The sequence below is a fragment of the Lynx canadensis genome, chromosome A1, assembly GCF_007474595.2.
Source record: "Lynx canadensis isolate LIC74 chromosome A1, mLynCan4.pri.v2, whole genome shotgun sequence".
NCBI lineage: Eukaryota > Metazoa > Chordata > Mammalia > Carnivora > Felidae > Lynx > Lynx canadensis.
Window position 1 is genome coordinate 222,629,220 of NC_044303.2, and position 144,179 is coordinate 222,773,398.

Sequence of the window (144,179 nt, forward strand, 5' to 3'; positions counted from 1 at the left end):
GTACCCTCAAGGCCATAACCAGCTGCCAGATCACCCATTTAGAGTATGATGCATATAGAATTTGTGTCTTGTGTGTACATGTGAGTACTATATATATCCAGCTGATAAACATGTATTTGGGAATTATGTCATGACAGACTGGGTATAAAAATAATGAATATGGAAGGGTGGCTGATGTAAAAGATTTTGTAGCCCATGAGAAAAAAACATATTGTATTGAGTTTCAAAAAATCAAAACGTATTGAGACTGAGAGCAATACAGAGGTGTGGACACATGATCTCTGCTTGGGAGTAGAAAAACAAACATTCATGGAAGTGACAGTGCAGCTGGGACATCAAGGGTGTGTACTATTTTTCCAGATGGTCGAGGCAAAAGTGCTGCCGGTCACAGGATCACTTGGGCAAGAATACAGAGGTATGAAAGAGGCTCAACTCCACAGTAACTAAGTATGTACAGGCTTGGCCCGGGGTCCCTGGCCGCGCAGTCAGAAATTAACCTACAGGGGGCGCCTGGGTGGTTCATTCGGTTAAGAGACCCACTCTTGGCTTTGGCTCAGGTCATAATCTCACAGTTTGTGAGACAAGCCCTGTGTCGGGCTCTGTCCTGACAGTGTGGGGCTTGCTTGGGATTCTTTCTCTCTCCCTCTCTTTCCTCTCTCTCTCTCTCTCTCTCCCCCCCTCTCTTTCTCTCAAAATAAATAAATAAGCTTAAAACTATATGTATATATAAAGAAATTAATCTACAGGGATTTTGAAGCTCAGTGAGTTTAGGTGATTTTTCTCTCAATAGGAATAGAAACCCTTTAGGACTTATTTTTTTAATTATTTATTTTCGAATGTTTTTTCAATTTATTTTTTGAGAGAGATAGAGCAAGCATGAACAGAGAAGGGGAAGAGAGAGAAAGGAGAACAGAGAATCTGAAACCAACTGCACACTCATAGCAGAGAGCCCGATGCAGGGCTCAAACTCACGAACCCAAGATCATGACCTGAACCAAAGTCAAATGCTTAACCAACTGAACCACCCAGGTGTCCCAAATTTTTAACTTATTTTCCAAAGAAGGAGAGTAACATGATCAACCTTGTGTTATGGGACAATGACTGTGATGCTCCTGTGTGACAGGAGCTGGAGGAGGAAGCAATTAAAATGTTTCTTAGCATTGCAGTTATGAAAGTGAGGGCCCAAACTAGTTGAGGCAGTTGCAGGGGTGATGAAAAACACAGAACATAGTCAATGAGTAGAACATGCTTATTCACCTAGAAAATTAAAAAAAAAAAATGGTTTTATAGAAGCCATAAATTATACATAGTCCACTTATATTTTCAACATATTTCTAGCACATTTTTCATACCCCAAATGCAAAAAATGCATAGAATATAAAGACGCCTTGCTGGAGGTGACATTTGCCTGAATAAATAGCTATGCAATGAATTTCTCTTTTATGGTTTGTTGAGAGCAGTCCCTGGTGTATGGTGTGTGCCACTGAACATTTGTTGATTGAAAGAAGAAACGAATCAGTCAGTAAGTTGACGTCTACTTGGGCTGAAATCGTGAGGGCTCAACTCTGCTCCCATCTCTTTGACCAATTTGAATGAGAATGTGTTGGTGACATTCTTTTAGTGTCAACAAGAATGATTTGAACATCATTGGGCTTCAGTTCTTTCATTTTAAAACACAGGCATTGTGTTGGATTTTTTAAAAATTCATCCCTATTGGTAATATTAATCTTCTTGAAATCAAATAAATAGAGTATGACTATCACGTGACCTACATGTGAGCAGAAGTAGGCCACGTGTGCTTGCATTATGAAAACCAGAGAGCCCACCTACTCTAGGTTCCAGAACACATATGCTCATTGAATATAGATTAGAAGAAGAGATTAATTAAAACCACCAAATCTCATCAGCCACACAGATAGAATAATATTTTTGAGGGAAGGATACATATATGCACACACTGATAAACATAAAGGAAAACCACTTGGAACACAAAATGAAAAAAAAAAGACTACAAGTCAAAATGAGCTAGTAAATATACTTTAAAAAATTTTTTTTAGTGTTTATTTTTGAGAGAGAGCACAGGCGGGAGAGGGGCAGAGAGAGAGGGAGACACAGAATCTGAAGCAGGCTTCAGGCTCCGAACCGTCAGCACAGAGCCCGACGTGGGGCTTGAACTCACAAACTGTGAGATCGTGACCTGAGCTGAAATCGGAGGCTTAACCGACTGAGCCACCCAGGCACCCATGAGCCAGTAAATATAATTTTAAAGATGGACAGATAGATATAGACTATGAAAGTAAAATAGGTTAAGAATTTGAGTAAGGTTTATATACATACACACAAGCACACAAAATAAAAATGACTCATACATAAGGTACTGAAATTCACTCATAATATAAAAAGATACAAAATAAGAACAATGAATACTGGTGAGAATACTGGAAAATATACCAGGTTGGTACACATGTAAATTAGTACAACCTTTTTGGGAGTCGATGACAATATATATTGACATGTCTGATTCATATACTTTTAGACCTAGCTCTCTCAATGGTAGGAGATTACCAATTCCACATTTGTTTATAATAGGACACCCCCCCTCCCAATTCTCTGAGTGTCCACTAAAAGGAGATTGGTTCAATTTAGTATTACACACTTTTATTACTTTAATGATATTTATTATTTTAATAATGGTTATGTGCTGATATAACATGACTGTCCAATATATTTTTTAAGGAGTAGAGTACAGTTCAAGAATATGTGAAAAGTTCCATCTCTTTCATCCAAATAAAAATTGAAATATCGGTTATTGCATAAGCAGATAGTATGTCAAGGTAACGATAAAATACCTATTGTAGGAGTGGTATGTATAGCTATAGCTATATATTTGTGTATTTCAATATTTGTTCCTCTTCTGATTCCTCTCTAGACAAAATATTATCCTTGAGCATTTTGGCCTCTCAGCTTTGTTCATATTTCTTCCCTGACACTCTGATTAGTGTGTCTGACAAATCATAGGAAACCAGAGAATTTTTTTCCTTTTTTTTGTTTCTTTTTTTGTTTCAAGTTTCTATTGAATTCTAGCTAACATACAGAGTAATAGTGGTTTCAGGAGTAGGATTTAGTGATTCATCACTGGCATATAACACTCAGTGCTCAAGCGCACTCCTTAATCCCCATTGTTAAATGAGTGACTGAATTGGTGAATACGTGCTCTTAACTTTGAGAGAAATCGATAGAAATAAGTAAACCACTCTGTGGGTTTCTGTGTATTGCCTGACCATATGATACATATGTATGAATTCTCAAATCGGAATTACTAAGTCAAACACCATGGCATTTATTAGCATTTTCAACATAAATTAGAGGAAACAAAAACATTAACGAATTTAAGTTAATGCATGTAGGTAATATATCACTCTTCAAAAAAATTTTTTTTAGTTAGAATTTTATAAAGATATGAATGTTCATTGGCAAGAACTGAGATATCATATTACAACTGTGAATCTATAATATGGAACTCATTTTTCAAATACATTTTGACAGGTAAATACGTGCACACTTAAAATTATATCTGAATTGGTTCTCATATGAACTCTCACCCGTATTTAGGTATTGTAGTGAAACTCTTATTTAGTCACATTTTATATCAAAAGGACTGGTCCGAATTACTGTTCTTTCTATGTGTTAATTCTATAACCTCTCAGGGTTCACTTTCTCTGTTCCTTGCTCTGCTATATATTTGTGCATATATATGGTATTAACTTATATAATGTTCATATATATATATATATATACACATTGAGTGACTGCTTAAAATTTAAAATTTAACTATTAGTATAAAATAACTTTTTTGCCATTTGCTTTAATTGTTATTAAACATTACATGAATTAATTTACTACTGATCAGAACAGCGTTACATGGAAAGTTGAAGTGATTCAATATTGTCAATCCTATATTCTGCTCTCTCTGTCTGGGGGTAAAGGAATGGTTTCTCTGTGAGTTACAGTCTCTCTGAACTTCAACATTTGGAGTGGTTACATTGTCATCCTGAACTTAAGTGATAAGTGAACAAATCCCAAGATGACTTCTACATATAAGAAGACTACTCTGGTTTTTGTTGACTATATTGTTTCCTTGTTGCACATTTACCTAGTGCCCAAGTGTAACCTCCTGTTCCTACCTCTTGGGTATTTAGTGTTTAATAGTGTAATAGTTTAATAGTAATAGTTTAATTGAGGAACTGGCATGCTATCCCAGCAGTGAAGAAGGTAGTGTTTTGAGGGTTACCTGCTCCAGATGAATGAGTCTTCCCAATGAAAGGAATAAGAAATTTCTGTCCTTTGTATTAGTTTGGAAAGAGTCATGGAGCATCGAGCAAAACAAGCTGATATAATGATGTTTAATTGTGTTTTTGTAAACACCTATAGAGTCACTTCTAAGAACTCTCAAATAACTTACATCATTCTTTAAAATTGTTTTTAATATTTTTATTTATTTTTGAGAGGGAGAAAGAGTACAAGTGGGGGAAGGGGAGAGAGAGAGGGAGACACAGAATCCATAGAAAGGTCCAGGCTCTGAGGTGTCAACACAGAGCCTGACATGGGGCTCGAACTTGTGAACTGTGAGATCATGACCTGAGCCGAAGTCGGACGCTTAACCAATTGAGCCACCCAGGTGCCCCTAACTTATATGGTTCTTAGTGAATCACTTTTAAACTAAACTGAAGGTAATCTATTGTAACCAAGTACTAATTTTTTATTCATTGTTTGGCACTTGGCTTTTTTTTATTATTGATTGATTGATTGATGTCCTAATTTTATTTTTATTTTATTTTATTTTATTTTATTTTATTTTTTTAAATATAATTTATTGTCAACTTGACTAACATACAGTATGTAACGTGTGCTCTTGGTTTTTGGGGTAGATTCCCGTGGTTCACCGCTTACATACAACACCCAGTGCTCACCCAAACAAGGGCCCTCCTCAAAGTCCATCACCCATTTTCCCCTCTCCCCCACCCCCAATCCACCCTCAGTTTGTTCTCTGTATTTAAGAGTCTCTCATGGTTTAAATTCCTGTTAGTTAACATACAGTATAATATTAGTTTCAGGTGTGCAATTTAGTGATTCAACACTTCCATACAACACCCAGTGACCATCACAAGTGCCCTCCTTAATCTCCCTCTGCTATTTATCCCATCCAGCCAGGCACCGCCCCTCTGTTAACCATCACTTTGTTCTCTATAGTTAAGAGTCTGTTTCTTGGTTTGTTTCTTTCTGTTTTTCCCCTATGTTCATTTGTTTTGTTTCTTAAATTCCACATGAGTGAAATCATATGGTGTTTGTCTTTCTCTGACCTATTTTGCTTAGCATAATGCTCTCACTCCATCCATATCATTGCAAATGGCAAGATTTCATTCTTTTTTTATAGTTGAGTAATATTTCAGTGTGTGTGTGTGTGTGTGTGTGTGTGTGTGTGTTTGTGTGTGTGTCACATCTTCTTTATCTATTCATTAGTCGATAGGCTTTAGGCTATTTTCATAATTTGGTTATTGCAGATAATGCTATAACCATATGTCAATACAAAGGACAAGATGAGTAATATAGTATTCTCCCTTTTACATTTTTGTTTTTAATATTAATATGAACCTTCACTAAGTATGCAGAAAAATATTTTCCTCTAAAAGTAGTATGAAATGCTTTATGTTAATTTTTAAAAAAAAATTAAACTCAAATAAAGGAGTGAATTAGTAAATATTCCCATAAAAGCAAGATACTGTCTTATTCATCTTCGTCTTTCTTATTGAGCATATGGTGTGAATTAGGTAAAAATTTATTAAATTTGTCACTAAATATTTCTTAGCAGGTATAATACCTTTTATTCAAATATATCCTCAGAGAAGAACAATCCACAGCCTTTTAACTACCACATTTATAACTAAGATTAGAGAATTATTTAATATTTGTAGATTGTGTCTATACAGCACATGTGTAACTCAGTACTAGCAAAGATCTAGGTGATACCAGGAAAATCACTGTATAACAGAAGGGAGGAAAGAGGGAAATTTAGTCTTGAAAATGTTCATTCATACACCATAAAGGAGAACATAGTTTTGATGAGTCCTTAATATAGGTCCTCCATGCCTATTTGTCAAATAATTATTAATGATGTTGCAAAGATTGATCAGGATGGTCATGATGGTGATAATGGATGATGAGGGATAATATGTTACTGCTCTTGACTATCACAAATGTTTGTGTACTTTCCTTCTAGAAGTTTCCTGGGAAAGACCGGTGAATGAAAACCTATCATTCATCTCCTGATATAGCTACTATTCACCAAAGCATTCTTAAGATAAACCGTTTGGTATCGGATGGGTGCTGAACGTTATCATTTTTAAATTTTTGACTATCTTTTAATATTTAGTTTGCTCCAGTGTTGTACAGCCTTAAAGAAAAAGACTGAATGAATATCTGAATGAAAAAGAGAAATCCTTTTTTTTTCTTCAAAATTGGGCATTTACTGTTAATGCCTCCAAGAACAGGAACATTCTGTCCTTTTTATAACTTTGGATGTACATATCACTCTCTTTATGCTCAGGAGAGATTTCCTTCTAACCATCTAACCATCCTTCTAGCCTTCTAACCATCTCCAACATAATTTGGATTGTCTTTAATGTTTTCTTTGTCACTGAATCCTTAGGTTAATTCAGTCTTGAGGCCTCGGGGTGCTCCTGTTGTCTTAATTGCAATTATTTTTGGTTGCTCAGTTTCTCAAATACTCTGTCCTAACTTAAAGTGTTCCTCATGCTGGTACATAGTTGTTGATTTCAAATAGAAATGCAAGTTACTTACAGCCTCTAGAGTTCAGTAAGCCGTCAAACCTTTTAGCTTTTCTATTGATAACCTAATCATGAAATTAATGCATCTATAGTAAGCAGATGAGCTAATGTAAGCAGTGTCGTGTTTTCTCTGGTGCACAAATCAATAAAGCTATCATAATGACTTTCAGTTCAATCATCTTGCTACTGGAAATGAATATAGCTTTTAAAATAGATTTTTAAAATATGTATCATTTGCACTGAGAGCTATACTGTTGCCCACCATTTTGGTTATAGTAGTTACGTCATTTCCAGTGACAGCCTATATTCACAGAATCATTGAGTAATGCCAAATTCTAGAGGAAAATGGAGTCCACAGATAAAAGACATGACCTTGCGCTCTGTAAAACAAAGATGCTAGATTCATACTGTCTTATTTTCCAGGTGCATATGTGCTCCAGGTCAAGGCCACCGACGCGGATGACCCGACCTATGGAAACAGTGCCAGAGTCGTTTATAGCATTCTTCAGGGACAACCTTATTTCTCTATTGATCCCAAGACAGGTAAATTTTTTATTAGAGACAACATTATCACCACCCCTTTCAAATATTTAAACTTTAATTAAATCTTGGCATGGGAAGTTACCTATTCTAAAAATGCAATAAAGATGCAATGTGCTGTACATTAAGCAAAAGAAGATAGGATCTTACCTTGCTGCCATAGAATTATTTCCTCTAGATTGAATTTTGTGTAAATATAAGGCATTTCACATGTATGTGTCAAGTCCCAATACCAAGATAAGGATTCTCTATGTGTTTTATTTTAATTTTTCAAAAGCCTAGGCATATTTGATTTTTGGTTCTTCTGGAATTAAAGTAGCTATTCATTTCAAGTTTTCTTGATTGGGTTCAATTATAGTTAGTTTTGGGTCTTATCAACATGTGGTAAGATCACAGAGCTTCTACTGCTATATTTACTAGAGGTTATGGATGTTTGATTTGGATTAATATAGACTTCTACTTCTAGCAGGGAAACGAAGAGGGTTGACAAACTTTAAACACCCAGATCACGATTCTTCTGGTCAATACTTTTGAAGCTACTCTCATTTTTAGGTCAAAACATTTGAATGGAAGTTTTCAGAGCCAAATGTATAAGAATCTTTGGAAAGTATAGAAAAGACAGGATATTATGCACCAGAAGTTGTTGTATTCCCTTGGAAATAAAATGAGGTCCCTCTGTTCTAGAGAATCTGTTTTTTGTATGCTAGATATTTTTTTAAGGAGATTTAGCCATGCTGACCAGTGATCAAAGTAGGTGTCCCATGTCATAGTTGAAATAGAACTCCACAGTGACAGCTATTTTATGAACTCTTGTATGTTACATTATAATATATTGCATTTTGAATTCAATACTATTTATTACATTAGGTTAAAATAATGAAATGAACTGTTGACATACTTGACTAATGTTACTTTTTAAATTTCTAAATAAATTTGTAAAGAGCTGTATCAATTTGAAATAAATTAATTTCAGACACGCTATATGCAAAGGAGCTAAACATTTTAAAATTAACACTTCTCCATAAATGTGTGCTAAAATCTGAAATACCAATTAGATATAGGTTAATTAATAAATTAGCCATGTTTTAATGTCACCTAGAAACATAAAGTCAATTAAGTGGAAACGGAACCTGCAAAAACTTTCTACAACTGAACCTACTGTCTTCTCATTTCTTGCTCTCCTTGTTGATGCCATAGAGGGACAGAGGTCAGCAAAAAGTTATAGGAATAAGGCAGGAAGTTGCTCCCTTTTATAAACCTAAAAAAAGAGTAGTTTGTAATAAGGACAGTATCAGTCTTTTGAGAAGGGAACATCAGTGCTGAAAAGAATCTAGAAAAGTTTAAGACGTAGAAGCTCTTTTGGTTTGGAAAGAGGGTCAGAGACCCAAAGCCAGAGGAGTCAATTGTTAAGAGCGAATGCGTGATGGAGAAATTACACCTACAATGTAAGTTATTTTCATTAAGTCTGGCAATGAGGATACAATATTTGGCAGTATCCGTGTTAAGGCGCTTTTAACTGGGAAATCATATATATTTGTAGAGAAAACAGGGAAACATTGTTGAGGAAAGAATTTGGGGAAGTTGTTTATTGAAGTTTATGATGGCATAAAATTCCAGAAGGGTGAAGACAATTTATAGACAAATACCTCAACATATAGACAAATACTGAAGGAAAATTATCTAAAATATTATAAGTCCTTTCATCAGATGAACACATCATGCGTTACTTCTTCTATGATTACCCATATTTTCCAAATTTACCATAATGAATAATCTAACTAGAAACTAGTGTGGGCAATGTATGTGTCTTAGATCTCTTCAGCCTCCAAGAAGCACTGCTCAGAGTCAGAGGGGATGGACAAAGGAGAAAAGAAGGTATGTAGAGATTGGTGGAGGGGAGGTTCGATATTAGAGTACACTTAGTAGGGTGTAGTGATTAACTCTATAGACAGAGTAGGTAAATTTATATACTCAGAATAAGTGTAGCAGAAGAAAGATAAAGAAATTATTATTGATGGAATAACTATTGATGTACTGAGTATCTAAAAAGTATGGTAAAATCATATAACGATGAATTTAAGTAGAGATCATGGATTAAGCATAGAATTATTATAGTCAAATTAATTACGACTCAACAGACAATAATTATATGAGTCAAAACAGTTTCTGTCCCCTTGGCTTTACTTGTTCAATATCAACTTTAGATGAATTCTAAAGCCTTTGGAAAGTATTACCTTATAGGAGAGCCTGTATATTCATAGTATGCCTTTAATAACTATGTATTTCTATCTTATGTGATGCTTATTAGTTAGAACTAAAGGTGAAACAATTCTGGCATAAACAATGAAATAGATTTTTTGAAGCATTGATTTTCACTGGAGACAGAAGTCTTGATACTAACAATGCCTCAGACCACTAGGCAGGAAAAGAGTGGATGATGAGGCCCTTCATTAATAGAATGATAACTAGTTGCTCATGCACAGCGACCATTAAGAAGACTTTTTGTCAAATTTATCACCTTGTGGTACATAAGAGTAAATCAAGAATCAAGGATAATTGCAATTTCTCAGAAATAGTCTCCATTTGTTCCAGCCGTATAGCTTCCTTTTATGATTCCTTTTGCTGTTATTAAATACAATGCATGAAAAACTAATATTATCTAAAATTTTCCACATTTGAGTATAGAATACACTTTAAAATAATTTTTAAAGGAAGAGTCTCATCAGAACTTCTGGTGCCTAAATATTTATGAAGAGATAAATATAACCATTTATTATTCATTGGGAATAAGAAAATTAAAAAAAATATTACCTTAGTGATATCGCTTTTTGACAAACATTCTAAAGCATCTCTACCCAAGTGAGTATAGCAAGCTTATTTATAAGCAATATAAATTGATGCGGTCTATGAAATAGACTCAGAAATAATAGTTCTCTTTAAAATTGGCTAATTTTGCAATTATTGGGCTTAACTATGAAACTATTCACTGTGAATTAAAATTCACATATATTCATATACATATACCTCAAATTATTATTAAATATTAAAAAACTTCAAATGTAGATAAATCTATAAAGCATTAAAAAACATTAATATTCATTATACCTATTTATAAATCATTAAAATGTTTGTCATATTAGCATGTTATATTACATTGTGTACATTTTTATGCTTAATGTTTTTGTGCATTAGAAAAATATCCCTAATCTATGAAACATTAAACATAGGCTTTATAATATTTTATCAAGTGCATGAAATAAGGATGCTAAATATTTCTATAGCGTTGATAATAGGATTATTTAGGAAAACAAATATTAGTATAAGTGATGGACTTCATGTCTTAATTTGCCTTTAAAATTCTTTTAAAGTATTTAAATTGTTCCCCAAATGATTTCAGAAACTCATCTGAGTTGGGTAACTAGATATTGCTATTTTGTGTATCATGTGGTGGTGATGTGCTATAATTTTCCAAATTATCTGAGACCTAACTGAGAAAGCATCATCATTTAATTGACTTCACCTTTTTAAACCTATAAACTTAAATTTTTCTTGTGATAAAATATACATAACATAAAATTTACCACATTAACCATTTTAAGGGTACAGTTGAATGGCATTAAAAATATCCACATTGTTGTGCAAGCATTGCTACCACCCTTTTCCAGAATTTTTCCATCACTATGTTTTCATTTATGTGCATTGTCAAAAACAATGTATAAGTTTTTATTTTACATATTTATATGTGCATTTCTAGAATCCATATGAAAACAATTGAGTGGGTCTTAGAGTTGAACACATGAGCTATAGATTTTTCCCTTTTATTCACCATTCTGATATTTCATGCTCTGTAATTCTGATATTTCATGCTCTGTAATAAGTGTTGCTGAGAGAATTGACACTTTCTCAAGATTTTTACTCTTTGAGTCTATCACCTTTGATTCAATAATTGTAATCTGCAAGCCTCTATGTCCTAAGTGAAACCTCCTTACATATTCTGACTGATGTTTATTCTTATAGGTCTTCAAAAATGTGTTAGTGTTTTAAAGCCCCATAGTATAATCGAAGCATGGGTTAGACTATATTTTGAGCTAATTCTTGATACTAGTATATAAATATTTACAATGTTTCGTGGTTTGAAATGCCTTTGATATTTTTTCAGCATAAAGTCTTTAAGGATTCAGACACCTGAGCACTGAGGTGCCCGATGAAACAAAGATAGAGTATCTTCTTTCTTCAAGGGGAAAATAAGAGTGTCTACCTACACAAAGTCATCATGCCTTTAATATGTTTTGCACGAAGACGAAGTCTGATTGTGGACCTGTTGAGAGCAAGGAAAGCAATAGGTGCTGATAAATATAAGGGAGAAAAATGTGTCATGGAAATAGACAATTAGGAAGCAATTATATCACATATTACCTATTTTGTAATATTTTGCATATAAGTAGTAAAACGACATGTCTCAAAATGTGCCCCAGTGAATGGTTCCCTTGTATTCTGCATCATCTCACTTCCCAAGAACTCTGTGTGAACTTCACTTGCCTTATTTTAGAAATCATGGATTGCACACATCAGCAGGTAGAACTGAGGATGTTTGGCCTTGAAAGGAAAATACTCCGGGGACATGTGATACATGCCTTTAGTAAGTTGTAGAGCTGTTATGTAGGAGAGAAACCGGCTGTGTTCTGTGCTGCTTGAGAGGAAACTGGCTATCAATGGCTGGTGTGAGTTACAGGAAGAAAGAATTTTGGTGTGGTTTCATATGCATAAAAAAAGATGTCAATACTTGTCTATAAATAAGAGGAGTGCTTCATGAGATTGCGAGCTCTTCCCATTACTGGAAGGGTGAAAGTAGATGATGAGCAATGAGCTAGTGATGCTGGAGATGACTATTCACGTCATGCATGTTTGTGTATAACCAGTGGCCTCACAGTGTTTTGCTATTCAGAAACCAAGATGAAACAGTTACATCCTCAAATGGATCCCCAGCTACTGGGGGGAGGTCATCGGGTCCTTAGACAATTAGACTTGGGTTTCGTAGGATAAAATTCTCTGATCCATAGTCTGACTGCTGGGCTCCGGGATGGACTGAGGGCAAACTTCTTGAGGACAGAGGCTCTGGGAAGTGGTGTCTGATTCCTAAACAATAGTTAAAGTGTGCTATTGGTGGGAAGATGGTCTCTAAATGTTCTTCCTACTGAAGATTACCTGATGACTCTTCTTGAGATCAAAATACGTCATTGGATTATTGGCAACATTTTTTAAAAAAAAATTATACACCTCGTCTCTGTAGTGATAAAATATACATAAAGTTCTTGAGCTCAAAATACATTATTGGATTATTGGCAACAATTTTTTTAATTATACACCTCATCTGTGTAGTGATGGATACAACATTTTTGTTACTACTTTTAAAGATTGCACTAGTTTTTAAAAAAACCAATTCACATTTTAGACTGATTTAAGACTGTAATGAAAAGCAACTCAGTAACTTTTCATATAAACTGCTGCAAAAGCAGGTCTTGTACAACTGTTTTTAAATATCATTTAGTTGTGGAATTGGAAAAAAAAAAGAAATTTTACATTGTCACTGCTGAAGTTAAAGTTCCCATTTCTAACCATAATTATTTTTTCTATTCTACCATCTATTAGCAGTTCCTAAAAGAATTGAGGATTAAAATATATTTGCCAATGTTTCCTTCAAATTCATGTGTTAAAAGGTTAATCAGGACATGGCCAACACTAGAGTCTGTGATCTCCAAAGAGATCATTTTCAGGTGCAAAAATAACATTTAATCAGATTTTTTTCGTAACATAGCTGCTATAATAAACATAGATCTATACTAACTAGTCCATCTCATTCAGAATTATATCATGAGTATTCTCATGCTCAACCATCAATAATGACCAAGAATACTAGGTCATTGAAGGATGTATGGGAATTTTCCCTGTGTTACCAAGCTTATTATTATACATTCACTTATGACTTTTATTAATATTTTGTGTGCCCACCATATGCTTCACATTGACCTAGACTCAGGTATCCTACAGGGAAGAAAAAAATAAAGACAAAATTCCCACCTTCAGGAATACACATTTTATTTGGGAAAACACAGAACAAACACAATTAAGTAAGAAAACTATACTACAAAGTTTTGAATAGCAGTAAAGGCTAAGGAGAAAATGATAAAGTAGATAAAGAGCATAGGAGATGCTGGGTAAGGTTATATGTGGTATGCAGAATAGTAATCTTCCAAGTATGTCTATGTCCTAATCCTTGGGACCTGTGATTATGTTATGTTACGATTATGTTATGTTATGTTTAACGAAGACAATTAAAGTTGCAGATGGAATTAAGGTTGTTTTCTCACCTGCAGATAAGGTGTGGAGATTATCCTGTATTGTCTATGTAGACCCAATTTAATTACATGTGTTCCTAAAAGTGTAAAAGGAAGGTGGGCAAGTCAAAGTCCAAGAAAGATTTGAAGATGCAGAAAAGTAAGACATCTTTCAGAAGATAAAAAAGCCTTCAGAAAGAAATGCTTCCTGCCCACACCCTTGATTTTGGTCCTCAAGACCCATGTTGGACTTTGGTCCTCCCTCATTGTAAGACAGTAAGTTCGTGCTGTTTTTAGGGCACTTAGTCTGTGGCAATTTATTACAGAAGCAATAGGAAACTAAGTCAATATAGAATTCTAGATAGAATGGCCAACAAAGTCCTATGGAGATGACTTTGAGAAAAGACGTGAAGGAAAGACAGGAGCTGCTTATGAGTAAACCACAGGAAGAACATTCCCCACAGATGGAAGGCAGTGTGACCAGAAATCTAGTGACCAAAGAAGAGAGTTGTGGAAGAGAAGATCAGAGAGTTAAGTGGAAAGGCGGAGAAGTTTTCACTCTGAGTGAGTTGGAGTTTAGTTTGGGCAGGGTTGTATGGTTCATGCTCTGACCTCACTGCCATGACTTCCCTTTTACGAACAGAATAAATGGCCCAGGACTTCTTTGGACTCTAATCCTCAGTAAGTGTAAAATTGAGCCATTCATCCATTGTTCCTCGTTCTCTCTCTCAATAGTCGCAAAGTAATAATTAACATTTTTTCCAGCCTTATTGGGATATATTTGATGTACAACATTGTAGAAATTTAAGATATACAATGTGTTGATTTGATATACTTAAATATTGCCAAATGATCACCACCATAGTGTTGGCCAACACCTCCATCCTGTTCTTTTCTGCGGTAAGAACTTTTAAGAGCTACTCTCTCAGCAACTTTCAAGTATATAACAGAGTAATATTAACTATAATCATCATGCTGTACATGAGATCCCCAGGAGGTATCCATCGCATAACTGGAAATTTGTGCCTTCGACAAACGTCTCCCATTTCCCCCATCCCACAGGTCCTGGAAACCACCACTTTACTTTGTTTAGATGAGTTCAACTGTTTTAGATCCTACCTATAAATAATACTGTAGAGCATTTCTCTTTCCGTGCCTTTCTTATTTTACTTAGCATAATGCCCTCAATGTTCATCCATGCCTTCACTCTCCTCACTAAATAATATTCCTGTGTGTGTGTGTGTGTGTATGATATTTGTTATCCAATCATCTGTTAATGGATGTTTAGGTTGTTTTATCTTGGCTTTTTGTAAATAATGTTAGTGACCATGAAGGTGCCAGTACCTCTTTGAGATCCTATTTTCATTTTCTCTGGATATATACACAAAAGTGATATCCTTGGAAAAGATGGTAGTGCTATTTTTAATTCTTTGAGGAACCCCCACACAGTTTTTCACAGTAGCTGCACTAATTTATGCCCCCAGTATTCCCTTTCCTTCACACCCTGACAATATTGGTTATCTCTTGCCTTTTTGAGGACAGTCATTCTAACAAGTGTGAGGAGGTAATCCTTTGATTTTCATGTCTCTGATGATTGTTGATGTTGAGCACATTTTCGTGGACTTGTTGGACATTTGTATAACTTCTTTGGAAAATGTTGAGTTCCTCTGCCCGTTTTCAAGTCAGCTTGTTTGCTTTTTGTTACTGAGTTGTATGAATTCTTGTATATTTTGAATATTAACCCCTTATCAGGTGGTTTGCAAATATTTTCTCTCATTCCACAGATTGCCTTTTCATTTTGTTGATGGTATCTTTTGCTGTGTGGAAGCGTTTTAGCTTGATCCCACTTGTTGATCTGCCAGATGCATTCCAGAGGGTTTATTTATCTTTGAAGCCACCATGTTACTTCTTCTTGTCCCCTCTGTGGTTTTATTTTGCCCTGTCCTTCCCCCGTAGCAGCATAAATCGACTCTTCTGATGTGCAGCCACATCGACTCTTCTGTATGCTTTGAGGGACCATGCCTGCTTCTACAAAGTACTTTCCTGCTTCCTTCCCTGGGATGCTCCTTCTTGTGATCTTTCCAGGTCTGCCTCCTCCAGTTCTCTGAGTTTGCAACTGTAAAGCCTTTTCTCAGAGAGAACTTTTCTGACACTACTTTCAAAGGCACTTGATTTCACTTTCCTCATAACACAAATCACCATCTGAAATTAACTTAATTATGTGAGTACTTCTTTATGGTCTCCTCGGTATCCCACAAACATAGACCCATTAAGTGTACATTCCATGAAAGAACCTTGTACAGAGAGTGTATCTTTTTTATTTATTTATTTTTATTTATTTTTTAATATGAAATTTATTGTCAAATTGGTTTCCATACAACACCCAGTGCTCATCCCAACAGGTACCCTCCTCAATGCCCATCGCCCACTTACCCCTCCCTCCCACTCCTCATCAGTTCTCAGTTTATTCTCAGTTTTTAAGAGTCTCTTATGTTTTGGCTCCCTCCCTCTCTAACTTTTGTTTTGTTTTTTGTTTTTTTTTTCCCTTCCCCTCCCCCATGGTCTTCTGTTAATGTGGGTGTATCCACGCAAAGAAAAACCCAACCTCGTTCTCCTTACACATTCAATCTCTTGTCAGTTGGCCTATTACAACCAAAAGCTGGGAAGCAGAGAGAAGTCTAGAAAAAGTATATAAAGTTGATCTAGAGCGACAAATGGAAGAGTGTTCACCATTATCCTGTTAAACTTGGTAATGGTGACTGAATGAAACATACATTTTAGTACAAACGGTGACTGAATCAGGCGTCCCATGTCTCAGTCTGCAGCGCAGTCCTCAATTCACAGTATAGTTCATGTAAAGCCATATACTGGATTATCACATGTCATATTTAATGGTTCTTCATATAGAGTCTTGCATTATTTCATCTCAAAATGCTCTCAGAAGATTTAACCCATTTTTGCAAAGCAAGCTGAAATCCATTGAGATTAAGGGGCTTACAGACAACATGAGCGTCTTTGCAGGGGATGAATATGTTCCTTGGCGGACTAGTGTCCTTTGATATATTATTTTAAGTTTATAACTCTTTCAACCATATATTTATATTCATATTGGCAGAAATAAAATCCCACTAGAAGAAGTTTTCTCCTTTTTGCATTTATTCTAATTCGTCTCAATTATGTATGCTGGAAAGTTCATCAGGTACAAGACATTTAAATCATACCAAAATTCAAGGTATATTTACCCCTGCATTCTTTTTTTCCCTAATAAATAGGATTTACTTCAGAATTATAGCTAACTAATTAAATTTCGTGGCATTATTGCTGTGGAATATTTATGCTATCCTGCAAAATGCATTTTTTAGGCTTCAGTTATTATCAGACAAGGCTGTAACTTTATATACAAATACTAAAAAATAAAGATGGACACATGAACTTAAACTTAAGAGTCAAAATAACAGAATGCAGCATTTCCGTTTGCTGGTTACATTCTACTATAGAAGCACTTAAGCTCAGTCCTTGGCAAGGTTCCTCCTTGCTCAAGATCATAGAATCCATTTTTGTCTGTTTGGCTTTGAATATTAGGCATTTGGTACATAATGGGTGGTCCATAAAAAAGAGTAGCTTCTTGGAAAGGAGACTATTTTTCACCAGGCTTTTACGATAGACCACAATGCTTTAAGATTCTCTTCTCACATTTGAAACTTGTCGTCTGCCTGATTTCCCAGATTCAACTCTGAAAAAATTCTACAAATGTCCTATTTTATTTCTCTGAGACAGTGGTTCTTAAATGGAAATGGTGGTGGGCTCATGGTCATCAGTGGTTTTCTTTGGAACTACATATGCGACCCTTTCCTCTCTCTAAATTCTAGCAGATGTCTTCCAGGTGAGCGGCATTACAGTAAAGGAGGGCTAAGGAACAGAAGGGTCACCTGTCAGACACAGGATGGAGCAGGAGGGCAGGGCAGTTTGATGTCTGGGTGATAACTGTAACAAATCACCAGAAAACAAACCAACCTAGTTTTAAATAAGTGTGAAAATACCTATTTGACCTCTTTATCATAGCATCTTAATGTATCTATGTACAATATATATACATATAATATAAAGTATAATATTTATATTTATACATTTTCATATTAGAAATTTTCATATTAGAAATGAATTGAGTAAAGTAAAAATTATATACAAATATACATAATTGCATATATATATATATATAATTTTCATATTGTAAATGAACTGAGTAAAGAGACATCTGGTCAAAAACAGGACAATACAGCATGCATATGAATTAAACCTAGGCATTTATCTAGAAAATATAAGCATTATAAGGCAGGCAGAAGTCTTGTAACTGAAAGCATGTGCAACCAGGCCACTGAGATGGCAGAGATGAAGAATCCAAGTTAAGAGACTTGGAATTGAAACATCAAGAATCTGAGCTGAAGAGGGGAAATACAGATTGAAATAATAGAGTGTCAGTACTCATGCATGAATAAACAGCAGTAGCAAAAAAATGGAACTTGCTTGTTTTGCAACCATTTCCTGCCAAGGGTCAGAAAAAATCCTAGATTGTAGTTAAGTTTAAATTAGCAACAGAGCAAAGCATTTTGTAAGTCAATAGTGGCAAGAACAGATAAAATGTGGATGTATATTCAGTTTATGATTTGGATGCTAGACTTCGTTTTGGTGCTTGATATTATATTTGTTATTCATATATGCTACTTTATTTAAGAAACACCACTATCAAAGACACTTGGATTTAAGACAAATGCTCTTCAGTCTCTCCCAAAAACCATTGGCTATACACTGGAATTTGGTATAAAATTTATTCATAATTTTACTTGCAACAAATCCAGAAGGTTTTAGTTATTTCACTATGAATAAATATAAATATAAATTAGTTCTATACTTGGATAGAAGGGCAGAAAATGAGTAGGGTACGTAAATAGGCATATATACTGCATGATTCACAATTGTAAACTTAATTATTTATATATTCATTCATTCATTCATTCAGCCAGTCATTCAACTAGTCAGCTGTTTGACACATTCTTATTGAGCTCCTTCTAAATGGCAGAGACTGGAGTAACTTGTTGACAAGGGAGATAAGGTCCCTGCAGTGGCAAAGCTTAATGAGATCTAAGTGAAAAAAATCTGTGGCTGAAATAATTAAGAGGAATCCTGAGAGATGAAAAATAAATGGGAGGAGATACTTTGTGTGCTTAAAAAGTAAAGTAACAAATTTATTTTAGAAAATAAAGAGAAGAATGGAGAAGAAATTAGCTTTATTTACATCACACTTAGTGTAACCACTTAATTTTTTAATATATATATATTAATATGTATATGTATATATATTATTTAATATATATATGTATATGTATATTTGTCTAAATTGTCTAACACTTTCATTCTCTTTTAAAGATAGAATCCTTCTAAGTAAATCATGTCTTATTTGGTTGAGTTAATGAATGATGACCATCTTTTAGAGCTGATACATTGTTCTTTAACCATATTCACAATGTTGTATAGCATTTCATTAAATGGCTGTTACCATAATATATTTAATTATATTCTAACCATTGAACATTTTGAGTATTTCACTTTTTAAGAGATATGTAGGTTTGTTGGCATGTCTTTACTCCTGAATCTAGATAAAATCATTTTCTTGTTGCAGACTATCATTTCTCAGAAAACACAGTGTTTGTAATATTTATCTTTTATTACTGTTTTCCCTTAAGGTGTTATTAGAACAGCTTTGCCAAACATGGACAGGGAAGTCAAAGAACAATACCAAGTCCTCATCCAAGCCAAGGATATGGGTGGACAACTGGGAGGGTTAGCCGGAACGACGATAGTCAACATCACCCTCACTGATGTCAATGACAATCCACCTCGATTCCCCAAAAGTACGTTCTTTCTATTGAGTTTAAATTGGTGCAGTTTAAAAAACAATTCTCACATTTCATTGAATGTTGCAGAAATTATAATAATTTTTCAGATATTTTTCGTCTTTAGGAAATAGAAGCCAATAGATAAAAATTAAATGACTTAAGAGTTTCATTTTCCATTTGAATCATGCTCAGTATGACTTTAATATAAAATAATACAAGTCAGTAATTGAACAATGAGTCTTATGTTGTTGATTCCTGTTAAAGTAAAATATTCACGACAGATTGGAATCTTGCTCTAATTTTTTTACCTGAAAAAGTAATATAAATATGAATATTCCATTTTGATTTAAGACTCGTATTTATGACAAATGTGACACCATATTATTTGCTCTATTATGCAATTTGCCTCAGAATTCTCTGCCTTCTCCTTACCTATTATATTTGAATCATTTCCATATGCTTTCATGTAAGTATCAGATGATATTCCAGTGACGCTATTTACATTACTTTAGTCTTATTTTAGTTTTGCAATAGGTGAAAATTGCTACAGTTTCTATGATAATAGAATGTTTCACACCTGTATTTTCTCTGCAACTCTGTGCTTCTTATTGAAAATGAATACTTCTCACTTGTGTTACATCTAGTTTTCTTCTACAGTATTACATTTAACACCAATCAGTACCTGTTCGATTTCTGGTGCATTTTCAAGGATTAGTTCAGTGTTCTTAAGACTTAGAATACAAAAACTGAAAGTCTCTGTCACTGGTTACACAAGGAACTTGATTAAATCCCTAGATACTCATTTGAGTGAACAGTTTATAAAACCAAAACAAAATGATTTTCCTCTTTCAATCCCAGTAGGAGAGTTTGAGTTCATCTACCAAAGTATAAAACACTGAGAATATTTAACTAAATGGATATTTTATTCCTTTAGCTGAATTCATTTTCATATTTTACTACTTTATCATTTTGTGTTAATATCATTAACATATATTTTCGCATGGAAATATTTCACTTAGTGCTCAGAAGGTCCAATGGCAAATGTCATGAGTGGCAATTAGAAGTCATCATACTTAAGCAAATGAAATGTCTGTGACAAATGGTGAGTATGTAATGTGCTATAATTAATAACACAGTCTTATGGCAACACTTTTCCTTACTTTGCTATTAAGGGAAACAGATAAAACATAAATATTAAAGGAGAAGAAAGAAATAGTGCATTTGATTCTTTAATATTTGACATTAATAAAGAATATATTTCCAACTTGAAAAGTACTGATTATTTTTATTTTTATTTCTTTTATTTCTTTATTTTTACTTCTGACATGTGACAAGCTGTAGTAGCTAAATGAGGGGGATAGTTTGGGAGACTACTCTACTTCTATATAAATGGCATCACTGTGAACGTGGGCCCTTCCTGTTTTGTGTTTTGTGCATTTAAAATATGTTCCTTCTAGCGAATAGGAAGTAGCAAAGATATTCCTAGGCAGCATCAATATTCTCATTCATGAGGATTATAATGATGCTCTTCAGATGAAGGATATAAAACCCAGCCAGTGGAGGATACGATTTCTGCTGGTATGGATGAAGGGTGATTTGTAAAAAATTGGGCAGGAATCCAGATAAATAGGCTGGGGTACAGGGAAATAAAAATATCTCCATGAAAAAGAGGCTAGATTAGGCTTAGGAAGCCAAGATAGTGTGCTCAGGTCCTGCTGAAACAGGACGATCACTTCTAGAACTTACCCAGTGAAAAGAGAACCTGGATAAAGCAATATGTTTGCTTGGGATTTATTCAAAGTTGAATATGTAGGTCTGAAGACAACCAGCAAGGAATGTGGGGGATAAGTTCACTAGAATTTTCAGAATATTTGTATGTCATGTCAGGAACTTTATCTTATTCCCTATTCACAACAACAGTTCTGTATTTTCCACATTGACTGTTAAAAACAACAACAACTGAGGTGTAGGAAGGTTAAATAACTTGCTTGAGATCAGCAATTTAAGTAGAGATTTTTTTCTCAGAAGTTCAGACTCCTTCTAGTTTAACATAATGTTAAAATGAAAAGTTATTCTTTTCTTTTACCTGCCCTCTAAAACCATACTTTTTTAAACACTTGCAAAAAAGTCACATGACATATGTTGAATTGTCACCATTCCTGCACAGAGAAACAAGAGGGCAAAAGAAATATACCGAACAGGTCACCATGATAAAATTATTTTCTACTTGTATTACATGCATTTTTGAACTATAGTCTCAAAGTATAATGAGTGAGAGATATTTTTGAATCATGAGAAAGAAAAGGGTTTTCAGATTTTGCATGAATAAGAAATTAATCCCCTTGAAATTTTACATGCCATTGTGTCAAGCCCTTTTTACTGTATTGTCATTTCGAATTACATCCTTGAGAGGAAAAGACAGAATACAGGTCTAAACAGAAAAGCCATTTATTTAGAAGTCAATGCTCTTTTTGCAAGAATATTTCTCACGTGCAGCAATTAAGCTGCAAGTGTGACATAACATTAAAAACTGAAATGATAATCTTTTCAACCTTAAAAGTAAAAAATATTTATATATATATATTCTATACATAAATAACTTAAAAGAAAATCCCCACAACTAGCTGCATTTCTTCATGCCTGATAAGCAATTATTCTGAAAAAATAAGAACAACAACTTCATTCAATGAATTTAATGAGCTACAATTTCTCATCGTTTAAAAATTTCAGAAGATAATTTCTTAAAATTTAATCATAATCTGTTTGGACTTTGTGTGTGTACGTATGCATATGTGACACTGTTAGGTACCCATTTCCATCCATTTCCTTCTCTAAATCTGTTAGAGTGAAAAAAAAATGGAATGACACACGCATTTGTATCATGCATGTGTAAGCAGTTTGCTTGTTTATTGTTGAAAAATACATGGTTCCTGAGATATCAGAACTTCCTGCCAATATGATATGATGATGGCGACAATGATATTGACTAGTAAATTACTGTGTGTCATCTACTGTGCACAGTGATTTGCATATATATTCCCTTCTTACTTTTATAATGACTTTATAGTATTTTCTCAATTTTAGAAATAAAGTAGCAAGGCACATTATTAAGAAAAGTTGCTATAAGTTAAGTTTTTAAAATTTAACAACTTGTTCAAGATCATGCAGCCACTAGGTGAGAGAACCAAAACTTCATCTTACGTAGTGACTTCAGGTCTCTCGTTTACATTCTCCCTCTTGAAAGACAATCTGCCTTTGATACCTGTGTGTGATTTAAAATGTCCTATAGATAACCTGGAAAACTATCCAAAACAAATATGGAAATGGAAATCATACCTGACATGTTAAAAGAGCTGTACCTGTAGTCGTATAAAGACAAAATATTTTCTTTGCAAAATTGTTTCCATATACTTATAAAACTACCATCTACCATAACCAAGAATATGTGCAAAAGATCTCTATCTGTTAAAATAATCTACAGGAAAATGCTGATGGTTTCCATTACTTGAATTTTAAATGACAAAACCATCTAACAAGCTGATCTAAATAATACATTATGAGATCAAATCAATTAAGTGATGTGGTTAATTCACATTAGGCAAAATATTCATGCTTCTCCCACTTGGTCTCTTTCTTCTGTATAATAATTTTGTAATGAATGTGAGATCAACCTTAGTGAAATAAAGCAGTCCATACAGAACATTGGATGAAAGAGATACTTCATTTATAGGAAATGTAAAGAGGTATTTTCTTCTTCTTTCTTTTGAGTAAGAGAACTCTGTGTAAGGTAAATAAGTTCAAATGTAGAAAATAGGACATTAATAATTGTTCTAAGAAAAATTCTTAAAAGTAGGTAAAACTATTTTAAAGAAATTCTATTTTAATAAGATACCTACCAAACATGTTTATATTGACTGTTGATAGCTATAAGTATTTTGATTTGGATAATAGTCAATAAAACATTATTTGAACAATAATTACTATATAAAATATAGAGTTGTATCCATATATATAGTTAGTTAATTTAATGAATAACATATTTGCAAATACTAGACTTCACCCAGGAAAAGTTGTTATTGTCCTCAAATTAACAAAAAACAATGTAAGTAAAATTAAAGTATTAAATACATCAGCCAAAATGTCTACTGCACAATGAATAATGTTTGATCTTGTTTACATGAACTATAAGGCAATGACTACAGATCTATGGATAAAAAATATGTATATATATTTCTATTATACGTTCATGATATAAAAAGACTATAGACTGCCAAGGTCAGTTATGAGTTATTAAAAAAAAACAAATGCTGATAACTATACATTTATTTAGTTTAAAATATTTATGTTTAGTTAAAATATATTTCATTTTTTCATCCTGTTATTACTTTTCTGGCATCCAAATTAAGACTGTTTCTTTTATTATTTTGAAATGTATAATATAGGATTGTTTATTGTTAAATACATGTTTATTACAATATGTAATTTATAAAGATTTTCATTAGAATCAACATAAACCCAATTATAACCACTTGGGGGAACAAAATCTATTTTTCTTTACCATTTAGCATCCTTAACTTGGAAAACTGTAAGCTTCTAGAGTAAAATTTTCTTGTTAAAAATTTAATAAGCCTTTAAAAATAAAGGGCTAAAAGCTAATTGAATTTTGACAGTTAACTCAGATCCACCCCTAGAAAATATACCTTTACATTCTTCCAGGTTTCCAAGGGGATTGTCATGGGGCTGAATGAGGTAAATCAAACATACAAATTCTATGATTTAAGTTTATTTATGCAAATAATATACAATCTGAAAGTATACATGTATACAATATGACAGTTCATGACTTTGTGTATATTTTGTAGACATCAATTTTTATAGAACTATCTAAAGCAGATAGGTATATAGAAAGATAGATAGATGATAGGTAGATAGATGATAGATAGATAGATAGATAGATAGAATCTCAGAATCATTAAGTAACACCACAGAGAAAATATTTCCTGGCCTTTGAGTGCAGAAAAGGCCTTCGGCTGCCCAGTGTGTGTGTGAATATGGAAACATTGAGGAACACTTCATTGTTTTCACAACCCACCCTGTCACTGCCAGACATGAATTGTATAGAACTCTCACATCCCAACTTATGTGGAGACTCCGACAACTGGCCCACTTCCTACCTGCAGGTCAAGTGCAAATAATGGATAACACCATAGCATGTTCCTAAGTTTTCTCTGTAAAGGTGAAACAAAGGCCAAATTTCTGCTTTTAGCACTATCTCCAATATGTTATCTTAGGTGTAGGAATGCGAAAGAGAAAATGGTGACAAGTACTCTGAAAAATGTACTGGAAGAAGTATGGTCAAAATAATGGGTCTTATGTGAAATCCGCTGCTTAAATGAGGATAACGTCAGCCTCTTTCCAATATTTGGGATTGAGAGGGTGGTTGGGTCACTTTGGTTTGCAAGGTTAACAGTATAATAACATATTATTTAGTACAGAAGCTTTCACTATAAATACAAGTTGAGGCTTCTTGAAAACAGGTGAAGGATTTAAATAGTAATACAAGAAAGCAACAATATATTAATGGGTCGACATAAAGTCATGTTTGTTTATGTTTCTCAAATTTAGTACTGGTGCTGATTCAGTATCAATGTTAGAACATGTTTTAATTCCCACAATTGAATTTTTACTAATATTTAAGTAATTTCAACTAGATAACACTTTTAGAGCATTTTCTGACAAAAATTTTCCCTAGTCTAGGGCTCTAAGGGGCTTATTTCCCAGAGGCCTCTACAGTAAGAAATGTAAATTTCAGAAGTAATGTTTTATATATTATTCATATTTAATCAAAAATTATGTAGATGCTATCTATAAATACATGACTTTTTATATCAGTACCTCCCAAAGATATGAATGCAGATTGAAAAATAGACAAATAGGTCTTTGGTATTGTGGGATGCATAATATGTGACAGTTATATATTACCCATATTCCTAATTTATGTATGTAGACATGTTTTTATATGTGTATCTCTGTATGTGTATATGTGCGTGTGTGTGTGTGTAGAACTCCTCACTTGGGGGGGATATTTAAAAAGCATAAAATAAAGAAATTGTAAATCTAAGAGTTTGGAAATATTACACAAAGAACTTTTATTACCTGGGTCTCATAAAAATTGTAGGCATGAGTGATAAAAATAGTCATCATATTTGATGGCTCTATATCTATTTTTGAAAATCAAGCTAAGCTATAATAAAACTAGCTTTTTACTTAAGTGGAACAAACACTTCTACTTTAATTCCCAAATGACTCCTTTGTCTACTTCAATAAAAACAAGCAAGAGAGAACTATTTCCTGACGATAAGGCATGCAGATGATGACTTGAGTTGTATTCACCACAGTGCTCCCAATAGTTCTTAAATCTTATTTGCCCTAACAATCCCTTGAGATCCTTTGTCCCTGTGATGGAAGTTCTGTTTCAAGTGACATAGCTTGGACCCAGATATCTGAATTTCAAACAAGTAATCTGGTAGATTCTAAATCATCTACAGTGAATAATTTGAAAATCACTGGTTTACTGTGATGAAACAATTTAGAAGGCATTTTCTTTCTTTCTTTTTAAATATGTTTTAGTGTTTATTTATTTTTGCAAGAGAGGGAGAGACAGAGTTCGAGCAGGGGAGAGGCAGAAAGAGAGGGAGACAACAGAATCAGAAGCAGGCTCCAGGCTGTGAGCTGTCAGCACATGGCTTGAACTCATGAACTGTGAGATTATGACCTCAGCCGAAGTCGGACACCTAACCAACTGAGCCACCCAGGCACCCCTAGAAGGCATTTTCATTATTCCTTAAATAGAGGTAATGAGTTAACTTTTGTATATCATTAGAGTTATTTTTATCCATACAAGATTCTATTCCTACAGGCATATTTAGGTAAAATCTGAATATTAAAATTTATTCACTTTACACTATTTTGAAAAGCTTTGTGTTTTTGTTTGTTTTTGTCTTTTACAATTAAACACTCATATACAGTTACACATCTTGCTTAAAAGTATTCCAAAGAGCCTACAGATGTCAGATATGGATGCTTAGAGGCTAACGCACAGCTGAATCCCTTTGAATGCAAGCTCAGTGAGTGAATGCAAGCTCCAGCTTCTCCAATGAGAAGGGAATAGTTTCACTAGACTCCAGGTAGGCAGATGTAAGCAAACAAAAAATAGTTACCACAATTTTAGAATAATTTGTCGTCGCTATTACTGTCACATTATGCTTTGTTAATGAAAGCATGAATCTTTTTTTAAGTGATGCTGAAGGTTTTGCTGACTTATTTGGTCCTTTTCACCATGTGGCAAAGGGCACAAGATTGCAGCCTGGTTGCTCCATGGCCCCGCTGCCTGATTTGCAAAAGAACTAAGCTTTTGAGCTACAACTTCTGTAGGTCTTTAAGAAATCTGACTTTTAGTTTTAAATTATTTTGTGAACCATAGTAAATAACGTTTAAAACTGAAATGGTATTAAAAGATATTGTGCTTAATCTTACCAATGTTATTAACAATATCTAAAGACCATGGGACTTATAAATATTTAAAATATTTGTCAGTATTCATCTGTGCACTTTGTAGCTCACCTAAGAGTCCTTTTTTTTTTAATTCAAATCCTGGAGAAGTGGCTTGGATGTTTTGGCATCATATAATCCACAATTCAGATGTGAGATTTTACCTATGATGTAATAAAACTCTTAGGTTCTGAAACAGACAAGTCAGGTAATGAGTAAGTTCTCCCATTTCCACTTTCCAGCCCTCCCGCAAAAATAGGAGAAAAATTCCTTTTGTGACATTTCCTGTCAGTCAGAGCAAGTAAATAGATGCCAGCAACCGAATTTATCAGATTTAAGTAATAAGAAAACCCCTAAGTCTCTGGGTGCAAAGCATACCTATCTGTTACTTCCTTGTTAAATCTTCAAATTCACAAGTCCTCAGTTTGCTTTTCTGCATTTTCCTGCCCAGGCTGCATCAGCCAGTTCCAAGACTTTTTCCAGGTGGTACAGTTGTATTACTCTTTATGGCCTATGGTGATGATTTTAGTGTGGACAGCAGCTAATCCTTATTGCACATGTACTATGTAAAGTACATTAAAGCTGCATATTAACTTCTTTAATCCTTATGAATAGGTTTTGTTTATTTACACACATTTAAAAGAAGAAACTGCAAGAAAAAGAGATGGAAAGAGGTGGGGCCAGGTACTTCGTAGTTACACGTGCAATGCAGCAGAACACAATTGGGCACCATATTAAAGCTGTAATTTTTAAATATGAATATTTATGAAAATATAGATCACTGCTTCCTACACCAGAACCACCGAGTAAAAGTGAGAGCCCTTGAATGTGAACATGGGGCATTCTATCTACTTCTCCACTAATCAAACTGAAAAGACATTCTCTCCAAGACTGAGAGTATTTTTTATGTTTATAAGATTTGTAGAATCGAGAGAGCCAAGGCTTTGGGAAGGGTACTGATGGAAAGCTTAGTTTCACCATTAAGTCACTGGGGCCTGAATAGCTAAATAAACTCTCGCTATCTCATGTTTTTACAGCATCAAATTAAGATAATAAATAGGGGGACCATATATTGTGGTTTGCCTGAGACAGCTCCAGTTTTCACATGTGGTCTCGAATTAATTACAAATAGTGATTGCTTTTGCTCTCAAAAGTGGTTCTGTTTGGATAGTAAATTAAGTAGGCATCTTAATAATAATAGAGCTTCTGGGAGGATTAAGTAAAATAATGCAATTGAAGTATCCAACAGTGAGTGTTTTTTTCCTCCTCCTCTCCTCCCTCCCACATTTTCCTTCCTCCCTCTTTTCAACCTTATCCCCATTCCTTCTTTGTATCTGTCTCTTCAACTAGAGTATAGGCTCATTTTATACCATTTCTTTGTGTCTGTTGCTTCTCCTTTATCAGAATTTCCCATTAATGTATGATCAAACATGAATTGAAGAGAAAAGTAGCTCAAGAAATAGCTCATGCCTGTATTGTAGCTGAATTTACCACCAGGAAAAAAAAAATTCTTAGGACTGATTGTATAACTTTTATATACATGAAAAAATCAGTTTCAAGATTTCTAACTCCACGGAAATATTTAGGAAGTGAATATAAAATTCTATCACCAAAATAGTGTCATCTTTACCCATGAACATTTATAATGAATATTTTGATTTAAATACAATTTTCTGATTTCATTATACTTTTTAACCCAGAGAAAACACGGTGGCAGGATTATTAAATTAAAACTAACTTATGACATCTCCAGTTGCTTAATACTTACCACCTCAAGCTTTTAATACACAGATTTCTAACACTGATGATAATTTTTAATTTCTAATGTGAAACATTCTAAATTCAACATTTATTTCACATGGTTTAAATTTCTCTTTTTCGTGAGTGCCTCTCACTGGTCTTAACATTTATATAGGCAAAGAAATCGAACTTCTTCAGTATTTCTTTATGAGAGTGAAACAGAATATAGGCAATAACCACGGACACCAAACATTTTGTACATAAGAAACCTAGTTTGTTAACAAATATCAACACAATTAATTATAGTATTTAATGAATGTTTAATTGATTGCTAGTTTTATTGAAGTGTAAGTGCAAAAAAGGCTATATCTTTTTTGTGTGTCGGTACAAAAAGGATAAAAAAATTTAACGACTTCCCTCAAGCAGCTCTGTGTATAATGGGGAGATTAAGTTAATGGACAATTATACTACTTGAAATAAAATAAATGATAGACTTATGCACACAATGACACATAAATGTATAAGATGGGCATCCAAATCATTAGAGAATAGATTTGAGAGGATTTTGAAGGAAATAATATCCACATTAATTTCTGAAAACCACAGTAAGAATTAGCCAGCGGGAGAGCAAATGTTCGCCAAAATATTTAGATGATGCAAAAACATCATGTTTTATTTAAAGGATTTTTTGTATAAAATTATGGGAAAAAATAAAAGTGAGAAGGCAAGAAAATGTTTCATCAAAAATGGCTTTAAGCTGCCCTTGAAAGAATGAGGAATATATTTTTTAAATGTTTATTTATTTTTGAGAGAGAGAGAGAGAGAGAGCAAGTGTGAGTGGGGCAGAGAGTGAGAGGGAGACAAAGAATCCGAAGCCAATTCCAGGCTCTGAGCTGTTAGCATGAGGCTTGAACTCACAAAACTGTGAGCTCATGACCTGAGCTGAAGTCAGTCGCTTAACCGTCTGAATCACCCAGGAGCCCCAGGAATAGAATTTATACATATAAAGAAGAGGAGTAGCAGGCCAGTGAAACAATTTAGGCATAAGCAGCAAAATAGGGAAGACATAAGAAGTGTTCAAATAATAAAATACATGAGTACAGAAAATTTTAAAACTTTGTCTACAAATATGATGCATGAATATGTGATGAATATTCATAAATAATATTTGTAGTTCAATGAATTGGATGCTTTGCAAGAATTAGTTTTGCCTAAAAAAATGTTATAAAGGAAGAAACTTTATCAAATTTCTCTTTTCCAGACTACTCTCATAATGTTTCCAAAAAAATTCTTTTGAGAAATCAAATATTTGAGTAAATAATATTCACAGATGAATTTAGATTCCAAACATTTTTTCAGAAGCTTAGATAATAAGGTGTCATATTTATTAATAATTTTTAATAAAAATTCTAGTGTTGCTTATTTTTGTGAAATCAGTGGCTAATATTGCTGACAATTATCTAGTGCCATATTTTGTTAGATGGAACAGAAATTACATAAGACAAAGACAAGAGCAAGGTTTACATATTTAATGGAGGTTTTAAGGGAATATTAAATGTACTCCATAGAAATGAATGAACAATGGAAAGTTACTGATGCACTTGAAATGTTGTGAACTCTTGCCAAGATCTCCATCATGTTTACTATTATGTAATGGGGATAGTGGTTATATAAATCATATATATTAAAAATACATATTTTTGAGAATCAGAAGCACTTTTAATTCTGGCAATCATTAAGTAATACAAATGGATTAGGTTTCACAGTTCATTTGGAATTAGCTTGTTTGGGATTTCCAATGCAATCTCTTGAAAAAAAAAATGATGTTATAAAGAGCAATTCATTTTGCAAGGAAATACAGATATGTGTTAATTGGATCTATAATTTAGCAGAACTATAGTATTAAAAATAATGCCTCCTTGAAAAATTTTGTAGTGGAAAGCTGGGAGCTATGTAATAAGGGAGGGATTATTGGAAGAACGGAAAGAGATGGAATAAATGTCCTTTTCTTTCTTGGGTACGGAAGTAAGAGTAATTTTAATTTTAGAGCAGCATCCCTTTCTAAGAACCATCTTACATCTAATACATGCTCTTGTCTCTCTGTCTTCATTGATTTTGCTCTCTAAGCATTGAAAAAGGAAACTTTCCTTAAGTCTATCCAACTCCAATTGATCCTTAATTGGGATTTGCATTCATCAGTCTTCCTGAAATTAAGAATAATTTGAATTATTTGCATTTTATTTTTTTTTCAAAGTTTATTTATTTTTGGGACAGAGAGAGACAGAGCATGAACGGGGGAGGGGCAGAGAGAGAGGGAGACACAGAATCGGAAACAGGCTCCAGGCTCTGAGCCATCAGCCCAGAGCCTGACGCCCTGACGCGGGGCTCGAACTCCCGGACCGCGAGATCGTGACCTGGCTGAAGTCGGACGCTTAACCGACTGCGCCACCCAGGCGCCCCTGAATTATTTGCATTTTAAAAGAATTTATTTGTTAATCCAATATTGTCTCTGTTTGAATGACATTCAGGCAGTAAAAACAGGTGAAGTTTAGATCAGAGATGCCACTTGATTGGTTCATCTCATGTACCTCAATTTCTTCATTGATAGAGTGGTATGCTGGAGCTCGCTCTACTGATCCTCAAGCCAATTGTGCACACCTCCCATCTCTATTCAGTGATGTCACATTGGTTTGAAAGCAGGGATGCTGGGAGTTCTTTCACCCCAGAAACTGAGAAACACTGAAAAATTTGAGCTTACCCATATCTGTTCTCCCTCCCTACTTTGATCCAGTTGTCAAACATTTACTAGAACGTCACTGACTGGGAATCATCATAATAGTATCTGTCTCATACTCTTAATGTGAGGATAAAATTAGTTATAATGGGAAAGTGCTTAGAAAAGTACCTGAGAATAGGAATCACTATACAAATAATTCCTTTGATAGTGACGATGGTGATGATGATGCTGGCGATGGAGATGATGTGGTCTATTCTACTTAAAGAGTATCTCTTTTTAAAAAGTTCTCTCTTTCCATCATATTGACACTCATAGATTTTTTAGAAGTTCATATATGTCCTTGCAACAGTCTTCTCAATGATAAAAGAAATGGAGTTTCTAGATAAAAGTGATATAAATGATCCTATTCATGCAGTGCAGCACAGAAAATAGAGTGCACGTGGGGGATGGCAAGCAGAATAGTCATAAGAAAGCCAGTTAGATAACTGGAGTGACACAAGACGAGTAGTGTGAGTCAGTTAATCTGTGATGGTGGTACTGATGGCAGTTGTGAAAAATGGGAATATGTGGCTAGGTTCAAATGATTTTAGGAGCTAAAATGTCAGTGATATCAATGAATTATTGGGGTTTAATAAGAAGAGGCAGGGGGACACCTCAGTTGAAATTGGATAGAAGGGTGAAAGAAAGCTTACTGATATAAGAGGCTAATATTGAAGTTTCCACTGGGAGCTAAGCTACAATGGATACCACATGACCAAGTATGGTCCCAGAAACAAAATACAGAATTTACAATAGAAAGTCAGGATGCATTTAAGATTCTTGAAGCCCTCAATCACAGCGAGGCTATTGTTGTGCTTTTAAAATACTATAGAGTGTGGAGTGGAGGGAGAATTTTGTACTGAGGATTGCTTTGCATAAAACCCCGCGCAGTTTCCATCTAATGAAAATAAGAGTGGAGCTACCCTTCCCTTGCCTCTCAGGTCTTGTGAGGGGAGCCTTCCTTCATGAAGGACCAATGATAAAATCTAGTATATTTTCCCATATTATTTCAGAAAATGGGCAAAATCGAGGGTCTGAGGCTTGCCTTATGCTTAGGAACGTGAAAGTATCTTCAGAAAGAGCAGATCCTGGAATAAGGCTTTGTCTGGGAGAGTAATTACATGACAATAAAAGGAGGGGTTAGTTGTGGAAGCTGAATGTCCAAACCAGAGTCATTTTAAGTTCTGCCACAGAGATTTTCCTTGAAGTGAGAATCTGTGTGTGAAATGGATTGTTTGGAGATCCAGAGCCTAAGGGGAATGTTACATCAAAGCAGAGGCAATGCCTTTGTCTTGGGTATATAGTGGGAGAAGCTCTCAAGAGCTCCCAAAAGAGCCATTAGAGCCATTACCTTTAATCCCAGAGAAGCAAAACCTATCTATTCAAGTGAAAACAGCCCCCCCCAAAAAAAACTAGCTTTGTTGCCTCTTATGAGGTAAAAACACTTTTGCAAAGTGGATGATGAGACAGAGGGAAGCCTGCCACACCATTCATATCCCCAAAGTGCCATCCGTTGCTGGCCCAGGTGGCCTTGTCGGCAGGGAGGCAGACGAGAGAACTCTAAATTTTGTATAAGGATTGATGTAATAATTAATAATTAATAAGTTGAGAATTTCTCATTTCCAAATCTAAAATTTGTGAGATAAAGTGAACATAGGACTGTCTATTATTTAGAGTTGAGCAGAAACATCATTGATTCACCATAGTCTCATCCAAGAAAAGAGAAAGCTTACCCTCGCTGAATAAGGTCTAAAGGAGCAGTGGAAGACAAAGAAAGGAAACACGTTTGGGGTTTTTTTTTATGTTTTTTAAATTTATTTTTGAGAGAGAGAGGTAGAGCACAAGTGGGGGTGGGGCAGAGAGACAGGGAGACACAGAATCCTAAGTGAGCTCTAGGCTCTGAGCTGTCAGTACAGAGCCTGACATGGTACTTGAACTCAGGAACCATGAGGTCTTGACCTGAGCTGAGGTCTAACGCTTAACTGAGCCACTCAGGTGCACGGAAACATGTTTTTATTAAATGATGCATATTATGCCTTTTCAGACTAGCAGTAATACTGATGTGGGATTGTTTGAAGGTTCAGGAAGCTGAACTGTCTCCTATGTGATATGAGTTCATTTTTTTCCCCCTGTAAAATAGGAGACAGGGTCACCAACTAAGTTGGTCTTCAACTCACGTCAGTTCAACTTACTTTACAATGGTGTGAATGCGATACATATTTAGTAGGAACCGTACTTTGAATTTTGAAATGTGATCTTTTCCCAGGCTAGCTGTATGTGGTACGATATTCACCTGTGATGCTGAACAGAGGCAGCGAGCCACAACTTCCAGTCAGTCATGCGATCATGAGGGTAAACAACTGATAATACAGTATTCATAAATTACGTGACATGGGCAGCACTTTGTTACAAAATAGGCTTTCGGTTAGGTGATGTGGCCCAAATGTAGTCTACTGTCAGTGTTCTGAGCATGTTTGAGGTAGGAGAGGCTAAGCGATGATGTTCAGTAGGTTAGGTGTATTAAATGCCTTTTCAACTTACGATGTTTTCAATTTATGATGGGTTCATTGGGGCAAAACCCCATTATAAGTTGAGGAAAATCTGTAGAAAAAAAGTTAAAAAAAGTAAAAAAAAGTCGGTAGTAAAGATTTGTGGAAAATAAATCAGTGTAAAATAGAGGTCATAGCAAATAGTGGTAAGTTACCTTTGCAAATCTGTATGCTTTACAGCCAATCTGGAAAGTGCATTTGAGGTTAGTGATGAAAATTTGTAATGATATCTAGCTGACTGCTTCTTTTTGGTTTTCCTCAGTCAGTCGCACCTCCTTCTTGAGAAAGAGGGTAATTATCATTACCAAGGGTTGAGTTTGACCAGACTGCAGCAACAACATGGACAAGATATATAGGCCATAGGTTAATATGATAATGAAACAACAAAAGATGTTTTAGTCGAGGAAAAAGATCAACAGAAAAATGATAATGAATTAGTAGATGTAGAGGGATCAATATATTGATATTAACTAAAGGTAAAGTTATTTATATTTGATATTAAAATTGATGTTTACTGTCTCTATATCAGTATATGTTATATAAATAAGCCATAGTGGTAGTAACTGAACAAGCAAAATAGAAGGGCAGAAGATTATGATAATTATTGGCTTTGTCATATAGTTTCTAGTATTTGGAATGTTTTCTAATAGCTTACCTCACAAATCCAACATCAGCCAGTTGACTTAGCTCAGGTTCTTAGCTTAAACGTCAGAAAAAGTGAACAGAATTGTGTAACTTTCCCTTAAAGCACTGATGTTACTTAGCAATTTTACTTCATTTGTATAATTGTTTAATTCGTATCTACCTCCCCAACCAGGTCATTAATGCCATTAGGATTAAACATGTATTTTTTGTTTTATTTGTTTTTTCTTTATCATTCCATTGAGGAAGCTACTAAATGTTGCGGTTGATTCACTCATCAATAATCCGAGTTACTGGACGACTTAACTAATCTACCACCCTAAGGAAAATTAGAAGGGACAATTCAATAATTAGCCCTAAATTTTTGTGCTGTGTATGGCTGCTCAGAGCTAGAAAGTTTGGAATGAATTTTCATATCTCTGAGAAAAGAAATATTTCTATTATTAAATAGAATTGATAACATTTCATAAAACTTATAAATCCATTAATATATTGTAAATTGGGTCTATGGCAATTCATACTCATGGGTATAACTAATGAAAGTCTAGACTAGGCAATTATAACTTTTGTAAAAAATGAAGTAATTTGGCCAATAAAGTAAAGTTCTTGATTCCAGATACTTGACACTTCCAAAAATTTGTTCATCCCAGATCCATCCTAAGAATGAGCAGGACTAAATGTCTCTGTCACTACTGAGAGCTTCCACTTACTGTATGCTTAGTATGCTTGACTAAAATCTAGTTGGAGTCCAACTTTGGTATCAGGATGGTTTTTTCTTGCGGACTATATTTCCGTTACTTTAATTTGTGCTTATTGAAAATACAGTTTCAGGCTTTTGAGGAAATAGAGGGCATAAAACATTCTTCAACCACCAAGATATTTTTACTCTTAAATCCTTCAGTTTTGAAGATATGGGTAAAGTGTTTCAGCTAAAATTAGAATGGCTTTTCAGAACTCTGTTAACACCTCCCTTTCTTTCATCTCCGTATCTCTATAGGCAGTTTCCAGTTGACTACTGCAACTTCTACAGGAAAATAGTACAATGCAGATATGGAGTTATCTAGAGAATTACTATTTGGAAAGCAACTAGTAATAATAGTTATTACTTAGGAGTTTCACTATTGTATGAGTGACATCACGATCTCGTCATCGTCACCATTATTATCATTCCAATTTTATAGATCAGGAAAAGAAGGATTAAATATTTTGCACTAGGTCACAGGGCTAATAAGAAGGTATAACAGGTACATAGTCCTTTATCCTCATACAGAAATATTGTTTGCTTCCATTTCCTTTTTCTTTTCTTTAAATAAGGTGAAATCATTTTGTGTGCTGTTATTATCTTTGCTTATGAAATTAAAACAATAAAATATTGAGAAAGAAACATTTTATTTCTATGTCATTAGATGGTAAGTCACATACACACAAACATGTGGGATGACTATTTGAACAATTAAATGTTTGAATTGAATCACTGAATCAACAGTTTTATGGTAATATACATTATTTTCAAAAGTTTAAACATACGTGTAGTACTTCAAGCAATCATCTATTTACGAGATCTCAAATAATATGTTTTCATATTCCTAAGTATAGTAAGTTTTCTGTGCAGCTGAACATTGACTTCTTACATATTATTTTTGAGTAATTTTAGTTATTACAATAAACATAAAATGTATTTCAAAAGATAATTTATAATGGATTGTTCTATTTTCTTTATACTTGCTGTTTTTATTACTAAATGTTGTCACTGCATTACATAGTTTATTCATTAACTTAATATATTTTTGCAAGTCCTGCAACTTTTATTTCTGAGTAGCTTAAAACATATTAATTTATGTTTTGTTAAGTAAATGTATCTCTTTTGGTATTTATATCAATGCTTGGAAATATTCCAAAGAATTCAGAGAAGGAAAGCCTATTGTATATCCTTTTTCCTTAGGCGTCACTGAATGCTCCCTGACACATACACAAAACCAGTGGGAGTCCTAATAATCAAAGTACATTTTTTAAATTTTATTCAATTTTATTTTTTAATTTTTTAATGTTTATTTTTGAGAGAGAGAGAGACAGAGACAGAGACAGAGACAGAGCACGAGCTGGGGAGGGGCAGAGAGAGAAGGAGACACAGAATCCGAAGCAGGCTTCAGGCTCTGAGCTGTCAGCACAGAGCCCGATGCAGGGCTCAAACCCAGGAACCATGAAATCATGACCTGAGTCGAAGTCGGACTCTTAAGTAACTGAGCCACCCAGGCACCCCAAGTACATTTTTTGAAACAACAAAGTTCCTGAGAAGATACTCATTTAGCCTATAACTGAGTAATAGATACTTTTACCTTTGGAATTAATAGGGAGCATTATCTGTAAGAAGTTTTAGAATTTGATCACTATAATTCCATCTTAGTTCACTACATGCAGTTTTCTTGTTTTCCATGAGAACTTTTTTTTTTCTTTTAAGCATAGCATGTGTATTTGATGAGTATGTAAGCATATATTCTTATTGACTCTGAACAATTTCTTGTCACCTGTTTTATTTCTTAATCTGTCTTGTACAGGTAGTGCCATTAAGATGTTTCATATGCGTCAAAGTAGGACACGCAGAAGTTGATGGAACTGTAATGACACAGTACATCACAAGCGATCCAACTTTGGCACAGCTGAAGATTACTTCAGTTTTGAATTAATCTGAATGACCCCAGCTTTATTTGCTGTCGGGTTTCTAGAAATGATAAAATGTCAAGTCACTGGAAATAAACCGACAGAGCCTAAAAAAATATGACATGACTAATGCATAGTTTCTCTGATCTGTTCCATATTCTGGAGACTTTATTTCTAACTACAGTATTTTATTTGGAAATGCTTGGCTTAATGAATATGTCTTCCACCCTACTAAAATGTGCTATCCTAAAGAACAGGAAATTCAGTGCTCTGTACATTTGTGTTTTATGTACACTAAAATCTCAATACACAAAAAAGATGTACATGGTAAATCACTGTTTTCACTTTTATTATATCTTAATTTTGGTGGGACATGTTAGGGAGTGCTTTTGAGTCAGGTTTTTTTTTGGAGAATGCTGGCATTTCAGTTTATTACAAGTTTTCCAGTGCCATCAGATAATTATAAAATGTGTAGGCATGCTATATGCTGACCACCTTTTAAGAAACTGCTATTTAACTTACTATTGACATAATACTACAAGGAATAGCCATCTTCACATTTATTGTTAGTGGCTTCATAAATTTCCTTTTATAAAACACAAAACTCATATCTCAGCATATTGTCTTGAAAAGGGGAACTCTCATTTAAAGTCTGCATTATCTGATGTCCTTCAGATATCTAAAAATTCTTGTTAAATTGGAGGGTCTCAATTCTGGCTATTTTTTTTTTTTTTACCTCCGCTAACCATAATCTCTTAATGATGATGCCAGACTAGATTATTTCCCTTGATTTTTAATTCTTTTAATTTTGCTTTTAATCGTTCAAATGAAATCTAACTCATAAAGCAAATATGTAATCTGAATTTGTTCCTATTGAATGGATTAGATAGAGTATGCAGAAAAATTATACATACTTTAAGTTAGATGTCCATATTTTTCTAAAGATCCCATCCAACCTCCCCCTACCTCAGTCCACACCACCATCATCACCTTGCACTGCTGGCCATGTTTGAGGTTTGAAATCCATTACCCTCAGCAGCTGCCTCCTTCACTCAAATCTCTGTCTGTCAGCTGTGTCTTTGATAACTTTTTTGGTCATTTCCTAACTAAATATCATGTGAAAGAAGGATGTACAGTACATTATTCAGCATACTTCCATTACTCTATTTTATCAGGAAAAAATTCAACACCTTTCTTAACACTTATTGATATACCATGACTTTGAACTATGACTAAGTGTAGTAGAGCTTCAAGGCTTTTGGTGTTTCTTCAGGTTCTTTATCACAATCACCCAAAAGGCAAAAGTGGTGGACGTGTTTCTGACAAGTGATACTTCTACTTAACAGATATTAAGAAAGGAAGAGAAAAAGAAAGTAAAAAGAATCACATATATGAGAAGTTCAGTACAAGTTTAAATAACTGTTGCAGGCTTTCCAGCCATGTTAAACAAGAAGTCGGGCATCCTTATATTTGCTAGTAGCTCAGAAGTGCTTCCATATGATCAGTGTTTAGGCTATTGTGAAGCACTTAACACTCTAGAAAAGTAGGCTGTAAAAGTCACATTAGGTCCTGCTTATGTGATCATGGCTATTTGAACTCAATTTCACTTGGATACCTGTTGTTACCTTTTTCTTAGACAATGTGTATACATTGCAACCTGTGACTTTATTCTTCCTCTTTGCTCTGGTAGCCTCCAGTCCAAAGCTACTTTAAATCCTGCAAACTTTGAGCATCTCTATGACAGCCACTGCGTGAAGTGTTTAGGGAATAAAACCTAATGAAACATAGTCGTAGCCTATGAAAAGTTGCCAGCTTGATCATGTGATATGACTTATTTAATCAAAATCCTTTCCTAATGCCTATGTAACACTCCATTATTACCACTTGCATTATTGTTATTACTTGCCTATGTTCTGATTTGTTTATTAACTTTTAAATGTGTTCTTTTAGAAAGATTTGACATACTCCCCTTTGAAGGAGGTATACTGTTAATTAATTATCAAATTAATTGAACAACTATTTTCAGACTGCTGTAAAAATCTACACTCTGTTTTACATGAAATCAGCCAAATTTAGGTAAATATTTAGATCTTTTAATATTAATTATATTTTTGGATGAGGTAATGTCCATTGAATGTAAACAAGGCTTATTTCAGCAGTATTTGTGCAAGTGGTAGATATGTATGTGGGGGCGGAAGTGAGAGGTAGTTGAAAGATTTAATGCTACCAGGGCTAATGAAATTACCCCATTTTGAAACTGTGAAAGAACTATAAAAGAAAAACAAAGTAATTGGGAATAAAATGGAAAATATTTAGCAAAGTGTCCACAAGGTGTGATTGAGCATTTTTTCCTCATATTTCTTGAAGCCTATAACCAAAATATTGTAATGCAATTTGATGAATGAACTTCACCATTCAATAAACATATTAAAGGTCTTCCTAACTTAATTTCTATGAATGTAACTAGAAGTTCTAAACGAGTGAATTACGGTGGTTGCTTTAGCCATGAGAAGGTACAATCCAAAGTACATTAATAGAAATTAAAATTGGAAAGAAGATATAAAAATTAAATTTTGTATTTTGAGTTTAGTTTTGTTTTTGCACTTTTATTTCCTTCCACACTCTTCCTTTCCTTATTTTAATATAAATAGACTGTCATTTAATCATTTAATATTGATTTTGATGACAAGTCAGTAAAATAGCCTATATCTTTTTCATGTTATGCCATACACAATTTCTAAAACTCCTTTAAGCAATGTATATATTTTCATTTTTAGAGGATATTCCAAATTTTCCTGATTCTGGTATATTTTATATAGATAGAAATTTTTCTAGGTTTTTCTGACTCAGTATCAAATTCATAGTAATGTACGTGCTCCACCTGGTGGTGAAAATAAACATTTTTTTTTTTTTTTTTTTTTTTTACTGCTAAAAAAAAAAAATAAATAAATAATAGAGCAGAATGAACTTGATATCCTGATCTTATATGTGTATAAAAGTAGCTTGTAGTATACCCAGGAAGAAATTACTAAATATTAACCACAAATTGAATATTAGTCAATAATATAATATACTTAAATCCATCATAGATTAAAATTTTGGTCAACTATCTTACAGGTTCTTTTTAGTTTAGTGATTTACACTTACTGAGTACATACTGTCTCTCTATGGAATACATAAGAAAAATATAAAATATTTATATATATATTAGAAAATATAACCTTCACTTTCTATAAATATCTATCAATCTGTCATCTATCTTTATTTTATCTCTCTCTTATGTCCCGGATTCTACCCTATTGGTACCATTTAATTACATGGATGTTCCTGCCCTTCCATTTAATATTAGGTACACTTTGAGGCTGTTAGTATTTAAAATACTTCCTCGCGCTAATTTAAACTGAACACACTTTACTAGTTATAATTCCCAATTAAAATTCTAGAGCAGGACCTATGGAAGTGAAAAGTGAAGTTATTACTCCTACTCATAATTCTTAACTTGACAGGAAATTCCTTTTCGATTTGGCACTATTATGTTCTAAATGTGATTTGCTTTAGATATAGTATATTTCTCAAGCCTAGTCATCTGACTATACACTTAACTAACTCCACTGACGGCATGAATTATACATGTCTTATCAGGTATTTTCCATCTGAAAGTTCCCGAGTCTTCTCCTATCGGCTCAGCCATTGGAAGAATAAGAGCTGTGGATCCTGATTTTGGACAAAATGCAGAAATTGAGTACAATATTGTTCCAGGAGATGGGGGAAATTTGTTTGACATCGTCACAGATGAGGATACACAAGAAGGAGTCATCAAATTGAAAAAGGTACATAGACAAGGTTTTGAACAGTTGATTACCCAATAATAATGACTAAAAGTTGAAAATGACAGAAATTTTAATTTCCTTAAACGAGTATATTAAATTTAAAAAAGACCAAACGGCTCTGAAGTATTCACTTCCTCAGGTATTTGTATTCTGAAAATCAACAGATAAATATTTTTTTTTGTTGAAACAGGTCCATGAATTTATTTATTAAAAAATTCTTACAAGAATTTAATTGTAATTTGATTTTTAATTGTTACAAACTTAAGCAAATATATTAATTAAAATAAGATCTAGGGGCTCCTGGGTGGCTCAGTTGGTTAAGTGTCTGACTCTTGATTTTGGCTCAGGTCATGATCTTATGGTTTGTGAGTTCGAGCCTCATATTGGGTTCTGCACTAACAGCAGGGAACCTGCTTGGGATTCTTTCTCTCCGTCCCTCTCTGCCCCTCCCCTCTCACTGGCTTTCTCTCTCTCAAAATTAAAACAACAACAACAACAACAACAACAAACATTTAAAATTAAAAAAAATTAATTAAGATCTAGAGGTAAATTCTAACCCCACCAGCTTTGGTCTTACCGTCTCATGACATTTCTGAGACTATAAATGTCTATATAAATATCTAATTCACACATTGCTGGTAAAGGTTTATATCACAGTGGAAGAATCCCTATGTCAGTAATCTATACTACTGAGGAATGGAAGAAATGAACAAGGGTAATTCTGGCCTTGAGGAGGTTTTAAGGAGGTAACTGAAAAGAAGGATTAATGAGAGATAGAGAGGAGGAAGGGGAGGGAGAATGAGAGGGAAAGATGAAAGGAGAGGGAGAGGGAGAAAGGGTGGGAGAGGGAAGGAAAGGCGGACTCTGATGGGAAGCCACTGAGTAATGTTAAATAGGTTAGGGGCGCCTGGGTGGCTCAGTTGGTTAAGCAACTGATTCTTGGTTTCTGCTCAGGTCACAATTTCATAGCTCATGATAAGGAGCCACGTGCTGGGCTCCATGCTAACAGCACGGAGCCTGCTTGGGATTCTCTCTTTTCTCTCTCTCTGCCCTTCCCTGCTCAAGAGCATGCTCTCCATCTCTGTCTATCTCTCTCTATCAAAATAATAATAATAATAATAAAAGGGATTAATACAGAGGAGAATCGCAGAAGGGGAGAGCACAACTGTCAATATTAGACAGGTTATAATCTGTGTTTTGTTGGGGAGTGGCTTGAAGAAGGGTTATGGAAATGTGAGAAAGGAAAATCACAATTATATTTAGGACGTGTAGATTGTTTCCATATCAGTGAAGCAAATTATAGGAATTTTTAAGAATGGAGTGTAGGAAAAACAGTGACACTCATTTAATTTAGTACTGTTTTCTCCTCTGCTACAAAGCATGTTGTATTCAACCCAAACTGCAGTATATCGTATACATTTAATAACTGCAATTATTTTAACCTACAAGAAGTATATTTGCAGTCATTCCCAGGAATGAGGTTGCTGTTTCCAGATTTGCTCAGGAACTCTGAATTTTAACAAAGACATGATATATATGACAATAAAAACAATATTGAAAATAAACACAATTTTCATATAGATTATTTATCACTTTTTATTTCCACTATTGCAATAAACTGTACCTTTTCTACAAATTAATTTAACCACATGATCTCATTCAGCACAATTATACATTTATGTTTAATTTTCAAAGTACTCTTAAAAACTATGTGTCACATTCTTATCAACTTTACTCCTTTATTGTTTCTTCTTGCTTTGCTCATTTTTCTCTTTTCTATTCAGTAGAAAGTCAATGAAAAATCTTATCACTTATTTTTTCTCAAAAAGCACTATACTTAAATGACTTACAAACATTAATTTAAATGGAGCAAATATGAATTCTCTTAGTAATAAAGAAAATAATAGAAAATATTTTACATCAAAAGTTAATAAAATTTATGTATGAAAATAAGTAAATTTACAAAGTAAAATTGAGGTACAGAAGAGTCAATATTGTGTATGCTATATATTTAAAATCTATATATGCATGTATATTTAAAGTTATACCTATATTTTATATTTATACACAACATTTTATATATTTTTCTTTATACATATTTATCATCTGTGCCAATAAAACATTGATGTCTAAGTGTCAATCTGGGAAAATGTGTGGGAAAATGTGTGTTACTTTTTAACACAATTGAAAACATGGCTAACTATAGTCTTTACATTACATCAAAATGGCTTGATCTTTGAAAGTAAATATTTAGTTATATAAATAAATTTTCGTAAATATTTACCTATTATACATCCTCACTAAAGCAATAAGAACAGAACTTTTCCCTTTTTAGCTTATGAAAAATTCATGAAAAGAGTCAAATTTTTGAACAATTTTATTTTGTTGCATTTTTTGATTTAATTTTTTGACTCTTCTCTTTCTTAAGGAGATTAAAAAGGATTTATGAAATTATGACATAACGTTGTTAAAATTGATTTACATAATAAAGAAAACCAGTCTGAAATGTGTATCTCCAAGTATAAAAAGTACATTTTTCTTCCTGCAGTGGATGAGTAATTGTCCATTTTGCTGGCATAAAATTTGTCATTTAAATAAAGTTCAGTGTCCATAACTAACGTTCACTCCTTCATTCAACAGGTACTGATGGGGAAGTCACTAAATCTGAGAGCCCACTCTGGATTCTGGGTATAAAGCAGTAAACAAAACAGATCCAATCCCTGAACTGAAGCAGCTTCCACTTAGTTGGGAAAGACAGATGATAAATGCAAAATCACTGACAGCAGCTATAAATTCAAGCTTGAAAAGCGTAAAGCAGGGTACAGGGATACAAGTCATTACTGCATGTGGTGGCTCTTATAATGAGGTGGTCAAAAAACGTTTCTCTGACAGGATGAAATTTCAGCAGACTCTTGAATGAAGCAGGAAATGAACCATGTAGTGTCTGAGTGAAGCTTGTTCCAGAAAGATTGGGCAGCAGCTGCAAGGAATCCAGTGGGTTGAGTGCACTAATGAAAGGGTTCCCAGCCAGAAATGAAGTCAAAGGTGCAGAGAAAGGGCCCTTCTTGGGAAGCCCAATAGGCCAGTCAGTCCAAGGACTCGAATTAGATCATGGTATGGGAAAGCCCAGGGTGACTTTAGATCTAAGTTACCTCTATCCTTGTAAAGCTGGGATACTGTGGTGTTCTGAGAATAATGACTAGGAAGTAAGGATAGAAATAGACCAGTTACAAACCTACAGAAATAATCCCAGAAACCGTTGATGGAGGTATGGACCATGCCTTGCGTAGTAATTGAGGTTGTGAGAAATGGTGAGATTCTGGCGACATTTTAAAGGGACAGCCAAAACATACTTTCATAAAAATTCTGATCATCCAGCAAATTACCAAACAATCGAATAGATTTGTTCTTAGTGTTGTGATTTGTCTTAATGTCTAAGTGAGGAAAACCTAGAGGCAATCTTTTGGAAAGGACAATTGTAGCTTGCAGAGTTCATCTATTAAATCTCAAAAAAAGACAAATATCCCAGGAGATCACTTCTGTAACAAAAATTTTAAAATTACCTATCATCTGTCTACCTACCTACTTACATACCTACATATCTATCTGCTGTATGTATTATATTTTGTGTGTTTGTACAAATATGTACGGGTAGAATTATGACTTGATTAAACATGGCAGAATGATTTCTTGAAAATAAAACCATTAGAAAAATTCTGTTGAATAGAGCCCATGAGAAACTCAAAATTAATTTAAACAACTGCAGTTGTTTAGAGTTTTGGGGGAGGAGTGAAGAATGTATTATAGAATTAGTTGTGTGTATATTCAGTAAGTTCTCAGAAAAGTTTACCTTGTAGTTACCTTTAGGAGTCGTAGAAAAATTAGGTGTGTGATGATAAATAAATATGTAAACGTCAATAGCACTATTCCAGTTACATGGTGATCTTTAAATTAGTTTTTTAAAAAATCTCCCTTCAACATCTCAGCATAAAATTGTAAAAAAGGGTTTTCATTAAAACCAAATTCATGCAGGAATTATGTTGTTAATGCATTTAGAAAGTCCAAAATATATTCTACCTTTGAATATGTAGCTATTTGATAAATATCAGTTACTTTAATTGTTTGGCTAACATTGAGTATGATATTTTGTTTACCGAGTTTTTCTTTTCTGAACTCAATAAACCAAATACTGGGTGTTGTATGTAAGTGATGAATCACTAAATTGTCCTCCTGAAACCAACACTACACTATATTTAACTGGAATTTAAATGACATCTTAAAATAAAATAAAATAAAATAAAATAAAATAAAATAAAATAAAATACAAAGTTCTCTGAAGCACATATTCTCGTTATTGTTTTATCTCCAAAATCTTTATTTGCTTTCCCTTTACCATTTCCCCTCTCTCTTTCTGAGGAGGGTGTAAGTGAATAAAAATGATAGCCAGGTTTATGAGCAGAGAAGAATGAAAAAAAAACCTTTTATTAATTTATTTTTTAACGTCAGCCTGAATTCAGTTTATGAGCCCTATGACATAATGTTATTTCGCTGTGTCACATTGAATTCAGAATAACATTATGAAACTTTACAAATCTTCTTAAGGCACAGGCTATTGGTAAAAATAAAACAAAACACACAAAAAACTACCCTTAGTCTACACTTATGTCACATTGCATTGAGCAAAATTTAAACAAATAGAAAGTACCCTATATGTTCTTAAGTATTATAACATTAAAAACACTAACAAAATCAAAATAATAGCTGTTAAAAGTTTCATCCCATCTAAAAATTAGGAGATAGGCTACATTTAAAACGAGAGCATAAAGCATTTTAAATTGAGCATTTTTATTCTTAATTGAAAAAGGAAAGGAAATATATTTTACTCTAGTTTTTTTTTCTACTGGAGAACTGAGAATAAATATAATTTATTATATAATTACATAGTTAACAGATATAAATATAAAATTACATGAGTTAAAAACATTGAGGGACTAAAAATAGAAATATATTTATAGAAGCACTGTAATTTCCTTGTTACTATTAAGAAATAAAAGCAATTAAAATACTGTCATCAACATTTAAGTTCTGCAAAAGGACAATTTTATTATCTTCCATAATTTCTCAGTTCTCTACCATTTCTACAAAAATGTCTGTTGGTAACTAGGAAATAAAGAGTGCATGTTTAAAGTAAAGAATGATGATGTGATTTCCTCTCTATTTTTAAATAAGTAAAACTTTTGGTTTAAAAAAGAATTCTTACTCTTTGATGTTAGTTGGAAATATTATTTCATTCCAAATAAACGTAACTGTTTTCACACTGAATCCAAAGCAGAATTGTTTTTTTCCCGTAAAAAAAGGAAGTAAAATGTTGTATTCTTTACCAGGATTTTTAGTAAATAGGCTAAGCTCTCAGCGGGTCCCACTGAACCATTCATATTTTACTTAGGTCCTGTTGGTAAAACTCATTTTCTTTTTGAAGTCAAATGGCAAGGAAAGGCTTTCACACCAAATGATTTGGTGAAGAGCACCACCATGTGGTTAATTTTTGAATAACTCTAAGGGGAAAAAGATGAAAAAATTCAGAATCGCTTATTTTATGTAGCCAAACATACACCTTTATTAAGTTTAAGACACTCCTATTTTTAGCCAGTCTGACATGCTTAAGTTTAAAGAAAAACATAAGTGGTGTTCTTTATTTATTTCTGTAAATATGATGTCCCAGTTTTTGTAAATATTTGTCATCACCTTTTCTTTTAAACATCTTACCTAACTTGGCTAATCAGTCTTATAAACTCTACACTGGCTCCTAGACTGAAATTACCAAAGCAGCTCGTTTTGCTTCCCATCAGGCATTTAAAACTGTGTGTTCTATAGTCTGTTCAAACTCAGAATGACCAAAGTCAAATTCCTTCTCTTCTCCCAACAAGAGCGCTTCTGTTCATGTCTTCTCCTTCCTAGATAAGGCTCCACTTCCTCTCCAGTTTCGTAACCCCCAAATCTAGACTTTTTTCTTATGTTGCTTCTCTTGCCATCAGCTTCCTTGTGACAAATAGGGTGTAAATCCTGGCCACTAATTTCTCCTGAACATGGGTTAAAATGTCCCTCTTTCTCTGCCTACTGGGTTGGCATGCATCCTCCTGGTTATTCCTTCTACCACTGCTATGGCCATTCTCTGAATATATTCATTTAACTTACCCTTTCCTCTATGAGTGGTTGAAACCTAACTCTGTTCCTCTTACTCTCATGCTAAAGTCCTTTTTTTGTTTCCATCATTAGTAAGATACCAAGCAAACCGTCTGTTTTGTATTATCATCTGCTGCACACATGAATAAGCACGCACATATATACAGGCTATTTTCCAACCATACGAAATTCACTGCGATTTCTACCAAATGCACTAGTCTTCCTTTTGCACAGAAGACACTGCCCCACATAAGTTTCTTAGTTGATTCTTTCTGTTGTTGTTGTTGTTGTTGTTTTTAACTATCTCCCATGTCTCATACCAAAGACTTTCATGAGTCCCTCAGGCAAAGCTGATCACTTCTTACTTTCTTCCAAAACGTCAGCATTTCTTTCAAACACCTACGATACTTATAGCATTAATACTTTAAACACATCTATTATTCCTACTATATTTGAGCCCCCTAAAGGCACTTTATCATATCTGTATTTGTGTTGTCACAATAAAGGACATTCTTGAAATATACAGGGTGTTTAAATTTTTTATTGACTACAGAACAAATGCATTGTGTTGGTTTATTGTTTTATGATGCATTCTTTTTTAGTTCTCCAGTACTATGTAAAGTTTAATGTATTTTATAAATTACTTAGAAAGATAGTGTTTTACTGATTATGCATATGAGAAATAAGAAACTCAAAGAAAAAAGGTAACTTTTTCAAAGTTGAACAGCTTGTAAATTATAGTATGTTTGAAAAGCATATTAACTGTTATAACTATTGTTACCAACAATATATGTTAGAAGTAAAATGTGAGAGGGGCGCCTGGTTGGCTCAGTCAGTTGGGCCTCTGACTTTTTCTCAGGTCATGATCTTAGCCTTCATAAGTTCAAGCCCCACATCAGACTCTATGCTGACAGCTCAGAACCTGCTCAGGATTCTGTGTCTCCCTCTCTCTCTGCCTCTCTCTCTCTCTCTCTCTCAAAAATAATTAAACATTAAAAAAAAGAGAAGTAAATTGTGAACTTGGTTATTCAAGAAAGCTCAAAAAATAATTGGCCTCCCTAGATGATCATGATCTATACTGTGTGTGCATGTAAAACACGTATTTTACTTAAGTATTTATAAAAGTTAATGTAATCTTTCATTTTTAGGGTAAAATCTTTCATTTACCCCAAACCCTTAACTAGAAGCACTAGAATTTCTTTCAGTATTCTTTTTTGTTTTGTTTTGTCTTGCTGAATTAGTTACTGAATTTGTTCCAAAAAGTATCATCACTAAAATATGGGCATAGAGCGAATAATGCCCATGATTCTTAAATTAATTCATTAAAACTATCAAAAATTCATAGTGCTACAAAAATCTGGAGTCTAAATTATGCCCACAAAAATTAAAGGCATTTCTAACAAGTAGTTCTGTGATAAACTTATGTAGAGGTAACTTTTAGGAAGTACATGTTTCTTCACTTTAATAATTTTATTTAGAAAATACGTTTTTTGCCTGGTCATTCCATTGGTTTTTTTTTTTTTTTTTTTTTTTTTTTTGTTGGTTTTGCTTTTTTTAATTTTAAAACTGAAAGGCCGTTGAAATTTGTCAACAACTAAAATTCAGGTTTTAAAAATGGCCACATTTGACTTTTTTCCCTTTTTTGTTGGGGAATGTTTACCTAATCATGTAACAACTTTTATGCATCAAATAATTAGTTCATGGGGGCACCTGGCTGGCTCAGCTGGTTGAGCTTCAGACTCTTTGTTTTGGCTCAGGTCATGATCTCCTGGATTGTAAATTCAAGCCCGGTGTCGGGCTCCGTGCTGACAGTGCAGAGTCTGTTTGAGATTCTCTCTCTGCTCCTCCCCACTCTCCTTCAGCACGCAGGCTCTCTCTCTCTCTCAAAAATAGGTAAATAAACTTAAACAAAAATAATTACCTCTCTACTTTTTAGTAAGTTGCTGAGTTGAATTCCTTCCTCAACAGTGATAGGATACACAAACTGCCATCTACCCCCAACACACAGAACATGATCTGACCCCCAAATTTTACACTTTTCCATACCATTTATTGCCGCCCAACATGGTACATATTTTGCCTATGTATCTTGTTGTTGTCCATCAACTCCTAGAAGACAGCAAACTCCACACAGGTGGTGATTTTTGTCTGCTTTGCTCAGTTCTAGCATGGGTAATCATGTCTAGAACGTGGTAGGATGTTCAAAAAATATTTATTGAAAGGTATAGAATTTATTCTATGGAATTTAACCTTTGCTCACCTTCCATCAGGGTCATTAGCTTCTGACTTCCCCATGCGTGGTTTTTCTTTTCTCAGTTCCTATCATTATTACATCCTCAGGAATGCATTTCCTGGGTGCCTGGGTGGCTCAGTTGGTTAAGAGGTCGATTTGGCTCAATCATGCATGATCTTGTGACTTGTGGGTTTGAGCCCCATATCTTGCTCTCTGCTGTTGGCATGGAGCCCACACTTTGGATCCTGTCTCCCTCTCTCTGTCCCTCCCCCGCTCAAGCTCACTCTCTGTCTTTGTCTCTCTCAAAAATAAATAAACATGAAAAAAATGCACTTCCAATGTGCTCTATGCAATTATGTTTCCTCGTGTCTTATTACCTAATTTTCCTCATAAATCTTAACACCAGCTGAAAATGATGTACTTACTAATTTGTTGTTGTTGTTGTTGTTGTTGCCATCCTTTTCTACAATATAAGGCTTGTGATAAAATGGACTTCATTTAACTTGTTAACCACTCTATTCTCAACACCAAACATTTGATTTGATCAATGTGAATTTAAATTGATGTGAATAATCAAAGAAGTACGTGCAGATATCATCTATGAATGATTTTCTATGTAACATGAGTTGTGGTCAAGTTCTGGAATAAATTCTTATGAAACAGAAAGTGCCAGCAACAAATACATAAATTGGTTACCATGTCGATCATAAAACTAAGTTTTGGGAAACTTAATTTTCCTTTAAAATGATGCTTGATCAGAAAATCTTATCTTTGTAGCACACCCTGGCACAAAGAAATTACTTTGTAAGTTCTTTTCCGTCTTGTCTTTTCATCATGGTTCAGGCTGGTATAAGTCTGTTTTCTGCTTGTCCTGAAAGGCACCTACCCTGATTTGGATAAAGGTTCAGCCTTCAGTCATTTGGATTGATTGAAAATATTTCCTTCCATTGGCCATTAAGAACCACTATATGATTGAGAAAGTAGAATTTTATTACTAAAGAATACATTGTGTTGAGTGATGACTTTACTCTGTTGGCAAAATAATACCGATACGTGTTAACCATAAAAATTGAAGCAATATAGAGGAGTAAAAAGTAAAGACAGATGGAAGTGTGGGTCAGAGGATACCGTAACTGGGTCCTCTGCTGAAACCTCAGCACCTCTCAGGCTGAAATCAAGGCGTCGGCTGGGGTGCCATCTGATTTGAAGCTTAGAGACACTCTCCGAGCTTATTGGTTGTGGGCGGAATTCATTTCTTTGTGGCTTTATGACTGAGGTCGGTATTTCTTGCTAGTTATTGGCTAGGTTTCAGTGTCAACTCCGGTAGGCGCCCCTTGAGGACTTGCCAGGTGGTTTCTACCCTCGTGAGTTTACATCTTCAAGGCCAGGAGGAAATTACCTGCACTGCCTTTTTTAATTTATTTTTATTTTTTAAGTTTATTTTAACCATCAGGTGGGAGTGGCACCTTAATCAAGTAGGTAAATAAAATGAATAAAATGTAGATCTTTTCTAGAAAGAAGTTGCCCAATCATGTAGATTATCAGGAGCATTTTGATGTCTAGGAGAAAGTAAGGGCAGAGGAGGGGAACACATGGTATTAGTGGCTATATTCTGAGACAGAAGTGAATTCTGGCCCCCCTCCCCCCAAAGGGGTAAGTATAAGCTAGGACAGCTCAGTTAGCTTTCTAGGCAAAAGGACCCAAGGTGATCATGTCAAAATAATCTTACGTTAGAAGATAGGGGTCAGTATGATGGAAAATTATATTGTTTCACATTCATAGAGCATTTAGGGTTTATAAAAACAAGAAATATATTTTTCTATGTCCTTTAATTTGAATGACCTAGCACAGCCCTCTTTCTTACACATCGGTCTCTCTCATTCATTAAACGAGATGACATGTTTCTCACTAATTTCTGAGTTTGTTGAATGCAGAAAAAGCAAATCTTGTCATTGGACCCAGGAAGCATTCCAAGCCTCACCACCATGTAGGCTGTTGATATTTTTTAAATTAATTCAATATTAAATGGCTTAATTTTGTTAGATATTTCTTCTTTTTCTCAACCTAAAGTTACCATTTTAATAATTTGAATTTTGTTAATTCCACTGAGACACTATTACAATAAGCCTAACTGAGGTTCAAAAGGATATCCCTTTAATATTTAAAAATGGTTTTCCTATCTTTGATCTTTATTCTACGTAAACTTTCTCAGTAATTGTTAACAGTTTCATATTTTCTGCTTGAATAATGCTTTGCTGTCCTATTCTGGCAATTGGTTTTTGTTGTTGTTGTTTGTTGTTTTGTTTTGCTTTTTCATGATTTTGATTCCTTTAACAAAACCCGGTAGTCAAGCTGTAGGCTTATCGAAATAGCATCATGGGACTACCTCCTTTTTCGTTCTTGATATTATGTTCCTATTCATTTAACCAATAACTAAAAAATCAATGATGGCATATTATGCATGCCATTATTTACTTTTATTGGCTTAATGATAAATTGAAATTCTTTTTTTTTTTTTTTTAATTTTTTTTTCAACGTTTATTTATTTTTGGGACAGAGAAAGACAGAGCATGAATGGGGGAGGGGCAGAGAGAGAGGGAGACACAGAATCAGAAACAGGCTCCAGGCTCTGAGCCGTCAGCACAGAGCCCGACGCGGGGCTCGAACTCACGGACCGCGAGATCGTGACCTGGCTGAAGTCGGATGCTTAACCGACTGCGCCACCCAGGCGCCCCGATAAATTGAAATTCTTAACAAAACAGATGGAAATTGAAGAAAATCAATATCATATTGACATAATATAATAGGCAAATAAGCATGAGACAAGTCACTAAAAATACATAAAAAGATAAAAGAAAACATTGAGCGCAAAGCAGATAAAAAATGAATAAAATTGGACAAATTAGATAAATAAGGGAATAATTACAGGGAAAATAAATATAGATTCCCCTGAATGAAAATGATTGTGAACAGAACTTAATGTCACATCTCGGTGGTGTTACTATTTGCTCTAATAAACTCCATGGAATTGTGAGAGTTTTTGAGGATTTCACAGGGATTTTTTTTAAAATTTTCCATTTTCATCCTCAGAGGAAGTGCATAAAATTATGGTCTTATCCTTAAGGGAGAAATAGATCTCCCTTAATTTCCCCAGGTGTGCTGAGACAAAAAACAGATCTGTTGACACAGCAATTAGCAAGTCATTGGAGTCATAGCAGAGGGAATTAATTTAGAAAACAGAAACTACTAAAGGTCCCTGAAAATCTCTATGTTAATGTTAATTTCCTATTGTCTTAGTTTTTCATAGGTGATGAGAAGGGAGAGCCATTGACTCTAAAGTTTATATAAAGCACCGTGGCAACCCATATTTCCAAAATGTAATATTTTCAGTTATTTGTAACATAAAACAAATATTCATAATAAAAGTGAAAGTAAGTAGTAGTAACGTATTAAAATAGAGAATCAGTGACTTCTGGACAAATGACTTCCAAATACCATGTTTAACAATTGTGTTTAATTTGATCACATATGTTCAAGGTAAAAGATTGGTAAAATATCCTAATGATGCATTACAATGCCTACTAATTATATATACAATGCTGAGAACACCAAAGACCAAAACTCTATAATTACCACTGTGCATGCTTTAAATCCTGACAGAGTCCTTTTTTTCAGTGAAAAGACTTAAACAGTAAAAAATATTTAATAAAAAATTATATTACTGTCAAAATAAGAAGAGTAGTTCAAGAAAAAAAAACAAAACATATTTTGTACCAAATTTTAAACTGGAATGTAGACTATCCTAGCTATCCAATTTCAATTTTATTGTATTTTAATTATAGCTTAATTCCACTAGATGTCAGTATTGTATAAGATCAGAAAATAACTTGCCTTAAAATTTCTCTTGGTGTTTTAACTGCTCCTACAAAATGAATAAGCCCTACTTAAGCATGTATGTGCACATACGTGCCATTTTAGTATATGCAACTAATTATCGTTACAAGTTACCCAGAATAATCTACAAGAGCGTGATTCCGAAAATGTGTCTTTACCCACTAATTACAAGTTTTGAAACCGATTCAGAATTGGTATTACCTCGCAAATGTTCTGAAACAATGTTCACCATCTTTGCCACATTCTATATGCATGCACCTCTTCATTTTCGATTTGTCCTTATTCCAGCCATTAGATTTTGAAACAAAGAAGGCATATACTTTTAAAGTAGAAGCCTCCAACCTTCACATTGACCACAGATTTCACTCCGCGGGCCCTTTTAAAGACACAGCCACAGTGAAGATCAGTGTGCTGGATATTGAGGAGCCACCGGTGTTTAGCAAGCCGCTCTATACCATGGAGGTTTATGAAGACACTCCAGTTGGGACCATCATCGGTGCTGTCACTGCACAAGACCTAGATGTGGGCAGTAGTGCTGTTCGGTAAGAAAAAGAAACTTTTCATTTTCTGTGTGTCGGAAGAGAAAGGAAAAACAATGCTCTGTCCAAACCTGCATGGATGATTGAGTTTGGGGAAAATGTTATGCCTTCGCGTGATACGTATTAGAGGAAAAGCCACAGGATTTGAACAAAGACATCTGCTATCAGTCCCTGTAGCAGTGGCTTAACAGTGGCATGATGGTGAACATGTTACTCAAGCTAACCAGTCGCAATTTTTCATTTGTAAAAGGCATTTATTAATACAACCTCAAAGGATGAATTCCCATGATTCATGGTATGGAGATACTTTCACAGTACCTGAAGTATAGTAGACATTTAATACATTTTTTCAATTACTCAAAAATCTCTGTCTCTTGCTGGAAGTTAGTGTTTGAGAAAGATGGTTTGACCACTTGCCATTTGCAGTTCATTTTTTTCACTGACAATTGTGTCCGCTGATGAAAGCAGTTAGAGCCAGTTCTAGGGTAAGATGAATTATGGAATTGCTCAAAGCCCAGACGTTACAAAGAGCTCCTTTTGCTATAAGGCTGCTGGGTAGTGAGTCAACAAAGCCATCGGTAGAGTAAGAAAATAATCTCTCTCTCTCCTTCCTCCCGAAACCCATACATTCCATTTGTACTACTACTGAAACAGTGGGATTTCCCTTTCCCTCACTTATACATTGATTCTGCAACATAGTTTGAGACTTCCTATTGATTCAACTCTATTTCTTCTGAACCTTTAAATTCCCTGCTAGCTGCCCATATCCCACATGCATACAAGCACTGGGAAACCAAAAAAAAAAAAAAAAGTAGAAAAGAAAGAGAGAGAACAGTGTGTTATTTGTTCTGAATCTTCCACCTCTAAGGGGTTAAACCTTCATATACAAAATCAGACCAAAGAAAAGTTGGCTTTTGATGCAAAAACACTATTGACCTAAGGAAAATATATAGACACATATCTTATAAGACTTTCTGTCATGGGCAATAATACAAAAAATGCATAAATCATTCAGTGGTTACCTCAACACATTCATAGCATATAGGAAAGTCTCAGGAAATGGCTTGAGAGCAGGTAAGCCTTGTTCTTTGTATTCATATGAATCTATCTCCCAAGATGGTCTTAGTATTCCTCTTCTCGAAACGCGTCAGTGGTCAGGAGAGAACGCTAAAGAAGCACCATTTGTCTTGGGAAAGAGAAGAGAAATAGAAACTCCTGAGTGCCCCTACATGTCAGGTTGAATGCTGGTTAATTTCCTCATTGGATTTAAGTTGTTGTTCTACATGTCCATTTTACAACATGACTCGCACTCAGTTAAACTCCAGAAGAGTGTGTTTATTACTAGTGTTTGTAGAAGCGTGCTCAAGAATCAGCTCTATTAGCAGCTGTTATATATTAACCTGTCATCATTCATCAGTCCTATTCTTAAGACCACAAGTGTGCTGTTGATAATTGTGAAACTGGGAAATGCCTCGTGAGTAGATTCATGGGGAATTTTGAGAATATAAACAGTTACAGAAGAAATATTGAAGGCTGTAAAGAAAGTAGTAGGTAAATAAATATGGATTGAAATTCTCTATGATACATACAGTAAATGAGAATTCTGGAACATAGTGAAACATGATATCTAGAGAACATGCTAAGTTATTTAATTTACTGTATGTTCTATCTCTGAAGACTGATCAAAGCGTGATGGGATCAAAATATTTATAAAATATGAACTTAATGCAGTATGTCAAAAACAAAACCAAACAAATCAGAGAATTTATAAGGAAACCCACCACCTGGCAAATGTGGGAGGGTGGTGAGGGTTTCAGATTTCCAAATACAAGAACATGTTTAGAGTTAAGATCCTGGTGTGAGGAATAAAGGAAAGCTATGTTTTAGAGAAACAATTCAACTGTAAGACTGGTGTTGTTGTTGTCGTTGTTGTTGTTGTTGTTGTTGGGAGGGGAGGTTACTGTCACGCGAGCTAGTGTCCGACAAGAGCTACTGTATATGGAAAAAAGCGGCATCACTAGTCTTCCTTCTAATAGGTTGCTACCTGACTCACCAAAGCTGTAGACACAGATGGATCTAATTGATCCCCGTGAGGGGTTGTCAAAAGAAAGAGCCGCTTTTGAGTCAACATGAAAGCTCTCTTCCTTCCATGTCCTTGGAGTAAACAATAAGCTTGAATCATGTCAGTTGAGGAAACATAGGGTATGAATCATCGTATTTTGGGCCTGAAAACATGTTTGCTCACTTAAAAATGGTAGTAAAAAGATGTGAAAAATAAGCATCAAAATGTGAAATTACCTAACATTTAGGTATACTTTGTTTCCCTTTGCTTCACTGTCTTTTCACAGGGTTACTGTACGAGGCATTAATTCAGAGCTACATTATTCCATACCAGTGGGTATTTTATTACCTTTTTAAGGTTTATTTATTTATTTTCAGAAGAGAGAGAGAGAGAGAGAGAGAGAGAGAGAGAGAGAGAGACCACAAGCGGGGGAGGGGCAGAGAGAGAGGGAGAGAGAGAGAATTCCCAGCAGGCTTCATGCTGTCAGTGCAGAGCTCGATCCCATGTACCGTGGGTTCATGAACTGAGCTGCAATCGAGAGTCGAATGGTTAACTGACTGAGCCACCGAGTCACCCCAGTATATTATTTTATTATCACTGAGCCCAGAATAAAGAACCAGAATGCAATGGCATTAAGCAAGGATTAAAACAATTTTGAAGAAAGGTACAGTTGGGTGTAATAACTCCAAATGTAGTTGACCCTTGAACAATGTGGGGGTTAGTGGCTCTAACCCTCTGCATAGTTGAAAATCCACACGTAACTTGACTCCCCAAAATCTCTAATAGCCTACTATTGACCAGAACCCTCATGATTAATGTAAGCAGCCATTAACATGTATTTTGTATGTTATATATATATATTATATACTGCATTCTTAAAATAAAGTAAGCCAGAAAAATAAAATGTATTAACAAAAGCATGAGGATGATAAAATACTTTTACAAAACTGTTTTGTATATATCAAAGAAGACCCTCATATAAGTGGAACTGTGCCGTTGAAACCTGTGTTGTTCAGGAGTCAAACGTATACCATATCTGGTCCCCCCCATCCCAAGCTTAATTTCTTGTTATTGTTTCCTTCACTCTTCTAGCCTTTGCTATTAGATACATTCATTTCCTGTCTCTAATGTTCTGTATCCTTTGACCCTCTTATTATATAGTTTATGAGAACAGTTTCTTGTGAGTCAAGTGAGAATGAGTTTGCCCACCACTGGTGAAGTGAGGGATTTTCACAACAGTAGTCTCTTAAGCTTAGAAATGAAATTTAATATATATGATCACTATTCAGTTACATGAAAATTAACATTTGTCTTGAGTATGAGTGATTTGAACTACAGAGAGATTTTAGTGGATAATTTTGTTCAGTCTGCCATGTTTCTTTTGTTACAAAGACGTAAACTTCTTAGTTATCCTATGAATTTTAAAAGAAAATTTAATCTAATTAATTTTATGTATAAAATAGGAAAAGGGATAATTCAATTCTAAACTCAATCTATGTAAGAAGTATAGGATGATAAGAATCTGATGACTCAAAATGTATTTTGTGCATATAAACTTCCATATATAAATTCAAAATAACATACTTTAATTGAACAACTAAAATGCTCCTTATTCATGTAACCTTCTGTTTAATGGTATTTCTAACCAAAACCTACCACTTAAATCAAGTAGTAAAATCAATTAATAAACAGAAAACCATTATCAACTACCATAAGTAGATTGTGATATTTAAAATAATTAATAACTTGTCATTAAAATAGAAATGTTTATCTGTGTCCTGCTTAAAATGATCTTAAATCCTAAATTTGGTCTGTTCACCAGAGTTTTGGGAAAAAAAATCTGTAATCAACTGGCATTGATTTTTTCATCATGAATTAAGAGACTATCAGTGTAGCTGATTTTTATTTGAGAGACATTTCCAATACATCAAAAATCTTATTATATGGACAGGAAGTTGAGCTCAACTACAAAACATCCTTAGGAGGTGAGAGGAAAAAGAGACCCAGCTTATCAAATACCATCTGGTAGCAACATATATAATTTATTTTCAGTGGTAATTAAATGGTAAAAATTCGGGGTGCCTGGGTGGCTCAGTCAGTTGATCGTCCAACTTTGGCTCAGGTCATGATCTCATGGTTCCTGAGTTCGGGCCCCGCATCGGGCTCTGTGCTGACATCTCAGAGCCTGGAGCCTGTTTCTGATTCTGTGTCTCCCTCTCTCTCTGCCCCTCCCCGTCATGTGCTGTGTCTCTCTCTGCCTTTCAGAAATAAAGCAAAAACTAATAAAAAAAGATTTGAAAAAATGGTAAAAATTCAGGGGTGTCTGGGTTGCTCAGTCAGTTGAATGTCCGATTTTGGCTCAGGTCATGATATCATAGTTCGTGAGTTCAAGCCCCACATGGACTCACTGCTGTCAGTGCAGATCCCACATCAGATCTTCCTTCCCCATCCTCCCATTTTTGCACTCCCTGTATCTCAACAACACGAAACAAAACAAAACAAAAAACAGGCAAAACTTCAAAATTCAAAAAGTCGCCCACTCCCAGACATTAATACATTCAGCCTCTACTGCAGTGTCTAAATTCCACATTCCCCTTTTCCCCCTAAGTTTCTTTGAATTTTTCCATAATACCAGGTTCTCTCTACTTTTTATTCTCATATTTACATCATTTGTATGCCATATCTTTATTTTTTCACATCTTTAATTTTTCATTCTCCACTTTCATTTTCATTTATTTAGTGAGATTTTTGTACGATTAAATGATGAAGTATTGGTGTAAATTTTTTTTACATTTTAATTTATTAAGTTTTTCATAGATGTCTTGCATTTTTTTTGATGTTTATTTATTTTGAAGGAGAGCATGAGGGGGAAGGGGCAGAGAGAGAAGGAGACCCAGGATCCAAAGCAGGCTCCAGGCTCTGAGCTGTCAGCACATAGCCTGACACAGGGCTTCAACCCATGAGCTGTGAGATCATGACCTGAGCTGAGGTCGGATGTTTAATTGACTGAGCCACCCAGGCGCCCCAGATTTTTACATTTTAGCATTTTTAGAGAAGTTTAAGTTCACAGCAAAACTTAAGTTTGCAGAGATTTCCCCGATATCCCTTGCCACCACACATGCATAGGCTCCTCCATGACTGATGTCCACCAGCGTCGTACGTTTGTTCCAACTGAACCTACACATCATAATCACCCACAGTCCATAGTTTACCTTAGGATTCACTCTTGGCTCTGTACATTCTGGGGGTTCAAGTAAATGTATAATGACCTGTATCCATCAGTAGACATCATACAGAGTATTTTCACACTAAAATCCCCCAGGCTCTGCCTATTCATCCCTCCCCCAGCCCTACCAAGCCCTGTATGTCAATTACATGTTTATTGCCTCTATAGTTTAACTTCTCCAGAATGTCATATAGTTGGAGTCATAGAGTATGTAGGCTTTCCAGATTGACATCTTTCTCTTAGTAACACACATAAAAATTCCTTCCTACCTATTTATGGCTTCCTAGGCCACTTCTTTTTAGTGTTGAATACTATTCTGTTGTCTCGATGTACCAGAGTTTATTTGTCCACTCACTTACTAAAGAATATCTTAATTACTTTCATGTCTCGGCAATTACTGATGAAGCCATATAAAGATCTATGTGCAAGTTTGTATGTGGAAATAAATTTTCAGCTCCTTTGTGTCAATACCAAGAAGTGCGTTTGCTGGAGCATATGGTGAGATAATGCCTAGATTTGTAAGAAGCCACTACCTTGTCATCTAAAGTGGCTGCGCCATTTTGCATTGCCACCAGCAATGAATGCAAGTTCTGGTTACTCCACACCCTCACCAGCATTTGGTGTTGTCAGCATTCCAAAGTTGGGACATCCTAATAGGTGTGTAGTAATATCTCATAGTTGTTTTAATTTGCTGATGAAAGAGTTTGATAGGACATCTGTTTACATGCCTATTTGACATCCTTATGGCTTCTTTGGTAAGATTTGTTAAATTCTTTGGCCAGTTTTTAAAATAAGTTTTTATTTTCATATTGTTGAACTTTATGAATGCTATTTTTTCCCCAGTGCAATCAAAATGAGCAGGGAATTTTAGTAAGGGTTGCCTTTCTTTCATAGTGTCAACTCCAGATAAGATCCTATTGTAAGCCGGACATTTGATGGATGAACAGTTTGATAAAAGCATGTCTAAAGCTTTATATACTCAATTATCTGAGTTTCTGCCTAATGGCTGCCCAAGAATATCAAGCAGATATTATAGATATGCAAATAAAGTCATTGATAAACATATACAACTCAGATATACCACTAAGTGATGTTCACCTCAGAATTAGCATTCAGAAATCTGAAAATGAGATTCACCAAAATTCACCCTTCCTCTTTACCTTTGTTCACACAATTCTATTCCCTACATAAAATAGTTTCTCACTCTCTATTTCATCTTCTTCATCCTAGAATTCTGCCATCTTAGGTGGCAAAGCCATATATATATGAATAGGCAATTATATATATATATATATATATATATATATATATATACACACACACACACATACATACACATGCACACACACACACATATATATATATATATATATATATATATATATATATATATTCTAACTCACTTCTCCTTCCTCTCAATCTTGTGTTTTTCCTATCTTTCATATTCACTAAAGACACCAACCATATTGAACTCTATCATGGTACCTACCATTTTTAGCTTATTGAATAAATATGTATTCACTTTTTAACCACCATCCACAAATACATGAAATAAAAAGATACTTAATAGTAATATTTCCTTATTCTCTTACATACTACATGTAAAATTCTCTTAATATATTTATACTAATATATAATGAAATGTATTAATGAAATGTAGAATATGTATGTATGTATTTATGTGCATTTGATTTTTCCAAAATGACCATAAACAGATCTAGGTATATAAACATAATAGGTCTTTTGGTTTTTTAAAGGTTTGAAGACCTGGGTGTTTAGATATAATCTTTATTGAGCTTTATCTCTGTATTATTATCTCTATATCTCTCTATATAGAACCATCTTAACACAATGCAGTCAAGAGTATACTCTTTCTTCCTCCTTCTCCTCTTCCTCCTCCCCCTCTTCTTCTTCTTCTTCTTCTTCTTCCTCTTCTTCTTTTTTGTAAATGTTTTTTTCAGATCCTTAGCTTTTATAAATAGAGTTAATGGAAGCTAAATGTCATCAGCACATTTGCCAGTAGACACCATACAAAAATCAACTTTGGACAAATAATTCTCTTGAGGGTCCTAAACACAACACAGTAGTAAAAAAGTCAATAGGGCAACCTCACCAGATATTAACACTTAAAGCTGCTACTGTAGTGCCTAAATTCCATAATTCTTTCTACTTTTTCCCTGAGTTTCTTTGAAATATTCCATAATATAAGGTTCTATCTGCTTTCCCCCCATGTCTATCATTTGTACATATTATCCCTATTTTTTCATTTAATATTTTCTGTATTCTTTATAGTTATTTTCCCTGCATCTTTCTAGTGATCTAAAAATTTGCAATATATATTTTGGTGATACTTAATCCTAGGTAGTGTTAAAGGTCAGGTTGTCTCCGCTTAGAATTAATGAAGTGATTCATGAAAGATAGTTTCTGATAAAGAGAGTAACACATGATTTCTTTTTCTTAAAGTGAGGTTTAAAAATGCTTCATTATGTAGAGTCCAATTTCTCATTTTGTACAACTCTAATCACCCTTTTGTATTCTGGTTTTTATTATTTAGCAGAGAGCAAACTAATTTTATATTTATGGACTGTTTTCTTAGAAAATACTGAAGACTCAGATAGCAATTGGGAGAAAACATTTTATCCGTAAGGTTATATAAAATATTCATTAAGATAAAACAGTTAATCCTTTTTGAGCACTGCTTGCCTTATCTCTTTACTTTAGCATTCACAATGTGAATTTTAATATATATATATATATATTTGCAAAAGACACATCTGATAAAGGACTGTTCTCTAAAATATACAAGAATTCTTTAAAGTCAAGGGTGAAGGAGATGAAATAGAAGGTGAGAAACTATTTTAATCGAAGGGAATGGAATTGTGTGAACAAAAGTAAAGAGAAAAGTTGAGTTTGGGTGAATTTCATTTTCAGATTTCTTAACGCTAGTTTTCAGTTATGTAATTTATCAGAGACTGGATTTACATATCTGTAATCTCTCCTTGATCTCCACTAGCCAGAAACTCAGCAGAAGCTACCCCCAGTGAGACACCTGAGTATGTATAAGCTTTAGACATGCTCTTATCCAATTATTTATCCATCAGAATCTCCCATTTACAAGCAGATCTATGGTGAGGTTGACAATGTTAGAGAAAGGCAACACCTTTACTAGAATTCCCTGCTTATTTTCATTGCACTGGGAATGAAAGAAGCATTCCCTCTAAATTTACATCAATGAAATGATTAAGAATAATTCATTTGAAAGGTTGTCGATAGAGAAGATAGAGATTTTAACTTGCCGTGAAAAATGAGAAATTCCTTTGTGAATAAGCTTCTTTTGCTTTCTTCAAATGACCAATCCGTTGACAATCAATAAAAAGGAGCTACTGCAAAGAACGTGCACAAAATGGACAAGTTTACTTTTATTTACTTTGGGTGCCACCGATATACAGTGAATTTGATAACCATCAGTATGTAGTGACATTGTAATAGCTAATTTGTTCCTGGCTTTGAGCCGGGCACTTTGGTGAGTTTTGTTGAAACATTATAACTGACATTATTTTATAGAGGGAGAAATTGAGGCTTAGGAAGATCCAATTATGTCTTGAGTGAGGATGAGAATAGGATTTAACCATAAGCAGCCAGATTCTAAACGGAGAGCTAAGTGTTTCCCTTTTTCAGTGCAATTGAAATACTCACCTAAGTTTTTGAGTTGCTTTGCAATTTTAAGAAAATTGTTGAAAATATAATTAAAATTTCATAGTTTTGAGTAGCTTATTAAACAAAATTTGGTAGAAAGCCAAAACAAGTCAGTAAAAATGTACAATATTTAATCCTTTAAATATGGTAACCATGGACTATATTATACACTTGAAAGTATTCTAAACACTTTACTTATGTTACCCTGATTTAATTTTTTTTAATGTTTCTATTTATTTTTGAGACAGAGAGAGACAGAGCATGAGCAGGGGAGGGGCAGAGAGAGGGGGAGACACAGAATCTGAAGCAGGCTCCAGGCTCTGAGCTGTCAGCACGGAGCCTGACGCAGGGCTCAAAGTCACTGAGTGTGAGATTACAACCTGAACCAAAGTCGGACGCTTGACTGACTGAGCCACCCAGGCGTCCCTGTGTTACTCTGATTTAAATCTTACACCAACTTTAACTAAATCTGAAAAATGTTTAATTGAACTGACACCATTGACATTTATCAGGCTGGAAAAGCAAAAACCAAAATATACGGTTGTTTTATTAATAAATTTTTGGTATGTATTGAAGTAAAATTTTATTACTTGAGATTCATTGCCTTTCATTTTTTTAGACAACCACAAAGTTCTTATAAGATTTAGACAAAATTGAGGATTTATTGACAAAATTCAATGGATCTGTGATACAGACTTACAGGTCTAATTTTTATGTGGATTGACTAATCCATTGATGAATTTGCTTTTATTTTTAGGCAAAATTTTATGTTATTCTAGTGATACACTCAAGGAAATCTCAATGGCTAAGTGTCCAGATACTAGTTAGGGTGATGTGTTACTTTGAAGGCTATCCTATTATATTTCATGCTAACTCCTCAAAATGACAAAACATCCAAATTTATATATTTGTTTATAACTGACTTTTTGCATTTACCTTTTGCCTGCTGGAGGTTTCATTCTTTGTTTTATCTTGAAATGCTGAGGGAGTACCCCATATACGGCACACACATTTTATAGCTCATTCCCTTCTCTCTATAGCTTCTTTAATTGCTTTTATAAATAGACTTTTCTCACATTTATTTGAAATTTCATATTATTTTGATTTTTAAAGATCAGTTTCTTTATTTTATTATTTTCATAAGTTTTATTTAAATCCAAATTGACATATAATGTAATTTAGTAATTCATAACTTACATATAATACCCAATGCTCATCCCAGCAAGTGCCTTCCTTAATGCCCATCACCCATTTAGCCCACCCCCCACCGAATACCCCACCAGCCACCTTTAGTCTGTTCTCTGTATATGAGTCTCTTATGGTTTGTCTACCTTTCTCTTTTTATCTTAGTTTTGCTCCCCTTCCCCTATGTTCATCTGTTTTGTTTCATAAATTCCACATATGAGTGAAATCACATGATATTTGTCTTTCTCTGACTTACTTATTTTACTTAGCACACTTTTACTTAGTACTTTACTTAGTACACTCTAGTCCCAACCATGTTGTTGCAAATGGTAAGATTTCTTTCCTTTTGATCACTGAGTAATTTTGCATTACACACACACACACACACACACACACACACACACACACACACCACATCTTCTTTATGCATTCATCCATCGATGGACATTTGGGCTCTTTGCATACTTTGGCTACTGTCGATAGTGCACCTATAAACATTGGAGTGCATGTGCCCCTTTGAATTAGCATCTTTGTGTCCTTTGGATAAATCTCTAGTAGTGCAGTTGCTGGGTCATGGGGTAGTTCTCTTTTTATTTTTTGAGGAACCTCCATTCTGTTTTCCACAGTGGCTGCACCAGTTTGCATTCCCACCAGCAGTGCACAAGGGTTCCCTTTTCTCCACATCCTTGCTAACAAAGGATCAGTTACTTTAAATATATCATAGATATAAAAACCTCTCCCTAGAAAATATTATAAGACTAGTTGATGAGTTAAGAGAATGTGAGTAATTTTCAGAATGTAAAGGAGCTAACGAGTAAACAAACTGCAAAGAGGAGATGAAGCTTTGTTATCAGAAAAAAGGGAAATAAAAGCCGTCTTTTAAATATGATGTCTCTATTTGGGTGTCAAATGGTAAATTACTCTAGTTAGAATGTCTGTAGTGCAGAGACATTTGGCCACAGCCACTAGAGAGGAAATAATTCCAACTGTGACTTGCATCAACAAGCATTTGATTCAGTTCAAGGAAGTAGTTAAGTTGAAGGTACCTGAAAAGGGCTTCAGAATTAATGTTTGAATATTCAGAGATACACATGAAGTAATTCCATGCTTGAAATATCATCAGACTGTTATTAACAACAGTCAGGTGTTTTATAACATAATGGAACTCATACATACAAGATATTATGGATAGAACAGTAAATTTGGTGATGAATTCTGAGTATTCTATAGAAACTTACTGTAACAACAAAGCAAAATGCAATTATTTCACTATTCTCATTGGAGAGAGACTGTTAACACCAATTAAAATAGATAAATTAGATAAAAGAAGTAAGAAGATAGAATTTTATAATAAAGAAGCAATAAATCTGCCTGGAGGGATTTGCTAAGGCTTCACAGGGAGAAACATGGGCAAAGGCATGATCACATTCCTTCCTTATTTAGTCAGATAGTGCTGTCCATATTTTGTAATACATGAGAAACTGAAAGTTCTGTTTAATACTGAAGCTCTTAATGGCAGAACCCAAACTGAATCAATATTTGCCTAACCTTTCCTTTTTTCCCACTAGAGCGAGCTGCTTCTGAGTTTCTGGGTATAAAACTCTAGGGACAGATAAAGTTGGCATTTAGATACATAAAAATCTGATGCACAGTCAGAACACCACATGTGACTATTTTTTTTTAATGTTTATTTATTTTTGAGAGACAGAGAGACAGAGTCTGAGCAGGGGAGGTACAGAGAGAGAGGGAGACACAGAATCCGAAGCAGGCTCCAGGCTCCGAGCTGTCAGCACAGAGCCCCTGTGACTCGAACTCACAGACTGCGAGATCATATCTTGAGCCAAAGTCAGATGCTCAACTGACTGAGCCACCCAGGCACCCCACCACATGTCACTTTTTAAAAATGAGTGAGAGGGTCCCCCTTTCGCTGCATCCTCGTCAACAGCTGTTGTTTTCTGAATTGTTAATGTTAGCCATTCTGACAGGTGTGAGGTGGTATCTCATTGCGGTTTCGATTTGTATTTCCCTGATGATGAGCGATAAAAAACTAAGAAACTCTTAAGCAACCTGGAGGGAAATTAAAATATAACAACTCTAATTTTAATAAAAATGTGGATTATGATGCATTTCTCTTTCTTTAAGGATGTATTTATAAACATCTTATGTGCCTCCAAGTGGAAAATTTAAAGACAGAAGATTTATGACTTTATTAAATGATTATAATTTTATTTATTTTTTAAAAAAATTTTTTAGTGTTTTTATTTATTTTTGAGACAGAGAGAGACAGAGCATGAGCAGGGGAGAGGCAGAGAAAGAGAGGGAGACACAGAATCTGAAGCAGGCTCCAGGCTCCGAGCTGTCAGCACAGAGCCTGACGCGGGGCTCGAACTCATGGAGTGTGAGATCATGACCTGAGCCAAAGTCGGACGCTCAATCGACTGAGCCACCCAGGCGCCCCAAATGATTATAATTTTATAAAAATGTTTCATTTCACAGCAAACAACAAGAGAAGCTCTCTATACTGTCTATGATATAACGTTTAATTTTCCTAAGGGGAAAGTTAGAATGAAGAAGAGGATTAGAAAAAACAAAACAAAACAAAACTAAAAGGGACAAATAGGAAACTAACAACTAAGATGTAACAAAGTTTGAGAGAAATGTTGGGATTTCTAAGAAAAAAAATTAATTGTGATTCTTGATGAAGCGACTATAACCTAAGTGTTGTCGTATGTGCCTTAGGTTCTCAATAAAATGTTTGTGAAAATAAATTGAATGGGATTTACTTTCATTTAATTATCTTCCTCAAAAAAAATGAAAACAAAACAAAACAAAACAAAACAGTGACTAAGACAGAATGAAGAGATTCTGGTTATTATCATATTAACAAAAGAAAATTTTCTACCTTGACCTGAACCATTACTCCTACATCTTTATTGCTTAAAGAATGAGATGTAATACTTTTGAGTAACTCTGGACCATCAAGGACTTTTTACAAAATGTGTTTGAGAATTTAGCTTTTCCATTAACCGTGAGAAAGTTATTAGGCAAATTAAAAGACACAATTTTAAGGAGAATGCTTACCTAATGGAGAGAAGAAAACTTTTTAAGGCATTTCTGAAAACTCATTTACAGAAAAGTAATAAAATTGTACCCTGTCAAGTGGTCTGCAAAGATTAAGTTAATGCTTTAATTTTTGATTTCTATTCAATTGTGAAAACAGGTTTCTTAGCAACGGTGGTTGCATTCTTATATGAACTATACATTTATTTCATTATATATAGATCATAAACGCCTTTTTTAAAATTTAAATCTCATCTACTTACCAAATAAGGGCAACATGATTCAGATCCTCTATCTCAGGGGTTTTCTCATTTATATAGGTGAGTGAGGCCAAATTAGACAGTTCATGTAATACTGTTGTGAGCAGTTGCGATTAGAATAGCCTTCTACCCTTAGATTGGCTGTGGACTGTGGCAAACCTAAAGTAAACGTGTGATGTACACTCTGGAAGGGTGTATCTCCTGAAAATAATCTAGACATTTTAGGACACGGTCATGTCTTCTCTGAAAATGTGTAGGAAATGTAGAAGTACCTCCATTTCCACTTCATTGATGGGGGTCATTTCTTACTTGCTATATTGGGCAAAACATCACAATTTAAAATGGTAGTTGTTGCCTCATGGTTATTGTTCAGTCAGGCACAGGGATCAGTCAGTCACCCAAAGGTAGGGCATCAGGACGATGCCAGGACGTACTACAGGACCTACAGTCTTGGAGCCCGATCAGTTATTGGGAAGATGCTGAAGATATTTAGCTGAGTAGAAAATGTTCAAATAAGTTTCAGTAGAACTCCAGAAGGAGGCAAAAAGCTTCCAGAAAGGATAACATCCGGAGAAAGGAGGCACCAAAAAATACGGTGACGGAGCTAAAAATTAGACGCCAGACAATAGCGGATGAGTGCCAAACGAAAAACACCATTGTGTGAACTAGGGCCTGGATGTTTGTGCTCATGGTTTGTACCCCAGGGGTCTGTGTGGGAGCTCTGTGGTTCAGGAATTTTAAAGTTGAAGACTGTGAATGTCACAACTTGGTCCCAGTAGTAAGCATATGTTTTTATGTTAAGGAATCTTTTTTTTTTTTTTTTAATCTGGGAAGTAAAACGAAATAATCGGTAATGTGGAAAGAGAAAAGGGATACACACACATGTACACACACGCATGATTCTATGCCGAGTCCCACATATTTTGTCTCATTTCATCTTTACAACAACACTCACTGTTACACTGTTAAGTGGACATCGTATTCCAAATAGAAGACAAGGAGACTAGGTATCAGAGCGGAAGGATTTTGAAACTGCAAAACAGACTCTTGACCAAAAGAAAAAAAAAAAAGATGGTTACCAGAGAGGAGGTGGGTGAGTGGATGGTGGAGGCGAAATCGGTGATGGGGATTAAGGGGCGAACTTGCTGTGATGAGCCCCAGGTGGTGTAGGGCAGTGTTGAATCGCTGTCTTGTACACCTGAAACTTATATTACACTCTATGTTAACTGGAATTTAAATAAAAACATAAAAAAAAGAAACTACCATCAACTCCCTGGCCCTACCAGATTACAAATTATCCCCCTTGATAATGTTCATTAGCCATAGAAACATGCCCCACCTCCTCAGTGTACTTTATACCACCCTCCTTGACCTAAATCTTTGAACTTTTTCCATATGATTGTGCCTTTCAGATATTTTTTCATGATTCCCGGCAGCTTATAGTTAGCTCCCCCCCCCACAACATGGTTTTGCTATGGCTGTCGCAGCCTCCTGAAATGCCTTTCCTCCTGTCCTCACTTTGTCTACCTCACTCTTGTCCCAAATGATTCCTGTATCACTTTCTAATGTCATCAAACGTCATGTGAAGGAAAGTTTGCCTGAACCAACGGGTGTTGAACTGGGCGTCTTTTCCTTGCACTCCTGGTGTGTTCTCTTTCCTATCAGGCGCTGAAATTGTCTGTGTCTCCCAACTGGACTTCTCACTAGTGGGCATTGTGCTTTACTGTATCTCTCAACTCTAGTATAGTGTCTAGTATATAGCAGGGACTCAGAAAATATTTAGTGAATTGTACAATCGGACCCAGTTTCTCTACACCAACAATTTCCTCCAGAAATGCTATAGTCACTAAGGAGATTCAGTAGCCATTTTCTTCTAAATTATCCTTACGCTCAATTGGATAAAGGTACTGGAAAGGGGTTTTGTGAGAAAATGCTTCCTTGTTCAGAGAAGGAGATTATGTGATAGGGAGATAGCTCTATTATACTCTATCCTCTCTGACCTGTAAATGTGCCTTAAGTTCATTTATATATTTATTTCTGTAATATTCATTTCTGAGAGCATTCCTATGAGACAGGATGCAACATTGAAACCATAAGACATCAATGCCTTCTCACCCCTCAAATCAACCACGAAAGTATCCAAGGCAGACTAACGGCATGACCCATACTCTGATCCTAGCAGTTACTAACAAATGTTAACAAGTTAAGAGTCATAAATATCATCTATGAAAGCAATTGGTTTTAGTCTAGCGCTGAAATGAGATGCAAACTAACCCCAGTTTAATTTTTTTTAGTGTTTTTATTTTATTTTCGAGAGAGAGGGAGACAGAGCATGAACAGGGGAGGGGCAGAGAGAGAGAGACACAGAAGCTGAAGCAGGCTCCAGACTCTGAGGCTGTGTGAGGCTCTAACTCCCAGACTGTGAGATCATGACCTGAGCCGAACTCGGATGCTTACCCGACTGAGCCACCCAGGCACCCCCTCTAGCCCCAGTTTTAAATAACCAACTTGTCAAAACAATAACTTTTACTTTGAAATGCATGGCTTAACTAACTCCACAATGAACAACCGGATTCTTTGGCCTGGGGATTTAGATGGGCTCACTTCGATGATGTCTGTTTGTATTGACCTAGTCATGATTCCCAGGCCAGAGTAATGGTGATACATATATTGCACGTTGAGCCTTTTGATGAGCAGAGCTCTTTCACATAAAGTTCGATTTAAAATTGGTAAGACTACATAATGATAATTATATGGAAAAGATTGACGACGTGTGTCAAATATCCGCTTTAAAAGTTTCTATGTGAACTGAGGCAGATTCCTTAATATCTCGATGATTCAGTTTCCTCATAGGCAAAGTGGGGAGATGAATAATTCTTATTTTTTTTGGTTTTTGTGGGGATTTAATAAGGTAATACAAGTAAGCATTTAGAACATTATCTGGTACATGCTAAGATTTCAAAATGCTTATTACTATGATTGAAAATATGTGTTTGAAAAAGACTTTTCACTCTCTCTGCTGCATAAAGATTTATATAATTGCAATTTCTGGTTTTTGTAATTAATTTTCTTGGAATGTTTTAGTTCAGCTTCTTCACATGAAGAAGGTAACATCTGTTATTATCAAAAGGTTAACTAATAAAGAAGATAAAGGGACATTGCTCACTGTTTGTTTTAGAAAGTTGTACTGACATAGAGTAATAAAACAACAGTGTCTCCTTTATATGTGTTTGAGGGAAATACTTCTCTATAAATTCCACAGTGTCAGTTACAAAATTGCCCCTTAGTTTCCATAATATGATTTTTTTTCCTATCTGTGGAAATGAAGAGTCTACCTCTGTTCTGGCCAAAGTTCTTTGTAGCTGTATCCAGATGCTTCCCCCACCCCCAGTTCTTCCCGCAGCCACCATTAAGGAATCTCTTACTGCTTGGAAAAGTTTTAATATTCAGCAGGTTAACGAAACCCATGGTCAGCTTTAGAATTTTCGTCTCTGCTGAGCTTTCAAGGTGTCAAGACCCTAAAATAATATGAACAGCAGGAGTACTAAATCTTTCATTATTTCCAGTTTCCCCTTGAGCATACTGACTTTGCAATAAAGAAGCTGTCATTTACACTCTTCTTTATTGCAAGGTGGGTAATAGCTACAGGGAGAAAAATAAGGAATTGTGTCAAGTTAGCCTGACTGCCATTATGATTAATGTGTAATCATTGCACATTTGCATCTACTCTTTTTATATACAGGTACTTCATAGATTGGAAGAGTGATGGGGACAGCTACTTTACAATAGATGGAACTGAAGGAACCATCGCCACTAATGAATTACTAGACAGAGAAAGCACCGCGCAGTATAATTTCTCCATAATTGCGAGTAAAGTTAGTAAGTATGGCATGGACAGAATCAATGTTATACTGCAGTTCTTTGGATTGAACACTCTTAAACGAGTCCCTGCTGAAGTGTTTTTCATTTTTGGACTGACAGCTGAGTGGTCTCCTGGGGAAACTCAGAAACCTGTTCCTTTCCCTCGTAGCGTAAGTCCGGAGAAATTGTGACAGCCGCCAATGAGCCCTGTTTGCAGACTTGCATGAATATCTAGCAGTGAGTGCATTTCATTGTGTGACCTCATCCCTTTCAATGCTGTGCCCGCAAAAATCTGCCAGCTTTCCAGCTTCTCTTCCACACCAGACCCCTGTATACAATATTGGGAGCTTCAGAGGCCAGGCAGGAGGAATTCATTATCACACAAAATAGCCCATTCTGAAATATTTTCTCAAACTGAAGAGAGTATTCTTAAAATCACCCCTCTTCCTTCTCTCTTTTTTCGTAGAATGTAATTTTAATGTGATTTTTTTTATAAATGTCACTGTGGAATATGCAGGAGCTATAAGTGGTTTTCTTTAAGGAATCCCTCAGAATCAATAGGATTGCTAGGACGGATCCCTTGTGTTGGTGTCTGCTTGGTCTAGAAGACAATCCTCTAGACTGAAAGTGGCATGGGCCATATATGTTTGTCTGGACAACTTAGGATATTATCGCAGCTTCCTCAGGTAACAGATTAGTCGGGGGAATGGTGACTAATGGTTTTCAATGTAGTTTGCAAAATGAGTGCATCTCCCAGTCATCTGCTTCTGGTCTTGTGAAAGGCTTGGGGAAATCCCTTCTGAGTGTCTTTCATTTTGTTTCCTTCTTATTTTATTTTGTTCATCTGCTACTTTGGCAGCTAATTTCCTTTTTCTGTGCAGGGGAGAGCTGAATGTGAATATTTCTGTTGAGGGGTTTTTTGTTCAGTCTCCACTCAGTGGGTGTAAATATTAAACAGTTTCGTTTATCTTCAACAATTGTGACTAAACAAGAATAGTTAGACACCTATTCTCAGGCCTTAATGATGTCTTTAACTGATTTCATTACTTCTAGGTTATTCTGATTATTAAAGGACAGACTTACAAAAAAGAACATGCAGCTTCCACCTTGTTTCTTGGAACACTGACCTGTCACATAAAAAAAAACTGATTACCCTGAGGCTACCATTCTAGAGTGGTCACATGTGGGTGGTCAGGTTGACCATCCCAGTTCAGCTCAACCTTCCCATCATACCTTCCAGGGTGCTGAGTATGTGAGTGAGACTGTCTTGGAAAGTGTACTAGCTGAATACCACAGTGTAACATCCACCAATGCCGTGTGAAACAGAACATGTACCCAGACCAGCCCTGCCCGGATTCTTACAATGTTGTGAGAATGTCTAAAACAGTAATTATTTCAAGCAACTACATTTTAGGGTTATTTGTTGTGGCATGGCAATAGATAACTGCAGAACTCAGTGACACCGTAAGTTGGAACTGTGACCCCTCGCTTGTAGGGTACACGTTCTCCAGCCTGTCAGAGTGGAAAAGAGAGAGGGAAACACACGTCTATCTTATCTGCCCGATATGATACTCCATTGGCTGCCACTGCTTCTAGGACTAAATGGACTGGCAGGAAAGGCTGCTGCCCAAACATCGTCTTCTTGAGTGAACTTTGAGTTATCTGACGGTGCGGGTTCTGGGCATCCCATCTGCATAGGAACGTGATATGAGTACTCAGTGGTACATCTTCTGGCTTCTCAATTCCATGGCCCCCTTGCATAGAAGGCAGTCTTCTTGGGTGAGTTTATAACATGATTTCTCAATTTTAGCTTTCGGTTTGCCCACTTGACCCTGAGGAAATTCACCCATCCTTGTTACGCTGAACAGGTGTTTTACAAGCTGCTCTTGTACCGTATGATTTCTCTGTCCTGCCATCTCCTTACAAAAATATGTCCTCTGTACTCAGGCTTTGAGAGCAGATCATCCAGTCAGCTCCCAGAGCTGCTAGAGCAGACATATCGTCAAGAGATCAGAATGCTGGTCTTCCCTTTTTGGAGGACACCTGTCTTCTTTTGGGTGTTTTCCTGAAGACTGCTTTTGGGCTTGGCATCTTTTTTCGCCTCCTATACCACATCCGATTACAGTTACATTTGTTACTCATCATTTCTTTCATGTCAGCTCTCATCTATGTTACTCATCGAGTCTTGGGGGATAGCTTCACCATACTGTAGTTAGAAAATAAAGTTTAGCTTTAAGATCTTCAGCAAATGTGGTCAAAATGAATTGTTTGTGTTATAGACTGTAAGACCTTCCTGAACCATTCACTCTAATGGCTTATACGTAATAAGTGACAGCTAAGCAGAGACAGTTTCTTCAAATCACTTTTATTTAGCAAAGACATATTGCCCATAATAAAAGATCATTCATTAGAAAACTAATCTTACTGAGACTTTCGTCTTAATACACACACACACACACACACACACAACGCGCATATTTTTCAAAGTAGGACTAGTAGGCTTCTGTACCTTAACTGAAGATGAAAGTCTGCAGATAGTTCATTAATCACCTGTTCTGTAGTTCTGGAAGGTCTCTTCCTCCCCAGTGGCTATGTAGACCACGAAAACATCATCATTGCACGATAGTAGCACGTCTGACACCTCCAGCCAGAGCCTTGTGCTCCAACTTGTAGAAGATGAGACGAGAGTTTGTGCTTTGTCAGTGAAGCAGGCACCACTGATTCTCAATTTTAGATTTTTCATATTTAGAGAAATTCATTTTCTTTTAGCTATCAACATGATTGGGGCACATGCTGGCTCTAGAATTTACTTAAAGGCAAATTTGGAAACCCTCATGAGTAGATTCTCATTATTTATGTTGGCCCTCACTGGGAAATATGTAGAACTGGGATTTAGACACATAATACATAAATACACACACACACACACACACACACACACACATATATATATATATATACACATATATATGTATATATACACACATATATGTATGTATATATATGCTGCATATGTATATATGTCCATATATATCCATATATATAATCATTTCTAAAATATGTATCTCCCTCATCTGTTCTAGTATCTGTTCATAGACCACTGTATTTTAGAGTCCTCAAGGAAGTCTGCTGGGGTAAATGCTATGCAATCATGTGAAAAATAAAGAGACTAAACACATACCTCATGATAATTAAAGATTTACAGTAAGAATAGCTTATTGTGGGCTTTATTTTGCTTGAGTTTGCAGAGTTTAAAAGTAAAATGTATTCATATTCTAATGCATAAGGCTGTTTTCACTGATCAAACTAGCCAGCTAAGCAGGTAACCATTATCATGGTGAATGACTGAGAAATAAATAGCTTACATTGTACTGGCAAGAAGAAAAAAAACACGTAAGTATACCTTATTGCACATTGAACTAGCATATGTTTCAGCCTGACCCTTACATATAAAATCTCAGGCAAAATGAAATGTTACAATGATTGAATAACTTTAATTAATTAAAAAGCAGTCATTAATCAGTGTTGCTATAGTTGGAGGTCCAAATAATTTATAAGACTCCTAATAATTCTTTATGCTTTACTGCTTTGCTGTTTTTATGATACTAATTCTTGAGAATCTTGAAAAAGATAGAAGCTCCAAAAATTCACTTCATTCAAATTATCAGAAACTATCAACACACAAATGTTTCCAATATATTTTTGGTGTTGCTGTAACAAATATCATTAGACAAAGATAATTTAAAATATCTACATTAAAGCCCTAAAACATATTTTATATAATTACGAAATAAACAAATGATACCAGAGACAATTCTTTTCTCAGTCATATATTTATCCAGATGGCAATGGATTGTTTGCATTTATTGTGGAACAGCTCAAGTATCAGTGAATTGACTCACTAACTGTCATTTGGGGAAAATTTTGTATGTAAATATATCATTATGAGTTGGGATCAAATTGTTGGGTAATTCTTTTTTTGAGGTTATTTGGCATATAAAGCTATTTTGTTATAACTTCATTTTACTTCAACATAATGCATAGGATATCATCTTTGTATGTACAGAAAAATTAACCTCTGGCATTACTATCCATAATTCAGACTAAACACAAATTCATACATTTGTTGTCATAAGCTTGTCCAGAGTGTCATTTATATGCAAAACACGATTTGTTGTGTTTTATGAGAAAAACAAGATGAAGTCTATTCTTAAGGATATTAAAGTTTAGAAGTAGTTAGAAACTGCTTCTACACAGAAAGCTTACTTTCTGTGTAGCTTACTACACAGAAAGAATAGATTTGTTTAAACAGAAAGAAATAGATTTTGTGGTACAGTTTTCTGAGGAATTCATCTGCCTGCATGCCACGTAGCTAGCCATGAAATTATGTTCTTAGACTAAAAGAGAAGAAAGTACCTAATTTTTCTAGAATAATAATAAGCAATAATAATAATATAAACTAAACAAGTCTTGTAGCTTGATATACATTAAATGAAGATGAGGATTATGGTCCACACTGTGAGTGGTAGGAAATGGAGGCTCAGAGTTATTTCCTTTGCAGCCCCTGTCACACCTGGGGTCGTGACCAAAAAATAATGGGAGTCCTGGACTCTCTCCCCACAAAACAGAATTCCACAGGGACAGTTGCTCACTTGCCTGTGCTTTATTAGCTGTATTTTAAGTAAGTTGTTAGTTAAACTAGTCATAGTGACTTTCATATGCATAAGTACAAAATAGTGAAAACTTATTTATACATTTGCAACATACATATAATTAAATTGAAATTATTGTTAGTCTTGCTATCTATCTATCTATCATCACCATATCTGTCATCATATCTATCTATCATCTCTATCTACCTGTCTATCTATCTACCTAGGTCTGTCTATCTATCTACCTACAGTTCTGTAGTGAATTGGCATGCTTCAGAAATTTGATATATACCGACTCACATTTATTAACTATTTGTATAAAATCACCATGTTTACTTATTTTTCTGTGATCATATTAAAGAAAGTCACTTGAGAAGAATTTTTTAAATTATAGAGAGTTGAACATAAAGTGAAATGGCATCTGTAGTCTTGTTGACCGTAGGTGAAGGAAAATACACCAACAATCATGGTGCTCGCGGGTCATGATCCACAGAAGTTTCCTGGTTTATTGGTTGTATTGAACCCACTTTTGCCTCTCAGTTTAGTCTGTTTTTGACATTCATATATTTCATTTACTAGAATGTACTAGGCTCTGTGTTAAACTCTGGAGGCTTAAAGACAAATATGACTCAGCTCTTGCTCTCCAGGAATTCAGAGTATCTAAGGGCTTTGCGGTATTGCAAATATTTAAAATTAATAATAGGTTTTCTCTAGTGTGTTCATTGGGGAGAAAAAAAAACTGGCTGTATTTTTAAAGGTTCCTTTTTCTTTAGAAATCATGTTTTTTTTAATTTTTTTTAATGTTTATTTATTTTTGAGAGAGAAAGAGACAGAGCTTGAGTGCGGGAGGGGCAGAGAGAGAGGGAGACACAGAATCCAAAGCAGGCTCCAGGCTCCGAGCTGTCAGCACAGAGCCCGATACAGGGATCGAACCCACGAAATGTGAGATCATGACCTGAGCCGAAGTCTGACGCCTTGCTGGCTGAGCCACCCAGGCACCCCAAAGCAGATGCCATTTTTAAATGAGGAAGCCTAATAGCTCCAGTGTATTTTAACATACTAGGAAAGTTGTGTTTGTTAGTCCTTTACAGTTTTCCAAATATTTTCAATTACATTTCTCACTGGTTCCTGGAAATATTCTATTATTTGGCCAGTATTTATTGAATATTTAGTACAAAAAATTATAACTGTAATTTGATCCTCGAATGTGAACTGGGCTCTCTCCCAGCATGGTGGCTAGATAGCAACCCAAGTGTTACTCTTCGAAAGTAAGTGATTATCACACACATGGGCAGATCTCAGGCAGTGTCTTCTTATCCTTTGAGTTCACTGACCTGTATCATACAACAGTGCAAAGCATAGTGAGTGGACTTGGATTCCAGTCTTGACTCTGACAAGAAAATGTAGGGCAAGATCACACCAAAGTTTCCTCACCTGTAACTGGGGATTGATAGATCTGTAATTTTCAAACTTGTAGATAGATTATCAGGATACTTCATCAGATGAAATCTTATGTGGAATCCTGATATTCTACATTGAAGAGAGCTGTGGATAAAGCCAGGGTCTTCTCTTTGCCCCTTTATGCAAAACCCCCCACACCGAGGAGGATGGCACCAGGGACCTAAGTTCCTATCAGTTCTGATTTCCCTGTTAAATTTAAAATATGTTTTTCCCATCCATGAGAATGAATGTTTTTCCATTTCTTTGTGTCCTTTTCAATTTGTTTCATCAGTGTTTTACAGTTTTCAGAATACAGATCTTTCACCTCTTTGGTTAGGTTTAGTATTACACTATATGTTAACTAACTGGAATTTAAATAAAAAAAACTTCTAAAAAGTAAATAAAATTTAGTCTTCCTAGGACTTATTAAAGGTTACAATGCTAGTTACTAGTGAACCATTTCTGAAAGAGATTTCTGATTATAAGTTCCAAAAATGGGCATACTGTGTCCTTCTCTTCTCATATGTTCTTCTGACAGTGAGGCTGACATTCCTTCCATAAAGAATTGGGTTCTGTCAGAACACCTGGGTAGCTCAGTCGGTTGGGTATCCAACTTTTGATTTCCACGCAGGTCATGATCTCGTGGTTCGTGGGTTCAAGCTCTGCTTCAGGCTCTGTGCTGGCGGTGTGGAGCCTGCTCTCTCCCCCTCTCTGTCTTTCTCTCCCCCTCCCCTGCTCTCTCTCTCAAAAATTAATAAAGTAAACATTAAAGAAATTTAAAAAAGAAAAAGAATTGTGTTCTATCTTCCTTTCCCTTGAATTTTGAAGTGGATTAGTGACAGCCTTGACTAACATAGAGGAGGTGTATTTCTATGTGACCATCTTAGGTCATAAAAGCAAGAGTTTCTGTCTGATTTCTTTTGTTTTTAAAATACTTGCCCTTGAACTTTAGCCACTATGTGCATTGCAATGAAGCCCAGTCTACATAAGGAGACCATGAATGAATATTCTTGTCTATCCTTTCACCCAGACCTCTAGCAAACCACCAGCATCAAGTAACAGACGTGGGAATAAATGGAACTTTAGATGGGAAAAACACCAATTCAGGAAGAAATACAAGGCCTGTCCTCTAAGTGATTGAAGGGAGGGAAGGGAAGGGAAGGGAAGGGAAGGGAAGGGAAGGGAAGGGAAGGGAAGGGAAGGGAGGAAGGGAAGGAATGAAGGGAGGAAGGGAAGGAGGGAAGGGAGGGGAAGGGAAGGGAAGGGAAGTGAAGGGAGGGAAGGGAAGGGGAAGGGAAGGGAAGGGAAGGTAGGGAAGGGGAAGGGAAGGGAGGGAAGTGAAGGGAAGTCACTCTTCCTTTCTTATTTCCTTTACTTTAGTTCTGTCCATGCAAAGCATTCCTGCCTTCCCTGGCTTCCACAACCTTCTGACCTTCCCCTCCCTTCCCTTCCTTCTCTTTCCTCCTTCTCTCTCCTCTTCTCTTCTCCCTTCCTTCTGCTTTCCTCCTCTCCTCTCCTCTCCTCTCCTCTCCTCTCCTCTCCTCTCCTCTCCTCTCCTCTTGTCTTTTTCTTCTTTTCTCTATGGCTTAGGTGCATTTTATTTGTTTTCTTTCAGAATTATTCTACAAAAGAACTAAGTTAAAACTCAAGTCTTTGTCAAGAGGGTAAGAACAACTTTCTCTTTCCCAGTGCCCACCACTTGTCCCCATGTTCCTCAGTTGTGTCACTGCTGCAGTGCATGTGGGTAGAGCGCTTACTACTTTCATCTCACACCTAGCCCCAAAATGGAAGAGACCTATCACCTAGTGCCCCCTGCCCTTAGCCCCCTCCCTCACAGATTGGTCTGGGTTACAGGAGTCCATGGTAAGAACTGTTGGGATCCAGTAGGAGTTCTGAATCCCAGAAGGCCATGGTGAGGGCACAGCCCGCGGAGAATACTTACTCATCTAATTTGTTGCCCCCGTGAATGCTGTTGGGCCCAGCACAACAGTCACAGAAGCAAGCTGCACATTCTCTGTCCAGATAGAACCAGGACTTGCAGCCTTAGCCAGAAGCTGAGTAATATAGTGCAGGTAAATACAGTCATACTTGAAGGGGCAATGACCATCCTACCATATGAAGAACCAGCTTTGGATTTGGATGGTCTAAGCCTTGAAGCTCCTGATGAGTTGCTTCTTCTCAGCCTTCTTGCTCGCCCAGAATTTGTTGGGGCTGATGTAGCTAGAATGGACATGATACAGGGGACAGGCCCTGATGATGTCTTGTGGGAAGTCCTGTCACCTCTTTTGCCAGGTGCACAGGCAGCTAGGCAGTGGGCATGGGTACAGCCTGGCAAGATACCTCTGACTTGTTCCACACCCTGTCCATGCAGATGCCACATGTGACGCCCTGACTGTCCTGCTCCCTCTCAAGGTCAGGACTGAAATGGGGTCATGAGCTCCCAGGCAGGGTCTGCCTTGGGCTGAGACTCCTGAGAGTAGTTATGATCCCTGTCATCAGATGATGGAGTCAGGGACTTCCAGAAACAGCCACCAACCTCCCTGCCTTGCTGTCCAATCCCTCCATGTCAGGCTGTGTGCCCCAGCAGCCCCTGCTCAGCCCTCGTCCAAAAGCACAGAAGTCAGGTAAATGGACCTCGACTCCCACTCCAGGCCACCAAGGGCTATGAGTGTTTACGGCTCTATCTCCATAGAAACAAACTTCTCAAGGTGTCTGGGAGGCTCAGTCAGTTGAGCGTCCAACTTTGGCTCAGGTCATGATCTCATGGTTTGTGGGGTCAAACCCCTCTTCGGGCTCTGTGCTGACAGTCAGAGCCTGGAGCCTGCTTAGGATTCTGTGTCTCCCTCTCTCTCTGCCCCTCCCCCACTTGCACTCTCTCTGTCTCAAAAATAAATAAACATTAAAAAAAAAAAGAAAAAGAAAAGAAACAGAAGCTTCTCTGGAAATAGGGACACTTTCCTGTAGTGAGTAAACATCACCTGGATCACTAGTGACAAGCCCCTTGGACAAAGTTTCTGCATGGTGGTTAGGAGCAGGGACTGCTCTCCCCACCATGGATGCTGCCTTAGGGCCCCGCAGGGTCCATTCCAACTCAAGCCCTAGAAAAAATCCTTCTTTCTTTTTAGTATATATTTTAGTATTTCTTATCTCCTGGATTAGTTATCTATTGCCGCGTGATAAATTATCATACAATTTCTTTGGGGCAGACATTCTAAAAGGGTTCATCGGAAAGGAATGGCTTAATATCTGCTCCAGGAAATCTGGAAGACTTGACAGGGGAGCTGGAATCTTCTGAAGTCTCGTGTACTTCAGAAACCCAAAGTCACTGAAACCTTTCACTTTCTGCAACTAACCAAGTTCCAAGGGGCTATGTCAGTCTTATTATCAGAGAAGACAGCATATTTCAGATTCATTCAAATGTTGTATCAGTGTTTTGTTCCTTTTTTTGTTGGAGTATTCTTGATTGTACGGATATGCCACATAATGTTTATCCATTCACCAAATATATACATTTGACCTGTTTTCAGTTTTGAAGTATATACCTAATACTTTTATGGCTATGTGCATACAGGATTTTGGGTGGACATTTATTTCATTCTCTTGGGTGTAGAGTGGAGTTGCTACCTTATAAGTTCATATTCAATGTTTATAAAAAGTTCCAATCTTTTCCAAGGTGATTATGCAATTTTATATTTCCACCAGCTGTCCTTTCTATCAGCAATCCATTTGATTTCTCTGAGCAATGATTTGTGAATTTCAGTTTATAAGTCCTGCATTTATTTTGTTAAATGTATTCCTAAATATTTTATTATCTTTGATTTTAATGTGAATTTAATTTTTTTCTCAATTTCAATTCTAGTTTGTCCTTTGCTGCTATTAAGTATGTAATTGCCTTTTTTAATACTACCCTCTTATCTCATGGCCTTGATACACTCCCTTATTATATCCATTAGTTTCTTTGGGGATTCTTTAGGATTCCCAACCTATGGGGTCATGCCATTTTTTAAACAAAAGTAGTTTTATTTCTTTCTTCCTGATCTGGATACTTTAATCTTTTTTTTTAAATTTATTTTCACTTAATTGCATTATATAAACCCTCTAGTACAATGGTGAATATAAGTGGTAAGACCAGTCAATTTTGCACTGTACCCAGTGTTAGAGAGAGAGCATTGACTTTTTCACTGTCGAGTATGATGTTAGCTATGGGCTTCATGAAGAGAGACTACATCACGTTGAAGAGCTCGCCTCCTATTCATTACATTTTTAGAGGATTAAAAAAAAATTATGAATGGCTGTGTGATTTTGTCAAATGCTAAAATTGTGAATCTTTTTGAGATGGCCATGTGTTTTTTTGTTTGTTTGTTTTCTTCTATTAATATGTGTTGTCAATTGATTATTCTTGGAGATTAAGTGAATCCTGTATCTTTAGGATAAATGCTATTTGGTCATTATGTAGTAATTTTATATGACCTGGAAGTGATTTGTTAACTTTTTATTAAGAAATTTTTGTACTTATGTTTATGAGTGAAAATAGGTTATACCTTTGTTTTCTTGTGATGTTTTGGATTGGCTTTGGTATCAGGATACATACAATGAATTGGTATTTACTTCTCTATATTCTGAAAGTTTGTGAAGAATTGGTATTATGTGATCTTTAGAAAGTTATTGAATCCCCCCAGTAAAGGCATGTTTGCGTGACTTTTTTTCTTGGTTTCAGATATTTTTAATTACAACTTGATTTTTATTCATTTGTTTAATGTATATTAAGATTTTGTATTTCTTTTCAAGGTCAGTGTTGGTAATTTGTGTCTTTCTAGGAATTTGTTCTGTTCATTTATGTTGACTAGATTTTTTGGCATAAATTAATAATATTCTTTTATAGGAATTTAACTCATTTATGGTAAACAGTGATTTTTTTCCTTCATTCTTTGTTTTTGTAATTTGAGCTTTAGCTTTTTTTTTCTTAGTTGAAGCTGCACTTGAAAATACTACTAATAAACAATTCTAACTGAGACTGACTCAGAAAGCTAGGGGAGCTGACTGAGATATTTTCAAAGGGTGTGGAAAGAATATTTAACAAATATCTTTGAAGGGATTAAGGATAAAAATAATTTCCTGATTTTATTGTGTGAACTAAAAGCTATTAATAAGTTAGTTATTAACTATAAAGCAACATGGATCAATAATAATTGGATTTAAGCGATTTGACTACTAACAGCACAGTAACTAATCATGTAGGATTTTGGTTATTTCAAATTTACTAAACTTTTTTTTAAATTTCATTTTTTTAAATTTACATCCAAATTAGTTAGCATACAGTGCAACAATGATTTCAGGAGTAGATTCCTTAATGCCTCTTACCCATTTAGCCCATCCCCCCTCCACAACCTCCAGTAACACTGTTTGTTCTCTGTATTTAAGAGTCTCTTCTGTTTTTGTCCCCCTCCCTGTTTTTATATTATTTTTGTTTCCCTTCCCTTATGTTCATCTGTTTTGTATCTTAAAGTCCTCATATGAGTGAAGTCATATACTATTTGTCTTTCTCTGACTGACTAATTTCACTTAGCATAATACCCTCTAGTTTCATCCACATAGTTGCAAATGGCAAGATTTCATTCATTTTTACTGCTGAGTAATACTCCATTGTATATACCACATCTTCTTTATCCATTCATTGATCAATGGACATTTGAGCTCTTTCCATACTTTGGCTATTGTCGATAGTGCACGTGCCCCTTTGAATCAGCACAACTGTATCCCGTGGATAAATACCTACTAGTGCAATTGCTGGTTCGTAGGGTAGTTCTATTTTTAATTTTTTGAGGAACCTCCATACTGTTTTCCAGAGTGGCTTTACCAGCTTGCATTACCACCAACAATGTAAAAGAAATCCTCTTTCTCCACATCCTCACCAACATCTGTTGTTGTCTGAGTTGTTAACGTTAGCCATTCTGACAGGTGTAAGGTGGTATCTCATTGTGGTTTTGATTTGTATTTCCCTGTTGATGAGTGTTGTTGAGCATTTTTTCATGTGTCGGTTGGCCATCTGGATGTCTTCTTTGGAGAAGTGTCTATTCATGTCTTTTGCCCATTTATTCACTGGATTATTTGTTTTTTGGCTGTTGAGTTTAATAAGGACTTTATAGATTTTGGATACTAACCCTTTATCTGATATGTCGTTTGCAAATATCTTCTCCCATTCTGTCAGTTGCTTTTTAGTTTTGCTGATTGTTTCCTTCACAGTGCAGACACTTTTTATTTTGATGAGGTCCCAGTAGTTCACTTTTGCTTTTGTTTCCCTTGCCTCTGGAGATGTTTTGAGTAAGAAGTTGCTGCGGGCAAGATCAAAGAAGTTTTTGCCTACTTTCTCCTCGAGGATTTTGATGGCTTCCTGTCTTACATTGAGGTCTTTCATCCATTTTGAGTTTATTTTTGTGTATGGTGTAAGAAAGTGGTCCAGGTTCATTCTTCTGCATGTCGCTGTCCAGTTTTCCCAGCACCACTTGCTGAAGAGACCGCCTTTATTCCATTGGATATTCTTTCCTGCTCTGTCAAAGATTAGTTGGCTGTACATTTGTGGGTCCATTTCTGGGGTCTCTATTCTGTTCCATTGATCTGAGTGTCTGTTCTTGTGCCAGTACCATACTGTCTTGATGATTACAGCTTTGTAGTATAGCTTGAAGTCCGGGATTGTGATGCCTCCTGCTTTGGTTTTCTTTTTATTTATTTATTTTTTTTTAATTTTTTTTTTTTTTCATGGTTTTCTTTTTAAAGACTGCTTTGGCTATTTGGGGTTTTTCTGGTTCCACACAAATTTTAGGATTATTTGTTCTAGCTCTGTGAAGAATGCTGGTCTTATTTTGATAGGGATTACATTGAATATGTAGATTGCTTTGGGTAGTATCGACATTTTGACAATATTCTTTCTTCCTTTCCAGGAGCATGGAATCTTTCCCCAGTTTTCTTGTGTCTTCTTCAATTTCTTCCATATGCTTTCTATATTTTTCAGTGTATAGATTTTTCACCTCTTTGGTTAGATTTATCCTAGGTATTTTCTGGTTTTTGGTGCAATTGTAAATGGGATTGCTTCCTTGATTTCTCTTTTTGTTGCTTCATTTTTCATGCGTAAAGGCAACCAATTTCTGTGCATTGATTTTATATCCTGAAACTTTGCTGAATTGATGAATCAATTCTAGCAGTTATTTGGTGGAATCTTTTGGGTTTTCCATGTAGAGTATCATGTCATTTGCAAAGAGTGAATGTTTGACATCCTCCTGGACAATTTGGATTCCTTAAATTTACTAAATTTATATCTGAATTTCCTCACTAAGTATTCAGTGATAACGAGTTTCTACATGGCAAAATGTTGATAATCATGCTCATGCTAAATGGTGTCTAAACAAATTACACCATTGTTGTCCCAAATACAGATTAGCCGAGTCAGAAAAAATGGTCATGATTTCCTCAACATAAATTTCTGAATTATATGCATCAATGAAAAAACTCTGTATTACTCTAATAAGTTACATTCTCTTGTACAAAGTTCTGTGCTTACTTGAGTGCAGTAATTCTTGAACAGAGTTGTTACTGCTTCCCCAACTGGCATTTAAACACATAAGGTCACATTTTGAAGCCTTAATTATGAAAGAATTTACAAATATACAATAGAGGAGATAATAATATAATGAAATCCATAAACCCATCACTCATTTTTGACAATATGAAGCGTCATTTTATAGCTGTTCTATTTTTTTTCCTCAATCCTTATTGGGGCCTTTATTTTTTTAATTGCCACAATGATGACCGGTCACGTTTAATTTTAAGTAACTCCAAAATCCTCCAGGGCACAGGAAGATCTCACACAACAAATTGTATTAGCTAAATTACCAAAAGCATCTTTTTGAGAAATACTTTTAATAATATGATGTTACAATAGTGATTATATTTTTGTGACCTATTTACTCATTAGGCAAACGTTAAAATCTATATTGCAGAAAGATAAATAATTTGAAACGACCAAAAGGGAATTTCTCATGGGTAAAAACTGGCTTAAATTAATTTGAATACCATGCTTACACATTATAAAGGTAAATCTGCATTAAAAACACAATTGCACCAGAAGTCTCGTCCCTTTTGGAAGACAGCCCATCCTCACCCCAGCTTCCCAAAATAAAACTCTGGCCCTGGAAAAACAAAATAAAAATAACAGTTTCCTTTTTATATGGCCTCAGGACTTATACTTCGATACTTCACATGTAACATGGAAAGTGGAGCATGATTTTTGTGTTGTATAGAAGTTGAATAGGTGAAGTTAGGCACATGAATTTACTAAACCAATCTGTAACATTAATTTCTTGTCTATTTTTTTTTCAATAGCTAAATACATTTCGATTTTTTCTAATACACAGTATGTAACAGAGTTTAAGAGCACTAATTTGGAACTAGAAAACCTGGATTCAAACCCCATCTTGTTAGTTCCAACTTGTGATTTTTGCATGAGTCACATCCCCTAACTGCTCCCCAGTATTCTGACACTATATGTATCACTATGTACTGTGAACCCTAAAAGAGTTCATCTATGTAACATGTTTTAGAATATAGGTACACTGTAAGCATTACATAGTATTAGGCATTAATTCTGTTATTTTTTATAATCTCTAGCTTTTCTTAGGCATGTGAACCAAGTTTAACCAAATTGCTGACTTTTACCTACATACTATGCTATAGGAGTAATTAACACCAATAATAGATGTGGAACCAAATAACCTCCATGAAATTCACATGGTAATACAAGTAATGCAATTTACCAAAGGTGATCTAACATTTCGTATAGCCCCACCCCTTATTTAATACAACCTATGAAGTAGGGATTATTAGTACCTTGTGTTTTACATGAAGAAACTGAGTTGAAGGTAGATTAGGTAACTTGTGAAAACAACCAGACATTTTCTATCAAATAGTTCCCTCTGGCCAATATAAATTATTAAATCATAGATAATTTCTGCATCCTTCACCAAGATTACCGATACACCTTCTATAAATACATCCCATATTACAAAATGCACCATTCATCCTCTCTTTGTGTTATCTGTGTCTGTACTGGTACATGATGACAGATTTCACTGTGTCACGTGTGAATATGTGAACATTTATTACGATGCTGTTTATAGCGCCTATTATTTTCTAATAAATTTTAGTACTGCAGGATCAACTTAGACTTGTCAGAATCACTTATGTATTGGGATCTTGTATGCTTCTTTAAAAAATTCAGAAAGAGGTCTAAAGGAATACTAACATTATGAATCTTCAACAGCACTGCAATGAAGGATTTAACACATAAACCAGTCAGTAGGGAAGTCATGGTGCCATTTACACGGTACTTGGATTTCCATAGTCCTGGGTTTGAATCTTAACCTCCCGTAATCCTGCATGTGTGACTCCGGGCAAGGTCCTTCAACAATTTGAGGCAGTTTATCCATATGTGAAATTTAATAAGGTAAAACTTTATAACAAATAAGGTAAAAGGTGCATTGTTAGGCCTTACTAATTTAATTTTATCTAGTCTTCTTCAATAAATGACAGGAGGCAGATAATCTATCAGGGGCTGGAGCTACAACTTGTGATTGGATTTTGGCAGACACTTTTTCAAAACAACATTATTTTTATACTGAAGGAAGAAAATCTTGTTTATTCTTTCTTATCACCAGCAAGCAATTTTATGGTGTATACTAGCTTTCCATAGCCTATGTCTTTTACTTCCTTAAAGCTGTATTTTAATTTTTACTTTTGAAAAGCCCTCTCTCCTTCATTCTTCTTGTAATTTATCATCCTTTTCAGGAAGAATCATTTTGAGAGAACTTTTTAAACATAGATGATCCTACTCAATAAAGTTTTAATTATACGGACACAACATAGAAAACATGTTTTATCCAGTGAAAATTATCACTACTGGTGAAGATTGGTTCTGTGAACTAACTCTTGTATGATGGCTACACGTTTGACAAAATACTAGCCAGATGGTTGACCTTATCTTTGGCGGTGAGTGAATTTCAGGGATGAACCCTGATACCGTTCACTCCTGGTGCTCTGAGAGCAAAGCACTGATACCTTACTTATCCATCCTTTTATTGTTTATATTTGGCAAAACACCTCAAATTTTCCCATAAAGGAAGGATCCCTTAGATTCTATATAATGGCTAATTAAAAGAAAAAATTAAGACCATTTACTATAAAAGCAATAACTGACCGGATTTTATAATTGTCTGTTTTTTTTTTTATGTTTTCAATAGGTAACCCGTTATTAAGCAGCAAAGTCAACATATTGATTAATGTCTTAGATGTCAATGAATTTCCTCCAGAAATATCTGTGCCATATGAGACAGCTGTGTGTGAAAATGCCAAACCGGGACAGGTAACTTATTAATATTGTTAACTAATAGCATATGAAGACTATATGCATGTGTTTCAGGTTATAAGCCCACACATGAATAGACACACACGCACACGCACACACACACACATACACACACAGAGAGATGTCTGTGTGTGTATGTGTGTGTGTGTGTGTGTGTGTGTGTGTTTACATTAAAAAAAAACCCCACAATGGATAGTAAATTCAAAAGTTAAGGGTGATTTGTGGATGTACAAGTAACACCACAGGAGATAAAGTGATGCTAGCTTAGTGAACATTCTTTGTATAACTAAAAAGCCTAGGATTGCAGATCTGCTCTGTTTTCCTTTCCTTTACTGTGGAATTTCTATGGACTCTGTGACTATAAAGAAGCAAACAAATTGAGAATGCATTCTTCTAGTGTTTCTTGCTTTGGTCACATGCTTTATGAAAAGGTACAGAAAAGCTCTATAGCCCATTAAAAATTTAAGGCTTCTTTCTTTGGTGGCCTTGAGTAGAACATCTGGGTTACTGAAAATCTCTGAATTATATTTTCCTTAAGTCAATATTGTTCTGATTCTAGTGGAAGATCTCATGAGGGAGGACACCATAGTTAAAAAAGTTATATCAAAATCCTAGAGTTATTGTGAGTGGTGTTGGGTAGCCAGTTTTTGTTTCTATACTATTACAGATGAGTGGATAAAATAGCATACCATGTTATAATGTAATATGATGGTATGATATGACATGATATGATACGATGAATCAAGAATGAGCAAATGATGAGAGTGTGTCATGAAATAGTAATATGATTAACCCAATACTGTGCACCTAGGTCCAAAGGAAAAATAGATCAGTATGCTTGGTTTGCTTTCTATTTTAATCACCTTTAAATAGCATAACTATTCATTTAAATAAATGTGAAGTTTTAATTCTTACAGAAAAATTTTAATATTTCAAACAGTATTATTATTCAAAAAGATCATTCTTTAATCTTCAGTATTTGTTTCAATTTGAATGCATTAAACTGATTTGTAGCAAATCTGTCCCATAATCCTAATCCTGTGATGTCCACTAGCTAGGTAGCTATTAAATTGAAATTAAATAAATTTAAAAATCAGTGTTCTCTTTCACACTAACCACATTTCAATTGCTCAATGGCTGTATGTGATGAGCAGCTACCATTTTTTTTCTATGTAGATATACAATATTTCCATCAATACTGAAACTTCTAGTGTCTTGTGTTGCTCTAATCCTTTCTCTGATAACTTGGAGAAAGTATTAATTTTATTACAGCATGATTTGTATAGTCAGATTTCCCATTTGATAAATTTGCATCCTTAACTTTGAATAGACACAGAAATGCAGAAAAAGGTTTAATCCTCTATCCCCTTAAATATACCCACAAATTACATGGGATAAGCTCACCGCCGGCTTTAGTGTCTGAAATAGAAGCACCTGAATAAATGTTTAACAAATAATAAACTTATTTGTTTATTTGAGAATGTATTAAGAGGTTTTCTGAAATTCCACAATGTAGCAATTTCTCAATTTCCAGATCCCTTCACCCTCACCCCCATAACCAATCCTCTACTTTTTAAAAGATAATTAGGGATTTAATTCTTTTATACCAATCAGACTCTTGTAATGCACACAATGAAAGTCCTTCGGATATAGAATTCCATTCGGTGCTTCTCTGCTTGTCTAGTAAATGAGTTTAAAAAGTTGGGAACAGTAGAAATGACCTGAGGTAACTTGTTTTTCTTACATCTGGACAAAGTGGTAGGTAATCCGTGGGGTCCTTGGACGCTCTTTTTCTAATAAACATCTGTTGGGCTTTCTACTGGGTCACACTTATGCACAAAGCACAACCCTGAAATATTACTAAGTTTTAAGGGACTGTGGAATGTGAGCATTTTCTGCTTTTGACCCAGCCATCTTCCCATTGTCTAAGAATTATGCATAGGAACGGTCTATCTCTTCTGGCCTATAATTGAATATGTATGTGTGCAAGTATGTATACATGTATATATGTGATATCTGGCAAGAGACAACAGGAAAAGAAAAGGATGATACTATCTAAATCAACAATGGTGAATCACTGAAGTGTGAGAGGTTTTTTACTTAGCGTAATGACTCCCAAGTGTCAATTCCAGATAAGTGCCAGTTTAAACCAAAATTTTCTTCTCTGCTGTTTGAAAGGACATTGCTTCATTCTAAAGTTATGTTCTTGATATTTTTTGGTGTTAAAGAACTTTAATTTAGTAAATGATTATGCTTGCTGACAGTGGTTAATGGCAAAACAAAACAAAACAAAAAAATACACCTGGCAAATCAATCCCTTAATAATTTACGGAAAATTTGTGGATGGGAACTATGATCTGATTAAGCATATGGATTTATGTGAAGGAAAGTTGAAGTTTTATAGAAGTGTGACCGATTTACACTGAACTAGACACCTGGATTTCTCATAAGAAAATCAATTTGTTGGGGCGCCTGGGTGGCTCAGTGGGCTAAGCGGCCGACTTCACCTCGGGTCATGATTTCATGGTCTGTGAATTTGAGCCCCACATTGGGTGAGCAACTATGCTGTCAGCTCAGAGCCTGGAGCCCGCTTCGGATGCTGTGTCTCCCTCTCTCTCTGCCCTTCTGCTCATGCTCTCTCTCTCTCTCCCTCAAAAAATAAACATTAAAAAAATTAAAAAATAAAGTAAACCAATTTTTCAAATTACAAATTACCAATACTGCTTCAGGCACTAAATTTCCTAGTATGTATGCTTATGTGTGAATGTGTGTATGTGTATGTAAGCCTACATGCACACAAATATATGGGGAGGTAGAACATAGTACTAAGACTGAGTTTTAACCATGAAATGAAAACAAAAAGTATCAAATGAATCACATGTTTAGGGGCCCCTGGGTGGCTCAGTCAGTGGGTTGTCCGACTTCGGCTCAGGTCATGACCTCACAACACGTGAGTTTGAGCCCCGCATCCCGCATCGGGCTCTGTGCCGACAGCTCAGAGCCTGGAGCCTGCTTTGGATTCTGTGTCTCCCTCTCTTTGCCCCTTCCCAGTGCTCTCTCTCTCTCTCTCCCTCTGTCTTTCAAAAATAAATAAGCATTAAAAATTAATTAAAAAAATAAATCACATGTTTAATGTCATTGTGCTAAGACACGACGTGTGCTTTGCCCACTGTGACCACAATGTAGTATTTGAAATGTAAGGTCTTCCTTTGGCAAATTCAAACTTAGTCTAAAAGAGTCATCACCTGAGCAGTCCTCTGCCCTCACCTTCTTCTACACACAATTCCTGAAATTCTTTCTGATGCAAAGCCATTGCATATGTTAATAAATAAAACCTCAAAGCTATTATAATTTGGTTATCTGCGTAGTGAATTATCAATTTCACAGTTTGGCTCTTAGAAGTTATTTTTAATCTCCAAATTCTTAAGGGCACTTTACTGAAGTGTCAGAATTTTAACTACCAGACATACAACCTATGGGAGAGATTTGGGAAAAATTTTAAACACGATGGTTAGTGTTTACTTCCTAAAAACATTTTATGAGAATGCAATTAGCATTCTGGCCCGTTGGGGGGAAACAAATAAAAGAACAAAATCGGATATACATCCTTTGAATTTCTCTTTCTCAACATTTTATTTATTTATGAAAATAAAATTCATTCTCAAAAACGTAACTATACTAAAATTTTGCTGTCGCAAGGGCTTTTAAATAATCAGCGATTTTCTTTCCAGTAAGCATTTTCGTATTTATGTTAGAAAGAATTTATTTTATTTAGTTTAAAATGCAAGCAAGTGCATTTTAATTTTATTTTGCTTATTAGTGAGAATTTTCAATGCTGTTAAGCTTTTTTTACTTTTAATTTTTTTTAACGTTTTATTTATTTTTGAGACAGAGAGAGACAGAGCATGAATGGGGGAGGGGCGGAGAGAGAGGGAGACACAGAATCGGAAGCAGGCTCCAGTCTCTGAGCCATCAGCCCAGAGCCCGACGCGGGGCTTGAACTCATGGACCGTGAGATCGTGACCTGAGCTGAAGTCAGACGCTTAACCGACTGAGCCACCCAGGCGCCCCAAGATTTTTATTTATGCAGATATTGATTTGGAATTGGCCCAGACAGACCCTATAATTGTACCTGCCATTACGAACTGTAAATGTTTGGATATTTGTTTATAAAAATTATTTGTAAATAATTGGTCCACCGATATGAATCTTAAAAATGCCATTTATCTCTCCTTGCATGCATCATTGAATAAACTTACTAGCCTGGGATGTTAAGTTCCCTTTGAAACTCATGACTGACTTCAAGTTTCATCTCAACTTTGTTTCAGATAATTCAGATAGTCAGCGCTGCAGACCGAGATCTTTCACCTGCTGGGCAGCAATTTTCCTTTAGATTATCACCTGAAGCTGCCGTCAAACCAAATTTTACAGTCCGTGACTTCAGAAGTAAGTTTAACCGCATAAAAACGTACCTCTTGCCATGTAACTTTGTAAAAGGGCGCAAAGGTAGCAACCCATGTTTTTCCTAGAAGCACTCAAGTTCATACAATGTGGAAATCCATATATGAGAAATATGAAATTCTATGGCTAGCAGTAAATTAAGTATTTAACCTATATAGATCGTATCTAATGAGGCAAAATGCTTCCATTTGTGATGTGGACGGTCCCTTAATGAGTCAAGCCAAAATAGCCTATCTGGGAAATTGAATGCTTTCTATGTTTTAAACGTATCATTTGTTCCACATGCACATTACTTGTACAAACACATATGTAACTTCTTAGTAATTGGTTTGTTTGAATAATATACAGTACAGCACAGGTTAAGAATAAGGCTTTGTAACTAGAATGGCAGAAATTTTCATTCCCACTCCATTATGTCCTCAATGGCAGACTCTCAATGTATGAAGTTATACTACATAATTTTAAACTCATAGTTGAAATAAATCAACCTCATAGTATTTATTTTTTTAAAAAAAAATTTTAACGTTTTTATTTTTGAGACAGGGAGAGACAGAGTATGAACGGGGAGGGTCAGAGAGAGGGAGACACAGAGTCTGAAACAGGCTCCAGGCTCTGAACTGTCAGCACAGAGCCCGACGCGGGGCTCGAACTCAGGAACCGTGAGATCGTGACCTGAGCCGAAGTCGGACGCTTAACCGACTGAGCCACCCAGGCGCCCTCATAGTATTTATATTAAATAAAATAATACGTGCAAATCATTTAGCACAATACCCAAGATTATTTTAGTGATCACCTCTGCCATCAGTCTGCACTTCTGTGTCTACCACGGTCATCGTCACCACTGCTTCTGCTCCTAATGGTATCCCATCTGCTACTGTGACAGTAACTACAAAAATACAAAGGACACTGGATATATTACAGCTAAGTACTGGCCAGTTGTTCTTACATTATAAATTCTGTGACTGTGGACATTTTATCCCTTCTAAGTTTCTTTAGTTATGAAATAGGAATTAGAAACATCTGAGTTCATAATATTGGATGGTAAAAAGCTAGTTTCTTACTAAATTCTATGCTTATAAAACAAATGAACAGATTGTGATGAGATGATAATGACTGACAGAAGTCAAAGGATGTCTGAAAAAAATTTACTTGTCTGTAAATATTTAGAGAAAGAAATCAGACATTTTGTCACAGAAGGAAATTCAGTAGGATTTTCTCCATCTAATAGTGTAGCGTGAGGAATGGCTATAAATGCAATAGGGTCCCAAATATGAAAGGCCTCATAAGTAGAGGCACCACATATTTTATTATGAAAGCTAGAATACTTTGGAGAATAGACATGGATGATATTAGTGATTTTAATTAGAACAGCTCACATAAAATAGGACTGCCCAAGACAAACCAGAACATGTAGTCACCCTAACTAGAAGCCATTTAAAGACATTATAACTTTGGAAAGGTTTAGAAGAGCATAATATGTTCAAATTTGCATTAGGAAGATCAGTTTGGTAGTAGTTTGAAAAAGACAACAGAAGGATATAGGATTACTTCTGATGCTATTGCAGGAGGGGGTGAAAGTGTGTTAGATTAAGGTAATGGCTCATGGAGATAGGTGGATAGAGATAGAAAGTTGCAGGGCTTGATGCTAGATTCCCTAAATTCTGGATGTGAATACAATGGACAAGAAGACTAATCAGACCTCCAGATCCCTGGCTTAGGCAACAAAGTAGATGGACACATCATTCAGGGACATAAGCATTGACTATCTTCCCTATTGTATGGTTTTGGAGAATTAATATCTCATAATATGAATTAGATCATCTTGCCTCATAGCAATAGTGTTTTGTCACAGTCCGAACATTGTTTGCTATTTAAATATGCCATTTATTATATTCCCCCTTTTATCTGAACTTACATTTTAAGTGTAAGTGTAAGTCTTTAAAAACTGAATAGAAACTTTTTATTACCTCACATATTTACCTCACCTCCCCCCCCCAGGGGTAGACTATTTCAGTTCTACTCACATTGCAAATTTCAATTCTACAATACAGTGACATCAACCATAGCACCATGTTATAGTTACCATGGTATACCTTGTTATACCCATTCATCTTATAATTGAGATTTTGTATCTTTTTGCCCATGTTTCCCTATTTTCACCACCCCCAAGCCCTGGCAACCCCATTTGTGCTCTCTGTTTTCATGGGTTCCTTTTTGTTGTTGTTGTTCTTTTTTAGATTTCACCTCTAATGTCATGTGCAGTATTCATCTTTCTCTGCCTGGCTTATATCACTTAGCATAATGCCCTCCAGGTTCGTTCATGTTGTCCCAAATGTCAATATTTCCTTCTTTCTTACAGTTGAATAAAACTTCTTTGTGTGCATATATATTAATAGTTATATGATACACATAAACTTTTTCTTTATCTGTTGTGCAGTAGAAACTGTTTTAAGAGTGGAAATGAGGTTTAATGTCTTTTTTCCCATCATGAAGAGCACAATGAATTGTATATGGTCACATATCAATAACAATAATGGGTTGAAAATTCAGTAATCCCCTTTTCTGGGGGAGTATGTTCCCAGACACCTAGTAGATTCCTGACACCGAACCACAGGTCGTACTGAACCCTGAATATACATGTCTTCTACTATGCACAGATATCTATGAAAAAATTTAACTTATAAATTAGACACAGTAACAGCAGTAATGAAATAGAACAATTATAGCCATATGCTCACATAAAAGTTATGTGAATGTGATTTCTCTCTTTCTTAAAATATCTTGTGCTGTATTCATCCTTCTTCTTCTTGTGATGATGTAAGGTGATGAAATGCTTAGACAATGAGATGAAATGAGGGGAAAGACATAGGCATTGTGATACAGCAGTAGGCTACCCTTGATCTTTTGACCACACATCTGAAAGAGGATCATCTGCTTCCAGGCCTAGGTTGACTTTGGGCAACCGAAATCAGAGAAAGTGAACCCATGGATAGTGGGGAGGCTAAACATTAACAAAAGGGTAGGGTACATTTTGATATAATGTGTTCAAGAATATCAAATCCATGGCTCCTCAAGTACACATATATCAGCTTCTCCAACCTCCTATTCTTACGTTTCAAATTTTAATCCTGACTGTTCCTTTTCCTCAGCTTCAGGTATTCAACCAGTTGCTGAAGATTTCAATGTTAATTCAACTAGTCCACATTTCTTTTTTTTTTTTTTTTTTAATTTTTTTTCAACGTTTTTATTTATTTTTGGGACAGAGAGAGACAGAGCATGAACTGGGGAGGGGCAGAGAGAGAGGGAGACACAGAATCGGAAACAGGCTCCAGGCTCTGAGCCATCAGCCCAGAGCCTGACCTGGGGCTCGAACTCACGGACCGCGAGATCGTGACCTGGCTGAAGTCGGACGCTTAACCGACTGCGCCACCCAGGCGCCCCACATTTCTTTGTTCCTACTCTCATCATTATCTGGCATTACTGAGTCTGGCTGGCCATGCATGTTATAATAGACATTTTGCATCTTGGTATTTTTTTTTCAATTTAAAAAATATCCCTATGTAATAACCAAGTCATCTTCCCATGCAAAACAATCTTATCAAGTAACTTTTTCTCAACTTAGTGCTTCTAATGTAATGAATCTAGAGAATCTGCCTAAGTTTTAGTTGTTGAAATTAGAATATACAAATAGATGAATGAATATTACTGAGTTAGCAACATTGTCTGACAAACTTGTATTTTAATGAGCACTATATTTTTCTAAAATTAGTTTCCATGATTCCAAAGTGGATATGATGTATGACTATAATAGGTTAAATATTAATATATTTTTTATTTATTTATTTTATTTAAAAAAAATTTTAACGTTTATTTATTTTTGGGACAACGAGAGACAGAGCATGAACGGGGGAGGGGCAGAGAGAGGGAGACACAGAATCGGAAACAGGGTCCAGGCTCTGAGCCGTCAGCCCAGAGCCCGACGCGGGCTGGAACTCACTGACCGTGAGATCGTGACCTGAGCTGAAGTCGGACGCTTAACCGACTGAGCCACCCAGGCTCCCCAATACATTTTTTAAAATAAATAGTAAGATATGTGTAGGAGTTACTTTAATGGACACAAAAATGAAATGGTGTTTTGAATAAAACCATATATCCACTTGTGTGTGTAGAAATACAATAAGTAAAGAACAAATACATGCAAAATAATACTTTCAACAGAAGTATTAATTGCATTTATATAAGATTTAAAATTTTTATTGCCTTGGATTATTCTAAGTAAATATTGCTGTTTTTGATTTTGTCAGAATTAAAATGAATCATTTTTGTACTTATATTAAAATGGTGATTATTTATGTTTAAAATTTTTAATGAATCTTGATGTTTTTAACACACTTCTTTTCTCTTTTTCCTATACTAACTAATGTGCAAAAGTGAAAAATGTAGATACAGATATATACAGATATATTTTACCATATACATAGCTATATAGCACAGATTCAGATCCAGGGAAAATAATAAGTCAAGTGGGAAATTGGTATTTGTTATATTTTAAATAATAGGTTCTTAGGTAACATATTTTACAGATTCATACTTTGTAACCTTTGCTCTTGTAGCATGTAAGAAAACACCCACAGTTGTATTTTTTTTTTCTCAATGAGATTTTGATGTTAAAAAAATGAGTCAAGTCAACACACTTCTTGCTTTATAACCAGTTTCTATTCCTTCTGAATTGAAAATATACATCTTATACCAGAGAAGATTAATGTTTCTTCTTTTCCTAAGGATTATTTTGATTACATTTGATTACATTTGGCAGCTCTTATAATAATAAAAGAAAGAATTAAAATATGGGCCTATTTTGCTGATGCAAGAACAGCTTCCTACCGTTTAACAGATACCAACCTTTCAGATTTGAAGTGAAGCTTTTAGTAACCGTCTTATCATCAATGTCATGTCTTGTAGACAACACAGCTGGAATTGAAACCCGAAGAAATGGATACAGCCGCAGGCAGCAAGAGTTGTATTTCCTCCCTGTTGTAATAGAAGACAGCAGTTACCCTGTGCAGAGCAGCACAAACACCATGACTATTCGAGTTTGTAGATGTGACTCTGATGGTACCATCCTGTCTTGCAATGTGGAAGCAATTTTTCTACCTGTAGGACTCAGCACTGGGGCTTTGATTGCAATCCTACTATGCATTGTTATACTCTTAGGTTGGTTTCAATAATCCCATATTCTCTCTCTCTCTCTCTCTCTCTCTCTCAATCTCTCTTCTCTCTGCCTCTGTCTTCACAATTTAACATGTAAATTAGTTTTTCTTCGTTGAGATATCACATGTGGATAGAAGAAAGATTAACTACATTGAATTCTATTTTTTTGTTAATATGAATTTTCTGTTTAAGACTCTATGTATATATAGCATTAAGAATAAACAAATAACATCATCAGAAACACAAGAGTACATTCAAGCTCTTGGGGATTCCAAGGAATAACAGTTTGTTGCACATGCCACAGTGAAATTTTTTATAACAGATATCCCATTTACAGCAGTGTTTTTACAATTCATCTTATATTCCAGTAATTATTGCTATTTAATAAGATAGTACATATCTTTAAAAATAAACTAGATGAACCATGGCTCTCCAATTCCCATTCAATAAAGGAAGAAAAGGGAAAAGACAGGAAAGAAATGAAAGAAAGTAAAAGCATTCCCAATTTTTTTTTTTCTGTTTAAACTGCCAGCCAAAAGCAGTTCTCATTCTGCTTTTTTCACAGCTCCACACATCAAAATTCTAACCACCCTCCCTAGAAAAGAACACACTAAAACATCCAGAAGCACTGCAAAGGAAAAGGATTGAAGTAACGTATTCTGTAACATCTCTGTGAGAATTAATATAAGTCTACTTTAGGGGTTTCCGTCTTCCATCCATTCTGTTCAGCTGGCTCCATTCACTTATTAATTCACTGCCAGATTCACAAAACTAGAGAGAGGTTTTCTGTTTTGCCCGTCATTTCTTTAAGTTCAAATTGCAACAGAGGTACAGCTGGGCACTGTGGAATCCGTTTATATATGCTTCACAAATGTAGATACATACATTTATCTTTAAGATAGAAAATTAAAAAAAAAAAACAAAACAACCTAGGATGTAAAGCATGGAGTAAGGCATTATATGACAGTTTTTGGAGAACATTCTCTAAGAAGCTCATGTCAGTTTGGAAGTTGAAGTTCTGGTCCAATTTGCATGGTGTAGATACTAATAATTCACACAAGTAACATTGGTGTGTGGAAAAAGATTCAAAATAACATTCTCACACCTGAAATTGAACACCATCAGTTAGGTGCTTAACCTCAAATCAAGGGTTACTCTTTCATGCTTCTTTCTTTCAAGGAGCCACCGGAGTCCCAGAGTATTTCCATATCAACCTACCATGACTTGGCATGTTCTCGATGCTCATTTTTGGCCTGTTTGGCCCTTTTATAGTGTACTTTGTCATCTTGCTCTGCCCAGCATCATTTTGCCCCGCTGTCTGTTACTCATTCCTCCAAATAGTTTCTGAGTGTCCACAGTGCACGTGTCCCATTTTAGCACATGGATTTGCAAGTCTACAGCAGTGAATGTTGACATTTCTAGTTCTGCCATGAAGAATTCTTAAAAACCCAACTCTTCTTGGACCTCTTTAACCAATCCCAAACTCCTTCAGATCTTCCCATTTATTCTGAGCCATTTTCTCATCTTTCCTGGGATGAGGGGAAGCACGAGTGTCCTGTGGTGTTTAGGGATCTTTTACGGGGCCCTCAGACACATCAGCGAGTAGTCCCCTTCTCAGCCATAGCAACTCCAAAGCCATTTTAGAGGTAGGCCTTCTCTATGAGGTTTGCAGTTTCTGGCTCATTCCCCAAGTGAGCAATAGTCTTTTTTCATTTTGGGACCTCCTTAAATCCTGGGAAGGGTGCAGAGTGCTAAACATCTCTTAGAGGCCCATCGTACAAAAGCTCTACCTATATCTCCTTCCTCCTTCCAGTTGGTCAACCTTTAATTTGGGAGGAAGAGGGACTAAATGAGCTTTCCTCATCACGCAATCTCCTCTAATTTCTAATCTTTTGACAACAGTCTTCCAGACTCTACTGTAGGAAATCAAACATACTGTGACTTTCAATCTATTACCCCTTCTGTGGAGGAGAGGGGGTTTTATGATGACCAAAGTTGAGCACTGACTTTATGCTTTGAATCTGTGCCCATTCGCTTCTAGAGGAACTAAACACTTACAATTTAGTGGTTGCTGGGCATCAGCCAGGAACAAAGAAAGATTTAAGTGAGAGCATATAAATTAAATATTTCAAAATTTTATCATGAATGAATGCAAACTGAACACTGGGAATTTGATTTAGAAAATGTCTCAATATGTTAGGACACAGAATTGAAATAATTAGAAGTCTCAGTTGACACAGTTCATAAAACTAAGGCCTTTATATTCTGTACTCTTCCTTCCTTTCTCCTCTCCTTCCTTCCCTTCTTTCTTCCCTTTCTAAAATGTATCGCTTTGAAAAGTCATTTTTACAAGAAGATGTGGGTTTATTTCATTAGAAATGCAAGTAACGTTACAGCTAGGGAGTCTAGCTATAAATAATATCTAAGTGTTACTTATGGGCAATGATATTTAAGTTTTATTATACCAATACTATACAGCTCTCTCTATGCTTAGAACAAGCATTCTTTCTTACAAAATTTTATAACACACCCTTTTTAACTGCCACTAAAATACTGAAATATAACACAAACTAAATATAAGACAGTCATTGCTTGATTTTGTGAATAATTTTGCTAAGGTTTCTTGTTAGCTACAATTTGAAAATGAAGTTGAACTTTACACGATGAACAGTGTAAACATAGATATGATCCTTCTTGATTATAATATGTTTACTTTGAAAATCATCAACTACATATTCTCAACTTGCACCTTTTGTCTTGTTCTAGCCATCGTTGTACTGTATGTAGCTCTGCGAAGGCAGAAGAAGAAAGACACTCTAATGACCTCGAAAGAAGACATCAGAGACAACGTTATCCATTATGATGACGAAGGAGGTGGGGAGGAGGACACCCAGGCTTTCGATATTGGTGCTCTGAGAAATCCGAAAGTGATTGAAGAAAACAAAATGCGCAGGGATATAAAACCAGACTCTCTCTGTTTACCTCGTCAGAGACCACCGGTAGAAGACAACACAGACGTAAGGGATTTCATTAATCAAAGGCTGCAGGAAAATGACGCGGACCCGACTGCTCCTCCGTACGATTCGTTGGCTACATATGCATATGAAGGAAATGGATCAGTAGCAGACTCCCTTAGCTCTATAGACTCTCTCACCACGGAAGCTGACCAGGACTACGACTATCTGGCAGACTGGGGACCCCGCTTTAAAGTTTTGGCAGACATGTTCGGTGAAGAAGAGAGTTGTAACCCTGATAAAGCCACTTAGGGCAGAGGCGAAGGATAAAACACAACCAAATAGAGAAATTTAAGAAAAGGAAACACAGATAGAAATCACACACACACACACACACACACACACACGCGCGCGCGCGCGCGCACACATGTGCGCACACACTTACACACACACACACACACACACACACACACCAGGCTTTATAGGAACACAGTCCTTTGATTACCTGGTTTCTAGCAAGTTGCTATATTTATCATATTGTCAGTTTTGTCTTACTCTGCAAACACAAGATAAATCCTATTAAATGTACTCGCTTGGTTTTGTTTTGTTATTTTGGAAACACACTGAGACAAGCTCAGGCCTATTAAATACAATTTACTGACATGACAACATAGAACGGAGATAGCTATGTGGCATCACGGTGGAAGAGTGTTAGATTTTTCTTAATTCCACTAAAGTGCCTATTGAAACTCTTATCATTTAAAGTGGTGTCCAATGCACTCTGCTGTGATGGCATTACAGGATTCAGAGATACAGAGGACAGAAAACAAAGACACTGTCTTTATGTCAAGGAGCAATAGCAACACGCTGACTTCTAATTCCTTTTGAGGAAAAATGAAGAATACTTTCTGAACTCCATCTTCTTATAATTCAGAGGTTTTTTTTTTTTTCTTTTTTAAACTGTATGCCAAAACACATTTGTTTTTCCTACCCTTTCAGAATATTGAAATAAATGCGATAATATCAAATTCAATATGTAAGTCCTGAATCTTAAAAGCAATGTTTGATCTTCACATTAGTTCGTATTAAAGGTGATCAGCAAAATGTTACTTTTTTTTCCAAAAAAAAAAAAGACATTTTTAAAAAGGAAATTAAAGAAAAATCCCTCTTTATGAAGAGAGGCCTCAGGGCTGAAACTCCACATCAAAATAAATATTGGTTTTGTGTTAATACTGTGCTGGTGTGTGGAAGGTTCGTTTTAGCAAATCACCAGATTATTAAAGTGTTCAGTCATAGATAAAATTTTAAGTTGCGCTTCTACGAAGATTATTAAGGAAGAAAGTGCCATTAATTCAAACATGGGAAGAGAAATTCATTACAGAGCTTCTCAGAGTTTCTTACAAACTAGTGATTTTTTTTTGATGAACAAAGAAAATAAAATACATATCAAATGATACAGGATGGATTTATAGCGTGTCTAAAAATATTACATATTATTAGACAAATAAAAAATCAGGGATTTCAGAAAATTCAAACCAGTGACTAATTCCTAAGATGAACACAAATGCAGAATCAAGCAGTTGATTTATTTATTTAATCAACATGGATTTCAACTTTGTAAACATTGTTATTAATGCTCACAGTTGCTTCTTTATGTGATCATCTACAATAATTCCAATATAAATGATCCCATACAACTCTTCTTTAAAAAACTTTTACTTTTTAATTTGAGGCAGATTTCTGAGAAATGTTAGATTTTATAAGCATACAAATACACTACACTCATATACTTTACTTTCAAGTGAACTGTACCCTATCTAGAAATGCACTTAACAAAACAGATAACTCCGAAGTGATGATATATTTTCTTAACAGTATAATTATACAAGTGACTACTGAACTATTGAGACTATCTCTAGGAAAAAAAATAAAATTTGCTTATAAGATCCACCCTGAAAATGTGGTCAATATCTAGCGGTATTTATGAAACATTTATGAATATATTTATATTATATTTGCAAAGTTGTAAAAGAATTCGCACATGGGAAAAATGGGTAGAAATATGGATAGCATAGGCAAATTGTATTCAGTCCTATTCATTATTAAGTATTACTTCAAAAAATATGTAAGTGGTAATCATGCAGTGGCAATTTGGCTCTTAGCATTTGCAGTTCACATGCCTTCTTTGGTGCCACATAGTTGCACACTGTCCTTGTTTTCCATATCATGAACAATTGTTGAACCTCTTTTCGTCCTCCCAGCACCCAGATCTCACTTGTGTCTCAACTTTGGGAAATATATTTGAAAATTCACATAGTGTAATAATTTGCAGCATAGAATGCTTTGGGAAACAGCTATGTAATTTTTTTTTAAAGCTGGTGATGTCATAACCTTACTGGAAAAAAATGAAGGCAACTTCTGGGTTTGTCCTAGCAACATGATTTACTATGCAGTGATGCATGACCCCTTGAAGAAGGTTAATATGGAAGATCACTTCTGGCTGACAACATGATTCTTGTCAGGAATCATTGACGTTTGTATCTGGTTAGAGCATCTAACTGCCTCTGCAAGTGCTCATAGATAGAAAGCCATGATGGCACAAAGAAAACTTGGGAAGGACAGGTCATTTCAAACCACATGACTGAGATGCTAAGCAAATATGTGAAATTGGTGAGTCTTACTTTTATCAAACTAATAAGCGTTTGGCCGTTACTTCTCTATTTTACTTTTGCTACCCCACTGCAATAGTTTCTTAGGGCTGCCATGATGAAGTACCACAGACTGGGTCGCTTAAACAACAGAATTTTATTTCCTTGTGGTTCTGGAAGCTGGAAGTCCAAGAACTAGGTGTTGGAAAAGACTTCTTCTAAAAGCCTCACTCCTTGGCTTGTAAATTTTCTTTCTCCTTGGCTTGGCCATTTTCTGTGTCTTCATATGGTCTGCCCTCTGTGCTAATTCCTCTTCTTTGAAAGACACTGGTCATACTGAGCCCACTCACAGGGCCTCTTTGTAGCTTAACTCTTAAATGCTCTGTCTCTAGATACAGTCATATCCTGAGGCACTGGTGATTAGGATTTCAAAATATCAATTTTAGGCAGACACAATTCAGCCCCTAATGGCCAATATATTTAAAAAATATATTTGATTTCCAGCAAATGAGCAAACAAATGGGAAAAAATGATATAGAATGGAAATAATTTCAGGCACAGTAGGAAACCAGAGTGATATAGTGAAAAGAGTTCTTTTGGCGCTCATAAACTGGGATTATAATGGGTTATCTTTTAGACTAATCAATACTTATAATATCTTCCTTTTAATTTTTAATAAGCAGTCCCTGGCCTTCATTTAGGAATTAATCAATGTAAAAAAAGGCTTAGAATTTACATGGAGAATTTTGGTCATTAGTAATAATCATACATAACTTTTTAATTACATTACATGTTTACCTTTACAAAAAATATATGTGTACATATTATATGTTACATCTGAATATAATATACATTTATTTTAAATGCAACCTTTGTGCTAAAAAAGTATTAGATCAACACATAAGAATGAAACTGTGCTATACTAAATATAATTTAAAATTGCCCTGTACCAAATTCTATCACTAACTGGAAATGTACTATGGAGCAAACACCTTTGCCTCCATGTTTTATTCTCTTTGTAAAATTTATCTGTTGCCCTTGGTGTTATCTAGGTTCTTATGAAATTTCTTGATACTTAAGTTCTAGCTACAATTATAGGAAGTCTATTAAATTGTTTACATATTGATTACATAAATTTTTGAGAATCAAAAAAATCTTTAAGATAGAATGAACAAAAATCTTTGAACTATGGATTTGATTACTTACTTTGGCTTACCATGTACCACATCAGGAGAGCCAGGCAAACATTTCTTAAGACATAATGTCAAAATGTCTCAGCAAGACAATGGTAGAGGTGTGCATAGAAAGAGAGAGAAAAAAAATATTGGAGCCCAGATCCTGAGACAGAGAAGGAAAACAAGTGACAGGAAGAAAAGGGTGGAAGGGTGTGTCAGCCTTTGTCTTTAAGAGGAGGACATTTTCAAAATCCTTGGAAAAGTTTTAGTAACTTAAGATATTAAAATGGGAATTCTTTGGGCACCTGGGTGGCTTGGTTGAGCGACTGATTCTTGATATCGGCTCAAGTCATGACCCCAGGGTAGTAGGGTTGGTCCCCGCCATGGGCTCCGTGCTGAGCTTGGAGACTGCTTAAGATTCTCTTTCTCTTCCTCTGCTGCTTCCCAGCCCCTCTCAAAAATAAGATAAAGTAAAATGGAAATTCTTAAGAGCAGGTGTAAAAATGCAAGCATATTTGAGGTGGGAACCAAAGTAAGGCTAGGTGTGAAAAGAGTTACTAAGATGTCAGTAACATTAGTCTGCTTCCTAAGCAAAAAGAGTGGGAAGGAGATAATTTTACAAACTCATGTTTGAAAATTTCTCTTGACTCCTCTGCTAATTCATAGTCTACCTAGCTACACAATTGTCATTTAGATTTTAAAAAATATTTTGAAGATGTGTTCTATCATATTCTGGCATCCAACCAAGCTGATGAAAAATAAGGGTAAATGTATCACTCCCTCATTTTATGCAATATAAGTTTTTTCGTGATGATATTCAGATTTTTTTCTTTTCCTTTTTGTTATTAAATTTCACACCAACATGTCAAGGTGAGTCTTTTGTCATTCTCAAGACTAGACACCCAGAATGTTCTTTCAATATGGAGCCACAGATCCTTCAGCTTTTGGAGACTGTCTTGTATTAATTCTCTGATGCATTCCTACCCTGTGTTTTTTCTTGTTGACTCTTTGTGGGATGTTTAATAGTTGATTGGAGGCACTGGGTTTAAGAGTTAATTGCATTATTTTTTAACTATCACTTTCTATCTTATACTTTATCCCATTTTCATGATTATCTTTTCATCTTTGTCTTCCAGTTCTTTTTTTTTCCTTTTCTTTAATTCATCCTTCCAGTTCTATTGGTAAACTTTCTAGTGATTTTTTTTTTCTGATTTCAGCAGCTTGTTGCTGTGTTTTTCTGTTCTGTCTCTTTCCTGTTATTCTGCTCTTGTTTTTAGATAGTTGGTTTCTTTACTCTCTTCAATAATGTTAATTTTACTACTTTCTAAAGTTTTTTTTGTAAATTTTTTCTCTGAAATATATGTATCAAATAGAGTAGGGAGAAAGAGAGACATAGACGGATATTTTAGTTTATTCTATTTTGATTCAGGTCTCATTCTAGTTTTTTGCCATATTTGATATGTCCAAGTCCTGACACATTTCAAGACTGTTATGAGAAGATAAGTTCTCAACTGTGCTACAACATTGGTTCTCTAGTCTGCAATTTTATACTTAGTTTCATTCATCACCATTTCATTAGCCATCCAATCGTTTGCCCAAAATGCTGATCGGATAATAGACAATACGTCATTCTCTTTTATCGTGGCAATGCACACACACAAACATGCCCACAAATAATTACATATGTGTAATCTAGAAATATTTTTTCTATAAATAGTATATATATTATTTATAAATATGTAGTTCCTTATCTTTAAATTATTTAATCATTATAACTTTTTGTCTCAGTACGAAAGGATCTTACGTATAAAAATGCAATCAGTCATATTAACCAAAAACTTTGAAAAGACAACTGATCATTTTTTTCTCCTACAGTCATTGTTATAAAACAGATTCGGTTTATATATGTACACATGCACACACATACACACAGAAACATATATGCAATTACATGGTTGATAATTCCAATTTGCAGTTAGTTTTGGACCTCACTTAATTCCTTTATTCAAGTCCCTTATATTTCTTAGTGTAATGGATTTTCATAAACAATCAGTCAGACTCACTACATTTCTGAAAATGACTTAATCTTTAATAGGAGTTTAATGGTATTTTTTAAATTGCACTTTAAGATTAAAGAAATAGAAGGTAAGAGTGTCCAAACAACTTGTGCAAAACCAAAAAATAGTAACCTAATGGGTGCAAACCTCTTCAATCATGAAGTTTAAGTAAATCTACTCTTGGTTTCTATTCTGGGGTTCTTTCCACTGTTTTTCCAACTCCTATGCTGTTATATATTATATTTCATCGATGAATGTAATTAACACAAGTTTTTGGGAATTCTGGACCATATTGAAAAATATTACTGTACTTCCTTACAAAGGAGAAAGAACCTAGGCATCATTGATTCTCATGTCAATATCTTAAGAACCAGGGTTTTAAGACACAGTAGTATCCTACAATACAGTAAAAATATTATACCATTGAAAATATTCATCTATCTTACCAAGAAACAATATATTTACAGCTATATCAATTTGCACTTATTTATGAACATCCACATTAAGGTCTGTGTACTATTCTGGCCTTAACTTTCCAAAACTTTTTGATCCAATTATGTCTATTTTCCCTTCTTTTCACTTTTGTATACCTTAGTCCTTATTATCACTTAAATTTCCAATTTTAAATGCAAGTTACCTATGCCTCTTCCAATCCATCATCCAGTGAACATGGTATTTGCTTTGATTAAAAATTCCAATATGCTGTCCTTGAAAATTACCTGAGGCAATTAGCAGTCCTCCCTTTCACCTCTGTCAACATTTTATTTTTTTTTGTAAATTATTTAAGGTTTATTCAACTTTGAGAGAGAGACAGAGACAGAGACAGAGACAGAGACAGAGCATGAGGGGTGGAAGGGCAGAAAGAGAGGGAGATACAGAATCCAAGCAAGGCTCCAGGCTCAGAGCTGTCGGCACGAGCCCCATGCAAGGCTTGAACCCCGGAACTGTGAGATCATGATCTGAGTAGAAGTTGACGCTTAACAGACTGAACCACTCAGCGCACCTGCTGTGTCAGCATTAAAAAAATATATTTGATAACAATATCAGAAAGAGCTGCTAATCACTGAACATATACTCTACCAAAATACATGCTACAAACATTTAATGCTCACAGTAACTTCATGAGTTATTATTATCTTTATTTTACATGAATGTAAACTAAGCTTAGATTTTATATTTTATATAAATATTTGTTCTATTATATTGATCTGTTCACACTATATATTCATAATCCTCATTTCTTTTTTTTTCTTTTTTTTTAATGTTCATTTATTTTTGAGACAGAGAGAGACAGAGCATGAATAGGGGAGGGGCAGAGAGAGAGGGAGACACAGAATCCGAAACAGGCTCCAGGCTCTGAGCTGTCAGCACAGAGCCTGACGCGGGGCTCGAACTCAGGGACTGTGAGATCATGACCTGAGCCGAAGTCGGACGCTCAACCTACTGAGCCACCCAGGCGCCCCCATAATCCTCATTTCTAATTCTCTTAACCTCTTCCTGATAAACTCTTTCATTACATCACTATTTTACTGTTCAAATAACCTTTTTACAAAATAAACTTCTAAAATTACCGAGGCAGGAAGTACCTGGGTGGCTCTGTCGGTTAGAGCCTGGAGCCTGCTTTGGATTCTGTGTCTCCCTCTCTCCCTGTCTCTGCCCCACTCATGCTGTGTCTTCCTGTCTCTCTGTCCTCAAAATTAAAACATTAGTTTTAATGATAAAATAAAATATAATCACTAAGGCCGTACAGAAAGCTCCCATGTACTCCACACCCAACCATACTAATAACACCTTATATTAGTTTGGTGCATTTGTCATAATTAATGATAATATTCACAACTTTTTATTGAAGTTCACACTTTAAGAGTTTTAAATTTTTGCCTAATGTACTTTTTCCTTTCCAGGATCCCATATTTCATCGCACATTACATGTAGTTATCAGGTCTCTTTAGGTTTTTCCTGGCTATGATAGTTTCTCAGACTTTTTCTTGTTTTGTTTTGTTTTTAATAAGTTTGAAGTCTTGAGAATTACTGGTCAGGTATTTTGTAGAATATTCCTCAATTGGTCTTTGTCTGATATTTTTCCCTCATGATTGGACTGGTTACATGAGTTGAGAGGAAAACCACAGAGGCAAAGTTCCACTCTCATCGCATCATATCAAAAGAACACAGTATCGAAATGATTTACTACTGTTCATTTTAACCTCAATCACCTGTCTGAGGTGGTTTGTCAATTTCTTCAGTTTAAATTATTCATTTTTTCCCAAATCCCATATTATACTCCTTGGAAGGAGGTCACTGTGTTCAGCCCACAGTTAAGAAAGTGCAAAGTTCTGCTCCACGTTTTGAGGGGGAAATTATCCACATAAAATATTTGGAGTTTTTCTGCATGGGATATTTGTGTGTCCTTCATTTATTTGTTTCACTAGCAATACATAGGTGGATATAATACTTTTGTTCATAGTCCCACACTACTTTATTTATAAAACGATTTCAGTTAGTGTCTGTGCCATTTACAAATCCTTATTACTGCTTACTTTTTGTTTTGGTTTATTTGTTTGTTTGTATGTCTTGAACACTTTCTTACTTTTTACCACTACAAACTTCAGGCTCATCTTGTATATTTCTAGCCCTTGATCTAGAATCAGCCTTTGCTCCAAAAACCTTGCTTCCTTTTGTTGCAAAATTATATTGCAGTCAAATATGTGGATGTTAAGTTGCTCCATATATATATATATATATATATATATATACACACATATATACATATATATGTATATAGCCCTTATATATAGCCTATATGTATGCATATAAATGGCCTTCTCTCTCACTTATATGTAACTTCTTATTCCAGCACTGAAAAACATGCTTTCCAACATTTGCTATTTATTTACTTAAGTGTTCAATTCCAATACATAGGTATAGTTTGTCAGAGTTGATAACCCATATTCTTGGTTATTAAAACAGAATTATTAGAGTTGTTTTACCTTTAGTCTTGTAGACCCTACTCATTTCCGGGGTGACTTGGGTCCCAACCTTTTCACCCCTACTATGTTCAGTAAGTTTATTCTATCCATTTGTTAAACAGATTATTTTGTCACACTCTTCATTCAATCTTTGGATCCTCTGTCTAAAACTATTTTGAAATTTTTCATATATTAAGGTTTATTTTTGCTGTAAAGTTCTATAGATTTTGACAAATACATGGTCTTTTGTATTCACCATTACAAGCCCATATAAAATAGCTTCACAAATTAAAAAAAAAAATCCCCTGTGCTTCTAAATACTTAACAGCTTCCTCCCTGCCTCCTGGAAGCCACTGATATGCATACTGTCTTTATAGTTTTGCCTTTCCCAGACTACCACATAAATGTAATCTTGCAATGTATAGCCTTTTCACACTGAGTTTTTCACTTAGCAACATGGAGTTAAGGCCCATCCCTGTCTTTGTGTAATATATATATATATATATATAATAGCTCATTTCCGTTTGTCTCTGAATATCATTCCATTTTATGGATGTACCACACTTTATCTATTACCTACTGAGGGACATCTTGGTTGCCTCAAATTTTTTTGCAGTTATGAACAAAGCTGCTATAAATATTTGTGTACAGGTTTTTGTAGGAACATAAATTTTTCAAATCACTTGGGTAAATACCTAGGAGTTCAATTGTTGGGTTGCATAGTAAACGATATGCTTTTGAAAGAAGCTGCCAGAGTCTTTTCCAAAGAAGTTATGCTATTTTACATTTCCCCCAGCAATGAATGAAATCTTCCCTGCTATTCATTCCTAACAATACTGGTATTAATTTAGATTTTAGCAATTCAATGCAGTGGTATCCCATTTTTTAAATTTACATTTCCTAATGACAAATTATGTTTAGCATCTCTTTATACCTTTATATGCCATCCGAATCATTGGTCTTTTTTGGTAGGGTGTTTATTCTATTTTTTTTTTTTTGGTCTAAATTTTTCATTGTTTCTATTTCTTTTCCTAGGGTTTGTTTTTAAGAGATCTTTGTGTATTTTGGATACAAATCCTTTATGAAATATACAAATATTTCTCCTAGTCTGTGGCTGGCTTTTTAATTCTCTTAAAGCGTCTTTTACAGAGCACATTTAATTTTAATAAAGTCTAATTCATTATTTTTTTCTTTCATGGGTGATGCTTTTGTCATCATATTCCAATGTCATCACCAAACCCAAGATCGCTTAGATTTTCTCTTATGTTTCCTTTAAAAAGTTTAATTATTCTGCATTTTAATTTTAGGTCTATAGTCAATTTTGAATAAATTTTCATAAAAGCTAGATTGTGTGTGTTAAATATATATAACACACATATATATATATATGCTATATATATATATATATATATATATATATATATATATATATGCTATATTTAGAATATAGACTTTCAGTTGTTCCAGCACACCTTGTTAAAAAGTCTATCTATTCTCCAATGAACTGTGTTCACCCTTTGTCATAAATTAGATAATTGTATTTGTGTGGGTATGATTATGGATTCTCTTTTCAGTTTCATTGATCTCTGTGTATACTCTTGCAAAATTAAGCTTATTTGATGACTATTACTTAATGTAAGTCTCGAAATCTTGGGGGTGTGAGTATTCCAACTCTGTTCTTCAGTGTTTACTATTCTAAGTTTTTTCCTCCTTCTATGAACTTTAGAGCCAGTTTGTTTGTATCTACATCTAGCTTTCTGCGATTTTGATAGAAATTGCATAGAATCCATAGATCAAATTGGAAGAATTAACATCTTAACAATATTCAGTCTTCCAATCCATGACATAGACTTTCTCTCTTTTAATTTAGATGTTCTTTGAGTTTTTCATAATGTTTTTGCAGTTTTCTGCATACATTTCTTGTACATAATTTATTAGTTTATATCTAAATATTTATTTTCTGTGTTTTATAACTAGTACTTTTTAAACTTTAAAAGTCTCATTGTTGCAGATGTATAGGAAAGCAATTGAATTTTGTTTAAATTGAATGTGTATTCTGTAATCTTGCGATATTTGCTTATTACTTCAGGAGTTTTTTCGTAGACGATATGGATTTTATACATAGACATGTCATATTCCAATAAAGGAATTTTTATTTCTTCCTTTCCAATCAATATATTTTTTATTTATTTTTATTATTTTATCTGCTAAGCATGTCACTGTGATGTTGAACAACAATGGTGACAACAGACATTCTTCCCATGTTTCCGAACTTAGGGGTGTGTAACCATTGTGTAATGCCAGATAAGTATTTTTTAAAGATTATTTTTTACCAAGTTGGGAATATTTCTTTTCATTCATGTTTGTTGAGATTTCATTTCATTTTATTTTATTTATTTTTTTTATTTTAGTTAATTAATTATTTTATTTTATTTGTTTCAAGTTCTTATTTAAATTCTAGTTAATATATAGAGTAATATTGGTTTCAGGAGTAGAATTTAGTGATTCATCACTTACATATAACACCGTTGCTCATCCCAACAAGTGCGCTCCTTTAATGCCCATCACACATTTAGCCCACCCCCACCCACCTTTCTTCCAGCAACCCTCTGTTCTCTGTAGTTAAGAGTATATTATGGTTTGCTTCCCTCTCTTGTTTTCAAACTTCCCTTATGTTCATTTGTTTTGTTTCTTTATTTCACATATGAGTGAAATCATATGGTATTTGTCTTTCTTTGACTTACCTATTTTGCTTAGCATAATACACTGTAGCTCCATCCACGTTGTTGCAAATGGCAAGATTTCACTCTTTTTGATGGTTGAGTAATATTCCTATTCATATATATGAATATATGAATTCATATACACACACACACACACAACACTACTTCATCCATTCATCAGTCAATGTGCATTTGGGCTCTTTCCATAATTGGGTTATTGTTGATAATGCTTCTATAAACATTGGGGTGCATGTGTCCCTTCAAATCAGTATTTTTGTATCCCTTCATATTTGCCGAAATTTTAAAAATCATGAATGGCTGTTCGGTTTTGTCGATTTTTTTCTACATTAAATTCTCTTTATCAAATTACATTTATTTGTTAGCCTATTGATATGGTGGGTTATAATGATTAATTTTTGAATGTTGAAACAGCCTTGAAACTTAAATACATCATACATGTTTGTGGTAAATATACATCATACTAATATCAAAACCAAAATTGTCATTAAAATATAAGAAAATACAAAATCTTAAATAAATGTTAGCATATAAAAATTAATTATACATAAATTATAATAGTCTTTTTTTTTCCCTTACTTTACGTCGTTTCTGGATTCGATATTGGGGGTAATGTTGGACTCATAAAATAAATTAGGTATTATTACTTCTTCATGTATATTCTGAGAAAAGATTGTGTACAATTGGTATTATTTTTTCCTTAGTTCTTTGATAGAATTCTCTTGTTGTTGTTGTAAGCTTCTTAATTATTAATTTAATTAACTTAATAGATACAGTGTTATCCCGGTTTTTTTCCCTTGTGTGAGTTTGGGTAGAGTACAATTCTGAGAGAGAGGGAAAGACCATATTCACAAAATTTCTATTACAGCGTATTGTTAAAAATGTTTTTATTTTGGTATGGTTTTTGTTAATCTTATGCTGTGCTTCATTTATAAATTAAACTTTATTACAGGTATGCATATACAGAAAAAAAACAGTTTTTATAGAGTTTGGTACCATCTGCCGTTTTAGGCATCCCTTGGGGGTCTTAGAACATATCCCCCATGGGAGGGGAGGCTATTGTATCCATTTTATTATTTTGATATCTATATATCTGTAGTGATGAACCCCCTCCTCTCCTTTCTGATATTTTCCATTTGTAGCTTCTCACTTTTTTTCCCCCTGATTAGTCTGGTTATTTTGTCAATTTTATTGATCTTTTCAAAGAACTAGGCTTGTTTTTTTGTGGGGTGTTTTTATTCTCTATTTCTACTTTTAAATTTCATTGACTTGTGTTCTATTTTTAAAATTTTGATTCAGTATAATTAACTTACAGAGTTTCATGTGTATAAGGTAGTGATTCAACATTTCTATACATTACTCAGTGCTCAGCACAATAAGTGTACTCTTAATCCTCATCACCTATTTCATTGATTCTTGTCTTTCACTTATTTTAAGCCTAAAGAATGTTTTTCCATGGTTCTCTAAGAGAAAGCTTTAGTTTTTTTTTTTTTATTTTGGATCATTTCCCTTTCTAATATATACATTTAATATATTTCTCTCTACACACTACTTTCACTACGTCTCTTAAATTTTGATAAGTGGCATTTTTGTTTTCCTTTAGTCCAAAATATATATTTAATTTTTCCTAAAACGTCTTCAATACATGTGCTACTTACAAGTGTTGCTTAACTTCCAAACATCTGAGGATATTTACATTTACATTTCTATGACAGATATGTTTCAATTACATTGATGTTCAACTGAGAACATTTTCATGATTTAAAAAAAGGATTAATGTGTGTAATACAGATTTTAAAAAAATGAGTGAAGTGTATATTACAGCCCAGAATGAGGTCTATACTGGTGACTGTTCCATGCGACCTTAGAGTAATGTGTATTTTACTGTATCTGGATGGAATATTCTATAAATGTCAATTAGAGAGTGTTGATTAATAGTAATGCTGAAGTCATTTATATCTCTACTGATTTTCTTCCTGCTTTATCTAACATTAATGAAAAATGAAATGCTGAAGTCTCTGATAAAAAGAGTAGATTTTTTTCTATTTTTCCTTTAATTTCCATTAGTTTTTGCCTCATGTCCATATTTAATGTTATAGATTTTCTCAGAGAGTTAACTCTTTTTTCAATGCTGGGTAAATCCCTTCTATATCTCTGCTAATCTTCTTTGTTTAGAAGTATACTATGTCCAATATTGAGATAGTTACTCCAGCATTCTTTTGATTAGTATTAGCATGGTATATCTATCCCTATCCCTCTACCATTTCCCTCTTATCATCTTGGTTTAAAGTAGTTTCCTTGTATATATCAAAAATAATTGTGTGTGTGTGTGTGTGTGTGTGTGTGTGTGTGTGTTTAATCCTCTCTGATAATGGCTAGCCTTTAGTATGTTTAGAAAGTTATCCTGGAGCCCTTACATGTGGTGGGAGGTGTGGAAGATGGGGAATGTTCTATAATCGTTTAATCTCAATGTTTAATGAGACTGTCTCAAGTCTGAGACCTTCATCAGTATCTGTTCAGTTTCATAGCTTTTTTTTTAGATCACCTGCTCCATGCCTTTCCGTGTTTCACCATCTATTTTTTGAATGTTTTTAATTTGTTGCATGAAAAAAAAATATCCCATGCTGTTATATACTTGCATATATTGTTGCTATCATTTTCTCCATATAAAAATATATAGTTAATATAAGGAACCAAATTTGCACTTCACTGAAATAAACTAGAATAAAATTTAATGGATGAGACCTTAAGAAAAAAAACATTTGAGACATTTAATTCTCATATTTCTCCACATGAATTTTTAAATGTGATTGCTTGTGTGTGTGTGTGTGTGTGTGTGTACCCTTGCATACATACACGTCACTCAAAATATTGCGAATGGTATATCTATCATTTCTAAATCCAACATTTATAACTGTTATATGCATATTTATTCAACTACAACAATATAGCATATCAAGTTACCATTTAGGAAGGTAATGTGAAGATAGTCTTTTTTTTTTTTTAACAAGTCATTAAACTGATGGACACAAAGAATGAGCAGAGAAAAAGTCCAGCCTTTCCTCATTATAGTTTATAATAAGAGTTTATTATAACATCCCTTAAATTCTTGAAACAGTGAAAAGGTCATATGCAAAATAAAATGATAAAAATATTTTAGGTTTCCAGCATATGAATGTTCCAGCAGTAGACAGAGAAATGGAGAGAAATGTGAAATCGTTACCTTAAAATTCTGGTTCATTATGGCATCTGTAAAGTAGCTTGATAAGATAAAGTCACATTCAGAAAGCATATTGCAGATATACTTAAATCTACTATTCTTAAAAGGATGTTACATTTTGGCTCAGATCATTTGCTCTCTTACAAATATTACAAATACAAATCAAGTAATATGAGCAATTCACAAAGCTTAGGGAAACCTGCAGAAACATCATGTAGTTCTTCAATTAAGAAAACTATTTAGACATTAGTCTAATTCTTATTTCCATATGTATATACACTAAAAGAAGATCTGAATAAACATCTAGTGGTAACATAATGTGTTTCAGTCACAGCTTTTTGTCTTCATATCTTTCATTTTATCCACATAATCCCTATGAAATTATTGCCTCTCATTTTATAATGCAAATACAATTTCTCAACCTAATTAAACATACCTGTAGTCACATTGCTTGTAAGTGACAGTTCTGAGGAGAAAAGTAAAACCAAGTAACAACAGCAACAAAAACAATGGTTAAAAACCTTCCCAATTTCGTACCTTGCAACGAACTATTTCTACATAAATGTAAAGAAATATATATGCTCTCATGTCTGTTTTTTTTCAATATTAGAGATGCTTGACTACTGAAGTAGACCATTCTGTCAAAAGAATTCTAATCTACGAGAAAATCAGTACATTAGAAAGTAGACCTTTTTCCCCCACAGATATCATGTCACACCTAGTAGTTCTTTCAAAAGGAGAATTCATTTTCCTCAAATTTTTAGTTATAACATTTGAACCTTTTTTTTTTCACATGTGAAAACTGAGGCACTGGGAAGTTATATAATTTCCCATGGTCTCAAAGCTAATAATTTTCAGAACTCTGATATGGACATTTGTTAGACTGACTTCGATGGTTAAGCTCTTTCCATATCATTTCTCTGTCTCCCCTTGACATACCTAAGCTTGATAATCCTTTACTTATCTCCAGCCTATTTCATTTTCCATTCCGTATGGAAGTTGTTTTAAAAATATCTGCTAAGTTCATTTCCAATCACTGCCACACAGCACTTCTCCTCCTACATATCTCTGCAGAAATTCAAGCTTCTAACTTTTTTAGAGTGACTATTAATTCTCTTTGTTCCACATATTTTCACTCATTCTTCTTCCCTTATCTCATATCTTACAGGCACTATTTACACAATTTTCAGGAATGCTAATACTACAGTGCCTTGTTTAAATGCATAATCTTTGCGACCTACAAGTGTTCTGGAATTTGAGGAATGAAGTTCCAAAGAGTACAATTTTCAGGTCAACATACATTTTATAATTCTTTTTCTTATACAAAGTGACTTACTTATCTTTTGTTTTCTTTTGCCTATTATCAAGTTGTCAAGAATTTCAAGCCACTCTAAGCGATGATAATACACGTTTAGAGTCTCTTGAGTGCCTTCATTGTCATTCATTCATTCTTTCAAAAATATTATTAATTGCGGACTTAATTTGCACCACTTAGTAAAAAAGCTACATGACAAACTTTATACTTACATTTTGTTTTTTATATAATTTATATAGACAAGGACAGATAGGTTATAACAACTTTTGAAAAAAATGTCTTTAATTTTTAGAGGTATTCAGCCCCCCATCATAATTAATATATATCCAATTGTGCATTCTTTAAATTACCACATGGTGAAAAATGAGCCATTAAGACACGCTTTAATGTAACCCTCTTTCTTTTCTGAGCTGTCAGGGTCTGGCCATTATGATTACTTAATAAATGTCACTAGAGCATTTAAAAATAATTTTGTTCTTGGATTCATAGTAAATTGTTACAGTCTGCACCAGAAAATTGACTGTTTTCATAGTTGTATAAAATGATGGGCTCACTTATCTAACCAGATGTCAAGTTCATTTTCAAAACAATCTACAGCAGTGTAATAATCTTTTAATTTAACCATTTTATTTTTATACGATTCAACATTTCATCCAATTAGTTGGCATCTTTATTTTTGTTATTATTCAAAATTCATTTATCCATACGAGAAATATTTGTTGATGATATACTCTGGCTACACACTACACTAAACATTGGAGAAATAAAGTTGTGAGAACATTCACATTCCCTGATTTCTGGGAATTTAAATATATGTATATGTATGTATATATGTATACACACACACACACACACACACACATATATATATATATTCACACATACACACACATATATATATATATATATATATATATGTATGCATCAAATAACTATATATAACTGGCACTCCTCTAAGTTTGGAGACTTCAGAAAGGGAGATTATCTATACTTTATTTTCATGATAACTTGATCAATTGCACATTTTCCTCTATGCATAGGACATCTGCTTAGAATACGTAAGAGGTAAATTTTAAGCATCATGCAATACAATCATTGTTTATGAATCATATCATTGTATAATTAATGGGTTCCAATTTCAGTTAATTTTTTCAGCCATGAACTTTTTTCTTTCTTTCCATTTTTTGCTTATTACATATATATTTTGGTAACCCTTCCATTCGGAATATAGTATACATAATATCAACTCATTACATCCATTAATGAAAAAGAAATCAAATTTAGAAAGACAAATAAAACAACCGTCTGATAACTGCCTTCGTCCTTAGATCCAAACTTTAACAGATTGGACAAATAGCAAACAAAGCAGTGGATTTTGACAAGAATATCTGAACAGGAAATTACGAGACTACCCTACGAAGAGAGTTTGATATCTGATAGCCCCTCAGTTCTTCCCAGCATCCCAGCACTTTCCCTTTCCTTGTGTTTTGAGAAATTGCCCAAGAAATTTTATAGTGGTAATATTTTTGATAAAAATATATTTTTTGTTCAATGAAATTTTGAATTTTAAAAAGTTGATAGAAGGGTGCCTGGGTGGCTCCTTGGCTGAGCATTTGACTTCCACTCAAGTCATGATCTCATGGTTCATGAGTTGCAGCTCCGCATTGGATTTACTGGTGTCAAAGTCGAGCACGCTTTGGATCTTCTGTCCCCCCCCTCCCCATCTGTCCCTCCCTGGATCCCTCTCTCTCATAAATAAATAAAACATTTTTTTTAAAAAGGTAGGTAGAAGCACCTGTTCAGCCTAAGACAAAGTAATCAACTTTTAGTTATAGAATTGCAGGTACCAGTATGCTGGGTGTGTTGAAGAGATGAAAAATTTTTCCATAATAGTAAGAAAGGATTTCCTGGATCCCTGGTATGTGATAAAAAGCACTTTTACTGACTCTGCATGAAATGTCTATAATGGATGAATCTGGGGAATTGTAACAGTAATGGCACCCACTGACATACGCATCCTTAGATCCACACCCTGGACATTGACTGGGTGTGACTCACATGTCTTATGTGACATAATGTCACCATTTGGAAGTTTAAAATGTAATGTAATCTGGGACTTGAAGAGTACTTACACATTGGGACATACCGTTTTTTCTTGTTGCCTTTTGAATTGGTCACCATACGAAGATGCTTGGGTTGGTCCCCTGAAAACATGTGACCAGTAGCAAAATCACCAGTTTGATAAGAAAGACTGTCATGACCACCTAGTTCAAGTTGAGTCTTCTGAAATTGCAGTCTCATGAGTGACTGCAAGAAACCATTTGAAGAACCACCCAACTGTGCCCAGGCCAAATTGCTGACCCACAGAATTGTGAGGAAATAAAATGTTATAAGCCACTACATTTTACAGGAGTTTGTTATGTAGCAATGTATTGCAAAGATTTGCATTTAGATAGATTGAGTCACAAGTTCAATGTGACTAGCATGGGATAAATGTTATACTAAATAGCATCTGCACATCACTTTATATGTAACACGTCTTCACGGTAATTGTTTTATTTGGCCCATGACCTTCTAAATTCTTATTGTGTTTTGTTGGTGGTGTTCATTTGTTTCCTGCCACAACATAGTCCTAAATAACTAAATACAGTGTATCACAAAGATAGAAAAAGTACTAAGGGACCACTCAGCAGAATCAAAGATATGTGCTAGGCTTCAAAAAAATAAATGCATTTATCATTTTTGGCAGTAATTAGAAATCCTTTTGGCAAATCATTTGAATTATTTGTAGGATGGTGTTTGAGTTCATTGTAATAAAAAAACTAGATGTCTTAATATACAGACTAAAGGTATTTACATATGTCAACACTCAGATATTTGATAATAGCTCTTAGCTCTTGTGGTATGCTGAAAAACGTTCCCCCCAAGGTATTCCTAGACTAATCTCTGGCAGCTGTGAATATTATCTTATTTGTAAAAAAAAATTTTGCAGATACGATTAAGCTAAGGATCTGGAGATGGGGGGCTGCCCTTAAATGCATTGACATGTCTCCTCATAAAAGGCAGGCAGTTGCAGATCTGAAAAACACAGAGGAGGAGGCTATCTGCAGGCTGGCTATTTGAAGACGCCAGCCTTAAAGATTAGAATGATATGGCACAGGCAAAGAAATCAGGAAGCAACCAGCATTGAGAAGATGAAAGGAACAAGTTCTCTTCTAGAGTCTCTAGACTAGAGGGAGTGCCTAGACCTTAATTTTGGCCAAGGGAAATTAATTTTAGATGTCTGAACTCAATAACTATGAACAGAAATTTCAGTTGTTTAAATCTACCAAATTTGGATAATTTGTTATAGCAGCTATGGAAAACTAGCGGAGTTATGTTCTATTAAAATAATTAATCAAACTCTGAATTATCTTTCAAATTTACATATAAAATTTCCAAAATGGATTCAACCAATGATTCGTTAAGGTAAGTAAACAACAGCTTGTGAACATAAAATGTTAATAACCTGGATTATTCACTATTGTTTCAGTGTATATATAGAAAATGTATGTGAATGTCTTAGGTTCCCTTTCAATGCCTATCAGTAATAATAAGTTCTGAGTAGGAGACACATTTAGGTGGTGAGTCCAGTGTGAGATGAATTATAACCACAATATTATTACTATAGATTTTCAAAAGTATTTTCAGTGTATGGGAAGCAAAAATCAACTGGAAATCTTTCATCGAGAAATATTTTATTTACGTTTGGAAAATTTACTATGGCTGGTAAAAGGAAAATATTCTATAAGCAAAGAGTGGAATCAGGGAATATAATCAGGAGATTGTTATTTTAGACCAGGTAAGGATGATATTACATTTAATGGATATACCATGAAGAGTATTTGTCTCCAGTTGTTGAAAACTTGGGTGATTTCTGGCTTGGGGCTATTAATAAAGCTGCTATGAACACTACTTAAAAACCTATTGGGTTTTCTGTTTTCATTTATCTTGGGTTAATCAATAGAAATGGTAAATCATAGGGTAAGCACTTTTTTAATTTTATAAGAAACTGTCAAACAAATTTCCCAACGATTATACTACTTTAAACTCCTAATACTCCTTCCCTTCTTTATCTGAGATTTCATTAAAAAAGCATGATAGCCGGGGCACCTGGGTGGCTCGGTCGGTTAAACATCCGACTTCGGCTCAGGTCATGATCTCACAGTTTGTGAGTTCGAACTCTGTGTCGGGCTCTGTGCTGACAGCTCAGAGCCTGGAGCCTGTTTCACATTCTGTGTCTCCCTCTTTCTCTGCCCCTTCCCTGCTCATGCTCTGTCTCTCTCTGTCTCAAAAATAAATAAACATTAAAAAAAATTAAAAAAAAGCATAATAGCCATATTTTTGTCCCACAGTTCATAAAAGTTTTTTTTTTTTTTTATTTCCACTTTCAACAGTTTTTCTTTCTGTACATCAGTTTGGAAGATTAACTCTTTCTCTGACTTCAAGTTTATTGATATTAATATTTTTAGTTTTTTAGTGTTTGTTTAACCCACTGTGTTTGAAGTTTTCTTCAGGGCCTATATCTGCTCTCAAGAAATTTCAGTAAACTTATAAATTATTCAGGAAATTAAATTATTCACTGGGAATTTCACTTATTCCTAGTTTCCATTTCCCAATTGAATTATTCTATTTTTATTTTTTTATATTTAAAAAAATTAAAACCTGATCACATTTTAATGTGATAGCTTTTTTTATGCTAATTGCACCATATTTGTCATTTCTGGACCTTTCCCTATTGCCTGGTCTATCTCCTGGTTATAAATCAAATTTTCCTGCATTTTTAAAACTTTGGTTATTCTGATTATCTGCTGAAGTTAATGGATATTACATTTTTATGTCTAGATTTTGTAGTCTTCTTTAATAGAATATTGAGTTTTATCACATTATTCATTTAATATATTTGCAGACATCACATATTTTTGATGCTCATATTTAGACTGTTAGGACGGGCATATTGCCTTTACTTCAAGACTAGAATAGTATACTTCTAACCCATGTTATTTCAGGGGTCTCTACTGAATATCTATGGTTTCCTAAGTGTCTTTTAATTCTGACTACATAGAACTCAAATATTTCTTTTTTTTTTTTTTTTGAATTCAAATATTTCTTGGCCTTATACGAGTTCCACTGGTTGTACAGTTGAAAGTTACCCAACAATGTTCCCTGGCGTAGTTTTGTAAAGCCTTAACTGTGTACACACCGTTTTGTGTTGTGGTAAAGGCTGAATGGGACTCTTTTTCAGACTCCTGGAAATCTTTCTCTCTCAACTACCTTTTATTTGGTACTCTGACATAAATTTCCCTTTATTTCCATTCTCTGGCTTCTTAATGCCTTCTTACTGTGTTCTGCTCCCCAAAAGTGCCTCTAAGCAGAAAACCTGGATGATTCAGGAGTCTACTTCATTTTGTTTTCCTCCCGCAGGGAACATAGGCTTACTTCCTTTTTTCCCCCCTTCTGTCTGAAAATAGTCATTTCTCACATTTTATCTTGTTTATAGTGGTTTATGGAGGAGGAGGAGGGCTCATCTGGTGCCAGTTATTCTACTGTGTCTGAAACAGCAAGTCTCTGAAATAATATTTTTGAACAAGTAACAAAGAATGGATCCTGTGCATGGGGAAGGGGTTAGCCTTAAATAGGATCCAGAAAGACTAATCCAGAAGTTTTGAACACTTACAAAACCCAGCATGCGATATTTTCTTATAATCCTCCTCTCCTTTCTTTTTCTGTTTTGTTTTGTTTTGTTTTGTGTTGTTTTGGGGGATGGGATGGGTCATCTACTGTTCCATGCTACAAGCCTTCTGACGGCAACACTAACTTCCTACCTTTTTTGCCTTCCCTTTCAGATCCAGTATCCAATTGTGTAGGTATCTATGTTCTTAATCTACCTGCCACTTTCCTTGCTTTTCATTGCAACTGTATGAGCACAGGCTGTCATTACATCTTGGCTAGATAATATATAATAAACTATAACTTTTTCACTTGCTTTAATATTCTACTAACAAAAGTAATGACATTAACACAATATATTAGTCTGTCCAGGCTGCCATAACAAAATACCACAGACTGGGTGGCTTGAACAACAGAAAATCCTTTTTTTCACAGTTCTGGAGGCAACGAGTCCAGTCAGGTTAGTTCTTGGTGGAGGCAAGTTTCCTCATTTATTGTTCTAGTTCTAGTCTTACGTGGCCTTTCCTCAACACCTGTATGGACAGGACAGTGGGGGTGTGGGAAGAGCCAGTTTTTGGTATGCCATTTTCTTTTTTTTTTAATTTTTTTTTCAACATTTATTTATTTTTGGGACAGAGAGAGACAGAGCATGAACGGGGAAGGGGCAGAGAGAGAGGGAGACACAGAATCGGAAACAGGCTCCAGGCTCTGAGCCATCAGCCCAGAGCCTGACGCGGGGCTCGAACTCACGGACCGCGAGATCGTGACCTGGCTGAAGTCGGACGCTTAACCGACTGCGCCACCCAGGCGCCCCAGGTATGCCATTTTCTATAGAGACTAATCCATCAGATCAGGGCCCCACCTTTAATGTTTTTTAACGTTTATTATTTTTGAGAGAGAGAGAGAGAGAGAGAGAGCAGGGGAGAGGCAGAGAGAGGGGGAGACAGAATCCCAAGCAGGCTCCAGGCTCTGAGCTGTAAGCACAGAGCCTGATGTAGGGCTTGAACTCATGAGCAGTGAGATCATGATATGAGCAAAGTGGGAAACTTAACCCACTATGTCACCCAGGTGTCCCCAGTGCCCTACTTGAAGATCTAAGTAGCTAACTGGGGTTAGGTCATCAACATATGAATAGGGGGGTAGGCCCAATCGACTGATTGACTTAATAGACTACTACTTAATAGACTACTACTTAATAGTAGTAGTAGACTTAATAGACTACTACTTAATAGACTACTACTTAATAGATTACTACTAAAATTAAATTTATAACACCATTAAAATATCAATTTAAAACTAATATTAAATATTAAGACTTTCAACAATGGCTGTATATATGAAAAGCAAAACCCAAAGTCTCTTCCAATCTGTTCTATGATATTCCTTTACAGTTTAATTTACTGATTGGTAGCCTAACAATTCATTTCTTCCTACAGATTTGGGACATGATATGATACTTTTATTTTGCAAATCCAACTAGTAGACATGTACATACACAGATAGATATAAGGATACATAATATAAAATCTTTGATATATTAGTTATATACATTAGATACCAAATATGTAATTTCTGTGTCTCTATCATTACCAGAATAATAAACTGATTAGGCTCTAACTTTCAGATAACATTGGGAGAGGTAGAAATTAAATTATCTTTCCATGTTTACAAAGTAAAGCCTTATAAATTGACATTCATAATCAGAATTATTTCTGCATGTTTCTTGTTACCTGAACTCTGTGATAGATTATTACTAACTGAATGTGATGGACATCATCTGAGTTCTACATAATTTATCATTGCCTAAAAATTCAAGGGCATAAGAGAGGAAGGTGCTGAGAATACAAAAATCAGGCATGTGCTTATCAGCAATGGGTTTCATTTTACGACGACAGGAAACATTTTATAAAACCAGAAGTATATAGCATTTTGTCAATAAAAAATTATAAAATAGAGAAAGAAAAACATTAAGGGACTTAGAAGAGTATCTCAAGGAATATATTGAATTCTAACCATTAGTTTAAGAAACTATGAAACTAGAAAAAAGTACAGAGATTGATAATGAATGTATTGTAGCTACAAATTTTATTTTAATTCCCATGTAATGTATTAGAATAACGACAGCTGAGGGGCGCCTGGGTGGCTCAGTCGGTTGAGCGTCCGACTTCAGCTCAGGTCACAATCTCGCAGTCCGTGAGTTCGAGCCCCGCGTCGGGCTCTGGGCTGATGGCTCAGAGCCTGGAGCCTGCTTCCGATTCTGTGTCTCCCTCTCTCTCTGCCCCTCCCCCGTTCATGCTCTGTCTCTCTCTGTCTCAAAAATAAATAAATGTTAAAAAAAAAAAAAAAAGAATAACGACAGCTGAGGAGTTAAGGAAACAATCATGATTAATCACAACAATTTATTCAAGAAGTCATAAATTTCATAGATAACTTCGTATTTCATAATTTTACATTTCCACTGAGATTATTTGTGATAATTATAAAATCACATGCTATATATATAGATCTTGATATTTTTTATGAAGTGGTAATAATGTGATTTACACAGGTGGGAGTATGGGCCCCCAATAGATGTATTATCTGAACTATACATCATATACAGAAAGAGAGAATGTAATGGTTAATAAATGCAACTGAGGCTAATTAAATGTGTTCTTCGCACAAAAAAACCTAATTCTCAAACTATCATTTATTCTCTTTAAAATACTGATATATTATTTAGCTGAGAGCATTATATAAATTTTAACACTTTACAAACTAATAATAATATTACATTAACATGTTTTAAATTCTGATCATTATTTGCAAATGCTGATTGTCGTTTTCTCCTTACTCACCATCAAGTTATTAAAAGCAAGTCAGCAGGGCGGTGGCTGCCTGCGGCTGGGGGCGGAGTCTCAGGAGCCAGGGTCCCCGGGCTGTGCTGAACGCGGAACGTGCAGAACTGCTTACAGATGTCATAACCATCTTTTCATGGCAATGATCTCTGCATCTCCATTTTCCAGTGGGGAAACTGAGGCCCACTGAGGTCCAGGAAGAGCCAAGATTCACCCCCTGGTCTGTGTGACCACACCTGCCTGCCTGGTGATTTGGGGAACCAAGCCAGCTATCAAGCTCATGCCTCTGTGCCCTTGGGGTGCCACCACCAGGGACAGCAGGCCTGATGGGGTTGGTGTTATGGAACCTGGTCTGGATCTCCCAGTGGAAGAACCAAGTGGCACTCGGAGATCTCGGAAGGCAGGAGGTTTATTTTACCCCGTTGGGCTCAGAGGAGATCGGTCTCCAGAGGTCTGAGTCCTGAGCATAAGCAGAGGGGACAATTTATTATTTATTATTATTTATTATAATTAATTTATTTATTATTATTTTATTATTATTTATTATTTATTATTTATGTTATTGTTTATTATTATTATTTATTATTATGATTTTACTTCCGCATTAGTAGTAAATTGGCACCCTCACAAGAGAGGTGGGAAGAAAAACCCAGAAGGGGAGTCTTGGGTCAGGGACTGGGATGCCCCCATCAGTCCTATGGACCATCTTACAACAGATTTTTCCCTCTCAATGGAGCTCACCCTGAGCTGCCATCAGGGGAGGCCTGAAGGTCCTTCTGCACTGGGCTGGCCCTTACAGCGGAACCCCAAGGCCACCTTCGACGAGGCCACACTGACCGTAGAGGTGGTCTAAACCCACATCATGCACAACGTTGGCGTCACTCCAAGTTTCTTCAGTCTCTGCTCTGTCAGATGCCCAGACCCAGATCTGGCTGCCCCCAAAACCCATCTTAGAGTTTTCCGGAGACCTGGCAGTGTACTTCCCCTGAGGTTTTATTTCGGGAACCGGCTCGAATCCTTCGGAGCCCGCTGTGTGCGGCTGTGGGCCTACAGAAGCCAAGTCTTGCTCAGAACAGGCAGAGCAGGGGTGCGGCTCCTGAACGCAGCCTCCTCTGAGTGACTCTTTGGGCAGGGAAACCGGGAGTTTGTGAATGACCTCCCTCCTGTGAATGCGTCACTGTTCGGAGCTGTCCAGCCCAGAGGAGATCCACTATTTTAAGAACCAAAGTTTGGGCGTGGCCTTTCTGCACCGATGCCGCCTCACTGGCTGGGACGGGGTCCCCCCTGGAGAAGGTGGCCAAGAAGTTTGCTTTCAAGGACTGCATTCCACGCCCTCCGGCTGCACATCCAGACGCACCACGTGTCGACACCGCCGTGCCTGTGCAGCATTTCCCGCAGGCTTGCGTGCGTCCTCCAGCCAGGCAGTGCTTCCCAGCAGGTCAGGTCATCGCGGTCAGGTCCCTGGCCACACCGCAGCGGGTGGCACCCTGCTTTGGCCCGGAGCGTGTGCCTGCGTGCCACCTGGAGCTTGTAGCCCCGGGAGCAGAGGAGAGCCCGTCCACATCCAGGACAGAACCTGGCCCTGGGTTGGCCACCAGACTCCCCCACTCGTGAGGTTGCAGAGACAGGCACTGGTGGCATCCACTGGCAGCCAGTACCGGCAGAGGGTCCCGGTGGCAATGGCAGCAACGGGAATCCCCATGCTGGCCCATGGGGGAAGGTCCAGGAGGTGGGTGACAAGCCAGTGGAAAGGCCTCAGGAAGTGCCAGAGACCTATTTCTGTGACTTCCAGGATGTCACCCACACGGTGCTGAAAGAAAGCCACAGCAGCATCCACTGTCCGGACAAGGGCCTGGAGCTTCCTGGGCCGTGGCCCTGTCCTCGCTGTCACCGGTACACAGCTCTTTCTCCCGACAGCCGACTCCAGCCACCACCTGTACTGTGAGGTGGCTGCTCCATGGCTGGAGGTGAGTGTCCAGGACACTATCCGTGGACCCTTGGTGGAGCCATTCGTGCTGGCCAGGCTGCGGCCCAAGGACGGCCTCTGCTTCATCCACTGGAGCCCCATCCGCCTCGACTGCCTCATCCCATGGTGGCCCAGGGTGACCAGGCAGCCGACGCGCAACACTGGCACCGCGTATGCTCCCCGTGGAGCTGGGGCTGGGACGGGTCCTTCCCCAGCTTGCAGGAACTCCCAGCCGCTCTGCGGGGCTGCTTGTTGCGGGCCGGTGACGACTGTTTCTCCCTACACTGCTGCTGCCGGCCACGGCCAGGAGAAATCTCCAACCTCCTCATTGTTCCGGGGTCTCCGGCCCACACTAAGCCACTCAACCTCAGCCAGCTCAACTTCCAACGGGTCTGCCAGGATGACATCAGCCATCTGTCCCAGTTGGGCCAAGGCACGAGGAACAGTGCGTATGAGGGCATCTTACGAGTGGGGGGGGGGGCAGAAGCCCCAAGGAGGGCACGGCAGATGGTGGGGATGCCCCCATACCCAGTGGGGGCCATGGGCTGGAGCTTCAAGTGGAGTCAAGGTAGCCCCCACAACATCGCCTTGGCCTTCTACAAGACAGCCAGCCTCATGAGCCGGGTGTCCCACGTGCACCTGGCCTTTGTGCATGGCATCTGCAGAGGCAGCTATGAGAACATCCAGCGTATGTGGAGTATGGGTCCCCAGACATGTGGCTGGGGTGGAGTGGGGTCACCTGCCCGTAGCCTGGAAGGAAGCAGTGGCCAGCACCCTCAGATACTTGGGTGGGTGGAGCGGGCCCCCTGGATAGCCCCCGAGTGCCTGTCTGGCGGTGCCAACAGCCCAAGCACCGCAGCTGACAAACGGGGCTTTGGTGCCACCTACCTGGAGCTCTGCTTCGATGCGGAGGCCCCTCCAATGGACTGTGGCCCCTTTGAGAAAGAGTGTTTCTACCGGAAGCAGCACTGGCTTCCTCAGCCCTCACACCCAGAGCTGGCCACACTCACCACCTAGTGCCTGACCTAGGGACCGGCTCAGTGGCCCTCCTTCTGCACCGTCTTGCACAGGCTGTGGGCCCAGAGTGAACCCCAGCCCGTCACCGGAACCCCTGCTTATGCCAGCGCTGTGCACTGAAGTTTCTGCACAGTGAGTGAGCGTGGGTGCCCGTTTTGAATTCATTTACGAATGCACAGATGCCTGTGCTGTCCTTAATGTTTTACTTGGGGAGAGCTATGACCTCTTTGGACAAATTAGGCCCTTGCGATTTATTTATTTATGTATTCATTTATTTTTGCTTTTGTTTTCTCTCTTGATGACATACCCTTTACCCAATCGAATAAACAAGTAAACAAACAAATAAAGCAAGCTAGGAGTAAAATGTCTAAATGAAGATCACTACATCTAGAGACATGGCACAAATGTGTTAGATAAGAAAGACCTTGAGGGCCACCTGGATGGTGGAGTCAGTTAAGGGTCTGACTCTTGATTTCGGCTCAGGTCATGACGTCATATTTAGTGAGCTTGAGCCCCACATTTGGGCCATGCTGAAGGTGCGGAACCTGTTTGGGATTCTCTCTCTCTCTCTCTCTCTCTCTCCCTCTGTGTCCCATGCCTCTCACTATTCTTCTCCCTCGCTCTCTCTTTCTCAAAAAACAAACAAACAAACAAACAAACAAACTTGCATTTTCATTAAATTTCTAAATTTTATCTAAGCGCTTACATAACAAAATGCCTAGTCAAATTTACATATCTATTGTAATATCTAAACTAAAATGGAACTCAAAATAAGTAGATACAATACAAACGAAACATGTCATGTAGATATTTATTGGATGTGTCATTTTTTATGCAATGGGAATGTTGTAAAGTAACAGCTTTCCTTTGTTTACCGATATCTACTTGTTTGTAAAAAATTGTTCCTTGTCTTACATACCTTTCTGTCCACCAAGATTCATGTAAACATAAATTCTAGTTTACAAGAAATGACAAAAATATTTTACTTGAGTTGCTATTAAGCAAATGCTGAATATATTTCCTCATACTATTTTTTATGTTACTTTTATATAGATGTACACATGTACATCTGTTCTTGGTGTTGATAATCATGTCTGGTAATCTCACATTCAGAATTACCTATGATTTAAAGAGGAACAACTGTTTTCTTCATACTGTCATATAGCAGTACTTATATAATATTTTTCCAAAATCATGCAATTCCAGAGAGATCGTACGTTGATTTCCCTACCTTGTACCTGTTTCCTCTTAGAAAATAGCTGTGCTTTGCTTGTGAACAACACCTTTCAAATGCTCAGTCCACTGGTTTAGGTGTTGCTGACCACATCATATTCTATTAATGGCCATGCCATCCAGCTGTGACTAATTGGTGAGCTCACATTCCCATGCAGGTTGCTGGAAGGTTGGGGACAGACTAAAGCCGCGAACAAAACTATTCTAAGACTTCTGTCAGAAATTTTGAAATAAAAAAAAATTATTCTTGCGTTTTATGTGACAAAGCTCTTTGTAGGGCCACGGAAGTTGTGGAAGCAAGTGACAGCCACGTAGTCACCATGGAGCAGGAGATCGCCTGCTCACAGAACCCACAAAGAAAAGCCACACAGAGATAAAGAAGCAGGGTTGAATCTTGATGCCATTTTGGAGTCTCTAGACTTATTAGGAGCTCATGATGTCTTTGGATTATTTATTTTAAGAGCCTATGAATTTTCTATTTTGCTAAAAAGATTATGAATTGGGATTTTAGAACTTTTCTGTAGGGGAAGAAATTTTAGATTAACCAAGGTACATGATTTGTCTTTTGTCAGTGACAGGGTTTGTAATGAAACTTTTGCTTTTTTAGACCGTCTTCCATTCATGATTCTAAATATTGGTTTTATTTTTTAAAAAAAAATTTTTTTTCAACATTTATTTTTGGGACAGAGAGAGACAGAGCATGAACGGGGGAGGGGCAGAGAGAGAGGGAGACACAGAATCGGAAACAGGCTCCAGGCTCTGAGCCATCAGCCCAGAGCCTGACGCGGGGCTCGAACTCACAGAGCGCGAGATCGTGACCTGGCTGAAGTCGGACGCCTAACCGACTGCACCACCCAGGCGCCCCTCTAAATACTGGTTTTAATTGCATTAATAGATAAAAGTTATATATGTGGATGTTAAAGGGAATTGTCACCTCTATAGCAAACTATTGATGCAATCAAAAAGCTGTTTCATGAAATCTAATATTTGTGTCGTTTCGCCCTATTATTTTTCTAAAATATTAATTTGAAGTTCCATGTGATTAGGAATTAAGTTATATGGAATCTAAATTTTGCTTTATGATATTATGGTTACTAATAGACTACAGAAACTTTTTTTTTTATCATTTGAAAAGGTTTAACCGTTTAGTCAAATCAGAGCGAGGATAAGAGTCAAGTGTTTTCAGTACTAATGACAGCTATCTAGTCCTGTCACCTTGAAGTAAATCAGCTAATGATTTTGGACTTCTACATCTAAATATAAAATGAGGAAAAATGACCAGAATGCTTGTAATAGATTTTGCAGTTTTATTAAGTTGAGTATTAAAACCAGCGTGTTATTAAGACACCTACACAGCATTACAATAAACTATTTTGCTCCCAAACTGGACATATTTTATTTGGTCTATGATGTAGGGCCTTTAACACATCTTTGCCAACATTTAACAATTTGGAGAATTCATGTAGAATTTAAGGTTTTGCACTGCATTAAAAAAAAAAAAATCAGAAATCTGGCTGCAGTGGGTGGGGCGCCCGAGTGGCTCAGTTGGTTAAGGATTGGACTTCAGCGCAGGTCATGATCTTATGGTTCATGAGTTTGAGTCCCGCGTTGGGCTCTGTGCTGACAGCTCAGAGCCTGGAGCCTATTTCGGATTCTGTGTCTCCCTCTCTGTCTCTGCCCCTCCCCCACTTGCGCTGTTTCTCTCTCTCTCTCTCAAAAATAAATAAACATTAAAAAAAAAAAAAAAAACATTTAAAGAAACCTGGCGGCAGTCGAGCAGCGTGACCATATGTAAAAAATTAACTGAAGCTGAAAAGCAGATGTGCCATTTAGTTAGGTCCTACGCTCGGAGTCACGGTTCGCGCAAAGCCATGTATTTTGAACTTACTGATTATTAACAGGGTGTGGAGAGTGGCCCTTTTTCAGCCTAAGTATTTCACTAACTTACTTGATTGCCCAGATCCTGAGGACATTTGGATTTGTGACCCCTTCGATATACATTGATAAGTATGGACAGCGTTTTTTATGCATGCAAGAACCAGGCACATTGTTGCAAAATTACGTTCCAAGTCAAAATACTGAGGTTTGATCAACTTTCAACATTAAAGCTGTGCCTTGAACAGTTTGCATTGCAGCTGCAGGGTCTAATTATGTGATGGAAATGGACAACACTGATTCAAAGCCGTTTACAGTTTAGAAAATTAGATGTATTTGACAGTAAGTGGTGTGGGCAGAAGAATGCACGGGGCAGGGGGGTGGGGTGTGTGGCATTATATTATGTTGATGTAAACTATAGAGAAATAACAGCAACAAAAGAGACCTGCTGTGGTCTAGAAAAGGGAGATTAAGCAGAACACAAAATTATATGTATGATTTGATTACAATTGTGTTTCAAGTACTATACTAAGACTGTGGCAAAAACAGAAAAATCAAAGGATTTGATTTGTTTGTATGATTTTATTTATTATTTTAAATTTCATTTGGGCCTCCTGCGTGGCTCAGTTTAGCGTCTGACTCTTGACTATGGCTCAGGTCATAATCTCATAGTTCTTAAGTTCCAGTCCTGAATCAGGCTCTGCACTAACAGTGTAGAGCCTGCTTGGGATGCTTGCTCTTTCCTTCTCTTTGCCTTTCCCCCATGCTCCCTCTCTCGCTATCTCTCTCTCTGTCAAAAATAAATAAACTTAAAAAAATAAATTTCATTTAATATTCTCTATTTTATGATAAAAGTGATCAAATTAAAATGATAAAGTACATAATCTGATTTGAGAATAAATAACCAACATTATATTTCTGAAGTATAACATCACAATGAATTTCATCCATTGTGCAGAATATTATAGACCTGCTATATCATACACTTGACCACACTTTCATGACTCAAAGACACATGCAACAAAAATATTCTCAAGATGGTTCATGTTTCAGAGCAGTATTTTCCAAAAATTTTTATATCATGAATTACACAAAAAAATGTTATATTTGTAGTTTTAAAAAAATGAACGGTATGCATCCACTTGTAAATTATAAACTTGCTTTGCAGTTAATTTATCGAAAAAAATATTTGTTAAACTTAACATTTATTTCTTAAGATTGCAACTACATATTAGAAGATCTAATAGTGTATTTATATTCATAGACTGCTGTTTTAGGATCCCCAGACCTACCATGGAAAGGCATGTACAAAACTGAGACTCTAGCTGAGGAAGATAGATATAACTAAGGAATTGCAAGAAAAGTAGCAAAGATTCCATGCTATATAATACAAAGTCTAAATCATTTATGTGGTGGTATTTGAGAAGGCAAATAAATAAGACATTTTTAAGTCATTCAAGCTCATAATCATTTCAAACATATAAGGGAAATGGAAATGTTATAATTTTTATTACGGTGAAATTATTTTATCAGTAATGCGAGGTGGGTTCTGAGGTTTTTTTGTTTTGTTTTGTTTTGTTTTAGCAAGAATTCCAGAGACATTTGGATAAATGACCTTTCTTTTAATCTACAAATCCAAGTCCACAAATAAGCTTTGGACTTGGTTTTGCATTGGCCTGGGGAATCTAAAGGATATACATGCACAGAGGGCTCATGCCCGGGAGAAATGCTAGCTTTCTGTTCAACAACGTTTCTTGTTCCTTACAATGGAAACCATGTGATTTCAATATTGGACACATTAATTCTGAGACCCATTATTGCTTAGTTTCCAATTTTGTCAAATTTTCAAACATTTGATTAAAATTTGATGTGCTAAAAATTTAATTGTGTCTACCGTACATCACTGTATTTGTTAGTTTGTTTAAAGGCAGACTATCTTATTAGCGGAAGATAGTTCATACTCAGACATAATCTAGGCATATGAAGGACTCTGAAAGATACTGATACCTACTACAATATATGTGAATTAGGAACCAGATTACTTTTCTTAGAAAACTGGTAAGTCAAGAAGAGCAAAGGGGATGTAGGCTTGAAGAAAACTAGGTTTTGTTTCCTAATCAGGAAAGCAGAGGAAAAAGGGAAATTTCTAGTAAGATCAAGGCAGCAGATCATTGAGAGGGGAAAGCAAGGACTTTGAAGTGCACGCACATGTGTGTGTATAGCTATACATATAGACAGACTGTGTGAGTGTGTGTGTGTGCGTGTGCGTGTGTGTGTGTGCATTTCAGGGCTAGACAAGAAGCTTATACACAACCAGTCAGTTCTAGGTGCCATGCTATGCTATGCTAGGTGCCATGCTATGTAATTCATTTACAAGCATTTTATCATAGAACCTGCTCAGGGGTTCTGCTCAGGGTGACTTTTTTTTTGTTTTGTCTTTAAGTGCAAATTGTGTTACATTATTTATCAATTTATTTCTGTTCCCTTTATAAACTCTGCATGAAGATAATCTGGTGTTTATTTAAGTAGCAGCCAAGGACCAAAAGCTTAAATGGAAGAGAAATATGAATGAAGTGGCATTATTTTGATAGTAGAAATAATCTTCATTTGACAATAGCAGTGTTAAATAGACTTCCAGGAGTTAAGACATAAGACCATCAGCACAGAGGACTTCAAAGTTCAGTTAAGCAATAAGAATATTAAATCTGATTACAGTGAAAGGTTTCTGTTCTTAGCTCATAATTGAACATCACGCTGAAGAATCTGTCATTAGTAAATTATACTGTAAAAACATTCAGAAAGCTATTCTCCAAAATAGTTGTAGTATTGAAATGTAGACGTTTCAATATATGGTGTAAGTTAAAATACTTACACCAATTGGAAAGGCTGTATATATCATGCATACATTACATTTTAAATAAAATAAATAGCATGCATCCAGTTATAAATTATAAACTTGCATTGCAGTTAATTTAAATATGAAATAGTAGTAAAACTCAATCCTTTCTTGCTTAAGATTAAAATTTCACATAAATAGAAAATCTAATAATTTTGTGGATTGTTTTGTTTTCTTTTGTTTTTATTCATAGACCATAGTTCTAAAATCCAGAAGACCCACAATGTAAAAGACACATAAGCAGCTTAGAATCCAGCTGGGGAAGACAGTTATGGTCTCTTAATTTGTAACTGACGAACAGTACAAAGAACGGAAGACAGTGGTTGAGGTTAGAATTGACTTGCTAAGAAGATGAACATTTTCCTGGATAGGCTTTTTTTACGCTTGGCTTACCATTTTTACCCTTTTGTTGTGTCCATTCCCCAGCCCCCATCTCTTTAAAACTTTATGTCTCATAGGAATGATTCATTCTCGGATGCCTCCAGCATCCTCTTTCTTTATTGGGTTCAGCTATTATTACTATTTATTCTTAAAAAGAGAACTCTTTGTTAACCTCAATTAGATTTGCGAAAGAAATCATGTATTTTAAACACTGCTACAATAAATAGCTCACCTCTCATTTTGTGTAAGTTGAAAATGGTGTCACCTGCTTACATATTCTTTGTCCATTTGCATCAACCTCATTTGGTGAATATGCGCTGTTCTTTACATTTACTTTTTATCTGGTTCTTCAGCTTTTTTAGGGAAGGGCAACCCTTCTGTCAGAGATTGTTCCTGAACAAATTGTGACATAAGGATTTGTCATCAAGAGCAAATCTCCCCAAATAGTTTCTTTATAAGGAATATTCTGGAATATATTTTCTTACAAAATGTCATGGCATAATACTTTGGTATTTAGGAAGTATTTGTTGAGATTTTTCATTATAAATGATCCTGTATTACTTTGTCTTTTATTCTTTTAATACGTTGTGTTTCATTAATTAATTTTTAGGATAAAAACCAACCTTGGATTTCTAGGGTTAAATCCTTCCAACGTTATGCAATCCTTGGGCAACCGAAGAATTTCCAATGTTCTTACAAACATTCAACACATAAAATATATTCAAATACAATATTCAGCAGCACGCACACCACAATTCTTATACAGAAGTGTAAATATAAAAACCTGTTATGTCACCATTGTCACTTTGCTACCATTCACTGTCTCATGTAGAATGTAACTTTTTTTAGTGATGTTCAAATGATTTCATAAAATGTACTTCTTTACTAGGCTGAAGAGACACATTAACTTTCTAGATATTTTTCCTGAATATGACGTGAGAGAGTAAAAAAAAGTATAAAATGATTTCAGGGTCGGACTGTACCTTTTTATTCACAGCAGCATTCTGAATCCAGCATTTTCACATTGCTGAACTGAGGTAGAATTACCTCACTCTGAATTAATTGAACAATAATTTGGAATACCTTGTGGTAAGGCAATGGAATAAGTGTTAAATGTTCCAGTTTCGCTCTTGTATAAAATGTCTTCTGTTCTATGTTTAATCATAACTTTAGATGTTTATCTGTTTTCAATATTACCATCATTTTCCATTACAAGGAAAAAGAGTATGCTATAAAATAAGGTGTTATCTTTATAGCATCAAAGAATGAAAAGTATTCCTTTAGGTTTTAAAAATGTGTCATATAACAATGTTGCGATATTATAAAGTACAATATGGCACAAAATGTAAATATCGAGGGAAATAGGATGTGCCAGAAAGTTAGTGGAATTTTGTGAAATTAATTCTGCAAGGAAATTGGGTGGATGCAGTTGCTTATTTGCTTGATTACCAACCTTATGGACTTTTGAAGTATTAACGTGCTTCAGAGCCAAGCCTCATCAGTTACTGGGTTCATGATCAAGGAGCGGAGTTGTTCTTTGGTTGCTTTTAAGTTACATCAAACATCACTTTTGAAGGAATGGAAAGCAGAGAGTGGCTAAGTTCTGGGAAGATGCATATTTTGAAGTTTACCTGGGTTAAGGAAATCTTCCATTACTACACTGAATCAGAGAAGCCAGAATTTGCAAGACACAAAGTAGAACCTGACGACGGATTCCTTCTCTAGTGGAAAAGAATGGAGGAAGGAGGTAGGTAAGCTGGAAGAAAGAGGGATGGCTTAAAGTAAAACTTTGGAAAGGAACCAAACTATGAGATATTGAAAGGACTGAAGAAAAAAAAGATTGAGAAAGGTTGAGTGTGACAAAGTATGCAAATGAGAGATCCTCCAAAGGTATCAGGTGTAAGGCTAATCTTTTTCCCTTATGGTTCAATGGAGATTGTTAATTAGATACCGCTTTGCTTCCCACTCCTGATACATAATAATTTTGTGAAATTTTAGCCTTTCAATAATGACCCATTAGGTATGCTTTTAACCTGTTTATAAGTGTCATGGTAATACACAGAAAAGTTTCAAAACCTGGTTTCTATTCATGGGGATTCTTGCCCGAGAATTGAGGAAGGAAACAGACTATCACCCAGTAATCTTTGAGCCAGAGAGACCAGCAAAAAAAATCCCCCAAACGAGAACAATATGCTTATTGCACAATTACTGTCCTAAAAATAATATAATTTGTGACACCTTGATTGTTGAGATGAGCACCATCATAAAATAAATATATATTTAAGAATAACTAATTTACGTACACAGCACATCATTTGTAATAGCAACTCCTAAAGAACTCTTGATGTATGAAACATTTAAATTTTTTTTCTTTATTTTGAGAGAGAGAGAGAGAGAGAGAGAGAGAGATTGGTGATGATGGGACAGAAGGAGAGAGAGAGAGAGAATCCTGAGCAGGCTCCCCCGTGTCATCACAGAGCCCCACGCAGAGCTCCAGCTCATGAAGAGTTAAGATCATAATCTGAGTCAAAATCAAGAGTCGGACACTTAACTGACTGAGCCACCCCAGTGCCCCGATATATGGAACATTTTGATTAGAGTACTGAGAATATGCAGTGACTCAAATTTGAACCCTCACCTTTGCTTTGGGCAAAAGAAACAGGCCTTCTCTATAACTAGAATACTGATTTCTTAAATCTAACACTAAATACACTGGCTTTCTACCTTTTTAAAGCATGTTTTGGACTCAAGATCCAAGGAACTAATTTATTTTGTTCATGTGTTCATGAATACTCTTTTGTATATAAAATATTAATACAGACTAGTGTCATTTATTTTTTTAATTTTTTTAATGTTTATTTCTTTTTGAGAGAGAGAGAGGGACAGAGCATGAGCAGGGAAGGGCAAGAGAGAGAGGGAGACACAGAATCCGAAGCAGGCTCCAGGCTCTGAGCTGTCAGTGCAGAGCCCCACGCAGGGCTCGAACCCACAGACCGCGAGATTGTGACCTGAGCCAGAGTTGGACGCTTAACCAAATAAGCCATGCAGGTGCCCCACAATTGTTTTTCAAACAGTGGGATGTCCAAAATGATGACAGAATGTCCTAGGTATTGCTAAACTTAGTATTTTCAGACCACTGAAATCTAATTCATATAGATTTATAAGTTCCAGATTGCCATTGCTTTACTGCTTTAATCTGCCATTGTCCAGCTTTTCCACTGTATTTTTTTTTTTTTTGCTAATAATTATAAATTTCCCTCTCTCTCTCAATTGTCCTGTAACGTCTGGAGTTTGGTTTGTGCATGGTTCATTTTCATCCATTATTCTTCTCTTATGCAATTTTCTCTTCCAGCGAATAACACAGATCTTGCTGTAATAAAATTCATTTGCTTGGTTTGTACAACATTCCCAAATACTCTGTCCAAAGTTTATTCACTCTCACTCTGTTTTCTGAAATATGCTCTATCTCCAACACAAAACTCTTGACTGATACCTGGAAGTGTCTCACTCAGTGCTATCTCCCTTGCCTTTGCTGGTTTCAGGCCCTCTTTGGGTGCTCAGCCTCGGGCAAGCTAGCATCTATCCTTCTCCAGAAACAACTTTAAGCATTGATGTAGGATAATTCAGGTACATAAACTACCTCCCATGGGTTTCTTCCTATAATATGCTGTACAGGTAATTTCCTGAAGGGATCAGCATGATAAAATTATTCAAAAAAGCACAGCTCCAACTTTGTGGTTGGATCATCTCTTCCTGATATGTGAATCTGTCCCACTGGTTGCAGTGCTATGATTATAACTGTCTCCAATACATCCTTTTTCTGAAAGAGGAATAATCTAGACACCCTTACCGCTTATGTCCTATTAACATTCTCAGCATTATTCTCTCTAGAATTAGCTGACTTACAGGAACCCCTTACTTGGTTCTATAGAGGGTTTTAATTTAAGTATAACTGGATACAGTGCCAAAGTTCAAGGCACTTGAACTGAGGCAGTGCTCCCATAATTCCTTAATAATGCCATGAAATGGACCAGGACATTTACTTAACCACCGCATTTTCAGAAATCTTACTATGTATGAGATTGAGTGTAAAAAGTATTCAAAGGAGGTTACAATGGTTGGCTTGTTTCCATTAGGTCATACAGAGTTCACCTCGGATGGCTCTCTGGCTACCTCCTCTTTGTTTGGTTCTTTTTCTAACTTTCTTTTCCCATGATCCCCTAGTTCTTTGCATTCTACTTTTCCTCCTCCCCACCCCCACCCATGACCTTGCCCCGTCTCATCACTTGTCCTTCTCATTTTTGACCTGTGCCTCAGCTCTATCCTAGCTGAGGAAGGTCAGAAGTTCCTGTACTGTGGGTCCCTGAAGGCCACTCTTATTCCTTCAGATTCTTCAGTTAAAATCCTCTGTGTGAAGAACAAAACATTTTCTTGTTCACATTGTCCATGTTTCCAGCCTCCATCTAATTACCTAATATTGTTTAATTTCTCAGAGAAGGCAAAATGTTGGGTGAGCTAGGAAGGATAAAATGTCCTTCTGTCACATATCCATTTTCCCCATATTTTCTAAAAAGCAAGTAATGTGAAAACACTGTAGAAATAATTCTATTGACAAAAGCATTTGTGAATGCCTGAAGTTGCCCTGTTGTATATGGAAAACAGATTATTTAAATTAAGTATAATTAGTATGTAGCATAATTAATTATAGAAGTCAAACACAGCCTGTAATTTTTTTTAAAGATCACAGACTTCTTTTATTTTTATTTTACACAGAGACAGCCTAAGTGAGGGAGATAGGGAGGGGAAATAGAGAGAGAGAGAGAGAGAGAGAGAGAGAGCGCGCGAATCTTAAGCAGGCTCCATGCTCAGCACACAGCCCAATGCCAGGCTCGATCCCAGGACTCTGGGATCATGATCTGAGCCAAAATCAAATCAAGAGTTGGACATTCAAACTGCCTGAGCCACCAAGGCACCCAAATGCAGACTTTAATTTTTCTTAAAATTGGGAAAAATATGTCTAGACTAAAATTTATGATCAATTATCAATTTAGATGATGTCTTATGCAAAAAAAATTAGGAATTCTAATATGCTATCCACTAATTTGCTTTTTTAAATCATTTTTTTAAGTTTATTTATCTATTTTGAGAGGGCAAGAGAGAAACAGAGAGGTGGGGAGGGGCAGAGAGGGAAAGGGAGAGAGAGAGAGAGAACCCCAAGCAGGCTCTGCACTTTTAGCACTGAGCCTGATGCGGAGCCCAAACTCATGAAACTGGAGATCATGACCCGAGCCGAAACCAAGAGTGCGACGTTTAAGCAACTAAGTCACCCAGGCACCCTAATTTGCTTTTTACTTAGTAAACTTTTATTTACCATTTAATATATAGGATATACATAAGACTGGTCCTTGAAATTATATCACCTTAAATAATTAATTGAACTAGTGTGTTTTAAATTAGGTGAGTATTTTTAAGCTAAAGACATGTCTTTTGGTATCAACACTGTACTCATTTTAAATATAATACATATATATTTTTGAGTTTTATAGCTTTGTATTAAGAATATAAAAATAGCATTTCCTTGAAAAATCATTTTATTAACACTGAGGTACAGCAGGTGACTTTATTAAGGAATTGGTCAAAGATTAGATATTCTCCCAACAAAGACAAGGAAAAACAAGAGAGATTTATAGTTTATTTTGTTGGACTTTGTGATATATTATGGTCATTGTTTCTATCGTATGAGGAATATAGCTTTGTGGGGCACCTGGGTGGTTCAGTCAGTTAAGCACCTGACTTCGACTCAGGTTATGATCTCATAGTTCGTGAGTTCAAGCCCCACCTCAGGCTTTGTGCTGACAGTGTAGAGCCTACTTGGGATTCTCTCTCCCCCCCCACTCTCTCTCTCTCTGTCTCTTCTCCACTTGTGTGCTCTCTGTCTCTCAGAGTGAATAAATAAACTTAAAACAAACAGAAATATAAACTTTGTTCTGCCAATTTCTTTAGAAGACTATTTTCCTTCTTTTGGTTATAGTACTGTGGGTTTCAGGTTAAGTTGCAGCTATGTGATGTGCTGTTAAATAAAAATTCCACTTCCAGTAGGTTTAAAATAGAAAGCCGTTGCCTGACTCCAGGCTATCTGCCTGGTAATTGCAGAAAGAACTTCGTTAGGCCCATGTAGAATGAATGAGCGCAGGTTCTATGAAATGCTGGGCAGACAATCCATCCAGCTGAGAAAAGACTTTGAAGATGATTGCCTTAGGAATTCTTGAGCACACAGGCTGAAGGAGTGACTCTAATTCAAAGAATGCAAACCTTCTTGATTTTTATGAAGACAACTACTACAACCACTGGGAAGTAACTACTTCCTACGGGACATAATTGGCATTTTAAAAACACTTCATCTGACTGAGTTAGCCATGCAGGTTGAAATAGAAACCAATTTACACTTGTTGGTGTTTTATGACCACATCTATGTTACATTTAAAAATAAGAGATATAGGGATGCTATCCTGAATTGAAAGTTAATCAATAGAATAAGCCAAAGTCAAAAATGCGTGGCCATTTATGTTATGATGGTATGATGTCTTCGCATATTGCATTTTAATCATACATATTTTCAATTTAGATAAATCAAATGACAATAAAAGAAAAGTTTAAATAGTAAAGATTGAAAGACCACAGTTTTCATAGAAACTCATAATTATGTTTCAGTCGCCATGTTTCCTCCTTCCTTACAGAATCTTTGATTATTTTTGTGGAGAAGTAGCTGGAGTTGAGGTGGAAGACACCCACAGTTTTCACAACCATGTGGTCAAATTCTGGTTAAGGAAATGTTAGCGGAGGTGGTGAGTAAAATTGCTCTCAAAGGGAAGAGAAATGATTTCTCTGTTCTTTTCTCCTCCTTCTAGCTGAATAGTGTGGACTTAATTTTGAAGTTCAGTTTTTGTGGAACTCTCAAGTGGAAGCTATATGTAGAATGGAGTAGTTAAATAAAAGATGCCACGCCCCACCTTCCCTAGATCACCTACTTCAGATGGTTCTGTGTGACAGAGAAACTTCTATGCTGTTGAAATTGTGGATATTTTGATTATCACTCACGGGCAAACGTAATCCTTAAGTAATGAAGATGATATGTGATCATGCCCTGCTCTCACTCATTATATTTATCAGTGAATTTTAAAATAAATTTTTAATGGACATAAAATTAAATTGCCTCTTCTATCATTGTTCCTATTTATGGGCTTGATCCTTGACTCTTTGAACACAAGCCTGTATTCCATCACTTTTCTAAATATTCTGTTCAAGAAATAGTTATCGAGATTCTCCTCAGAACACTTAGGTTCAAATGTCTTAGAGAAAAGGACTCCAGCACATGATGAGGCTTGAAAGGTAAAAAAAAAATTACACCAGCTACTCTGGTTGAATGGAATATTTCGTAATGTGATGAATTTTGAAGCTAAATCTCTTCCAGATTCTAGTTAGTAAGACGGAACTACTCTGAGGGAGATGTAGTTCACATTTCTCTCTTTCTAGTGAAATCCTCAGTAATCTGTACTACTAATGAAAGAGAGAGAAAGAGAAGTTGAACTAGAGAGCTAACATGAACATGAAGTCATAGGTCTTCTGCAGTTGGAATTTTTATTGAATTAAAATCCAAAAATTAAGGGGCGCCTGGGTGGCTCAGTCGGTTAAGTGTCCGACTTCAGCTCAGGTCACCATCTCACGTTCCGTGAGTTCGAGCCCCGCGTCGGGCTCTGGGCTGATGGCTCAGAGCCTGGAGCCTGCTTCCGGTTCTGTGTCTCCCTCTCTCTCTGCCCCTCCCCCGTTCATGCTCTGTCTCTCTCTGTCTCAAAATAAATAAACGTTAAAAAAAAATTTAAAATCCAAAAATTAAATGGGTTTGTCTTGTGGTTTGATCATGACAAGTTTTCTACACAGCAGTGGTTCTGAAAGGAGCGTGCGACATTTAAAGAGCTTGTACAAACCCCGATTGATGAGCCCTGCCCCCGAGTTTCCATTTAGCAAGTCAGGGTGCGGCCGAAGGATTTGACACATTCCCCGTGTAACACAACCAACATGAGTTCACTCCTTGAGGAACTGCATCAGTCAGTAACTGCACCAGGCTGAGTTGTCACACACAAAAATACTTTTATCTGCAGCAAATAAGGAGATCGCAGGGAATGGCTTCTGAAGCCACGACTCCCGAAAGGAGGGAGAATGGGTTCCTTTTGTTTACGATTAGGATGGATATTTGTTTTTTTACTTATTTTTATTTTTTATGTATTTAATGTTTATTTATTTTGAGAGACAGAGTGCAAGTGGGGAGGGGCAGAGAGAGTGGGAGACACAGATTCTGAAGCAGGCTCCAGGTTCTGAGCTGCCAGCACCGAGCCCGATGTGGGGCTCGAACCCACGAACTGTGAGATCATGACCTGTGTCAGTCAGATGCTCAACCGACTGAGCCACCCAGGCAACCCTAAGATGAATATTTAGATAGGGAAGACTTGTCATCTGTGTAGGTGCCAGTCCTTGGGGGTTTAAGTTCAAAAGGTCTGAATCGTCTGGGTCATTTGGAGATCCTGTCAGGGCAGTGGGCATCACCTGAGGGGTGGTTTTCAGTTTCATTTGCCTAGGTTACAGGGTGAGGGGAAAAGAAAAGCTTAAGGAAAAATGTTCGCAAAGGTTAGTGAATACAAGCAGGTGGGCAGTAAATGTCAGGGGTGGCATCTAGTTGGCAACACCAGGGGATGCTGACGATGTGGATCCATGGACATTTTCAGAATTTTTTCTCGAAAGCACTGAGGATTCATGCCTAGTAGCCCAAATGAGTGTAGACTGCAGGATAAGAGGGAGTGCAGTTGTTGTAAATTGGTGGCCCACAGGATTCATATGTTGAGTCCTTACCTTTCTTGTATTTGTGTTAGGAGGTGGAGCAATTGGCAGGTGACTAGGTCATGAGGGTGGAGCCTGAATGGGATTGGTCCCTTCTGCAAGAAAGCCCAGAGAGTTTTCCCCAAGCTCGCCATGTGAGTATACAGGGAGAGGATGGGCTGTGACCCAAGAAGTGGGCACTCATCAGACCCTGAATCTGCTAGCACGTTGACCTTGGACTTCCCAGACTACAGAACTGTAAGAAATAAATTTCTGTCGTTTAAGCCACTCAATCAATGGTAATTTATTACAGTGGCTCAAATATATTGGTGTGGAGAAAAAGGATCTGTTAATACTACCAAAGATCATACTATCATGTTTTGGAAAATGTGTGGCAACAGTGCTAAAAAGGGACTGAATGACAACCCATTTATATTCACAACGAAAGCCTACGTTTAGGTGCTGACATTAGATAAGACAAAGTCTGAGTAACAACAACAACAAAAGTATACGATAGACTAGGACCGCCCCCTGTTGCGGGCTCCTCTGAGCAGAGAGGAATGGAAGTTGAGGCCGACGTG

General features: G+C 35.7%; 1 protein-coding gene and 1 pseudogene across 1 annotated transcript; both read left to right on the top strand.

Moving 5' to 3' along the window:
* Window positions 1–7,274: 7,274 nt before the first annotated feature.
* On the top strand, window positions 7,275–101,064 carry LOC115525123 (cadherin-12). Its single transcript, XM_032594644.1, has 9 exons — window positions 7,275–7,388; window positions 19,462–19,629; window positions 41,173–41,360; window positions 53,959–54,212; window positions 71,441–71,577; window positions 87,941–88,062; window positions 92,394–92,511; window positions 97,489–97,740; window positions 100,504–101,064. The coding sequence occupies exons 2-9, from the start codon at window positions 19,488–19,490 to the stop codon at window positions 101,001–101,003; spliced, it is 1,713 nt and encodes a 570-aa protein (XP_032450535.1). The 5' UTR covers window positions 7,275–7,388; window positions 19,462–19,487; the 3' UTR covers window positions 101,004–101,064.
* A 24,266-nt stretch (window positions 101,065–125,330) lies between these two features.
* Window positions 125,331–128,462, top strand: LOC115524561 (annotated as a pseudogene).
* Window positions 128,463–144,179: the final 15,717 nt, after the last annotated feature.

What these genes read in the sequence shown, in the direction of transcription:
- LOC115525123 (XM_032594644.1), top strand. Translation starts at nt 19,488, where the DNA reads ATGGACAGGGAAGTCAAAGAACAATACCAAGTCCTCATCCAAGCCAAG. An exon ending in GAGTCATCAAATTGAAAAAG is followed by an intron (nt 41,361 to 53,958) that starts GTACATAGACAA and finishes TCCTTATTCCAG; the next exon opens with CCATTAGATTTTGAAACAAA. An exon ending in CATAATTGCGAGTAAAGTTA is followed by an intron (nt 71,578 to 87,940) that starts GTAAGTATGGCA and finishes TGTTTTCAATAG; the next exon opens with GTAACCCGTTATTAAGCAGC.